Here is a 140489-nt window from a genome sequence, read left to right as displayed (position 1 = left end):
GTCCGGCCTCCAACAAGTCTCACCTTCCTGCAAAGGCTCTACCTCCTCCCCCACTTTCATCTCTATCCAATCAGCTACCAAGAAGCTTCCAGAAGCTTCTAGCCCTCAGGGAAGCCATTATATCCCAGGGAAAAGCACACACCTAGCTCAGGACAGAGGCCAAGCCCTGCTCCACCAGAGAGATATCCAGGACCAGGCTGGGATGATTATCAAGGGCTCTGAGCCCACAGGGCAGCAAAAGAACGTTCTGGAATTACAGACTGGGTCAGCTAGCTCCAAGTCCTATGGAGCCACCAGAACAGTGACTGAACAGTATGAGGAGATGGACCAGTTTGGGAATACAGTCCTCACTTCCTCCACCACCGTTACCCAGCAGGCAGAGCCGCTGACGGACCCCAGCCCACAGCTCCGACTCCACACTTCTCCCTTGCTAAGGCAGTTCCTACACAGCCCCTCCAGGTTCAACAGTGATGTGGCAGAAGCTGAGATAGCCTAGGTCTCCTGCAGCCACATCCAGCCGGCTGCCCTGTGAGCCCCTCTGTCTCCCGCCCAGCACGGTTACCTCCCCCAGAGCTCTAGGACTGAGGCGTGGGCTGGCCTCCAGCACATATGGAGCAAGGACCAAGAAGAATGGAGCTCTTCAGAGAGCTGATGAGGGCTGTTTGCCTTGTCAGGTCCAGTTCTTGAAAAAGAGACAAGAAAAGTAAAGGCGCCAGGCACAGAGTAAGGCTGGATGGGTGGGACGGACAGGACCTGCTAGCTACCTGTGGAGAATGGAGCGTGTGCACATGCAATTAGCCCAGCTTACACATGCCCTAGGGAATCTGCATCTCCTTGCCGGAGTTGGAGAGACACCCCTCCACCGGGCCCCTCCGTCACCAGCCTTTATTTCTTTTATTATGGAATCTGGTTGTCTTAATCCCCGGTGAAGACCAGGGCTGACTGGACTGGACGTGACATTGGTCTCTGTTAGAGACTGGGCAGAGGGGTGCCTGCCTCTTCACCACCAGTGGTCCAGAGCTCACACAGAAAGAGCTAGCAGTAAACAGTGTTCCTAGAAGCCAAGTACACCGCCCCTCCTGCTCCCTTCACCCCAACTCTGTACCCCAAAAGGGAAAAACTATGACCCCCAAATAAACCCAAAGGTGATTCTCTGCTGTGTGTGTAAGAGACTGTGTATGTGCCTGCCCGTCTCACACGGGAAAACAATCATGATCATCAGGTGCCTGTTCTAACATTAGCAGTACTAACACAGAAGAGCCAGTGTTCCCCACAGTGTAGGTCAGGGAACAGAAATGCCCGCCACTCCCCTGTTCTGTGATCTCTGCATGCACACACATCCACCACGCTCCATACACACACTCAGATACACACACGGTACATACACATGGAAACTACCAACATGTACCACTCTCACACATACACAGAGAGATGTATACCATAGACATGCACACAGCACAGACCCAGACCCACATGCTGCCGTCCCTTTATCCCTGCCTCCCCCCTAATGTTCTTGGGTGTCATTCTAGGAAAAATCTTAAAATCCTGGCCCAGGGCTGGAGAGATGGCTCAGTGGTTGGGAGCACTTGAATGCTCTTCCAGAGGACCTGAGTTCAAATCCCAGCAACCACATGGCAGCTCACAATTGTCTGTAACTCCAAGATCTGACACCCTCACACAAACATACATGCAGGCAAAACACTAATAATACACATAATAAAAATAAAAATAAATTTTAAAAAATCCTGGCCCAGAATGGAAAAGTAACCCCCATACAACCAGGGAAGGGAGGTAGGAACATTCCTGCTAGAATCCCTATGCTCAGAATTGCTCAGCCATTTCTCCTTCACCTGTACTCTTGGCACACAGCGGGTCCTATGTGCCAAGGACGGAGGTGTTTTTGGGAAGGGAGCAATCAGATCCTGCCTGGAAAATGCAGTGACTTGGTGAAAACCTTTTTCCCTCTCTCAAAAACCACTGAACATTCTATGCCAGGCCCACTGTGGGGCACAGGGGTGACATAAAAATCCAGTGGGAGCTGCCATCAGGAAACTGACTTTGCATGAGGAGAGGGAGAAAGGAGAAAGATGACATCAGAAAGAGGGCGATGTGCCTAACTGAGCTGTCTTTCCACTCAGGAGACATGAGTCATAAGTCATGGCAGTGTGACCATGACAAAGAACAGTCTCAGAGAGGAGGCTAGTGTGGGCCTCCATAAGGAAGAAACATCTGATATCTGAATGTCAAGAGAATAGGACTCACAGAGTGAGTGGTGTGAGCATGTAATCTCAGCATTTGGGAAGTGGAGGCAGGAGGATCAGAAGTTCAAGGTCATCTTTGGCAACTAGTAAGTTTGAGGACAGCCTGAGCTACATTAGACTGTCTCAAAACCAAGGGTGTGGGAACCAGATATGGTGGTGCATCCCTTTAATTCCAGTACTAAGGAGGCAGACACAGCAGATCTCTGTGATGGGCCAGCCTGGTCTACACAGCCAATTCTAAGTCAGCCAGGGCTACACAGTGAGACCCGAGCTAAAATACCGGGGGTAGGGGTGGGGGATGTGTGAGGATATAGCTCAGCAGTGCCTTGGGCAGCTAACATGTACAAGGTCCCAGTAAATCAATCCTCAATACCACAAAAAATAAAACACCTATGCAGGAATTCCCATGTTTCTGGGCCCCCCACTTTGTCTCTCCCCTCTACCTTTCACAGGCTCTCACTTGGCCCCTGGCCCAGCAGCTTAACACATGAGTGTCTTCAATGTCCTCATTTGTAAAATGGGCATGGTTGTGGTATCAACCGTGTGAAGACTGTGAATTAATAGGTGTTGAGCACTTGAAGCTAAGCCTCTGCCTGGCATCATTCATAAAATAAAGCATTAGACATTCTTTTAGTGCTAAAATTTAGGGAAGGCTTTGTTTTGATTTTTAAAATGTAAGATGAGGTCTCTCTCCATAGCCCTGGCTGGCTTGAGACAGGATGCAGATCAGGCTAGACTTGAATTTGCAGTAATTCTCCTGCCTCCCCCTCAGTGCTGAGGATGGCAAGTGTGTACCACCTGGCCCAACAGCCTTGTTTCGTTTGTTTGTTTGTTTGTTTTATTTGGTTTTGTTTAAGTATTGTGCGCGTTTTGACACAGGCCCGATCTCTGTGAGAGCCAGCTGCCCAAGTGGTTCGAAAGCCATACAGAACTGTTCGAAAACAAAAAAAAAAGTGAATGGCCTCAAGTTTGCCCTGTGGCTGAAGATGACCTTGAGCCCCTGATCTTGCTCATACCTCTCAAGTCTTGCAATTGTAGACATGTGTCGTCAAGGCAACCTTCCGTAATATTTTTTTTCAGCATCTCCTTTCTCACCTGCAGGGGGCGTGTGCCCAGTGTTGTTCATCTTGGTTACAATTCAAAAGAGCACACCGATGAACGAAACGATTGAGTCAATCTGTGGATTCACGCTACTGGCATTCCATTGCGCTTCGTGCCAGGATCTGTTCAGGGTGCTAAAAATAGCGATGAACGAGGCAGAATTTACCCTTGACCTCACAGGGCTGAGAGAGAAGACAAATATATAAGCAGATTAGGTCATTTTACACGAGAGAAAAACTGTGTGAAAAACAAGGTCGATCGGCAAGGGCAGGCTGAGTCTGGGTGGTCGCGGAGGCATCTCGGCAGAGCATCCGGAACAGCGGCGGCCGCTGAGCGCAGCGGCGGAGCGGCGGGTGCAGGAGGCCCCGCCCCGGCTCGCTCACACCTGCAGCCGCACCTGCCTCCGCACCTGCCCAGGCTCCGCCCCTCTCCACACGCGCCGAGCCCAGACCCCGCCCCCGGAGCCGACGGGGCGTGCTCCTGCGGCCGTCGCCAAGGTGACGGTGACGTCGCGGGCTGCTGGGTTCGGAACGTTCAGGCAGTGGCTGGTTGCCAGGAAACGCCCGGCAGGCGTGCTGCCAGGGCTGGCTCCGCGAGCAGACGCCGGGCGCCAGGACGCGCCGTCCCGGCCAGCTCTTGCGCGGAGCCTCCCTCCCGAATTCCAAACGGATGCGGGTTCCGGGGCTCACCCGGGAGGGCGCCTGGTCCCTCCTTGATGCTCTGCCCTTGTCTGTGTCTGGAATTCGTCCTCTGCCTCCGGCTACCATCCGTCTCTGCCTCCCCAGTTTGATACTCTATCAAAGTAAAATGCCAAGAGCCTGGGCAGGCAAGGTAGCTCTGTGATAAAGGTGCCTATGGTGCAAGCTTGGCAGCCTGAGTCCCATCCCCGAATCCAGGTGAAGGTGGAAAGCAGAGAATCTACAGTTATCCTTGGACCTCCACACACAGAAGTGGCATCCTCACCCATCCACACACATCATGCACACACAACAGTAAAAGATTTGTGTTTTGTTGTTGTTTTGAGTTTGTTGTTGTTGTTGTTTTTTGTTTTGTTTTGTTTGGGGGGATTGTTTGTTTGGTTTTTGTTTTGTTCTTGGTTTTTGTTTGTTTGTTTGTTTGTTTTGTTTGTTTGTTTCTTTTTGAGACAGGGTTTCTCTGTGTAGCTTTGGATCCTGTCCTGGAACTGGTTCTGTATAGACCAGGCTGGCCTCAAACTCACAGAGATCCACCTGCCTCTGCCTCTCGAGTGCTGGGATTACAGGCATGCGCCACCACCGCCTGGCTAAGATTTGTTATTTTTAAGTGTGCGCGCGCTTGACTGAATTTTTACCAATGCCCCAGAGCTGGAGTTTGCCTGATATCTGTGCTAAGAATTGAACTCCAGTCCTCTGGAAAAGCAATACATGCTCTCAACCCCTGAGTCATCTCTCCAGCCCCAATAACATACATTTTTTTAAAAATTGGTTTTAAGTGTTAGAGGCAAGAGTGAAGCTCACACCTATAATCCCAGCACCTTGGAGGCTGAGACAGGAAAGGAAAATAAGTTAAAAGTCTGACTGTGTGCTATAGCGTTCAAAGCCAGCCTGGGCAATTTAATGAGACCCACCTCACATAAGCAGTTAGAGCTAGGTTTGGTGGCTCACACCAGTAATCACAGCCGTGGGTAAGCTAAGATGAAAGATTCTGTCAGCTTGAGACCAGCCTGGGCTCATAGTGGGACCTTGAGTCAAAAAGCCCGACCTAGGTGGCACATGCCTTTAATCTCAGTTCTTGGGAGGCAGAGGCAGACAGATCTCTGTGAGTTCAAGGCCAGCCTGGTCTACAGAGTGAGTTCCAGGACAGTCAGAGCTACACAGAGAAACCCTGTCTTGAAAAACCAAAATAAATAAATAAGTAAAAAGTTTAAAAAGGAGAGTGTGTGGTGGCTCACTCCTTTAATCCTAGCACTCGGGAGGCAGAGACAGGAAGATCTCTGTGAGTTGAAAACCAGCCTGGTCTATAGAGTGAGTTCCAGGCCAGCCAAGATAACGTGGGATCTTGTCTCAAAAAAAAAAAAAAAAAAAGCCAAATCTAGACTTAACGGCTTGGTGGTGAAGTATTTGCTTAGCATGTGCAAGGCTCTGGGTTCAAAACACACCCATAAACACACACACACACACACACACACACACCAAAGCCACTCCTCCCAAAATTCTGCCCTGGCTTCCCAGGTTACTAGGTCTGGAATCTAAGCTCTCAGTAGCCTGTAAGACCAGAATGGCTTGCCTGTCCACATTCCTCTCCCTTGCGCCCACTGCTCCGTATGCTCCTCCCCTAGTCACACTAGTTTTCGTCATAAAACACCAAGTTGATTCCTGCCCCAGGACCTCTGTACTTTCCATCTATCCTGGAAGTCTCCTCTCCCAGATCTTCAGTGGCTAAAATCCTTCTCACTTTGGTCTCAACCCAGCTTCTCTCTGAAGGGCCTTCCACATCACTGATGTTGTGGTACGGTCTTTTCCTCAGGGCATAACACAGTCTTCCATCACCACCTTGGAGAACAGATTACCTTGGGCTGGTAGCCACGGCAACTGGATGAGCAAAACAATCCAATGATAGGGAGATGTAACCTTAATGGAGCAGTTGACTTTCCCTAGTAGGAGGGTGGTGAGGTCACAGGGACCTCGACTGGGATTCTGGCCATTACCCCTTCCTGTTCCCTATGCCAGGCTGCAAGTCTTGGAATATGACAGAGAATATACTGAGAGGGGGACCCCAGGGTGATGCTTCCATGAGCTCATGACCCATGACAAGGGGGGACTTTTCGGTGACGCAGCTGTTTGGGGTCACCCACGTTCCTGTGAGTGTCTCCTCATCTGTGATCTGGAAGTAAATCCAATAAATTCCTTTGTCTTCCAAGTCAGACTTGGGTGGGACTGTTACTCTGTGCGGTCTCTGCCGCCTGATCTGCAGCTGCTTTGTCCATGTCTTCCTAGGAAAGTTATCCACACATGCCCTTCCCTCCGGTCTAAACGGTTCCCTCCGTGTTTCAATGTCTTTTCAAGTTTTCCCTAAGCTCTATCTCCAAGGCTGCAGAGCCACATGTAACTTTTCTTTCTCTCTTCTTCTTCTTCTCCTCCTCCTTTTTTCTTCTTCTCTGCCTCTTCCCCTCTTCTGCCTCCCCACCTCCTCCTCTTCTACTTCTCCTCTTCCTCCTTCTCCTTCTTTTTGGTTTTTCTATGTATTCTTGACTATTCTGAAACTCACTATGTAGACCAGGCTGGCCTCAAAACCACAGAAATTTACAGCTGGCCTGCTTTAGGGTTTTTCTTTAAATTCTAATAAAAATTGCCCTTGACTATCCTGACGGTGGTGGCACCCGCCTTCAATCCCAGCACTCGGAGGGCAGAGGCAGATGGGTCTCAAGGCCAGCCTGGGCTACAGAGTGAGTTCCAGCAGCCTGGTCTAGCAGCAGCCTGGCTACACAGTGAGTTCCAGGACAGCCAGCCTGCACAGTAAACAGAGCTACAGAAGCACAGCCTGGCTACAGAGTGAGTTCCAGGACAGCCAGCCTGAGCTACAGAGTGAGTTCCAGGACAGCCAGCCTGAGCTACAGAGTGAGTTCCAGGACAGCCAGAGCTACACAGTGAGACCCTGGAAACAACAAAAACAAAAGTACTTGTTGCTTTTGCAGAGGACTGAATTGGTTCCAGCACCTGCACTGAGCCGCTCACAACTGCTCATAACTCCAGCTTCAGGGGATCCAATATTATGCCCTCTTCTGGCCTCCATGAGTACTGCACACATGTGCATGCACATATACATACACATAAACTTAAAATGAATAAATAAATCTTTAAAAATATTAACTGATCTTGCCCTTTGTGTTTGCTGGTGCATGTTAGTGTCACGACTGTTGCACCAGAAACCTCCTAAACTCTAGCTTAAACAGCCCTGGGTTATGTTAACTAATGGTTTAGGAGTTGGGACAGAAGCCAGGAAGGATGATTTTTCCCTGTCCTATAATATGGAGAACCTCAGCTCTCTATATGACCTTCCTCACAGCATGGCTGTCTCGTGGACATCATGCATTGTAGCAGGGTTCTAGGCATGTGGCCCACCTTTCCTCACAGAGTAAAAGCTCCACATTTAAAACCAACACTGAGGCCTGGCGGTAGTGGTACACGCCTTTAATCCCAGCACTCAGGAGGCAGAGGCAGGCGGATCTTTGTGAGTTCGAGGCCAGCCTGGTCTACAGAACAAGACCCAGGAAAGGCGCAAAGCTACACAGAGAAACCCTGTCTTGAAAAACCAAAACAACAACAACAACACTGAGGAGTAAGAAATGCATTACCATATAACGCGCTGACAATTTTCTACTATTAGGGGCCTTGAAAATCCAATCTGCCTTTTCTCACTCTAAACTCTGGAAATGTCCCGCTGAGGTGGTTTGGACAGGCAGGCCTCAGAAACAGGAAAGTGGATGCTTGGGAATGGAGCCTTAGGGAGGGGCAACAGGTAACCAGGGAAAAGTGAGGATCCATAAAGACAAAGGGACCCAGGTTACATATGGCCCTGTAACTTATTGGCAAGAATGAAAATATTATTATTATTAATGATCTTAAGATATTCTAAAGTGAATTGTGCACCCTTTCCATTTGGTGGCCAGACTGTTGAAATAATGAATCCTAACAGGATTGCTAGCTGGGTGAAGCATTACCATTCGCATTAGCGGAGGCAGAGGCAGGTGGATGGATCTCTTGAGTTCAAAGCCAGCCTGGTCTACAAAATGAGTTCCAAGACAGTCAGGACTATACAGAGAAAACCTGTCCCAAACAACAACAACAACAAAGACAAGAAATTGAAAATGTCCCAGAAATCTCATGAAGCCTGATGCCCACCAGAGAGGGAAACCTATCTTCTAAGAACAGATTTCTCACACCTCTAACAATCAGTCAAACCATCCTTGCAGGAAGACCTGGAGCAGAGGTAATGATGGGTGGGAGGACACCTGGACACGACTGCTTGCTTATGCATATTTCTCGTCCTCTTATTTTAATTAAAAATGAGGACCCTGGAAGATGGAATTAGTGGGCTCAATGGACTTCTTTGTTCTTAGGCTCATGTGGCTACACTGAATAATTCTTTTTTTTTTTTTTTTTTTTTTTTTGCTTTTCAATGTTGCTTTGTCTATTTAATTGGAATATTGAGGATGGCAGAGTCAAACTTGTCCGGGTTGCCAGGACCCAGGATGACTCAGGCTCCCTTAACAGCCCTGAAGCTGAACACAAACCTGTTAAGTTTCTCTCCCTCTGCCTGCCTGTTTGTTCATGAAGGGCATCCACTTGATCCTTCTCAAGCCCTCGGAGCCCCTACACTATTTCTCTGCTCTCCCCGTTTCCTGTGAGGGTAGCGGCGAGGACCATCCACCCAAGCCCAGGCTCTCAGCTGCCCTGCCCCCAGGTCCCAGGGCAGCCCCAGATCTTTCTTCCTCACACTCTCCTCATCTCTGCTGGTCCAGGGGCTTGTGTTTCAGTGACAGCCTCCCTCCCTCCTCAGAAGACGTCCCCAAGCATCACTCCTCCTCCCGAGCCCTGGGGCGCCTCTCTCCACCTTCAAATTCCCCGTCTGTGGGCGTTCAGACTCTTCCGGGCAGCTGCTGTTTATCACCCAAGTCACCATCCTTCAGGGCCTTTGTTATTCTGGCCAGGCTGTGTCACACTCTTCTGGTTTGGGCCAGGGCCAACTTACCCTTTCAACCTCATCCTGTTTAAGGCCTGAAAGACTTTTAGAGATCTTTGAAAATATAGATTCTTTAAAAATCTGAAGGAGATCAAGGTGTGCATGTGAACTTTTAGACAAAAGAAAAATTTTCTTATTTTTGTCCTTTATTTTGTTTTGTTTGGACGTGGGACAAGGTCTTGCTATGTAGGTCTGGCCAAAATAAGACTCATTTTATAGACCAAACTGGCTTTGAACTTGCAGTGGTCCTCCTGCCTCAGCCTCCCGAGGGCCGGGATTTAAGGCGCGAGCCACCGTGCCGCGTAGAGAAAATGTTCATTTTTGAGACAGTCTCGTGTAACCCAGCAGGCCTCAAACTTTCTATGTTGCTGAGGATGACCTTGGTCTTCTGACCCTCCAGCCTCCAGATCCTGAGCACTGGGATTACAGGCGTGTGCCACCACACTGGTTTACAAGGTGCTGGAATCAAACCCAGGGCTTTATGGACGCTAGGCAAAGCAGGCTACCAACAGAGCACCGTCCCTAATCGCTAAAGAAAATGTTTTAATCTGTAGCACTAACATATTCATCTTTAATTTCCCAGTCATAAAGTACACAGAGAAAAAGAGACCCCCGTGAAGACAGGAGTGCCTGGGGTCCTGGTTTTCCTTGGGTCGGACCCCACATCCCCTGTTTTCTATCCACCTTTTTTGGAAAGCTTACTCTGAGGACTCAGGTCTGAGGTCCCCTCTGAAGACTTCAAAGCCATCAGCAACGTCCATCTTTGGCTCCCAACCCCAGTCCCCTGAAGTCCTGCCCACTGTGCTGTGGATCCTTTCAGATCCACCTTACTCTTTTTTTCCCTCTCAGTACCCTCTCCCACCGACGACCAAAGAGCAGGATTAGACACCTAGTTAAATTCAAAAGGTTCAGGCTTAGCCTGGGCTCGCAGGCAGCTAGGATCCGCTGCAAGGGCGGGCGCTCAGGCACGCGCGGCGGGAGGGGCGGGTCCAGGGGCGGGCGGGCTGTCCCCAAAGCTCCGCCTGGCCCAACCTCCTCCCCTGCGAGGTTTCTTACGAAAAAGCGCGGCTGAGAATTCCCAGAAGGTTCCGGATGTGAAGTCACGGGCGTGAGGTCACCGAGAGCGGTTCCAGGAATCTGAAACTTGTGGGCGAGAAAGGAAAACTCAGAAGGAAAGAGGGAGTATTGGAGGGTGAGGGGGCGGTAGCCAGCTGTCTGAGCCCAGGCTTGTCCCCTGCCGGGTCTCGGCTCTTCTGACCCCAGAAAAGATGACTCCTCACTTTGCCATAATTTGGGAAAGGCGAACTGAACGAAACAAAGTGATACTCATCCCTTTGAGCCAAGAACCAAAAACCTGAGATGACTCATGTTGGGGCAGATGAGGCGAAAGGAGAGGTCTGCCCGCGGGTTTGAAGAACAAATTGAGAATATGACCAGATTTTAAATGAACGTGTCCGTTGACCTAACAACTGCACATGCAAGGGTTTGTCCTAAGGACAGGACAGAAGGATAAATGCTAAGGTGGTTTGGGAGCAGCGATTATTTAAAATATCCAAGACCAATATCCAAGATTATTTAAAATATCCAAGATATTTTATGCTCATCTACAATGAGCATGGTAAATTGGCACTCCACATGCTGTATTAGGAAGACAACTGGCTGGCTGACTTGTTTGTTTTTAAGACAGGGTCTCCTCACCATGCCGACCTGGAACACTATATATATATCCCAGGCTGGCTTTGAACTCTCCATCCTCCTGCGACTGCTTCCTGAGTGGATTACAGGCCAAATATCCAAGATGCCTTATAATAAAGCCCAAGAATGCCTGCCAACATGTTTGCCTACGTTCTGGTCTAGTTTTTTCCTTCAGTGTAAAGGATTGAGCCCAGGACCTTGTGCATGTAGAGAACCGCTGATCTTCCAGGTTACATCTCCACCGTGGGTTTTTTGGAGATAGGGTTTCCATGTGTAGCTCTGACTATGAGCTCAATCTTCCTGCTTCTGCCTTTAATTCTGGCATCCAGATGACAGAGGCAATTGGTAGCCTGATCTGCATATCAAGCTTCAGGCCAGCCAAGACTATATAGTGAGACCCTGTCTCAAACAAGACAAAACAGACGTACTGAGTACTTACAAGATTCAGGGCAGGACACACTGGTAGAACTGTGATCAGAGCAAAGGTCTGAGTCCCAAAGCCTGTGGAGAAGGGTAATCCCAATGCATTAGTGGTAACAAGGTGTAGAAAGAAGGGAACAGCCTTGTGCACGAATTGACATTTGTGTGGAGACCAGAATGAAGTGTGAGCATCTTGTGTCTGTCAAGATTGAAGAGGTGTGAAGAGTGCTGGGTAGGACCCAGTGGGTTGGCTTTTATGTCAGAAGAGAAGCTCTTAGTAGGCATTTGTTTTGTTTTCTGAATCAGGGTCTTATGCAGTGTAGCCCAGGCTGGCCTTGAACTCTCTATGTAGCCAGGAGTGACCTTGCATTTATAATCCTCCTGCCTCTACCTCTTGAATCTGGGATTACATATTTGCACTACCACACATAGCTTTATTCTGAACTGAAGGGGCATGCCAGGCAAGCATGTTACAAACTGAACTTCATGCCTAGCCCCTTGGTGGGTCTTGAGCAATGAAATGACAGGATCTGACAGGTTGTGAAAGATCCCTCTGGCTGCTGAGTGGAGATCTACCCCAGAGGAGATCCAGCCATCAGCTCAGTGAGAGACAGCAGAGATCGAGGAGAGAGGCATCCAAGGTAGGTCTCTGGTGTGTATTAGCAACAGGGTTGATAGAGTTTGCTGACCAGTAGCCCAGATGTAGGTGTGAGGGGAAGAGGCCCCAGGCCACTGCAACCAGAAGCACGAGCCTGTCCTTTATAGGATAGAGGTAGAGTGAAGAATAGGGAGTGAGAGCTGCTTCCGAGGGCCGGGGTTTCAGGACTGGTAGAGACAGGAGTGTTTGGAATTTGAACAGGAGCAAGCCCCAGAGAGAAACAGCTAGCATGCTTGAATGAGAAATTTGAGGAGGGCTTCATTTAAAAAAGTCAGCTTTTGCAAGGAAAGAGAGTATACAAGGGCAGTGTTGGACCAGGCTCCTGAGAGGGATTTAAGCATCCACAGATCCGAGGGAGAAGGACAGGAGACGGAGCTGGGCACGGTGGTGCAGAGCTCTAATCTGAGCATTGGGAAGGGGGTGCAACTGAGGTGGGAAAAGTGTAAGTTGGAGGCTAGCGACACAGCAAGACCTTGTCTCAAAAGAGGAGAGGGAGAGGAAGCTCAGTGGAGGGAATAGAAGAGAGACATCCAACTTGTGTAACTTCATCCAAGAAAGGGGATTAACTTTTTGCTATAGAAGTGTGGATTCAGCCAACTGGCAGAAGCTGAGTTTTGTTGGAGCCTGTCCATAGCAACCCTACAAGGGGAACACACCTCTGACCTCACTCCAGCCTCTTCTGCAAAGCCCCTGGGAAGCCTGACTCCAAGGAGACTCAGGGACAGCCTGCAGAGGCAGTCCCCAGTGCAGAGCAAAGACAGAGGTGATGGACGGTGCTGCAGGGGAGAGGCCGAGCACAAAGCCGGGATCTCAGAGACTGAACTCAGGTAGAAAAGGAGAGGAGGTCACCGCCCTCCAGCAGCTAGAGATTAGAGAAATCAGAACTGGGATAGGGTCCTCCAGCGAGAATGCAGAACGGAGCCTGAGCTGCGTCTGTTGCCAAGGGAAGCAAGAGTATTGTCTGCACAGTGTTGCCAGAGTAGGAGGGAAGGAGGAATGGGAAGAGGGAGAGCAGGCTGGGGTAAACACTCCAAACAGGCCAAGGAGGGAGGGAGAGAAAGGGAGGGAGGGACGGAGAGAGAGAGGAAAGCAGACAGACGGACAGACGAGACACACACACACACACAGATGGATGGAAACACACACACACACACACACAGATGGACGGGGACACACACACACACACACACACACACACACACACACACAGTAATGTCCACGTAGAAGTCAGCCCTTGGCAGCCTGCGTGTGTAACCCCAGTGCTGGGGAAGGACAAGGAAGGCAGCAAGTCTAGCAGAGAGAAAGCTCCAGGTTCAGTGGGATACTCCGTTTCAAAAACTGAGATGGAGGGGCTGGACACAGGCACGGGAGAGTGCACCCTTAATACATGCACACACCACACCCACCCACCCACCCACAAATAATAAATAAAGTAAATAAACTTCTCAGTTAAAGAAGAGGAAGAAGGCCGGGCAGTAGTGGCACATGCCTTTAATCCCAGCACTTGGGAGGCAGAGGCAGGCAGATCTCTGTGAGTTCGAGGCCAGCCTGGTCTACAAAGCAGTTCCAGGAAAGGCACAAAGCTACACAGAGAAAGCCCATCTCGAAAAAACAAAAAAAAAAAAAAAAAAAAAAAAAAAAAAAAAAAAAAAAAAAAGAAAGAAAGAAAGAAAGAAAAAAGAAAAACCAAAATAAATAAATAAATTAAATAAAATAAAAATAATAATGAAGAAAGAAAAGAAAAGCTATCTTCATACTTTAGTAACTTGTTTTTTACACGTATCTATTTGTTCTGTGTGCACGTGTGTGAATGTGGAAGTCAAAAGACAGTTCTGAGAGCTGGTTCTGTCCCTTACCCTGTGGATTGCAGGGCTGGAACTCAGGTCTTCAGGCTGGACTCCAAGGCCCTTTTCCTATTTGTCCATCTCACTGGCCTGATTATCTCATTATCTCCTAAGTATTTTATATGTCAGACTTTTAGTTATTTATATTTTTGTTTTAATGAGATCTCATATATATCAGGCTAGTCTTTAACTCACTATATAGCCTGTATAGCAGAGGCTAGCCTTAGACTTCTGAACCAGTTATTTCTGTCGCCAAGTGCCAGGGTTACAGGTTTCTGGCTCCATGCTTAGTGGGCTTTTAGTATTTTTTAGTAACTGAATATTTTAAAGGATTTGTTTTATATATATGAGTATTTTTCCTGCATGTATGTATGTGTGTGCACTGTGTGTGTGGTGCCTGAGGAAGCCGGAAGAGGGTGTTGGACTACTTGGAACTAGAGTTATAGTTACTTGTGAGCTATCACGTGGGTGCTGGGAACTGAACTCAGGTCCTCTGCAAGAATAACAAGTGCACTTAACTGCTGAGCCATCTCTCCATCCCTGCCTTTAGTATTTTTAATATTCCATACCAAAAATATATCTCAAAGGCAGGATGGGTGGCATGCACCTGCAGTCCGAGCATTTGAAGATGGAAGCGGAGTGAAAAGAGTGTGAGGTCATCCTCAGCTGCACAGTGAGTTTGAGGCTGGTCTAGGGTACCTGAGGTGCTGTCAAACGTAAATATCTTACTTCGTAGCTGAGGCTGCCCTGGAAATCCTGATCCTCCTGCCTCCACCACCAATGCAGAGATTACATGAACTGGCTCCGTCACCTTTGTGTTGAAGGTATACCGGGACAGGCACTTCCTCCTGAAGTGCACAAAAGTCTTTATTGTTTTTCATTTACCTATCAGTCTGTAATCCCAGTATTCAGGAGGATGAAGCAAGAAGGTGATCAGTTCAAGGCAAGCCTGAGCAACTTAGTGAGATCCTGTCTCAAAATGGGTAGGGCTGGAGGGATGGTTCAGTGGTCTGGGGCACCATGTGCTGCTCTTGCAGAGGACTGGAGCTTGCTACTTCTCAGCATCACATTGGGTGACTCATAACCACCTGCTTCAACCCCAGCTCCAGGTGGAGTCAACTCCCCAACCTGCTTGGACACCCTTGTGGTAGAGTACTTGCCTAGCACACACAGGCCCTAAGATCAATCTCAGCATTGGAGAATGTACCCTAATTTTTGTTTCTGTTGTGGGTCCTGAGGATGAATACTCCAGTGAGTTCCCCACTGCAACCAGCCTGTCAGGAGCCACAGGCAGATGGGGAGTGGAGAGAGGGGGGATGGGGAGGCGAGGGGAAAGTAGCCCTCTCTCTAGGCTACCTTCTTGGGTTGGGAAGGGGATTTCCAGTCTAACAGACTCTATGCTTTCCCTACAAAGGGGTTTCCCAAGAGAGAAGGGTCAGAAGAGGAAAGGGAGCCATTGGCCCACCTCCTTCTTGGACTTGACATGCTAAGGTCAGTGTGGGCCCGACTTCCCTCTCCCTCAATCACCCTGAGAATTCAAATGTCTCCATATGCCCTGTACCCAGAGTCTTCCTACTAAAGGCAATGGTGCACACCTTTAATCACAGCACTGCACTTGGGAGGCAGAGTCAGGCAGATCTCTGTGAGTTCAAGCCAGCCTGGTCTATAGAGTGAGTTCCAGGATAGCCAGGGCTACACAGAGAAACCCTGTCTTGAAGAAACAACAACAACAAAGAATACTTCAGGCAGGCAGCCTGGTAGTTAGGGACCACTGATGTATCAAATGAGTGTCAGCCTGGCCTAGTTCAGTAACAAGGATGGATGGATGATGTCCTGTGTAGGGAAGCATGTGTGCCTGGCAGGCTCTCCGCCTTTGAGCTACACCCTCATCCCTCTCTTTTTTTAATTAATTAATCAATTTATTACTAAATTTTATTGAGTCAGGCAGGGTCTCATATACCCTAGGATGTCCTTAAACTCACTAGTTAGTGACCATGACCTTGAACTCCTTATCTCCATCTCCCAAGAGCTAGGATTACAGGTGTCTGCCACCACACATCAAACTTACTGGGTTTTTTTGTTTGTTTTGTTTTGTTTTGTTTTTCAAAACAGGGTTTCTCTGTGTAGTTTTGCGCCTTTCCTGGATCTCACTCTGTAGACCAGGCTGGCCTCAAACTCACAGAGATCCGCCTGCCTCTGCCTCCCGAGTGCTGGGATTAAAGGTGTGCGCCGCCACCGCCCAGCTCAAACTTACTGTTTATTTTGAGCCAAGGTCTCACTGAATTAACCAGGCAAGCCTTGAACTTTAATCCTCCAGTCTCAGCCTCTGGCGTAGCTAGGATTACAGTCCTGTGCAACAGTTTCCAACCATATTTCTTTTCTTTTTCAAGGATGTATTTTAAGCATCTGTGTGCTGTGAGTCTGCGTGCGTGTGTGCGTGTGTGTGTGCTGTGTGTGTGTGTGTGTGTTCAGGTGTATAAGAAGAGGGAGGGCGGAACAAAACCAACGAAGATGGTGGGTGCATACCACCCGAGAGGGGAACTGCAGCTCTTTTCACTGAGATAGTATCTGGAACATTCCTCAGAGGGTTCCACCCTAGCCCACTGCAGGTTAAGGGCTACTACATTCAAGGCCACTTCCATCCTGCCCTCTGGGTAAATTGAACTGGGTTTGGACGCACAGAAAGCTTGGCCCAGGCCACGAGTTGTTCGCAATGATAAGCAAGTCACGCGTGAGGCCCGGGATTGCAGTAGGGCTGGGACGAGGGGGGCTCTGTAGGCGGGTGTTTCGTTCAGTGCGTCTCAGGAGTGTGAGATCAATGCTAATGTCCTCAGAAATCACCGTTTCTGTAGTAACTGTCCTGTTCTGCTGAGCCATCAGACTGGAGTTGGCCAGTTCAATCTAGCTCACACTCAGTAAAAGCAAGGCCATGGACTGCAGCCCAGCTGGTTAAAATATGCCCAGGCCATTTGCACATTCATGGTTAGTACCGTTATGTTGATTTTCTTCTAATTGTTGTTGTAATGTGGCAGCCAGGCTTCAAACCTTAAAGATGTATCAAGGAAAAAAGATAATCCTTGCCCGGAATACTGGTGCGCGTCTTCAATATCAGCACTCAGGAGACAGAGGCGGGCAGACCTCTGCGAGGCTGAAGTCATCCTGATCTACATTGTGAGACCCTGTGTCAGGAAGAGGAGGAGGAAGGAAATGGCACAGAGTCGAGTATGTGAAAATGGTGTGTGTGTTGTTGAGACAGGGTCTCATGTAGCCCGGTTGATCTTGAACTCACTTTATAGCTAAGGATGACCTTGAATTCCTGATCCTCCTGCCTTTACCTCCCAAGTGATGGAATTATAGGTATGCATCCCCAAGCATAGTTTTATGTGGTGCTTGAGGGTGAGACACAGGGATCTGTACAAGTTGAGCAAGCACTGTATCAACTGAACTATATCCCCACCCCAGTATTATGAAATCTTGTGAAATGGTGGTATGAATCCCACAGGGGCCCTATTAGCAAGCAGTTAGACAACCAAGTTTGTTTCCAGAATATGGGTAAAATTAAGTCTAGTGTGATGTTCACGAGTTTTCCTCAAAGGGAGAAAAATACAAAATGAAAATCCTTGAAGCATCATTGAAATTGTCCAACCTGTACTGAAAACTGACATAATTTATTCTGCGGCTTATCAACTGAGCCACAGGCTACTGAGAGATACTATGATCAGAGAGAAGGCAGAGCGAGCTCTTGGTAAAATGAGTTGATCAAGCAACCCACTTGGATGACACACAAAATCAATGTCACACACTGTGAAGGAGTGCCGCACCCCCAGCCAGTACCAGCAGACAAGAGCCCCATTGTCCAATGAAAGCCCTGGAAGCCAGCCTCACACATATCAATGGTGAATTCAGCCCTTCCCCTCTTCCTTGATAACAGAACCTTCGTTTTGATCCATGGACACATTCTCCAGGCTCAGGCAAGCACAGTAGTCTCGGTCAGTCATGACCATCCCACTGCCCACTCTGCTCATCTCCCTTGCTATAGGAGGGGATTCCTGGCCAATGAAATAGAATGAAATGTCTCCTGGGGGCCCGCCTGCAACAATTTTTATAATTTTTTTTCAACAGTGTCTCATGTAACCCAGCCTGGTCTTGAACTAACTGTGTAGGTAAGGGTGACCTTGAACTCCTTACCCTTTTCCTCTGAAGGGGCATGCTGGGATGACAGGCTTGTGCTAAGGATAAAACCTAGGCAAGCACTCTACCATATAGGTATGTAACCTCGACCTGAACTTTCATTTCTTCATAAGTCAGGTGTATAGATTCCTGCAAGTTGTCCTCCAACCTACACACACAAAACAAACAGGGGGAAATGTACTTTATGACATTTTGTTCTGTTTATTGCCGGATTCCCTTGCAGGGTTAGAGATGGGGAGATGGTGCAGTGGTTAGTGCTTGCCACTCCAGCAATGAGGATCAGATCTCAACATCAAGGAAAACTGGACTTGGAGCGGTGTATCTGTAATTTCAGTCCTAGGTCGGTGTGGGGGTGGAGAAGGATCTCCAGCCAGCAAGTCCAGCCAAAACTTTGAACTCCAGGTTCAGAGATCCCGTCTCAAAAAATATGCTGACTAGCAATAGAGGAAGGTACCTGATGTGGGTCTGACACGCTCTGTGTACACAAGAGTGAGTGCACTTATACACACCCACACACAGAGATTAGAGAGTCAAGCTGGGAATCTTGGCACCTAGGAGGCAGAGTCAGGCTGACCACTGAGTTCAAGGCTAGCCTGGTCGACATAGTGAGTTCCAGGGCTGCCAGGGCTACGTTATGAAATCTTATCTAAACAGAACAAAACAAACAGAAAAGTATTAGAGTCACACTCTGTTTTCCAGGGGGCTCCACCATGAGTACCCCAGCAGGGATAGGGACGGGGGCAGGGGAGAGATTGGGGAACCCCTTCTTGTGAGTCACTACAGATCATGCAGCAACTCCTGCTATGGATTCTCTCCTTTCTGTAGATGGCCCCTGGTTCCCTCCTCTGCTTTCTCCCTGACCTATCGGTGACAGCAGCTCTATGGGGACTTGTCTTCTGGGGGTCACCCAAACCCACTTTTGTAAACAAGCTTTCTTTCTTTTTTTTTCTTTTTTTTTTTTTTTTTTTTGGTTTTTCGAGACAGGGTTTCTCTGTGTAGCTTTGCGCCTTTCCTGGGACTCACTTTGTAGCCCAGGCTGGCCTCGAACTCACAGAGATCCACCTGGCTCTGCCTCTCGAGTGCTGGGATTAAAGGCATGCGCCACCACCGCCCGGCCGTAAACAAGATTTCTTTATAACCATCCTATTTGAAGTGTTTCCTTATTTTTTGATATGCTAACTGTTCCAACATTGATTCACATATTTGGAGCAAAACAAATCCTGCACCTGAATGTCAAGGCACATTACTCTCCTCACAAAGACCACAGTCAGTGACAATCTGGCTCCTCATCTCACAATGCAGAGCCAAAAGCCAATGGTCTCCATTCATGGCCTCTGGGTGTTTTCAGAGCTCTGTGTGTGAAGTGGCTGAGACTCATATGGGGGTATTGTCACCTGCTTTGGGTCATCCTGAGATCCTTATAGAACACAGGCAAGTGTTCTATTCTTTTTGTTTGTTTTGTTTTGTTTTTTTCAAGACAGGGTTTCTCTGTGTAGTTTTGGAACCTGTCCTGGCTCTCGCTCTGTAGACCAGGCTGGCCTCGAACTCACAGAGATTCGCCTGGCTCTGCCTCTCAAGTGCTGGAATTAAAGGCGTGCACCACCACCACTCAGCCAAGTGTTCTATTCTTGTGTTACACACCCCATCTTTTTTGTACTTTCTAAAAATTTTTCACAGTATCCTGGTAGAAGCTCTATGTAGCCCTGACTAGCCTGGAAGGCAGAGTGCAGCTGCTTCTGCCTCCCCAGTGCTGGGATTAAAGGTGTGCACCATCATGCCCAGCCTAGACTTTTGCGCCTTTTCTCTCTTTAAGACAGGATTTCTCTGTGTAGCCCTGGCTGCCCTGGAACTCACTCTGTAGACCAGGTTGGCCTCAAACTCACAGAGATCCTCCTGCCTCTGCCTTCTGAGTGCTGGGATTAAAGGCGTGCGCCACCATACCCAGCTCAGTTTGCTTTCTTTAACCTGAGTTAGTTTGGTAATGATGCAACCCTAGAGTGCAGTATGGAGTAGGGCGTTGCTTTTTTTCTCATCCAGTGTAAGAATCTTTTTGGTGGTGTTGTGAGGGTGAGTTTAATCTATATTTACACTTGCTGGTGTAACTGACGTATTAACCTTAATTGTTAATATTATCTTCTGTTCCGATTTTTATCTCAATGCTTCCATTTTTCTGTTTTTCCGTGTCCAGTTTTTGTTTACTGTGATAGGCATGTATGTGCACATTTGTATTTTATTTTTTTATTTTTTTTTTCCGGAGCTGAGAGCTGAGGACCGAACCCAGAGCCTTGTGCTTGCTAGGTAAGCGCTCTATCACTGAGCTAAATCCCCAACCCACATTTGTATTTTTGTTCAATGATTTGGAGGCTTAGATTCTGCCCTACCCCAAACCAGTGGTTGCTTCTATGTAGATATCTCTGCCAAGAGAAGTAAAACGAAAGACAGACCTCTCACTCTCCAAGGCTAAAGTTTGGCATCTTAGTTCTGTCTTCAAAAGCTCGCTGTCTTTTCCTCAACAGAAAAATGGTAATAATCTCTCTCTGAGGCCAGAGATCCAGAGTGACCCAGATACTGAATCTGAGGGCTGAAAAGAGGCTCAGCAGTTACCAGCACTTGCTGCTCAACCATGAGTTTGGATCTCAGCACCCATGGAACAAGCCAGGCATCTCACATACCCCAGGAACTCGCCCCAAGGCGGGCAGTGGTGCCTACTGGCTTCCAGCCCAGCCTAGAAAGGGTAAATTCTAGGAGAGACCCTGCCTCAGAGAACCAGATGGAGACCTGACAGAGGAGGCACCCGACACCTTATCTTGGTGTGAACGGGTACATTCCTTCACATACATGTTTGCATGTACTCATGTAGACACATACATGCATATCAATAACAGATGAACACAGAAACAGACTCCAATACACGTAGGAATTCAGTTTGTTTAAAGTGTATCACTAAGAAACAAATACCCTAAGTGGACCCTCTATATCAATTCTCCTCCCCGCTTGCCCCCGATCTCAGGGAACATTGCAGAAGCGGGGTGGAAAGGACAGAGAAGCAGGGGATGCAGAGGACAGTTGTTAAATGCTTTCTTTTGGACATGACAGAGCAGCTGAATTCATGAACTCAAGTAGCTGTGCTTACTCACACAAGATCAAGCCAGTTAAAAGCCCAGCATGGGTGTGGGAGGGGCTTACTTAGCAAGCTCCACCCCTATCTGAGGAGCCATTGGCTGCTCAGAGAGGAAGAATCATTTTTCTTAGAGGTGTGGCCACTGGTAGATTGCTAGTGCTCCAGGTGAGGTCTCATACTTATTTGCATACTGACAATACTAATTGGACTCAGTGGTCAGTGGGTTATTTGTTTATTTTCATTTATTTAAATTTTATTTATCTATTTTTATTTATTTATTTATATTTGTTTATTATTTTTTGGTTTTTCAAGGCAGGGTTTCTCTGTGTAGTTTTGCGCCTTTCCTGGATCTCGCTCTGTAGACCAGGCTGGCCTCGAACTCACAAAGATCTGCCTGCCTCTGCCTCCAGAGTGCGTGTGCCACCCCCCCACCCCGGCTTATTTATTTTTTAAGAACGGACATCCTGAAGTTGGGAGGGGGAATTTGGGTGTTCAGGAGTGGGACTAGGAGGGATCGGAGGGAGTAGTGGATGGGCATAGTAGAAATGAATTGAATACATGTATGAAATCTTCAAATAATAAATAAGAACTTATATAACACATAAAAACAAAGGATGGTGACTATGTACTAAGAGATAGGGGAGAACCAACTCCCAAAAGTTGTTCTCTGACCTCCATGGTGTCCCGTGGCATATACATATCTCCCACATCACACAGATAATGAAAATAAATGAAAACAAAAAATAAAGCTGGAGGGTGGTTGGTGCACGCCTTTAGTCCCAGCACCTGGGCAGCAGAGGCAGGCAGATCTCTGAATTCCAGGCCAGCCACCAACTCTGAGGAGACGCCCTGCTGGACCAGAGATGACACCAGCCGCCAGAAATACAGACCACAAAGACCAGAAGACCAAAGAGGAAACAGAAAACAAGGAACAAAACACCCATCAAACAAAAACAAATTCAGAAAAAAAAAAAATTAACAGTCAGGCGGTGGTGGGGTGGTGGCGTATGCCTTTAATTAATCCCAGCACTTGGGAGGCAGAGGCAGGCGGATCGAGGCCAGCCTGGTCTACAGAGCGAGTTCCAGGACAACTAGGACTTTGCCTGCCCTGCCTCCCCCAAAAAAATTACAAATAGGGAGAAAGAAAATAACATGGAAATTCTATTCCATTTCCCTCCCTAAATCACTAAATCCAAGATGGCTAAAGGGGTCAGGTGTGGTGGCTCCTGCCTTTAATCTCACAATAATGGAGAACGGAGCCCTCACAACCCACGATCTCTTAGGTAAATACAGCAGGTGAATATGGTATTATGCCCCTGTAATCCTAGCACTTGGGAAGTAGAGGCAGGAGGATCAGAAATTCGTGGTCATCCCCAGGTGTGTATTTCTAGTTTGATGTCAGTTTAAACTACAAGAGTTAAACAAGCCGGGTGGTGGTGGCACACGTCTTTAATCCCAGCACTCTGGAGGCAGAGGCAGGCAGATCTCTGTGAGTTCGAGGCCAGCCTGGTCTACAGAGTGAGTTCCAGGACAGGCTCCAAAGCTACACAGAGAAAAAAGAAGAAGAAGAAGGAGGAGGAGGAGGAGGAGGAGGAGGAGGAGGAGGAGGAGGAGAAGAAGAAGAAGAAGAAAGAAGAAGAAGAAGAAGAAGAAGAAGAAGAAGAAGAAGAAGAAGAAGAAAATTGACAAAGTTGTTTTTCCAACCAGATTAGCAGGAATCAGGAAATATGATGACACCCAGATCTAGGGAGGATGTTGGGAAATTACCACCCCAAAGACATTTGCTTGTGAGTGAAACTGGTGAAATTTTGGGGAAGGCAACTAGTAGTATCTGTCAAAACTCTTTGACCCAGAAACCATCAGGCAGGGTTGTTGTTTTGTTTTTTAATTTTTCAAGACAGGGTTTCTCTGTAGCTCTGGCTGTCCTGGAACTCACTCTGTAGACCAGGCTGGCCTCGAACTCACAGAGTTCTATTTGCCTCTGCCTCCCAAGTGTTGGGATTAGAGGCGTGCACCACCATGCCCAGCAAGTTGTTTTTTTTTTTTTTTTTTTAAACATAAAAACAGGTTATAATTCAAAAGTCCAGGGTTATTTTAAACAGTAAAAGATTTTCTCTGTAGAAAATAGTAAAAATGGCTGGGCGGTGGTGGCACATGCCTTTAATCCCAGCACTCGGGAGGCAGAGCCAGGCGGATCTCTGTGAGTTCGAGGCCAGCCTGGTCTCCAAAGTGAGATTCATGAAAGGCGCAAAGCTACACAGAGAAACCCTGTCTCGAAAAATAAAAAAAAAAAGTAAAAATGATAACATTTCCCAGTATGCCCTTTTAAGCCAAATGATAGCTGAATTATACATATAAATATTGATTAGATTCTGGGTTACAGAAGAAACCTGTCTTCATCTGTTCAGAGAGCTATGTTTTACTTAAGTTGTATGAGATTCCTATTCATCTTCCCCTTCAACTGTTTGATTTACAGCAGACATTTTTCTATAGGCTAATCCATAATCTAAACAGATGTTAGCCTCCCCTCCTGAAAGTAAGGCCAGCATTTTCTTTCATCAGCTTGATACAATACAAATTCTTATACTAATAGTGAAATGTAAATAGTATAAGCTTGCCCAGTGATTGGGCAAAACAAAACTTATTATAAGCCACAGTCATCCTAGGGTCCTCTCTGCTAGGTAGCCTCCCTGGAGCTGTGGGTTGCAGTCTGATTATCCTTTGCTTTATATCTAGATTCCACTTATGAGCGAGCACATACCATGTTTGTCCTTCTGAGTGCCCAACAAGTTTTTAATTCATAAGATCTGCACACAAAGTCTTCCCATTTAAAGCTGGGCTATAGCCAGGAAGGTGAGGCATGAGTAGGCAGCATGGTGAGACCCTATCTTAAAATAAAAACCTTTTCTTTCTTTTTATGACCTCAAACTTGCTATGTAGCCGAGGATGGCCCTAAACTCCTGACCCTCCTGATTCCACTTTCTGAGTGTGGGATCCCGGCCTGTGGTTGTGATAAGCCTTCTGCTTACACGGAAAGACTCTCTCCGTAATCATTCTCTTCCTCTGCCTTAGCTCAGGGGTCTTGAGTCACTGGAACAGGGTCTCTGGTGTACTTGCTGTCACAGGCCGCTGGGGCCTGCCCAGGATCACTGACTCAGACCTCCTAGGAGAGCCTAGGAGTGAGCATTAACCAAGTTTGTAGACAATGTTTTGAAGCTGATTGTTCAGGCCCTGAATCTCGGCTGCTCTGCCTTAGGCTCCTGAGTCTCCTAGGACGGATTGGGTGGGGTGGGTCTAGCGGGTTCCTTTAAGGAAAAGGAGACCCAGAGCCCTATCGAGAGGGTCAGAACTTGCTCCAGGGATTATGTCGTCGCTGGCTTGAAGATCTCCAGAAGAGAATGTTTGAGGATCCTAAGGAGGTAGGACCGTGATCTGTGTTCCTAAGGCTAATTAAGAATCCCAGCTGGGCGTTGGTGGCGCACGCCTTTAATCCCAGCACTCGGGAGGCAGAGCCAGGCGGATCTCTGTGAGTTCGAGGCCAGCCTGGGCTACCAAGTGAGCTCCAGGAAAGGCGCAAAGCTACACAGAGAAACCCTGTCTTCCAAAAAAAAAAAAAAAAAAAAAAAAAAAAAAAAAAAAAAGAATCCCAGCCGGGCTGTGGTGGCCCATGCTTTTAATCCCAGCACTTGGGAGGCAGAGGCAGGCGGATCTCTGTGAGTTCGAGGCCAGCCTGGGCTACAGAGTGAGTTCTAGGAAAGGTGCAAAGCTACAGGGAGAAACTCTGTCTCGAAAAACCAAAAACAACAAACAAAAAACAAAAACAAACAAACAAAAAAGTTCAGCCTCTAAAATATCTAGTCTCTTTGGGGTTGGGGATTTAGCTCAGTGGTAGAGTGCTTGCCTAGCAAGTGCAAGGCCCTGGGTTCAGTCCTCACTTCTGGGAAAAAAAAAAATCCCCCAAGTTCCTTCTCCAACCAACTATGGCTCAGAGGCATGAGGGTCCCCAGACTTACAAGAGAGCATCTTTGCCATGAAGAGAGCTTGGCAGTGACAGATCACAGATCCTGCCCCTGCAGAGACCATCAGCCATGTCCTACATCTTAGATTCTCACTCACCCCTTAAACTCAGGGACCCCTTCCGTTTAACTCAGATTTCTCACTTGTAAAGTTATGATAGTAATGATTGCGGTTGGATCTCCTGTCGCAGCTTCCAGTGGCTGCTGTTCCTAAGGGCTAGTTTACCTTAAATCCTTCTTGGTGCAATCAAGAGAATAAAGTCAGGCAGTGGTGGCAGATATCTTTAAATCCAGCACTCAGAGGTAGAAGCAGGCAGAAGTTTGAGTTTGAGGCCAGCCTGGTCTACAGAGCAAGATCCAGGACAGGCACCAAAACTACACAGAGAAACCCTGTCTCAAAAAACTAAAAAACAAAAAACAAAAACAAAAACAAACAAACAAAAAAAAACTAAACCGAAAAAAATTGCAATAATTTTAATTTACCTAAATGAGTGGATGGGTGGGTGGTCCTTAGATGCTGAAGACATAGTATTCGCAGGTCTCTTCCAAGTATTCAGAAACTCCCTGAGGACGTGTGGGTGTTTTTGCACACACACACACACACACACACACACACACACTATACAGTGTGTGTGTGTATGCCATAGTTACAGAAGAGTGCTCCACACCCCACTCTGCCTGCCTTGGAACAGACCCTTCATTCCCCACGAACAGGAAGAGTTCAGATGAGATCCCTGAGGGAGATGCTTCCCATCACCAGCAACATCTGGGCAACATCTGGTGAGCTATCCCAGGACAGGGAGATGCTTTTCTACAGAAAATACATCACTTATTTGATTATATTTTTCCCTTTAATCTCTCTCTCCTCCTGCTCGCCAGACTCCCTCACCCACCAGGTTCCCTGCTCTAAGCCCCCGCTGCCGCAGCCCTTGCCAACTCCCTGCCCTGCTTTCAGCCTTGTCTGGTTTCCTGGATACAGAGCCCAGCAGGATGCAAACCTGGGTAGCTCCAGAGAACCTCATTAACTCTAGAGTCCAGCCTTGCCCAGCTCCCTCATCAGCATCTTGCAGCATCTTAGGCAAGGAATGTGCAGCTGGCTGGGCTCTCTGGTCCAATGCTCTCATTTTCTGCATTGGAAACAGGAGCTGGCAATGTAGAACAGCACTTCTAGGCACCATCAAAGCCCTCTTTCTGGGCTGGGGAGGTAGCTCAGTTGGTAGAGTGCTTGTCTGGCATGGACAGAGCCCTGGGTTCTATCCCCAGCACTACATAAAATCTCGAATGGTAGTACCTGACTGTCATTCCAGCACTCAGGAGGTGGGCAACGAATCAGAAAATTCAAGTCGTCCTCAACGGCACATCAAGCTTGGGCCAGCCTCGGGTACATGAGATGGGTCTCCAAGACTAAAAACCCGTCTGCTGGTGACAGAGAAGGTTTTTGTTTTGTTGGTTTTTCAAGACAGGGTTTCTCTGTGTAGCTTTGGAGCCTGTCCTGGAACTCACTCTGTAGCCCAGGCTGGCCTCGAACTCACAGAGATCCGCCTGGCTCTGCCTCCCGAGTGCTGGGATTAAAGGTGTGAGCCAGCACCGCCCGGCCAAGGAAGGGTTTTTAGTGAAGGCTGGTGGTGCAAAGGATGGCTTGGGCCATCAAGGGCTACAAAGGTGCAGGACAGGGAGAGGCCAGCTGACATCTGAGGGTGGGGATTTATGTGGCCTGGAGGGACAGCTCTGCGACCTCTGTCACCTCTAGAGACTGGCATGCAGTTCTGTAGTGTTTTCTGTTTGTTTTTGTTTTGAGACAGGGTTTCCGCTGTGTATGCAGCTCTGGCTGTCTCAGAACTCACTCTGTAGCCCAGGCTGGTCTCCAGCTCACAGTGATCCGCCTGCCTCTGCCTCTCAGGTGCTGGGATTAAAGGTGTGCGCCACCACACCAGGCCACGTTTTGTTTTGTTTTTCCCTGGAACTCGCTCTGTAGACCAGGCTGGCCTCTAATTCAAGAGATTCACCTGCCTCTGCCTCCTGAGTGCGGGGATTACAGACAGAAAGTACCACACCCCGGTTTATGTGTTTGCTTTTGAAGCAAGGTTTCATATACCCTGGCTGGTCGCAAACTGGCTTTCAACATGGCCGGCAAGTGCCCTCCATCTTCAGCTAGCCCCGTAGCCTACCTACTTCCGGAGCAGCCTCAGCCAGCACAGCTTCACTGTACCAAAGCTGTGTGTCAGAGACCTCATCTGCCCCCCAGACCCCAGATTACCCCAGATGAGGGGCGGGCGCCACCCTCCCCCAAGCCCGCCGGCTGTCTGTCCATGTACACCCAGGACTGGAGAAGGGACCCTGCCATGACCTCCACCCTAGATGCCATTTAGGCAGGACACAAGGTCACCTCCCTGCTGCATCCGGGGGAGGGGAGAATGGAATCCTGAGGGTTGGACTAGCCACTGACAACATTCATCTCGGACAGACAGAGGAACCCAGAATGCAGTGGGCGCCGGGCTGAGGGGGAGGGTCCAGAGCTTCCAGAGAAGGCTTCCCGGAGGAGGCGGTCCACGCTGAGCCCTCCTAGGCGTAGTCGGATTCCCTCAGGTGAGAGCAGAGCAAGGGTGGAACATTCCAGGCGGTGCAGCCAGATGGAAGAACGCACACGCTCTAGGTACCGGGGCGAGCTGGACGTGCGGTGGGCCGGAGGCCTGGGGTGGGCTCCCGAGGCAGAAGTTGACGGCTAGGACAGACTTTCTTCTGCCCGGTAGGACAGGCAGTTGGCTGCGAGCCTGGGGACGGTCTTGGCGGGAGCAGGGGAGGCCGCAGGCCGCTCTGAGTGGCTAGGGTCCGGCCCAGGAGGAACCAGATTCTTTTTTTTTGTTTGTTTTAAAGGAGGGATGGGGGGTGGGGAAGCTGTTTCCAGCAATCTCTGCTTTAGGTATTGTTCAGGGGTGGGGGCTCTGGCCCGAGGGCAGAGGTGAAGGCCAGGCCCCGGGATGACCTTTTCCGCCTTCTCTCCCCATCCCTGGCCGGTCTCCAGTCTCGGTTAACTTTCTGCGGAATCTGGGGATGAGGAGCAGGTAGGGGCCCGAGAAGGGTCGTCGGGTTGGATTGATAATACGCTGCCTAGGGCGGGCAGAGGCGGGAGGGTGGGGGGAGCTCCCAGCGCTCGCAGCCTCAGTCTACCCAGTCTGCAGCTCGGGACTGCTCGGCGTAGGAAGGCGGGCATCTCTAGGACCCGGCTCTGCCGGGAGCTCGGCGATCGCTGGAGCCGAGCGCGGAGCAGCGGCGCCGGGGCCGGCGGGGTCAGAGTCCGCGGGGAGGCTCGAGGCGGGGGAGGGGGCGGCGCCTCCGGGGCGGGGCCGCGGGCTGCGGGCTGCGGGGCGGCCTGGCGGGAGGCCCGGCGTGCGTCAGCGCCGTGAGTCCCGGAGTTTTCCACTGACGAGGAGGGCGGAGCTGCGGGCGGGGCCGGGGCTCAGCCAGTCTCTCCCGCCGCCGCCGCCGCCGGACGCGCAGACCTGGGTCGGCTGCACCGACGGCCGCCCGGCCGAGCGCACTGCGGGTCGCTGCGCGCGCCGCGACCCTGGGGCCGGGACAAGGGTAGCCGCGGCGTCCTCGGCGGGCGAGCGTTGCCAGCGCAGGTGAGTGCCGGGGACCCCGAGCGCGGCCGGAAGGGAATCGGGGCAGGGGGCGTCCCGCCTGCGCCGCGCTGTCACTCCAGTCCCTTGGCTTATCTCTCTTGGGTCCTCCCGCGGGGCCGCCGCGATCCGGCCGCCTAGCCTGCCTGGAGATCGCGCACCCCGGGTGGGAGCCCACGGCTGCTAGGTGGGGGAGACCAGGCTTCCCTTCCCCTCCCCCCCCGCAGCTGTTACCCCGAGATGCCCAGGCGCCCCAAAGCCGGGTGCAGGTGGCAGAGTGGCGGGGTGCGCGTGCCCGCGGGTGAGTTTCCTTTTGACCTAGTTGCCTGAGAACTTTTCAGAAGTTACTCGCGTGGCCGGGGCAGGTGACATTGGTCGCCTTCCTCCTCCGGCTCCCTAGGGGAGAGTGCCGGAGCTGCGGCGTGTGCCGGGCGCCCCCGGCAGGCGCGGGTCAGGGAGGGTGTGGAGGGATGAGTGAGGCTTGGTGAGTCACGGACCCCGGGAGGGAGGAAGGGAGGGAGGGGGGCGGAGGATTGTGTCGTATGTTCACCTGTCACCGTCACACGCAGAGGCCACTGCCGTGAGTCACGGGGCGCAGCTCCACCGGCCACCCGCGGGCACACGTAGTCTCTCTCCCACGCACTTGTACTCCCTCTTCTGCAAGCATTTCATCTCCTTCCTCAGTTTCCCCTCCCCGGGGCCCTTTCGCCCTCACGCACTGTAGAAATGCCCACACCACAGCAACAGCCACACACTTAGTCACTCGGTTGCCGGTACAGTAGCTCCCAGACGTAGCCCACATTCCTGACACCAGAGGATCCATCCCTGCGCTCTGGCTGCCCACCCAACACCTCCGGCCCGGAGTCTCAGCCCCTTTGCGGAGCGTAAGTCCACACTCCCCCCCAGATCTTTGACAGCCCCGCCCCCATCTCTCCGGCTGTCACTGAGTCCGCCCCCTTTCTCCTCTGCCCTCTCCTGTCAGTTCACCTGGCCCTGCCCCGTGTGTCCTGCGGGTCACACCCTCTCCCGCCGAGGTGCTGAGACATCTTTTAACCATGCAAATCTAGAATCGTCAGTCCCTGCTTACACCCTTGGGTGGCTTCCTGTGCCCTCGGGCTAACTAACGCAGGCCCTCTGAACTGCACCTCCACCAGAAGGCGCGCTTGCTGCCCTTGCTGCAGCCCCGGGACCATGCTGAGTCTGTCCCCTGTCCGGAACTCTGCCAACGTCCCTTCTTCTTGGGGACCTGCCTTGCCCAGCTACCCTTCCTGCCCACCTCCTCTAACTCCAACTTGAGAGATGTTGGATGTAGGTCTTTTCCCTTGTGCCGGAAGTGTCCGCCCATAGTGCTTGGCATTTTTCGGAAGCTTAGCAAGAATTTGGTTGAGAATGAATGAATGAATGAATGAATGAATGAATGAATGAATGTGAAGAGCTGGCTTCGGGCAGAGGAAACAGTAACTGTCAGGTGCGGTATTCCTGAGGGGAACCAAGTATTTCATATAGCTAGCAAACATTTGGCACTTACCCAGTGCAGGGCCCTGGAGGCTGAATCGAAAGAACTGTCCCCTCCCCCCTGATCACTTTCTGAGGCACCGGTGGGGGAGGGGCATGTCAGTGCTTCCTGTCTGCTGTGTCTTGAGCTGCCCTGCACTGTTTCCGTGAGGTCCAGAACGGCTTGGAGGTGATTTTCCCATATCCCAGGAAGTCCTTCAGGAGGGTCTGGAGTCCTGTGACCCAAGGTGTGGGGGGTGGGGCATGACTGATGAAGACCTGGGGTTCTGAGGTCAAAGGACACATTCTTCAGATTCCTGGAAGGGGGATCGAGGCAGCTGGAGGTGCCCGTCCTAGTACCAGCCCTGGCTGTGGGCTGAGACGTCCCACAGCTGCCCCTCAGTTGCCCGGGTGGAATAGCCTTCCCCGGAGTCAGTACTCGATAGCTGTGGTCACCAGACGGGAGTGACATTCCGTTCTCCGGCCTGTCAGTGCCTGTGTGTGGTGGCAGGAAGGGGGAGGCCCCAGATTCTTAGGCTGCTGCCGTCCCGGAAGGAGTCTGGTTCTCTTTGATTCCGGAGCCTGTCGGTGGTGCTTCCAGGGAGTGTGGTGTCTCTGTCCAGCCAGCTCCTGGGAGTGGACCCTAGGGCAGGACTCTGCCCCCCTGGGAACAGGATCTGGATTCCCGAGGCTCTGCTGCAGCCCCTCCCCCACCCTGACTCACTGTCTGGCCCTTTTCTTGGACTCTTTATAGCTATCTTTCATTCCCTTTTCTGACTTGGTCTCTTCTGTCTGCAGGGCAGTCTTCCTGTCCCTGACTTCTCTCAGCCTCTGGGTCCCAGGTGGCACCCTTCCCTCCTTCTCCTCGGACCCAGCCAGAGGTCCACACTCTGGAGCACAGCCTAGCCTTTCCGGGATCTTAACAGCTTTGGATGTGGACACTCCTCCGCCGCCTTGGTTCTTATCTGGATATACTTGACTGTGGATCCCTGGCGTCTGTTTACTCTTGGGGAACGGGAGCCTCTGAGATACTCTCTCACACTTGCCTGTAGCCTGAGTGAAATTCTCTCCCCAGTCTTTAAAGCCACCTTTGGACACTGAGCTCTGACCCTGGCTGGGGGATGGGCATGTATCCCCTCCTTGAATTAGCTGTCAGGAGCAGGAGAAAGCCACACTGAGACCCCTGGGCCAAGGACTGCCTCTCTGTGGGGCTATCCTGAGCGCTTGTTTGGGCCAGGCTTACTATGACTAGGCAGAGGCAGCCTAGCCTGGCATGAGAGGTCGTTATCCTGTGGTTAGATAAGGGGTGCTGTGGGAAATCCAGGGTCTCCGAGAGCCATTTCAGCCAGTCTGGGCCGCTTAAACTAAATACATTTTTCTGTTTCTGGAGGTTGGTGCAACCAAAATCAAGGCCCCAACCTGGTGAAGGCTCTTTCCGGGTTTGTAGTGGACACTGTCCTGCTGTTTCCTTATGATAGAGGGACAGGTCTGTCTATCAGAAGCGATTTATTTTTAATTTATGTGTATGAATGTTTTGCCTGCATGTAGGTCTGTGTGTCATGTGTATGCCTAGTGCCTTTGAAAGCCAGAAGGGGTGTCGGATCCCCTGAAACTGGAGTTACAGATGGGTGTGAGCCACCATGTGGGTCCTCGGAATTGAATTCAGGACCTCTGGAAGAGCAGCCAGTGCTCTTAACTGCTCTCTAGCTACACATACCTCTCTAAGGACTTGAACCCAGGGTTTTGTGCATGCCAGACAACTGAACTATGTCCCTGGCCCTCAGAGGCACAGATATATGGCAGCATGTGTTTGTCATCCCAGCACTTGGGAGGTAGACATAGGAGGGTCAGGAATTGAGGCCATCTTGGGCTACAGGAGACCTTCTCTCATTCCAGCTGCCGTTATTTCCTGAAGCTCCCGCTTCCAGGGTCAGCACACCATAGATTAATCTTCAGTTTTGGAGTATTTTTGTTGGAAAGTGTTCTATCCATAGCAGTACCTCAAAAAGGCAGAAGTGGGGAGCTTTTGGGATCTGTTTGGAGATGGCTTTTTGGGGGGGAGGGGGGTCTTACTTTTAAATCAGTTTGGCCTGAAACTCCAGGCAATTCTCCTGCCTCAAACGGGACTTTATAGATTCTAGCTATGACTTCTGGAAGGATGTAAGGCTGGGCTGTTCCCAATTTGTGCAGAAGCCAGGGAGGGTGGCAGGGACATGACTCTGTGGGGAACTACAAAGAGTGTTGCTCAGCATGGGGTCTGCAAGGTGGTATTTCTGTTCTGTCATTCTGCCTGTGGTGTAGGGCTGCTCAGGAGAGAAATGGGTGGTAGCGGGTGGGGGCAGAGACGTGGAACAGGTGATAAACTCCGCGTGTGTGCCGAGAAGCCAGCTCAGGACGTTTCACACTCCACCACGGAGCTATCCCATCAGCCCAAATTTTGATTGATAGTGACCTACATAGAGTCTATATATACAGTATAGGAATGTCACAAATACAGTAGAGGAATTTTTAAACAATGCCCATGCAAACTACCCAAGCTAACCTGGAACCGTCATCCTGTACACCCCCAGGACTGCTCACAATTGTCCCCGGCACACACATCTTCCCATTGGCTGCTCTAGCCTGACTGTGGAGAGGGCAGAGACAGTTGGTGTCCCCACCGATTGGTCCTGCCTTCTGTTAATCTTCGTCTGTATTTCCTGATGCGCTCACTCCTCTGCGTCTAGTCTCGTGAGTCCTAGAGCTTGTTATTTTTTGCACAGTCAGTGCGCATGAATCACTGACAGAGAACTTGACATGCATTGATTCCTGTCAACCTCCTAGCCCTAGAGGTTCTCATTTCTCCCATAGCTGAGGCTGATCTTGAACTCTCGATTCTCCTGCCTCCACCACCCAAGTGCTAGGATATCAGGTGTGCACCACCCTGCCTGGCCTCTGGGGGCTTAAGGCAATTGGAGATAGTGATGTTAAGGAATTTTACCAGGGTCACCCAGCCAGTATCCAAGCCAGGGTCCAAATGCAGTCAGTGAATTCAGGCCCTGGTTAGCCACTAGGATACCTCCAGAATCTGTGCCTAGCCTATCCACGAGCTTCCAGGACTGATGCTGTCTGGATGTGGGTGCGAGAAGAGGAGGGAAGGGAGGAGATGGGGGTGACTGCAGGTTTCTGGCTTGAGCAACTGGGTGGGTGGCAGTGCTGTTACTAAGACAGGGAACACAGGAAGAGGAACAGATGGCATGGGTTGGGGGTGGGGACAGAGACAGGGTTCCATTTGGGGCCTGTGGAATTAGGTGTTTCCCGGGACAGTGGGCCCTTGGTCTTGGGGTCTCAGAGATGTGCCTTTTGTCTTATAGGCAGAACTGGAATTAGGGAAAAGGATAGTGAGCCCCCCCCCCCAGGCTGGTGGTGGTGGCCGTGACAGGATGTTTAGAGGCTGCCTGTCAACTCGTGTGTATGAGTGCGTCTGTGGTCAGGGTGCCTGGCTCATGACCAAACATCTCCTGGGAGAACCCACAGGTCAACTGGGCTGTTTGTGTTTGTGGTTTGACTCTGGGAAAGGGGGGTATCCAAGCCTGAGAAACTGCCCCGGAAACACCTGTCATCCTCTTTCCCCCAGGCCCAGGGTGGGCGCTTGGCCTGGTTCTCCCATGTCTGCCTGGAGGAGAAGGAAGGCTTCCATGAGTACTTTTATCCAGTGAGTGAGTGGGCTGACAGCTGGTGCCTTCAGAGTCAGGGACTTGCCGGAAGGCTTGGGATAGGAGAAGGACACCTCAGTGGAGAAGACCCAGAGAGCTTTCCTGCCCCTCTCACTTCCTGTGATGGGTGCTGGGGGAGGGGTCCCCAGCTGTGGGCATTCAGCCCTGAAGGAGTGAGTTCCACAAGACTCAAACCAGTCAGCCACACAGCAGGTTAGCTGCACTCAGTTAACATCCTGAGTCCTCTGGTCCCCAAGTCCTGGAGGGACTGTTCCTGGGCCATGCACTGGGGGTCAGGGAAGGAGTCTCACCCCTCCGGTCTGACTGGTGAGTGATTGTACCCTACCAGGGATCCAGAGAAGCCACAAGCAAGGGAGGCTTAGACTGCAGCTCTCCAGGTCAGCTTCACTCACTATTAGAGGTTTGGTTTTAAGGAGAATTAACCATATTGGAGTAGAAGGCAAAACACAGGTGAATTTTAATTAAGATCAGAGTCAAGTGTCCTGCCTGCAGTCCAGCCTAGAGCAGGGGACTTTTCTCCTGTGGCATGGGGGTTTCTGAGGGAAACTCTGAGAAGCTCCATCCCAGGGAGGGGAAGGGCATGGGGAAGTCCTGTCCGGAGTGGAGCCAATGTCAAAACCAGTGCCTGCTCCCAGAGCACCCAGTCAGCCTGGCCCAGGCGTAGGACCCACGGCTGTCAGTGGGCAAGGTGGCGGACCTGTGTGTGTGCAGGGGTGCGGCCCTTAGAGGCAGGCTCTGCAAACTGCAGCTGCAGGAGATCCTGCACGTGCAAGCACACAAAGCTCACAGACTCAAGTGTCTGTGAGTCAGCCACCAGGATTCCTGAAGGATGAGCCAGGACAGGCTGGGTTCTGTCGGTCCATCTGTTGGTCTGTCTGCCTTCTGGCGCTGCTGGTGTGTGTGTGTGTGTGTGTGTGTGTGTGTGTGTGTGTGTGTGAGAGAGAGAGAGAGAGAGAGAGAGAGAGAGAGAGAGAGAGAGAGAGAGAGAGAGAGAGAGAGATATCAGGGGCCAGGTCTTGGGAGGTTGGGAGGTCAAAGGCCCTGGGATTTGGATATTAAGAGTCATTTGATGGAGGGGTACTGTTCTGTCTGGTTCTGAGGACTCTCGTGGGGATCCTACCATGAACGTGCAGCTTCTGGCAGGGCTGGAGGGCCCAGATGGAGTTTGGGGGATACCATGGAAGGTGAGCCAGGGATGGGGAAAACATGGTTAGGCTGGGAGCTTGCCACTTAGAGTTCTCTTATTCTAATTCCAGGCCATCTGTCCTCAGCTCCTAGAGTCCCTTGCAGACCACTATGGCTGGGCTACTGAAGAGGAAGTTTGACCAGCTGGAAGAGGACTTCTTCAGCTCCTCCTCCTCCTCCCCCTCCTCCTCCTCAGGCAGTCTCTCTCTCTCCTCCTCCCCCGGTTCTTCTGTCTTCCCTGCCTGGAACTCAGATGAGGAGGGACCATGTGGTCAGGCACCTCAGCCTGATCAGGACTCCTGTGGCCTCCAAAGTTTCAAGCGTAAGTCTTCTGTCCTGGTGACAACCCCCCTCCCCAACACCCCTTCATTCCCTAAAGGTGAAATTAGCCTTTTCAGCCTTGGGCGTGGCCTTGGGGGTGTGGCTTTCTGTGAAGCCTTACACTGCCCACTGTCTGGAGACACCTGGGCCTGCCTTGACTTCCTTTGACCTTGGGAGTCAGGAATGTTGCTCTCCTAGGGCTCTGAGGCCTTTCTGAGGGGCTGCTCTTGCGTTTTTATTTCCACAGTACACCCTGTGCTCCCAGCGGGAGTTGGCCCCACACTACTCCCCATGCACATGGCCTGCCCAGCCGCTTTCGCTCCTGTTTCACAGCTTTTTAGCTTTTTTCTGAATGTTCCCAAAAGGGTTTTTCCTGATTGTTTTTCTTCCTTTTTTTTAACCTTGAGGACAGAATCTCATAACCCAGGTTGTCCTCCAACTCTGTGGCATCTATCCCTAGTACAGGGATTGTGGATGTGCTCCACCATGGCTGAGTTCTTGGTTATCTTTCAAACTTGAATAATTTTGATTCCGAACCGAAAAGATGGTCCTTTTTATTTATTTATTTTTTATTTTATATATTATATGTGTTTATATTTTGTTTTTCGAGACAAGGGTTTCTCTGTAGCTTTGGATTCTGTCCTGGAACTCACTCTGTAGACCTTTGATACTCCAAGAACCTTTTTAGACATTTTTCCCTACAAAGAGATTGGTTGTTTTTTTGTTTGTTTTTCACAACAGGGTTTCTCTGTGTAGCCCTGGCTGTCCTGGATCTCACTCTGTAGACCAGGCTGGCCTCGAACTCACAGAGATCTGCCTGCCTCTGTCTCCCGTGTGCTGGGATTAAAGGTGTGCGCCGCCGCCGCCCGGCCTGTTTTGTTTTTAAGTCAGACATGATGGTGTATTCCAGTACTCAGAGGCAAAGCCTCGTGGATCTCTGTGAGTCTAAGGCCACCCTGGTCGACAGATCAGGTACTAGGCCAATCAGTGCTACATAGTGAAACCTTGTCTCAAGAAAATGTAAACAAGGGCTGGAAAGAGGGCATACTAGTTAAGAGCTTTGGTTGCTCATCCAGAGGACCCACATCAGATGGCTCACAGCCACCTGTAACTTGCACTGGGAATCTGACACCTTCTGAACTTCAAGGGCACATGCTAGGCAGGCCTATACTCACACACGCACTTGTTAAAAGTAAGTTAGTTGAAAAAACATCACCAGTGAGGTGGCTCAGCAGGTAAAGGGCTTGAGTTCAATCCCTGGACCACACATGGTGAGAAAACCACCTCCTACAGCTTGTTCCCAATATGTAATCAATACCTTATAAAGACTTTTTAGCTGGGCGGTGGTGGCACACGCCTTTAATTCCAGCACTCGGGAGGCAGAGGCAGGCAAATCTTTGTGAGTTTGAGGCCAGCCTGGTCTCCAAAGTGAGTTCCAGGAAAGGCGCAAAGCTACACAGAGAAACCCTGTCTCGGAAAAAAAAAAAAAAAAAAAAAAAAAAAGACTTTCTAAGTCTGTTGCAGAACACTTACACTACAAAGGAGAGCATTAATAAGTCGTTTTTAGAATGTATGTGTGTATTTTGCCTGTGTGTACCATGTGCATGCTATGCCTGAGGAAGCCAGAAGAGGGCGTGGATCCCTGGAACTAGTTATGTGGGTTGTGAGCTGCCACGTGGTGCCAGTGCTCTTAACTGTCAGCCATTTTCTCCAGTTGCTTGATAAGTTTAAACACAATTATTGTCTCCATTACATGTAAAGAATGCTTAGCAAAAGAGCAAAAATTACAGACAACTGTTACTCCTTGGCAATAATGGCAAGGTGCTTCATCTACAAGTGCAGTCCTTTGGACTGATAAATGACAGTCAGCCAATGTTGAATCGGGTGTGGCGTTCAGTTTCACCAGATCCAGATCCAGCCAGGCTGGTGGGTGGATAGAATGGATGCGTAGGCGTCTTCCTAGAAATCGCACCGCACTTCAGAGAACTCATTCTCTGCCCCTTTCTTGTCCCTTTCAGCCCCGTCCATCCTGAAGCGGGCTCCGAGGGAACGTCCAGGTCGTGTAACCTTTGATGGCATCACTGTCTACTATTTCCCACGGTGCCAGGGATTCACCAGTGTGCCCAGCCGAGGTGGCTGCAGCTTGGGAATGGCTTCACGCCACAGCACCTGCCGCCTTTTCTCCTTAGCTGAGTTTACAGAGGAGCGGGTCAAGGCTCGGCGTGAGAAGCTCCGTCAGCGCTTGAAGGAGGAGAAACTGGAGCTGCTGAGGTGGAAGGTACGGAGACCCACGCAGCTCCTGGAGTCAGCTTGCACATTCCTTGTGCAGAGAAACAGGCCTGTGGTTGGTGTTGGGGGGGAGGGTCGCATACAGAGAGGATGCAAGGGCTGGGGCTGTAGCCCAGGCAGATAGAATGCTTGCCTAGTGTATAGAAGGTTCTGGCGTCCATTACAGCACCGCATACAGGCGTCTTGGTGCATACCTGTCAGCCCAGAACTTGGGAGGTGAGAGCAGAGGAATCAGAAGCTCGAGGTCATCCTCGGCTACACAGGCCAAGGCCCTGTCTCAAGAGAACAGTAGGCAGTTTCAGACAAGGGTCATGCCTGGGGCATAAAGCTTGACTCTTTCCAGACTTAGGAGGGTTGGAGACTGATCTGACTTTGCCAGTATATGTATCTAGTTAGAGAAGGTTTTGTGTCTGATGTAGGGTGACATGTATGAGATCTGTTCAATATCTCACTCTCATCCCCTGCCTGTACATGTAGCTTTCAGTGGCTGGAGTTCCAGAGACAGGGGCAGGCCTGCCCCTTACAGTAGACGCCATCGATGACGCCTCTGTAGAGAATGACCTGGCAGTGGCTGTCGCTAGTGGCCGCTTGGAGGAGGTGAATTTCCTGCAGCCCCATCCACCTCGGCAGCGACGGGCCCTGCTCCGTGCTTCGGGTGTGCGAAGGATCGACCGGGAGGAGAAGCGCGAGCTGCAGGCGCTGCGCCGGTCGCGGGAGGACTGTGGCTGTCGCTGTGACGGCGTCTGTGACCCTGAGACCTGCAGTTGCAGCCTGGCTGGCATCAAGTGCCAGGTGTGTGGCTGGAGCGGGTGGGGTAAGAGGGTGTGGCTGTTAGGTTCAGGGTCTCTGTGTTAAATCCCTAGCCCACCACCAGAGGGAAACCATCACACACCAAAAAAAAAATCCTCCAGATGTGGTGGCACCCATGCCTTTAGTCCCAGCACTCTGGGAGACAGAGGCAGGCGAGTATCTATAAAGTCAAGGCCAGTCAGGGAAAGCAAACCAAGCCGGGCATTGATGGCACATGGGGAGGTAGAGGCAGGCGGATCTCTGTGAGTTCAAGGCCAGCCTGGTCTACAGAGTGAGTTCCAGGACAGGCACCAAAACTACACAGAGAAACCCTGTCTTGAAAACAAACAAAAAAAGCAAAACCTACCGGATTTGGGGTACGGAGCCGGGCCTGCCGGCTACTTGCACCCACAGAGTCCTCACTTGCTGCATTGTCTTTCTCTGCAGATGGATCACACATCATTCCCCTGTGGCTGCTGCAGTGAGGGCTGTGAGAACCCCAATGGCCGTGTGGAATTCAATCAGGCAAGAGTTCAGACACATTTCATCCATACGCTCACTCGCCTGCAGATGGAGCAGGGTGCTGAGAGCCTGGGGGATCTGGAGTCTCCCGTCCAGGACAGTCCCAGTGAACAAACCCTGGTTTCCCCTTTTCCGCTGGCCACGCCCCCTATGAGCCATGAGCTGGGAGACAACAGCTGCAGCAGCGACATGACCGATTCTTCCACATCCTCATCCTCCGGCAATAGCGAGGCTCCGGACCACCTTGCCCAACCCAGCCTGCCAGGTCCTAGCTTCCAGTCTGGTGTGGATGAAGATAGCCTGGTGCAGATTCTGAATTTCAGTGACTCTGACCTTGGTGTGGAGGAGGAAGAGGAGGAGGAGGAAAGAGGTGTGGGCGACTTGGATAACCTCAGCTGCTTCCATCTGGCTGACATCTTTGGTACTGGTGACCCCAGCAGCCCAGCCAGCTGGACTCACAGCCAGTCTGGCTCTAGCCTTGCATCAGGCATCCTAGATGAGAATGCCAACCTGGATGCCAGCTGCTTCCTAAACGGCGGACTTGAAGGACTGAGAGAAGGCAGTCTCCCTGGCAGTTCCGGATCCCCTGGGGTGGAGGCCATGCAGAGTGGCTCTGTGGACCTCAGCTTATCGTCCTGCGACTCCTTTGAGCTGCTCCAGGCTCTGCCAGATTACAGTCTGGGTCCTCACTACACTTCCCGCAGGGTGTCTGGCAGCCTGGACAGCCTCGAGGCCCTCCACCCTTTGCCCGGCTTCTCTCCACCAAGGGATGCCAGCGCTTGCTTCCTGGAGTCCCTCCTGGGCCTGTCAGAGCCGGGCACCGATGTCCTGGCGCCTCTTCTGGAGAGCCAGTTTGAGGACACGGCCTTGGTGCCTCTGCTGGAGCCCCTGCCCGTGTGAGGACCGGGGTGCCGTCCCTGCCCCAGCCCCGGTGCTGCTTTGTGTGACTGTTGGGGTTCCCCAAGGTCTGTGTATGTAACGGTCTCCCGTGGGCTGGTCCTGGCCACGGGTGCTGAGTGCACCCTCTTATTTTTACATTAACACTCTGAATTTATTTATTTTTTTATTTTTTTATTCTGTGCTAAGGAGGAGGTGGGCGGGGGACCCCTCTCCCAGTGCCCGGTCTCTTTATATCCAAGCAGAGGTCTTCCCTCTCCCAGTGTGTGCCAGGAGGAGGAGGAGGAGGAGCAGCGGGCTCCCCTGCTGCCTCACAGACGCTCTTTCTGCACTGGCATGAGTACGCTCCTTGGTCCAGAGACAGTGTCGGGGCTGAAGGCAGGGCTCATGGCTTCCTGTGAACCATGGGAGCTGGGTCTTCGGGACTGTGAAGATGTAATTTATTTCTGTAATTTATTGGGGAGCTGCGGCATCCGTGGTTGAGCCTCTCTGGCAGGTGGGCAGTGTTGGGGCAGACTGGCTTCAGTGTGCCCTGCCTGTCTGGGCTTTGGTGTGGACTGTTGCGTTTGCGCCTGTCACCTACGTCAGCTGCCTGGCTCCTGAGCTGAGGCTGAGCTTCACCAGCCTTGACCAAAACCCCCTTTGCCCCTGCCCGGCCACTCTGCCTGCCCTGTGCCCGGTTCCCTTGTCCCCGAGGCCACGGGTCATAACACCCCTCCTGTAGGGTGGGAAGCCAGAGGCCCCGAGAGGGGCAACGGGCAGGCCGGCCTCAGGACATGATGCGCACCCCATGGTGTACCCCAGATCACTGTCTCAGGGCTTTCTGGGCACTGAACTCCGTCCTGGCCCACCATATGCCCCTAGGCCAGTTGGCAAGGGGTGGCTCTTGAGGGCTTTTATGCCCTTCATTAGCTGATGTTGGATTTTGTATGCATTTTTATATTGTCTGTAAGTGTCAGAACTATAATTTATTCATTTCTTTGTGTGTGTGTGCCAAGAAACACAGGCTCTGGGCTTGCCTCCTTGCCCAGGAGGCCTTGCCAGCCTGTGTGCTTGTGGGAACACATTGTACCTGAGCTGTCAGGTACCAATAAAGACGCTCTATTTTTAAGTGTGGTCTCCTTGGTGGGGTGGGGAGCATGGTGCACCCCCAGGAAGCAGTGGGGTGGGGCCCTGCAGGGTAGCGTGGACAGCCAGTGCCTGTGCTGAGAGGCCGGAGGGACAGCAAGGTGGCCTTCCTTCCAGGCAGGCAGACAGGCAGCCTGCAGGCAGCCAGCCAGCTGAGAGGTTGACTGGGAAATGGAACAGTTCTTCCTCTGGATTAACCCATTCCTCCACAATGCCATCTGGATGCAGGGGAGTTACAAGGAGGCTGGGCTGTCAGCTAGGTCTGGGCGAGGGCACCCTCCTTTGCATACATACACACTGGTCTGGGCCTTGGCCCGGAAGCTATAGTCACTTCTGGGTCCAGAAAGAGCAGGGCAATAAGATGTGGCTAGTGGAGGCCTGGCCTGGTGACAGGCTCCCACAGCTGTAGTCCCTGGGGACCTGAGCTCCGGAAGTGTCTACTAGCCAGACCTGTCAGACCTGTCCCAAGGCAGCCAGAATAGGCCTTAGGCCAGCAGTGCAGACCAGGTGACAGCCTGCTGTGGGGACCCCCAGCCTGAAGGATAGGGAATGACCACAGGCACCTCTACCCAGAAGGATGAATTCAATCTGAGCGCTCACTTCCTAGTGAGGGGACTGCAGATTACTGGCCTAGAGCCAAGGGTTTCTCCAACGACCTGCCTGATTCATACGTGTGCAGCACCTTGAATGCCTGGGTCATGTGTGTATAAGCCTGTGAACACACTTGGATACCCATTCTGTTTCCATGTTTGTCTCTGACCTTTGCCTTTTAACAGCCATGCCCCTGTTGAGGTAGCTTTCTTTTATTCATGGACATGACCTCATGGCAACATCAGTGACCACCAGAGGACTGAGGGCTTGGATCACTGCCTGTGGGGGCCACATGTCCCCGTGACTGGCTTAGCTTACTTGACTTCTCAGAGTAGAATGCCCCGGCACATCTATTGTCCGCTCTCCTCGCCCCTTTCACCAGGGCCTGGAGACCCTTGTGCAGGGATCACTCCAGCATGCAACTTCTGTGTCTCTTCAAGGGTTCTGACAGCCTTCTCTGACAATCCAGGGTGCCTGGGGACAGCCCAGTGCCCCAACAGGCTCCTCCAAAGACTCAGTCCTTGGTCAGACTGAGGCCTTTCTAACTCCTATCTAGGACCACAGGGTCAGTTCTGCGGAGTTTTGTTGAGATAAATGGAGACAGATAAAACATGATTACATCTATCTCTTTACAGCACCACTTCCAAAACACAGGCCTATTTCCTAATAAACCTGTCCCAACAAAACTGTTGTAAAACATCATAGAAAAGGGAACTTAAGCGTCCCTGTAGGAGGGGGGGGGGGCATTCTAGATCCATGCATGTGATCAGCAGTGTGTTATGGAAAGGACAAGGCTGGGGTTGGATTATTTGCCCAGCATCCTCAAGGCCCTGGGTTCTAGCCCCAGCACCAGAAGAAAGATGGAAAACAAGACTTAGCAGTCATCCAGGCAACTAAAGTTCTTTCTAAAACTCGCTTGAGTAGCTGAGGGTGACCTTGAACTCCTGATCCTCCTTCCTCTACCTCCTAAATGCTGGGATTATAGAAGTCCCAACACACACACATGCGCACACACACGCACACACACACACACACACACACACACACACACACACACCTCCTGCTTTGGACAAGGTGCCATGTAGCCCAAGCTGTACCTCTTTGTTAAGCCCCACTTCCCAAGTGCTGGGATGGTAAGCCATCCATCGCCACCACACAGCTACATTCTTCCCACACTAAGGCCTTTATTTTGAGACTACTTTATTCATTATATTTTTATTATTAGTCATATTTTTATTTTGTGTATAAACATGAGTTTACACACACCACAATTCCTGTGTGGAGGTCAGAGGACAACTTCTGGGAGTTGATTCTCTCCTTCCACAGGGTGGGACCCAGGGATTCAACTCGGATCATCAGAGGTGGGGACCTTTACCTGCTGAGCTATCTTAGCAGCCCCAGACTTTTGTCTTGAGACTGCAACTGGCTGTGTAGCCCTGGCTGCCCTAGAACTCACTCTGTCCACCAGGCTGGCCTGGAATTCAGAGCTCCACCTGCCTCTGCCTCCCAAGTGCTGGGATTAAAGGCGTGGGCCACCAGCTGAGATCTATCCTTTTCAACAGCTCCCAAGAATTCCTAAATTAGTTGTGCTAGCTATTACATAAACATGGATAAGCACATCGTCATTCAGTTTAAGGTAAAAGGTGTAGTTCAGGAGTACTGTGTGCCTAGGAAACACAAGACCCTCACTTCCATCCCATTACCATAAATATTTTCTAGCTATTACTGCAAAGCATGACTCAAGATTTGGGAAACAGAATCTTTTTCTCTTTTGAGACAGGGGTCTTACATAGTTCAAGATAACCTTAGATGATGTTCAGATGACCTTGACCTTCTGATTTTCCTGCCAACACCTCCAAAGTGCTGGGGTTCCAGGTGTGAACACCATGCTGGTTTATGTGGTGCTGGGGAGTCAAACTCAGGACTTCATGAAGGCTGGGCAAGTGCTCCACCTACACCCCTACCCAGATCTAAGAGTGGAGCGCTGACGGCCAGAGAGAGCGAGCACTTGGGAGGGGCAACACGGTGTGACCTTAGGCCTCCAGGTACCCAGTTCAGAGTTCCTTCCCCTGAGGCTGGACTGACCCTTAATTCCATCCTGAGAAACAGGGAGAGCTGTACTGGAAACGCAGCAATGGTGAGTTCTCTCACCAGGTACAATGACCATTAGCTACCTGAACAGGGGTCACTGCACTGCACCTGCCCCTTTAGGCATTAAATGGGATCCTGGAAGGTGAGCCGGCGGCCAATATCTTTTATAAAATCCAAAGTGTGGTGATTGTAGGGACAGGATGGGGCTCAGTGGTACTGTGCTGGTCTCACCGGGGTGAGGTCCAGCTTGGGGGGAGGACAACGGGCCTTGGAAACCTGTTGACCCTCTTGCACGGGGTCTTTCACTTGGGGTCCTTCTGCAGGTGATTCCCCTGGTCTGAGCCTGCTGCCGGGGCAGACTCATGGACATCATGGGGTGTGGGGAGGGGCAGTTGCCTCTCTAGTTCCGAGATACTGGGGACAAGACTGGGGCAGGGGACACTCGAAATGGCTCTAGGGTGCTTTTTCCTAGCCATCATTCTACTGGGAGATCTCATGTTCTGTTTCTTCGAGAGTCTGGAACAAAAGTGGGGTCCGTGAGGAAGGTCCCAGCAAGCCCTGGCATAAGCTAAACTGCTGTCTTCCTTCCCCGGAAAAACTGCTTCTTAGGCCTTAAAAACATAACGCTTCCAGACACCCCAGGTCGGATGAAGCCTGAATCCAAATAAGCCACAGACAATACAGAAATGGCGAGAATATGTCATTTTCCCATTCTTTCTCCACCGATCCACTTCCTACTCTGCCCGTGAAGCGTCTGTAGATGGACGGCTTCTACCGGCTCAAGCCCTTTCCAGCCACGGCTAGAGCTCAGGGACCCTTGGGCTTTCTCCAGAATTTCTCTCTGATCTTGGGGTAGTTGGGGTGCTCCGTCAGGACCTGGTACAGAGACAGATGAGATGTGCAGAACCAGGCAGGGGCCTGCACCACCCCACTCCTGCCGGTGTGCCGGTGACTTACACTGTGACAGACTTCGATGGCGTCTACAAATTTCTTGTCTTTCAGGTAGTTGAAAGCCAGTTTGAAGCCTGTCCAGAGGTAGGGGGACACCCTGGTAACTGGGGAGCCCACTGGCCCCTCAGCTGCCGGGACACAGGATCGGGCGCTGGCCTCTGGGTACCCTGGCCGGCTGCTTACCGATGGCAGGGCTGGCCTGATGACTGTACTTCCAGGCCAGCTCGTAGTTGGTGGCCGCATCCTTGTAGGACTGCTCCTTCTCCATGATGAAACCCATGTATTCATAGGCCTTGCAGCAAGACTGCGGGGGAAGCCGGTCAGCACGTCTGCCCCGAAGCAGCCACCGTGGTCCTCAGGGTGGGGCCAGGAGGGGCAACTGGATGGCAGTATTAACCCCAAAGAACACAGGGACCCCCCAAGAGCACCCTCAACACTTTGAGGGGTTATCTGTGTACCCACTCCTTACTCAAAAACTGGCACAAACCCCTCTACCAGCATCCCATCTGTCGGAAGCTAATCCTTGTACGTCCCTCAAGCCCACCGGCCTCTCTCGTGCCTCTCAGGCTTTCTGTTCCCTTCTCTTCCTGGCTTGCCTTCTGCCTTGGCCTGTGGCTCCTGGTCTGACTCCGCCCCCTCCCGCCGGCTTACACCTCCTTTCTTTCTTCCTCCTTTCCCAAATCCTTGCCTTGTTGTACTGGAGGCAGCGGCGGAGCAGCTCCAAGGCCAGGTCAAACTTGCCGCCTTGGCAGTAGATGTCTGCTAGCAGAAGCCAACTCTTCTCCAGGTCTTCGGCCTCATCCAGCGTCCACGGGACCTTGGCCAGTCGCTTCAGCTGTGTACGGGCCTTGGGGACTTGCTTCAGCAGCATGTAGGCCTGTGCCATGGCCAGCAACGCAGGGATACTGTCCTTCTGCATGCCCATGGAAGCAGACATTGGGGCACTCTGGCTGTCACCCCCGTCTTGACCCCTGCCCGCCAAAACCCATCCCTAGCGCTCGCACCTCAGCCTGGGCCATCTCGATAAAGGCACCCAGAGCCACCTCTACATTCGCCTTCTCCCTGGTGGCCAGCAGGCAGAGGCTCTGCAGCAGCCGCAGCTGGCTCTGCCCGGAGTCGGAGTGTGGGTAAAATTCCCGCAGGAGCTTCTCTGCAGTGCGCACCCCATGCTGCTGGGACTCTTTCCGGCCGGCAGAGCTGTGGGCGTGGGACTTACGCTGACAGCCTGCCTGTGTGGCCCTCACCTGGCCGCCACCGGAAGCCGAAGCCTCTTCCCACCCCCAGCCCTCTTACTTGCTGTCAGTCACCAGGCTCTCAAAGACCTCTCCACCGACAACCTCGTTATCGGGGTTCAGACAGATCTGTACCATGTAGCAGGTGGCAATCTGGCCCCACGTGCTGTCCTTTCGGGCTTTGTTCAGAAACCTCAGAGCTTCATTGGGCTGTCCAATGTGCCTTCAAAGAATGAAGGAAATGCCAGGAGCTGGTAAGAGGAACTGTATAAGGCCAGGGCACGTGGACACCAGGGCGCATGGATACCAGGGCACATGGACACCAGGGCGCATGGACACCAGGGCACGTGGACACCAGGGCACATGGACACCAAGGTATGTGGACACCAGGGCACGTAGACACCAGAATGCATTGACACCAGGCCACATAAACACCAGGGCGCATGGATACCAGGCCACATGGACACTAGGGCACATGGACACCAGGGCACATGGATACCAGGGCACATGGACACCAGGGCACATGGACACCAGGGCACGTGGACACCAGGGCACATGGACACCAGGCCACATGGACACCAAGGTATGTGGACACCAGGGCACATGGATACCAGGCCACGTGGACACCAGGGTACATGGACACCAGGGCACGTGGACACCAGGGCACATGGACACCAGGCCACATGGACACCAGGGCACGTGGACACCAGGCACATGGACACCAGGCACGTGGACACCAGGGCACGTGGACACCAGGCACGTGGACACCAGGCACGTGGACACCAGGCACGTGGACACCAGGGCACGTGGACACCCACCACCGTGGACACCAGGCACGTGGACACCAGGCACGTGGACACCAGGGCACGTAGGGAGCACTTGCTCAAAGCTGCTCTGCTGAATATCTGGTCTGAAGGTTTCCTGGACGCTGCTCTCTGCTTCCCCTCCACGGAGCAAGACCCTAGCTATCTGCTAGGAAGGCCTCGTATCCCACCACTGACCCTTAGTATACACAAGCCTAACTCACCAGTAGTAAATGCCTTGGCAGTAGTTAAACCCTGGCTCCAAAGGCACCCGACTAGACACCTTCTTGGCCAGTTCTAAGAAAGCAGGAGCCTCTTCAAGCTTGCCGCTCCGTCGTAGCAGATCGATCAATTTATTCAATACCAAGAAATTGTCTAAAAAAAGAGAGCAGAAGTCTGCAGCGTGCGGTGGACAGTAACTGCACCAGGCTAGTGTTCTAAGGTCTGATGGGGGAGGAGGGAGTGCTGGACCTTGAAGAGGTCCCAGAAGATGCTGCTTGTTTAGGCTGAGCAGAGACATTCTATACTCAAGAGTGAGTAAATTATACAGTGGTGAAAATACCAACAGCAGGAGGACTTGGGTTCAAATCCCCAGCACCCATCGAAAGGCAAGGTGTGGCCACACATCTCTGTAATCCCAGACTTTGGGGGACTTCTGGGGTTTGCTGTTTATCAGACAAGTTCAAGATCAGTGAGAGATCTTGTCTCCAGGGAACAAGACGAAGGTGACAGAGCAGAGCAGGGCTCTGCCCCCTGACTGCTAGGCACCCTCCCCCAGCCCCCCCACAGTGACAGCAGCGGTTAACTATCTAGTGCTCACCCTGTACCCGGCTCTGTGTGGTCCACCTGTGATCTAACTACAGGACTGAGTACTCTTTCTGTCCCCATTTGACAGATGAGGACGCTGACCATGGAGGAGTGATGGACGGCTACTGAGTGACAGATACCAGGACTCCTACCCAGGCAGCCTGGCTCTGAGACGGCTCCTATCCACAGCTGCCGGGCCTCTGGCTCGAGCTCCAGGTCTGACCCTTGACGCAGCTGTTTCAGTCAGTAGCTAGGGGTGTGGTTACCAATCTAGAGAGAACACCTAGCGACTTCCAAGTGGGCGTGGCCATAGAGGGGACTGTGTTGAGTCCCAGTAGCTACAATATGGGGACAGACAGGCTGTCCTGGTCCCAGTGCCAAGCGACCGGGTCCAGGAACTGGCCCCTTGGACTCAGGAAGGGCTGCCACGTTCTGGGTCTTTATCAGTTTCCTGCCTCTCTGGGAACAATTGGGAAGGAAGGGGCTTCCTCTGCCCAGTCAGGAAGGAGGGGAGAAGGCCCACCCTCCTCTGGGATAGCCGCCCTGGCTGGGTGGGGAAGCAGCCTTCTGGTCCCAGTTACCTGGAGCTTTCTCCAGCACTTGGCGGTAGAGATTGATGGCCGTTTCGTAGTTTTGTTTTCTGAACATCAGGTCAGCCAGCATCTATCAGAAGACACAAGAGCTGAGTACTCCTGATAGCGGCTTCATGGGGTCTGGCATGGAAAGAAAGCACAAGACTCCCCAGGTAGCCTCCCAGGTAGCCTCCCTGGTCCGGAGAGCCTGTGAGCTCCGGAGACCCTACCAGAAGGTGAAGACTGCGGGTAGGTAACTCTCCGACCCTGCAAGGTGTGGGTCTGGGGTGACCCTGGAGAACGTGTGGGTGACAGACAAGCTTGAAGGCTGACCAGGGAGGGTTATTTCACAGGCCTCCAGTCACCTGACCTTCACCTTCACCTAACAGTGGGTGTGTTTTCCCCTGAAGTTGGTCCAACCATACCCCGCCCCCAGCCTGGCCTAGAGGTTGCTGCTGCCCCCTGCTGGTCTTCCCATCCATCTCCCAAGAAGGGCAGAGCAAGTGGCTGGGACAGGGCCCCAAAGCTCTTAGGGTGGGCCGGTGAGGCGTGGCATCTGAGGTTAAATAATTAGGAAGCAGCCCAAATCTGTCACAGGACCCCGGGGTGGGTGGGTGGGGGCACATGGCATCTCCTACCACCGCAGCTCTCTCGTGGGTCTGCTCTATCTGTAAGAGGGGGCCACAGCGCTGTTCACATAAGTCCAGCTGCCCCTGAAGTAGGTGGAGTTGCGCCAGCTCCAGCGCCACCTGTGACAGACAGACAGACAGACAGATGGACAGACAGAGGAAACAAGCCAGCGCTGCCCGTCCCAGGAAAACCTGGCAGTCACCTTTGACTCCCTCCGGGCGGCATCTATCAGCTCGCTTTATTTATTTATTTATTTATTTATTTATTTATTTATTTATTTATTTATTTATTTATTTTCAGCTCGCTTTTAAAACAGCCTCTGTGCCTCAGATGACAGCTCCCGCCCGCTCTCACCCAGATCCCCTGCCACTCCGCTGGTTTCGCCCACTGGCTGACCCACTAATCTCATCCTTTGGCCTCTGCTCATTCCTCTGGGGACTTCTCTGCATCCTGGATTTCGGGACAGATGGCAACATGGCTACTCTTTTCCTCTTGCCTGAGGGCAATCTTAAGCAAGGGTCATGCCCTGACCCACTGTCTCCAAGGCCTGTCACTGGGTGGACAGTTACCAAGCTAATTTTTGTATTACTTTTTTCATACAACATATTTAACTATATTTTTGAGACATGGCTCATGCATCGTAGACTAGCCTCCAACTCATTACATGTAGTCAAGGGTGACCTCCTGCCTCCACCCCTAAGTGCTGAGATGACAGATTTTATGTGGTGCGGGGACTGAGCAATCGCTCCTCCAACCGCTGGACTCTACTGAGTGTGAATTTAGTGTGAACTGTTTCCTCATCGGGCACCACACCCCTCCCACAGCTCTCAGCTGGTTTGGAACAGCCTGGGCCCCACCCCCAACCCCACCCCCACCCCCACCAGCGGGAACCTGCAAAGGCCAGGCCAGCATGACTTTCAGAGCTATCTTTTCCATTCCAACCTTCGTAAATGGTCCAAAGCTGGCCGTCCCAGCCTTGCTTTAAGAAAGGGAGCAGGTGAGGGCCCAGGGTCAGCCAGAGCCGCTTGTCGCCCCAGAGGCCTCAGCAAACTAGCCTTTTTGCCTTTCCTCCTGCTCCACACCTGCAGCTTCTCAGAAAAGAAAGGCCTCTGGCAGCAGCAAGGACACCCCCAAACTCCTGATCCTCCCAAGGGCTGAGATTACAGTTGTGTACAACCTTACTTGGTTTGCAGCTACTTGTGAATGCTAGGCAAGTACTGTACCCCTGAGCCACTACTACCCCAGCCCCAGGGTGCTATTTCGAGGGCCACACACCTTATTGTCCGTGGGTGAGTAGGAGAGGGCGTCCTTATAGGACTTCACAGCGCTGTCCAAGTCCCTCTCTGCCAGGTAGTGTTCCCCAATCTGGATGCAGATGGAGGCCGCCAGCTGCTTCTGGAAGGGGATCAGTTCTGGCTGTTCCAGAGGGGCTCTCTTCAGTATCCTGGACTGGACGTCCAAGGCCTTGGGGGAACCAGCGGGGCCAGGGTCACGCGCCAGGCCACAGGACTTCCCAGTGTGTGCCATAGCTGGTACTGTCAGCAAGGGTGCCTGGAGGAAGTCCGGGCCGCTCCCTCAGCACACAGAGGTCAGCCTGCACGCCCCAGGGGGAGCAGAAGGAAGGATTGCAAACGCTTGTGTTCACTTGCTGCCTCCATCACACCGCGAGGTTGTGTGTCTGGTGTGCTTTGGCTGTCTAGCAGGCTACAGCAACACACAGTGTTTGCCCAGAGCAGGCTGGGAGTTGTTGCTAGCCGTGTTTTATGGTCATGGTTTTGAGACAGGGCCTCACTATGTAGCCCTGGCTGATATATGGAACTTGCTGTGTAGACCTGGCCTGCTTCTGCCTCCAGGGAGCTGGGATTAAAGTCGTGTGCCACCAAACCTGGCTCAGGCTGGGATTTTGCTGTTGCTGTTTGAGACAGGGTCTTACATACTCCGGGCTGGCCTGGAACTCATTATATAGCCAGGGATGACTTTGAACCTCTGATCCTGTGCTACCATGCCTGTTTGTGTAGTACTGAAGATAGAACCAAGACCTCTGTGTGTGTTAGCAACCAAACTGCGTCCCAGGACTGTGCTTGGATGGGTACATTTGCTTTGCATCTACCTCCCTTCTGGAATTTGAGGGAGTTCTCACATATCCAATATGTGAACAGATGAGGTGTGGAACAGGAAAGACAGCCAAGTTGCTGGAAGTGGGTACAAACTAGTGCTGGGCTCCTCAAGAACAAGAGATGAGTGCGGATTAGGTGGTAATTAAGAGAAGTCACCTTAGCTGGGCATGGTGGCACAGGCCTTTAATCCCAGCACTTGGGAGGCAGAGGCAGGCGGGTCTCTGTGAGTTCAACACCAGTCTGGTCTACAGAGCGAGATCCAGGATAGCCAGGGCTGTTATGCAGAGAAACACTGTCTCTAAAAACAACAACAACAACAGTAACAACAAAAAGGAGAAGGCACTGCAATACCAGGTCGATGCGTGGAGTGGACGGAGCAAGAACAATCAGACCACAACCCATAGAACCATGGAGGCTATATATATAGCATGGAGGTCCCTAGGACAACTGTGGCTTAGAATAAATTTCGGTCTTACTCAATTATTGAAAAAAAAAATAGCCAAATGAATGGAAACACATGAACTATGAACCAAAGTCTGAGGGGCCCCCAACTGGATCAGGCCCTCTGAATAGGTGAGACAGTTGATTGGCTTGATCAGGTTGGGAGGCAACTAGGCAGTGGGACCAAGTCCTGTGCTCATTGCATGAATTGGCTGTTTGAAACCTGGAGCTTATGCAGGGACACTTGGTTCAGTCTGGGAGGAAGGGACTGGACCTGCCTGGACTGAGTCTACCAGGTTGATCGCAGTCCTTGGGGAGGATTTGCCCTGGAGGAGGTGAGAATGGGGGGTGGGCTGGAGGTAAGGGGAGGGGGTGGGAGGGGGGAGAACAGGGGAACCTGTGGCTGATATGTAGAACTGAATGGTATTGTAAAATAAAATAAATAAATAAATAAATAAATAAATAAGAAGGCGCCTCAGTGGTCAGTGGTGAGGGGGCTCTCCCTCTAGAACTACACAGCTGTCCTGGGAGCAAGTGGGAGGCTGCACTTGTGGGTGGAGAGTGAGGAAGGCAGGACAGGAATGGCCAGGGCACTTGGACGGGACAGCCCGGTATGGAAAGGTGTGCTGGTACAGGCCAGACTCAATCTTAACTCCTTCTCCTTTACTTATGATAAACCCATTAGAAGGTGAACACATTGCAAGTAAAAGATGCACTCCTTTAATCCTAGGACTTGGGAGGCCGAGACGGGGATCTTTGAGCTCAAGGCTGGCTTATTCTACATCAGCAGTTCTCAGCCTTCCTAATGCTGCAACCCTTTAATTCAGTTCCTCATGTTGTGGTGACCTCCAACCATAAAATTATTTTCATTGCTACTTCATAACTGTAATTCGGCTACTGTTATGAATTGCAATGTAAATACCTGTGTTTTCTGATAGGCAGCATCTGTGAAAGTAGCTTGTCTCCCCCCACCTCCCCAGGGGTTGCTACCCACAGCTTGAGAACATTGGTCTACATAGAAGTACTAGGTCATCTAGGGCTATAGAGTGAGATACCGTTTCAAATAATAATAATAATAATAATAATAATAATAGTAATAATAAAATAAAAATTCAAACTCAGTAGTTTAGAGCAGACACTGCTCTCGTACAGGATCCGAGTTTAGTTCTCAACATCCACATCAGACAGCTCACAACCACCTAGAACTCCAGTTCTAAGGAATCTAATGCCCTGTTCTGGTGTCCACCGGCACAAGGCACGCATGTGGTACACATGCATATGTAGGTAAACACTCACATGGATAAAATAAAAATACATCTTTTAAAAATTGTGTTGACTAGAGCTGGGCGGTGGTGGCACACTCCTTTAACTCCAGCACTTGGGAAGCAGGCAGGGGAATCTCTGAGTTTGAGGACAGCCTGGTCTATAAAGAGAGTTCCAGGACAGCCAGGACTACACTGAGAAACCCTGTCTTGAAAAAAAAAAAAAAATTGCATTGACTGTACCTAGCCTACTGAGCATCAAAACTTAGCAACAAGAACATTGTGGAGTGCTGGGTGAGCCTGAGAGAGAGTGGCCCACTGGAGGTTGTCACTCATAGCCACTGCATCTCCAAGGCGGAACAGCGCCACATATCTCCAGCCCAGAAAAAGTAAAAATCCAGGACTTGAAGTTCAGTTCCTAGTGAATGCATACCGCTTTCACACTACGGAAAAAAGTTCTAGAACTCTAGAACAAATCACCTGAAGTTGTAAACATCTCTACTTAGCTTTGGGTTTACGTCTTCATGTCTTTGGGCTTTATCTATTGGATAGAAATGTCACAATGTTTAGCTCAAAGCACCACCGTGAAAACTTAAAAAGAGCAGAGAAGCCAGACATACCTGGATACCAGCACTCAGCAGGCTGAGGCAGGAGGACTACCATAAGGCCAGCCTGGGCTACATAGTGAGTTCTAGGCTAGCCTGGTAAACATGGTAAGACCCTGTCTCAAAAGGAAGGGAGGGAGGGCAGGAGGAAGGAACAGACTGGTGGGGGTGGGGGGAAGGAGAGGGGACACGCAAGGCTAGCCCAGAGCTCTCAGTGCAGGGAACTGCTGCCCTTGTCAGCTGCTACCACCCCGTCCCTAAGGACAAGGTCACTATCTCCTGGCCCTTCCCAGCAGCCCAGCCTTCTCAGGTGTGCCATCACTGAGGAGCAGAGACGTAGAGTGAGTGAGCAGGGCAGACCCACGGGCCGAGCCTTCCTCCCTCCCGACAACAGGAGCTACAGACAAAGAGCTTGGGCCAATTACCTGGTTCAGCGTTTCAACCACATCCTCTTTTTTATGGCTCTTGTAAACCTTTGCCAGCAAAAGCAAGCACTTCACCTCATTCATCATGGATGGAATATCCTTGACCCCTAGAGAGAAATGCCAGTCAGAGTAGTCTGGCCCTTGGGTGGCTGGGGAGGGCTGGGTTCACGTCCCCAGCTAATGTGGGAAGGCCAAGGAGGACAGAGGCAGGAGTGAGTTCACACAACACCTCACCCGAATCTCGTTCCAAGGCCTGCTTCAGCACCTTCTCTGCCTTGTGGTATTTCTTCAGCTTCAGGAGCAGTTCGGCCAGTTCGCAGCACAGGAAGTCCTGCCCGCTGATCTTCTGGGCAGCCTCATAGTAATTAATGGCCTTAGTGCAAACAGGAAATATTGGCTTCAGTTTGGCTCTGCATGGGAGTGGCTGACACCATGTCCCTTCAGCAGCCACTCCATCAGATTGCCCCTCAGCACACAGATGGCCAAGATGAACGTCCCACCCCCACCTCCCAGCAGGGTTCAGGCCTCAGGCGAAGCAGGCAGGGCCACAGTGCAGACTGCAGAGCTCATCACTGGTCACACTCTTAGCGGGAAGCCGTAGTGAAATACTGGGTCCCTTCCCATCTAAACCCCCAGCTCCTGGGCTTCCTCCTCCTGTCCCTGCATGGCTGGCCCCAGGACAGCCTCACCTTGGTGTACTGGTGGGTCTTCATGTAGGCTTGTCCAATCCTGCTGACCAAGGAGGCATCATGAGGGTTCTTTCTATAGGCTTCATCATACACCTCCAGGGCCTTCTCAGGCTGGTGGGGGAAAGTATGGAAGGAGGTGTCTTTCTCTTCTCTCACTGGAGAAGTGATCCGGGGAGCTAGTTAGCAAGGCCCAGAAGCTCCCTCACTTACCTCCTGAATGTTCATGAAAGCATCACCCAGGAGCAGGCTGCTGTGGGGACCGGGCAGATGTTCACAGAGCTCCCTACAGGAGAAATCAACTGCCTCTCTCAGGCCCGGGCCTGGCTAGTGTCCATTCATTTATCCTTCTTTTGAGTCCTGAGATCCTGGGGGGCACTGATAGCCATCCAGGCCACCCCCATCCTCCGATCTTCCCCATGGGCAGTCATATACTATTGTGCATGTTTCTTTGTTTGGGTTTGGTTGTTTTTGAGCCAGGGTCCATGTCCTCAGGCTGACTATCAACCCTGATCCTCGAGTTTCCACCTCCCAAGTACTGGGATTACAGTTGTGGCGACCCACATGGTTTATGTTACACTGGAGCAAGCGGTCCATAGCCGGGCTACATCTCCAGCTACACCTCCTTTTCCTGAGATGCTGGGTTGACACATGGCCATTGAGCCCCACCCCAGCCCTACACTGCCCCCCGAAACTCCAATCTGGACATGCTACCCTGTTGATCAGTTTCCACCCTGCCAGCTCCCCAGCCCCCAAACTGCCTGGTTTTTCGCAGAGAAAGGGGCTGGGAAGGGCCCCTTGAGGTTCCAGCACCAAATCCTAGGAGACAGAGGGATGGGGCTCCGACTTCCACTCTCTTTCCTCGCCCACCCCACACGGATCAACCCTGAGGCCCTGCACCATGGTTGTTCTTCAAGGAAAGGGAAAAAGGAGGGCCAGGGTGTGAATGTGTCCTCGTGATTCCTTTGACATCAGTGCTGGGATCCAGGCCTGTGTGCTCCCACCATAATGGAAAGCACGCAGGGCAGAGGTCAGGGGAAAGGCAGGCAGCAGGGCTGAGGGTCCTCAGAACCCACCCACGGGCAGGGAGACCTACGAGGTCTTCATACCTTGGTCTAACACACCCTGGGCACACGCTCTGGAGATCAAATTGAAGACACACAACACAAGGAAACCCTCCCTGCAGTCAGTGGCAAAGGCATCTGCTGCAGCCCTGGGGCCCTTACATGTAGCATCCGATGTAGAGGCGCACGTCCTTGCGAGTGTTCAGGTAGATGCTGGCCATCTTCTCCTTGGCTTCTGTGTAGCAGGGCTGCTTGGGTTGGATGCCTCTCAGCATGCTCAGTGCCAAGTCCACGTTGCCTTTGCTCAGAGCCAAGTCCACATTGGCAACGGTGATCCGCATCTCCTCCGGCGTGCCGCTGAACTCGTTGATGGCATCCTGCATGATCTTGGTGGCCTCATGCTATAACGTGGAGACGAAACAGACCCTCTCTTTGGAATTATCTACTACAGGTGACCCAAGAACATTTACCCCACCTTTTCCACCCCAGCCCAGGGGTGCTCCTGTGCCTGTAGAGCAGCTGTGGAGGCCAGGGCCAGCCATTAGAACACGCAGATGCTGCTGTCACCATTGTGGTTCTCCCAATGCGGACAGCTCATCCAGCCGCACCCTTCCCACTGGGAGAGCTGCAAGGGCAGTTGTGATGACGGGCGCCTGCAGTCCTATCACTCGGGGGCGGGGGTAGGAGGACCACGAGTCTCATGCCAATCTGGACTCCATAGACAGTTAAAAAAAACAACCCAATGAAGGGGTGATGAGACGGCCCAGCAGGTAAAGGTGTTTGCTGCCAAGTTCACTCCCCAGGTAAAGGTGTTTGCTGCTAAGTTCACTCCCCAGGATGCCTAGGGTGGAAGGAGGGAGCCAGCTCCCATCATCCGTCCTCTGACCTCCAGCATGCAGTGCCCACACACCTACATGGTCATGTACACATACACACAAAAATAAGTAAGTACCATTTTAAAAGTTAAAAAAGCAAAAGCAAAAGCAAACACACAAATCAACCAAATACCCGAGATCCCCAAACCCAAACCCTCAAGTGCTAGGCTGGAGTGAGCACACTCTCCAGAGTGTAACCTGTCCCGGGCTGCCAGCAGCTCCTGGTCTGGAAGTTGGCTGGAGCCCTGACTCACAGTGCTCGGCCCCCATCTTTGTCTGGCTGTAGAAACGACTTTCAATTTATCCCCTGCTGATTCTCCTGAGCCCGGGATGGGCAGAAGCAGAGAGGCGCTGCATTGAGAACCTCCATCAGCAGTCCTGGCCTTCTGTGGGTTGGAGCTGGCCACCCTAGGGATGTCCCTGTGCTCCTGGGGGTGGGGGGCTGTCTCACTCCATTCACAGCCCCATCCTCCTCTATCCTCTGTCCCCAGTGGGAACATCTGGGCTTGTCCTTTACCCAGTTCCCTTCCTGACACACCAACCCTTAGCTTTGGCAATGACTGCGCGATCAGCTGACTTTGGATGGGGCGGTTCCTGGTTCTGCACAGATAGACGGAGCATCCATCTCTACCTGTTGCTTCCACATTCACATATTTACCCAGAGAGGCCCCGTTTCTCTCCCCTGTCTCTCTCTCCCTTGTGTGTGTGTGTGTGTGTGTGTGTGTGTGTGTGTGTGTGTGTGTGTGTGTGTGCTGCAGGTGCGTGCTAGAGCATGAGCAGGTATCCCAGCACATGTGTGCACATGCCAGAGGTCAGTCTCAGGTGTCACTCCCTAGGAGCCATTCATCATCTTACCTTTTGAAATGGAGTCTCTCAGTGCCCTGGAACTTGTTCATTTGAGTGGGCTGACTGGCTATCGAGCCCCAGAGAGCCTCCTGGCTCCACCTCCCCTGCTCTGGAATTACAGTCATGTGTCCCCAAGAATGGCTTTTTTTTTGTTTTTGCTTTTGAACACAAAGTTTCTCTGTGTAACAGCGCTGGCTGTCCCGGAACTTGCTTTGTAACGAGTCTGGCCTTGAACTCAGAGAGATGTGCCTGCCTCAGCCTCTCCAGAACTGGTGTCTTAGGGTTTCTGTTGCTGTGAAGAGACCCCATGACCACAGCAGACTCTTATCAAGAAAAACATTTAATTTTGATGACTTGCTTACAGTTAGTCCATTATCATCATGGAGGGAAGCAAGGCATCCTGCGGGCAGACATGGTGCTAGAGAGGTAGCTGAGAGTTCTATATCTTGATTCAAAGGCCACAGGAAGTGAACTGTCTCACTGGATGTGGCTTGAGCATATATGAGACCTCAAAGCCCGCCCCCACAGTGACACACTTCCTCCAACAAGACCACGCCCACTCCAGCAAGGCCACACCTCCCATTTTTGCCGCTGTCTCTGGGGTCCATTTTCTTTAGCTGGGATTAAAGGCATATGCCACCATGCTGCCTCCCCTTTCCTCAGGGGCTGAACTCAGGTCCTCACACTTGCATGGCAAGCACTTTACCAACTGAGCCATCTCCATGATCCCTGTATCTTGAAAGAGAAAAACCTTTCAGGCTAGTTTCCTGTCTCCATCAGGTTCATCACGGGGAGGGCTATGGACCTTGCTCACAGAGACGGTCCAGGACAGACTGCATCCTGCAAGCTGGCAAGACTAGTGAGACCAGGGTGTCATACAGATGTCAGCTCCTCCAGGTCTTGCTCTTGTCTCTTGAAGAGGCAGGGGGATCTCTGTGAGTTCGAGGCTAGCCTGGTCTATATAGTGAGTTCTAGGACAGCCAGAGCTACATAAGAGACCCTGTCTCAACCAAGCCAAACTAACAAACAAAAAGCGCTCGAATCATAGCCCAAGTGAACATCAGGCAAAATCAGAGCTTGGCTCCCAGGCTGATCTCCTGGGGCCTCCAAATGTGCCCCAGCCTAGGGGATGGGAGCAAAGCATTTCTTTCTGTGTTGTCTGTCTGTCTGTTCGATGTGCATGCATGTGTGTATGCAGGTTCCCATTGTGGGGTGGAGGCATGTGTGTGCAGGTGCACACATGTGTGTTTGCACGAGGGAAGAGGCTGACATCAGGTGTCCTCCTCAGTTGCTCTCCACTTTGGGCAGGTCTCTCTCATAGAACCTGAAACTCTCAGACGTACTGTGGGTCCTGGCAATTGGAACTCTGGTCCTAACGCTTTCGACACAAGCTCTTTGGTCACTGAGCCTAATCCCCAGCCCCGAGCAAGGCATTCCTCACCAGCTCCCCGTTCAGTCGGAGGGCCTCTACCAGCTCCAGCAGGATGGAGGCCCGCTCGCTGGGCTGAACGGAGGGGCCTCGGAGCTTCTTGTTCTCCTCCGCCTTTGTGGTGGGCAACTTGATGATCATTTTCAAGGTCTTTATGGCCTCAGCATAGTCACCAGTCTTGTTGAGGGCCCTGGCTTTGATGAAGTGGTAGAGGGGGTGGTCTCGGACCTAGGAGAGGAAGAGCAGAGCTGAGTCTGGCTCACGTCTGCTCTCACATGGCAGCCTGAGGAACTCCTCCAGGGAGACAATGAGCCCGCCGTGCCTGTGGGTGAGCAGAGGGTCTGGGGTTTTTTTATGTTTTCACACGCTCCCCCTGCCCCAGCAATGGGCCACAGAGTGTAGAGAGCTCCCACCTGGAAGTTGTGGCTGACGCCCAGCTCTAAACAATGGGAACACATGGCAAAGTTGCCCTGAGCCAGGTAGATCTGGGACATGAGGAGGTGGGCATCCACTAAGGTGGGATCCAGCTCCAGGCATCGCTGCAGGGTGCTCTGGGCATTCTCCAGCTCTCCTAGGAACACAAAACCAAAGTCTGCATCCAGGGATCTTCAGGAGCCCCTGAGACCAACAAGCAGAGGGAGAATGGATTTCACACATGCAATCATTCAGAAATCTGGCATTCAGCTGGGCAGTGGTGGTGCACACTTTTAATCCCAGCACTCAGGAGGCAGAGGCAGGTGGATTTCTGTGAGTTCAAGGCCAGCCTGGTCTACAGAAATCTGGCATTTACAGAAATTTCTATAAATGCTGGTATTTGCCGGGCAGTGGTGGTTCACGCCTTTAATCCCAGCACTCGGGAGGCAGAGGCAGGCGGATCTTTGTGAGTTCGAGGCCAGCCTGGGCTACAGAGTGAGTTCCAGGAAAGGCGCAAAGCTACACAGAGAAACCCTGTCCTGAAAAAAAAAAAAAAAAAAAAAAAGTTGGTAGTTTTAAAGTGTGTGTGTGTGTGTGTGTGTGTGTGTGTGTGTGTGTGTGTGTGTGTGTGTGTGTGTGTGTGTGTGTGTGTGTGTGTGTGTATGTGCACTACAAAGGACAACCTCCAGTGTCATTCCTTAGGAGCCATTCACCTCATGTTGAGATAGGGTCAGTCTCTGGCCTGAAGCTCACCACGTAGGCTAGGCTGGCCAGCCAGCCAGCCCTGGGGTAGCCAGCCAGCCCTGGGGTAGCCAGCCAGCCCTGGGGTAGCCAGCCAGCCCTGGGGTAGCCAGCCAGCCCTGGGGTAGCCAGCCAGCCCTGGGGTTCCACCTGCCCATCTCTGCCTCTCTGCACTAGTATTCCAAGCATGGGGTCAAACTCAGGTCCTTGTGCTTGCAAGGAAGTCGCTTTAATGACTGAGCTCTTTGCTCTGACCTGAAAGGCCTGTTGGAAAGTCTCAGTAAACTTAATATCTGCATGACTCTGTAAGGCTGCTTTCTAATCCTTGTATTTTCTCGTTATTTTTGGTGCTGCTGGGAATTGAACCATGGACCTCAGGCATGCTAAGCAGGCACTATATCTGCTTGGGCCTTGACATACTGTCTTTTGGACGTGGGACTCAGGATGCAGTCCTGTAAGCCATTCAGCCCAAGGGACGAAGTCTTCATTAAAACTCAAGCCCCTGATACCCTGAACTCCTGGCACCAGGAGACTCAGGGGCCTCTCTGAAGCCAGGCAGGCAGTCTTGGTTTGATAGTGGCATCTTAGTGCTAGGGTGCAGAGGGCCAAGAGGGCACTTCCTCCTTCTGTAGCCAGGCCTCTCCACAGCTGCCGCCTTAGTCCATCACCTGAAGGGGTGGGGGAAATACCTCTTTTGGGTCCCAAACTCCCTCATCTTTCCCTGTGTGCTGTGGAAAGGAAGAAGTCACCATGGCAACCTAATCACTTGGAGACCTAGCTTTGGTCCCAAACCTCCTGATAGCTGCCAACACCTCTGGGACAGTCCTTCTTCCCTGGCCTTGAGCCCAAGAGACCTTAAAGCTATGAGTGAACCTGGCACAGAGCCTTGGGGATGCAGACTTAGGAGCCCTCAGGTGAGGGTGAAACCCTCAGTGTAGAGCCAACTGGAGGTAGGAAGACGGGTGCAGGCCATGCGTGAAGTGCTTCAGGGGAGGACTGTGTGTCAGAGAGAACACCTGGGCATCCATGAGATGTTCTTCCTTTCCTCTCTCTGGTGCCTCGACTCCCGCGACCCGGGAGAAGCTGGCAGACCTGGCTGTGGCCTCAGGGAAAGCCTTACGATCCAGGGCCTCGTGGGAATACTCTTCCAATCCCACACGTCCTCCCTAGTTCCTCCACAGCAGCATTCTGTGTGTGCATGTATGTACATATGTATGCGGGTGTGTACACACACACACACAGACAGGAAAAGAATCCCAGGCAAGGAGCCTGTGGATACACCTAGGGCAGAAGCTCCACCAGGTTCTGCTAGGACTCGCTGCTCACCTGAGAGAAACTTGACCTGAGCCATCACATACAATGGCTCCATCATGGCCGGAGCTACCTTCACCACAGGATTCAAGATCATAGCGACTTGCTTAAGAAGTGGAGACACGAGCTGGCCAGGTGACCGAGGCTGTGGGAACATCAGGGGCTAAATATGTGGTTTGTCTTATTTCGTCTCCTACCACCTTCTCTTTCCAAACCCCCTGCCCCCCAGGGTCTCATGTAGCCCGTGACGGCCTTGAATCCCCTATGTGCCAAGGATGACCTTGAACTTCTAACTCTCCTTCCTCTACCTCCTGAGTGCTGGGATCATAGCTCACGTCAGGATATGGACAGGTGCATGGCCAGTGTGCTGCCCCACCCAAACACAGTGCCTGTACCACGGCTTCAGAAAGGCCTGGGAGCTTGTGAGAGATGTGACGCTTTGTGCCTCACCTGGGACATCCAATTCTGTACCAGAACAGCCTCTGAGGTGATCTGGCTTCAGCGTGTTCCAGTTTGACAAGACCTGGGGCTGGGGTTGTCACTCAGGGGATAGAGCACACGCTCTGCTGAGGTACCGAGTGCCATCTGCAGCACCCCATAAACTGGGTGTGCTGCAGCACCCCATAAACTGGGTGTGGCGGCACACACCTGCAACCCCAGCTCTCAGGTTGTGAAGGCCGGAGGATCAGGAGTTCAAAGGTCATCCTTGGCTACATAGCAAGTTAGAGACTAACCTGGGCTACAGGAGACCCTGTCTCAAAAACAAGTCAAGACAACAAACAAAAACACTAGATCCCTGATGCTTGCTCACAGCTCCGTCTGGCTTCTGTCCTTTGCGTGGCCACCAACCACACCTGTACTTTGGGCCCCTGCCATGAAGATGGGTCTTCCCCTAACCTGCTTGGGGCAGAAATGCAGATACTCCTTGGCAATGCAGACCAGAAAGAGGGGGTCCAGCTTTTCAAAGTACTCGGGGCTCAGGGCCAGGCCCTGCATGCTGGAGAAATGCAGCTCCACTGCCTCCTTCAGCATCGCTGTGGCCTCTTGCTCCTGCTTTTGCTTCTTCGACGCCACAAGGGCTTGCAGGAAAACCAGCACCTGTGCAAGAGAGGCGTGGGGCTCAGAGCCGAGGCTGGCTGGGGGACCGGCCCAAGTGAGCAAGCGCGAGAGCCGAGCCGTAAGGTGGGACTCCACCCAGGAGCCATCTTGCTCATTAGCTCTGACCTCAGACTTCCCAAGGGACTGCTGCACCTCCTTGAGGAACTCCAGCTGGTTCGCAGCCTCCTCCAGCTGGCCCTGTAAGATCTGGCACCAGATGCTCCCTGTGGATGGGACGAGAACGAAGCTGAGCAGGCAGCAGAGCCAGCAGCCTGGCAGCTCCAGGGGTGACTGAGACAGGGAGAGGAGAGGCACGGGTGGGCCGTCTGCTCACGTCTGCACAAACTGAAGGAGTGAGGCAGGCCTGTGTGGCAGAGAACTGAAGCGGAGAGGCAACAAAGACCGTTATCCCTATGTGCTGACTTTAACAATGGCTCCATTACCGTTAACAACTTGGGGTTTAACCATTTAAACATTTTTTAAGTATTTGTTATTAATGTACACACAGCAATACGCAACTCAAAGATCTACATTTAGGGGTTCAGGGTAATAGCATGCATGAAGCCCTGGGTTCAACTCCTAGCATGGTGACAAATAAAATTGTGTATATTTGTGCACATGCATGAACATGTGTGCCATGCTGCACACGTGGAGGACAGAAGACAGTGTGGGAGTCGGCGCTCTCCTGTGTGGGTCCTGGAGACTGAACTCAGGCCTTCAGGCTTGCAGGAGGCCACTTTACATACTCAGCCACCCGTTTCAGTCTTTACCAATCTGAAATGTAAGGAGGGCTGGGGAGAGGCTGAGCTGGTGGGGCACTGCTCCTCAGAGGACCCAGGTAGGTGCCCAGCCCTCACAACGGAGGCTCACAACAGAGGCTCACAACAGAGACTCACAACAGAGACTCACAACAGAGGCTCACAACAGAGACTCACAACAGAGACTCACAACAGAGGCTCACAACAGACTCACAACAGAGGCTCACAACAGAGGCTCACAACAGAGCTCACAACAGAGGCTCACAACAGAGCAAAAACTCACAACAGAGGCTCACAACAGAGGCTCACAACAGAGGCTCACAACAGAGACTCACAACAGAGGCTCACAACAGAGGCTCACAACAGAGACTCACAACAGAGGCTCACAACGAGCTCACAACAGAGACTCACAACAGAGGCTCACAACAGAGCCCTCACAACAGAGGCTCACAACGAGAAGAGCTCACAACAGAGGCTCACAACAGAGACTCACAACAGAGGCTCACAACAGAGACTCACAACAGAGACTCACAACAGAGCTCACAACAGAGACTCACAACAGAGACTCACAACAGAGACTCACAACAGAGGCTCACAACGGAGGGCTCACAACTGCCTGCAACTCCAGCTCCAGGGCACCCAACACCCTCTTCTGACCTCTGTGGACACACACACACACACGCACACGCACACGCACACACGCACATGCACGCACCCCACACTTGTACACACACAATGTCAAAGGAACAAAGGAATGAGTTCTAATCCATATGCTCTTGATTATTAGGGGGAAATACACACACACACACACATCTATATATATATATACACACATACGCATACACACACAAATATATATATTGGTTTTTCGAGACAGGGTTTCTCTGTGTAGTTTTGGTGCCTGTCCTGGATCTCATTCCGTAGACCAGGCTGGCCTGAACTCACAGAGATCCACCTGGCTCTGCCTCCCGAGTGCTGGGATTAAAGGCGTGCGCCACCGCCAGCGGTTTTTTTCTTTTATGGTGGTAGCAGTACTAGGGATTGAGAGCCTTAAACATGCCAGGCAAACACTAAGCTATGTCTGCCTATTTCTTTTTATATACTAGGGTTATTAACTTGTTTTTAATCATTAGTATTTTTGAGACAGTGTCTCATGTAGCCTAGGCTGGCCTTCAATATCTATGTAGCTGGAGATGACCTTGAACCCTTGCTCCTCCGGCTTCTGCCTCCCACTGCTGGGATGACAGGTGCACACCTACATCCCAGCTGATGGTGCCCTTTATTCACGGGACATAGCAGAGTGTTCAAACACAGAAGTCCCAGGCTCTCTGGGACCTTACGTTTGCTCCCCAGAGGTCCGCTGACTTGCATGACCCACTGGACGCCCTCCCCACACACGCTGCCTGCAGACCTAGGAGCGCAGACTCAGCCTGTAAGAGTGGCAGGTCTTCTGAGCCGAGGCCAGCATGTCCCCCGCCTCCCGCGTCAGGTCAGCTGAGATGGGGACTCCAGCTGGAGTGAAGGGCTGTGTGAGACAGACTTGTGACTAGTTCGCATCCCTCTGGCTGCCCGCTGGGGCTTTCCCTGAATGAGGAAGTTAGGAGGGAACGGTTCAACATGGTGTGTGTGTGTGGGTCTTCTTTCTGTATTTACAGCCCTGGTGGTGGTGCTGGGTCCTCAGGGCAACACTCTCCTCTCTCCAGTTCTCCCCTCCATTTTGGCTTCCGGACAAGGAATGTTCTAGCATTCCACTTCCTGGATGACTGCCACACTGCGAGCTTTTGCTCTCTCCTTCTCGACCTTGGGCTTGTGTTTCTAGGGTCCCTGGAGCTCTTTGGAGAAAGCTGGTCTACTCATTTCGTCTCTGAGACAGGGTCTCTGTGTGGGGAGGATAGCCATGGACTTGGAGTCCTTCTGCCTCCGTCTTCTGAGTGCTAGGATAATGGGCATGGGCTACCATGTCCAGCTTTGGTCTTTAGTTGGCTCCTTTCTGCCTATGTTGGCTCACAGGTTTCTAGACACGCTTGGAATTACCACGCATTTGTAGCGTTCACCTCTGAGGTTCTTGACACTTCTGGTCTGCTAAAGGCACCTTTCTGAACTTTTCCCACAGTTGCAGTGGAGACATCTCTTCTTCCTATCTATCGTAGCCTTGGCTGTTCCGGAGCTCTCCATGTAGCCCAGGATGGCCTTAAACTCACAGAGATCCACCTGTCTCTGCCTCCTGAGTGCTGGGATTAAAGTCATGGGCCACCACTGCCCGGCTGGACTCATCTTTTAAGAATGTCTTCAGGGCTGGCAAGATTGCTCAGCAGGTAAAAGTGCTTGCTGCGTAAGCTTGGTGATCTGAGTTTGACTCCCTGGGACTCACATAAAGGTGGAAGAAGAGAACCCAAGCTGTCCTCTGGTCTCCACAAGTGTGCCGTGATTTGCACACAGGCACACAGGCAAACCACACCCTAATAAATAAAATAAAAGCCTTCATGGTATATGCCTATAATCCCAACACTGGGAGGCAGGAGAGTCAGTTCAAAGCCATTTTTGGATATATCAAGTTCGAGGCCAGCCTGTACTACATAAGATCTCTCTTAAAAAAACATTAATTTTCATGGGATTTGAGCTGGATGAGAGGTAGCTGGTGTGAGGGCCAGCCGAATGTGATGAACAGGAAGTTACAATTACTCTGATAATTACACTGTCTCGGAGAGGCCAGAGTTTAGAACAAGGGACCACAAACACTCATTCCCCCAGAGCTAGCCCAAAACAGTTGTCCTGAGCACTGCGCCAGCTTCCTCAACCCCAAACAGACTCCGTACTTCAGACCGCACAGCAGATTACAGTGTTGGGGTTGTTTAAAAAGTGTATGAAAAAGGCAGGGATGCCCGTTGAGAATAAAGGGAAAGGGGTGCTGGGGTGCTGCTTAGTCTACAGAGTGCTTGTTTACTATGTACAAAGCCCTGGGTTCAAATTCTAGCACTGGTCAGCCATGTGGCACACCCCTTTAATCCCAGCATTGGAGAGGCAGAGGCAGGCAGATCACTGGGTTCTGAGCTAGTCTGGTCTACAGAGTGAGTTCCAGGACAGTCAGGGCTACACAGAGAGACCCTGTCTCAAAAACTAAACCAAACCAACCAAACAACCAAACAAAAAACATAACACCACAGCACCATGTAAACAGGGCATGGTGGCCACATCTGTAACGCCAGCATTTGGGAGGCCGAGGCGGGAGGGTCAGAGGCTCAGGCATCCTTGACTGCACAGTGAACTCGAGAACAGCCTGGGCTACAGGAGACCCTGTCTTAAAAACCAAAATAAACAATTAAATGCAAGAACCTGGGGCACATTGGTACATGCCTGTAACCCCAGCAATTAGAAGGCTGAAGGACTGCAAGTTCAAAACTAGCCTGGGTAACAGAGTGAGACCTTGTCTCAAAAACAAACAAACAAATGAAAGAAGAAACAAAAACCATCAACTAAAAAAATGAGGCCTCTGCTGTGAAAGGGTCGTAGCCAGACTCCCTGTTAGGAATGGTTAATGTGTGCTAAGGCAGAAAGAAAAAGCAGGGCTTCTGGAAAGGTCATCTGACACTTACACATAGGAAGATATCAGGATGGACAGGAAAGTAACACCTCAGAGAGCCCTGCCTGGCGGCTTTTCAGCTCCAGATCTGCACAGGGAGTCAGGATGTGTGCAGTCGGGATGTGCATCCAGAGTCTCTCTCTCTCTCTCTCTCTCTCTCTCTCTCTCTCTCTCTCTCTCTCTCTCTCTCTCTCTCTCGTGTGTGTGTGTGTGTGTGTGTGTGTGTGTGTGTGTGTGTGTGTCTCGGAGTGGTGGTGGTAAGGACATCTCTACTTCTGGCCTGTGGGGACTGAGAAGGGGCGGGGCCACCAGAAGATGCACTGACCTACTCGTTTTCGTTGATGTAGGGCATGGGTGCTGCAGCCATGACATGGATCAGTCCTGGGCCTTCCATCTAAATTGGTGACTTCACTGGAAGACCCCAATAGTACAGTACCCCCTAAACTCACACAAGTCTGCAGAGAATGTTCCCAGGCCCGGGGAGGATATACCACCCTGCCCTGCCCAGCCTGCAGAGACCTGCCAAGGCATCCAGCCTGTTCTCCTCCAGCTTCATGGCCTCCTTGTACCACAGACATGCTTCCTTCACTTGCTGCTGTAGGATGAAGAGGTAGCCCAGCTCTGTGGCCACAAGGGCACAGGAGGGTGTGGCCATGAAGATTCGCTCCAGGAAGCCGCTCACAAGCCGCTGGACCTCCTGGTGCTTCCCACACTGCCAAGAGTGGACATATGGAAACAGAGTCTAGTCAGCCCAAGCCGGCTGGGTGCAGATACGTAAGAAGTGGGGCATTTCAGCAGAGCTGGGGAGGCCCCAAGAGCCCAAGAGGTACCTGGGAGCTCCATTTAGGAAGAAGCTGGGTGTATGTATATAGCTAGCTAGCTATCCATCTCCTGAGGAACCTGCCTCCAGCCACAGGGTCCTCCAGACACATCCTTGGCTGGCCACAGTAACTGATTTCTTTCTTTTCTTTTCCTTTTTTTTTTTTTTTTTGTTCTTCAAGACAGGGTTCCTCTGTATCCTGGCTGTTCTAGAACTCTCTCTGTTGACAAGACTGGCCTTGAACTCACAAAGACCAGCTTGCCTCTGCTTCCTGAGTGCCAGGATTAAAGGTGTGCGCCACCACTGCTCAGCAGTAACTGATCTTCGTAGTTACCAACAGGTTGTTGTTTTTGTGACAAAGTCTCATGTAGCCTAGGTGGCCTTGAACTTGTTACGTAGCCGAGGCTGGGCTTGAACTCCTGATCCTCTTGCCTCTACCCTGAGTGCTGGGATCACAGGTGTGCATTACCACTCCCACTTCTTACCAGAAGGTGGGATTTGGTTCTGTGTTTGTTTGTTTGTTTGCTTGTTTTTTTTTATCTAAAGCTTGTTGAAAAGCTATTTGAGTTTGGTGACGGGAAGTGGCTGAGATGAGTCATGTCCCATGCCATATGAGGACAAAGCTGAGAAATGCAGACATACACATGAAGGGGGACGGTTATCCAGCAGCAGCACTTAGCAACCCCTTCTGGTTTCTGCAGCCCTGGGTTGGTCTCATTCTTAGTTTTTCCTGTAGACTTTTCTTGGAGTGAAAAATTATTTGGCAACTTGGTCTGTTTGGACATTCTGGAATGTCCTATTGGTACTGTACTAGTGGGGTCTTCCAGTCTGTGAGGACCAGCTGGACTGTCTGTCGGTCTCTACCACGAGGAGAATATGGGTGCTGGATCAGGGCTGGTGTGGCTCTGCAGGGCTGGGGTAGTTCTGCAGGGCGGGGCAGTGGTACCTCCTCTCCCTGATAGGGCCACCACTCGAAAAGCCCTTCAGACCCCATCTCCCTGGTCACTGTAGCACCTCCATGGGGCACCTTGGGGGAGGACATGTGGCCACATCATGTCACTGTTATCAGCCAGACAAGGGCAGAGGCCACAGGGATGGGCTACCCAGGCAGAAGGTCCAGGTCTGAACTGGAGGGGGAAGGAGAGGGGTTAGGTGCTCAGAGCATGGAGAGAAGCCAAGGTGTTCTCATGGGGGGTGTAGTCAGAAACTGGGTACCACTACTTACCAGTCTACTGACCACAAGAATCTTCTTAAGGTGGAGGCTGGGATTCTGGGGTTCTCGAGTCTCTAGCGCCTTGATTAGACTTCTAACACGATCTGTAGCCTGCAGGGACAAAAGAGACAATGTGGGACTTTAGGGACATAGCTTGCCTAGCATGCATGAAGCCCTGAGGTCCACAGCAGAAAGCCAAGCACGGTGGTGCATGCCTGTAACCCCAGCACTCAGGAGGTAGAGGCAGGGATCAAGGACATCCCTACCACACAGGAAGTTCCAGACCCTGTCTATAAATGGAACAAAACAAAACCGAACCCCAAAACACAAAACCAGAGTTGGTGGGACTTTTCAGTCCCGCTGCACTCTAGTTGGGAGATTTTGGGCACTCTGTGCCCAGCTTTGATACCACCCTCTGAGATTCAGCTTTGCTTGTCCCAGATGACCTAGCCATCAAAACTGTTTCAAAATCCCACAAATGGAGCCTGAAGGAACATTATTCCCTCAGGGATGATCCTGGCCCCTGCCCTGAGTGTGTGAGGAAGCTGCCCTGCTGGGCTCACCAAGGCAGAGGCCATTGCTGTAAGTAGCCTCATGTGACCACACCATTATCCTAAGTCCCTGCCTGTGGCTTGCAGCAGCCAAGTCCTCAGCTCTATTCTGACATGTGTCACATGGCACCTCTGTCCTCAGTGGACCTCCTATAGTGCTGTAAGTGAAAGTTGCTGTCCAGACTCCCCAGCACAGCAGAGGGGGGGTTACAAGGTCTGGGGTCACCTAGCCACCCAGGCAACTGATTCCCTTATGTGCTTGATTCTCCTGCCCACACCCCAGCAGGGAAGCTGGGGTTCTCGGCTGCAAAGCTTTGTCAGAAGAGAAGCCCAGGACCCAGAGAGAAGGCTCAGCAGGGAAGCCTGACACCCTGAGTTCTATCCCTGGGACCCGCGCAGTGGAGGAGAAGGTTGAACATCCTGCAGGCTGTCCTCTGACCTCTATACATTTGATCTGCCATCCCCACCATGGATCCAGAGAGGGAGGAAATGGAGTGGGAGAAGCCCGGCTGGGTCTGCTCGCCTCAGTACGACAGGATTAGAAGTAGGTAGCCAGGGCACACATCTGGAGGCCCCAGAGCTTGAGGTGGGGGTGAAGACAGGGTACAAGATGCTGACCCTGCCTGTATGGTGGCCCTGCTGATGTCAGGCCTGTCCTGGAGTAGGAACAGATCTGTGTTCCTTCCCCCAGAGACACTGCCAGAGCCCTTTTCAAGGGTTTCCCCCTGGTACGGACTGTTCCTCTATGTTACCCCAACCCAGAAACCCACCATCTCAGGAGCTCTGCTGATGGGAGGAGCCAGAACGTCCTTCCTCCTGCTCTGACCTCCTTAGACTCTGCTTTGCTGGGCTCAGGCAAAGCCAGGGCTGCGGCTGGGGCGTGGGCCACAGTGGGTCCCTCTTTGTCCCTATCTGTTCAGTGCCCAACTTCTAAGTCAGTGCCCCCCCCCCCGGCTCTGGCCCTCTTCCCCCCACTCTCTGTCTTTTGTGGGGACGGGGTCTTGGCCTGAACTCATATCTGATCATCCTGCCTCTGCCTCCCAGTATTGAGATGTGTCCCTGGCTCAGCTTCCGAGTCTTGAGATGACTTACCGTGGCTGTGCTTCCTTCCCTCACAAGCTCATGCACAGTTAGAATCTGCCAGGCATCAATATTGCTTTCATCTTTTTCAAGGATTCTGGAATAGGAAGAGAAGTGACGTGAACCGACAGTGTTCACAGCTCAGCTCGGACGGGCTATTAGAAACATCTGATTTCCTTCTAACAGCCATTCCTCCTTATTTTTAATTGTTTTGTAATTTTATGTATTTGTGCGTGCCTGTTTGGTCCTCTGGAGCTGGCCTTGCAGTTATGAACCACCAGGTGTAGGTGCTGGGAACTGAACTTGGGTCCTCTGGGAGAGCAGCAAGAGTTTTTAACTGCTGAGCCATCTCTCCAGGTTCTCTGTCGCATGAGTTCTTGCTGCTGCCTCTTCCTCCCCCTCCTCCTCCACCTCTTCCTCCCTCCCTCCCCTCCCTCTCCTTCCCCTTCTTTTTTTGAGACCAGGTTTCATGGTCTCCAGGCTGGCCTTGAACTTGTTATGTAACTCAGGCTGGCTTCAAAATCCTTCTGCTTCCACCCTCAGAGAGCTGGGATTACAGGTATGTGCCACCACACTTAGTTCAGGGCTACTCAAATTAACAGACAGGATTGCAGTGTGAGTGGGGGCAGCCAACATTGAAAGAGGTCTAGCCAGGGCTAATGATTCGGAAAGCACTGGGGACCCCAAGGCAGGAGCTCTTGCTGTTTTTCTATTTGGAAGCCGAAACCACAAAGCAAAACAAAACAACTTTTAGATGGCTCAGGGGGTAAAGGCAGTTGCCACGCAAGAGGGGTTTATCCTTTGTTCCCAGGACCCACGTAGAGGGTGGGAGGAGAGAACCAACTCCAGATTACTGTCCTCTGACCTCCACACCTACCATGGAGCATGTGAGTACACACACACACACACACACACACACACACACACACACACACACGAGAGAGAGAGAGAGAGAGAGAGAGAGAGAGAGAGAGAGAGAGAGATAACTTCAAGAGCAACAGTGTTCTTAAACTCCAAGTCATTTCTCCAGCCCCACATCTCATAGTTTTTAAAAAATGAAACTGAAGGGCTGGAGAGATGGCTCAGTGGTCTGGGGCACTGACTGCTCTTGCAGAGGACTTAAATTTGATTCCCAGCACCCACATAGTGGCTCACAACCATTGACTTTGAGTTCAAGTACAGTCTGAGCTTCATTGTGATACTTGTCTCAAAAAACAGAAAACCTGAATTTAGAGAGAAGGCTCAGCAGGTAACGGCCGAGAGCGAGCCTGAGGACTTGAGTTCAATCCCGGGACCCATATGGTGGGAGGGAGAACCAGCTCCTGGAAGTTCTCCTCTGACCTCTACACACACATTTGTGATGATGATGATAATAAATAAGCAAATAAAAATTAAAAGAAAAACCAAGCCAAGTGTGAAGGCTCACCAGTGTAATTCCAGCACTTGGGAGGCTGAGGCAGGAGGATTGCCATAGGTTTGAGGCCAGCCTGTGCTACATGGTGAGTTTCAGAACAACCTAGACTACAGAGTGAGATTCTTTCTCAGACCCAAACCAAACCAAACCTCCCTGAAAAACAGGTCAGTCATGGTGTTTTAAGCCTATAATCATAGCTACTCGGGGAGGCTGAGGCAGGAGGAACACAGATCACAGGAGAATCTGCCTAGGCTTCAGAATGAGATCAAATAAGATTTTGGGAGAGCTGAGGCTGTAGTTCTGCGGTGGAGTGTTTCTGTAGCTTCAGCGAGGCCCTGGTTCCATCCCCAGCACCCCAGAAAACCGGAAAGGGAGGCAGCCTGGCAGGCGGCACTTCCCTCACCTGAGTGCGGTCTCTATGGTCTGGTCCCAATCTTGCCGGGCCAGGAACAGTCTCATCTTCAGGACTAAGGCGGGCAGGAAGTTCCCTGAGGCCGTAGTGACCTGGTTCACCACCTCCAGCGCCCTGGAGAAGTTCTGCTGGGTCATGAAGTATGTTGCCTGTGGGGAGCCAGAGAGAAGAGCCCCCACCAGTGACGAAGAGGCAGGTTCAACATCAGGGACTGGGAGTCGGGATGGGCAGCCCAGATCCTTCTGGCCGGGCCTGTAGGCCAAAGGCCCAGAGTGTACCTGTGGGGTCTGCCTGCCAGGGAGCCAGCTGGGTCTACTCTATGTGACTGGGGATCATGGTCTCTGCAGCCCTGTGCTGGTCACTGTTCCCCTGGGGTGTCCCGCTAGCAGCTTTGAGGGCCAGAGCAGGACTTCCAAAAAGGCTTGAGGGCTGGGGTGTAGCTCAATTGGTAGAACGCTTGCTTAGCATGCATGAGCCCCTGGGTTCTATCCAGGCATGGTGGTGTGTCCCATCATGTCCCCCTTTTCCTTCTGTGATTTAAGGATTATGTAGTCATTTTGTAAGGACAGACAGACACACAGAAAGATAGTAAGAAAGCAGTTTTCTTCTCTCAAAGATGGAATCAGCCGGGCGGTGGTGGCGCACGCCTTTAATCCCAGCACTCGGGAGGCAGAGCCAGGCAGATCTTTGTGAGTTTGAGGCCAGCCTGGGCTACCAAGTGAGTCCCAGGAAAGGCGCAAAGCTACACAGAGAGACCCTGTCTCGAAAAACCAAAAAAAAAAAAAAAAAAAAAAGATGGAATCAATGAGGATCACACACACACAAAAAAAGAATTTCATTCAAATTAAGATCAGGAAATGCAAAACATGCAAAGTGTATGCCTCCCTTTTCCTGTGGCCCGTAAGTAACTTTAACAAGTGGGAGGAGATTTGGGGAATGGGAGGAGTAAAAGTCAGAGGTGGAAGAGGCAGAGAGGGAGGTGACCCAACCCAGCCCCAGCAGGGCGAGGAAGTGCTGCCCGGCCACTCCCCCGGCTCCTCAGACCGGGAACTCAGGGCCAGCTCAGTGGCACAGTGCTTGCCTAGCGCACAAAGCCCTGGGTCCAGTTCCCTAGCATTCAAAACAATACAAGACAGAGTGAGAAGGGTGTTCACACAAAGCAGGCAGGGGTGGGCTCTGGCCTGGTGGACCTGAGCTCCCCGGCAGATCCCTGGCTCCAGGGAAGCAGCCAAACTCCCCCACTTCCCCTGCCCACCTTGCCCATCAGCCCCAGCACATCTTTGGTGTCCTGAGTTCCTTGTTCCAGGTACTTGATGGATTTCTTCACAACATGGGGCTTATTGGAAGTGAGGTCCACCCAGCCTCTGAGCACGTAGCCCTGGAACGAGAGCAAGGAAAAAGGTAAAAGTCCTGGGTCAGGCTCAGCCCAAGCTAGCTCATGTCCTGCCCTCTGCCATCTCCACCTCGCCGGTGGGGATCACCTCGTGCAGATCCCAACGGCCTATCTCCTCTACCAGGTGGTCTCTCCTGCCTTCATTGCCTGTGACACCCTGCCACCCCTCACCTTCCAAATCAGGCCTCATACATCTCACAAGGACTTGGTTACAGCTTAGCCTGGCAGCTCCCCCATAGGGGCCTCCCTTTCATGCTCCCCACACCCCCATAGCTCTCCATCTCTCCTCTCAGGCCTCTTCCCTGTATCACCGGGGACTAGTCATTGCAGTCAGGTTAACAGTCCTGGGGCTCGGGCAGGGCTGCTCTCGGCCTATTCCAGCTAGAGTGAGGACCAGGCCTGGGAAGCATCTCTGGAGGAGAGGGATGCTGCCTTGAGCACCCCTTCATAGTCCAGCCCAGTGTTTCTCTTTTCTTCCCTGACCGCTCCCGCAAGGAGACAATGCCTCCCTCTAAGTAGGTGTACAGTACACATCTGTTTTAGACACATCAATTTTCACCCCTTCCCGTGGACAAATGTTTACACACATTGCCATGAGGCTTTCCGAGAATGCACAGCCCAAATGGGCTTCCAATCGCAGCATCAGCACCGACATGAGGTACTGACCACTCAGATCCATCAGGACGCTGCAGGGAGAGCAGGGCTCAGTGTGACTGACAGCTCACTTGGATTTTCCAAAGAACCAGGGAACCCGAACTTTCAGGTAGACCCTTCTGATTTCTTTCCTTTTGAGACAGTCTTGCCCTATAGCCCAGACTGGCCTCTTGCTCCTGATCCTCCTGCCTCAGCCTCCCAGGCGCTAGAATGACAGGCACATGCTACCATCACACCCTGCTGGCTTGCCTAGTTAAAACTTATGATTTCTTTAAAATGTTCTATTACATTTATGTATGTATATCTGGATGTATATAGTGTGTGCATGTGTGCACACATGTGCCACCATATGGGTTCCAGAGGTCATCAGGCTTGATGGTAAATGCCTTTACCTACTGAGCCATCTTGCCTGCCAAATCATCTGATTTTTACATGTCAGCAACAAATGCAAGATGTTTAGAGAATACCATGGCAGAAGATGCTCGAGAGATGGCTTGGTGGTTAAGAGCATTGCCTGCTCTTCTAGAGGACCCTGGTTTGAGTCCCAGCACCCACATGGCAGCTCACAGCCTTCTGTAATTCTAGTCCCAGGCATCTAGCATGCATGTGATACACAGACATAAATGTGGGCAAAACATCCATACATACACACACACAAAAAAAAATAAGTTCAGCACAAAATCTAAAAACTGTTATATTGGGATGGGTATGTATGGTAGAGTGCCTGGCCTGGGTTCCACCTCCAGCATTGAGTAAGTGCACGCCTGTGATTTCAGCACTCTGGAGGCGGAGGCAGGAGGAACAGAAGAAGTTCAAGGCCATCCTTGGCTACAGGGTGAACTACATGCAACCTTGTCGAGCTGCAGAACCCAGGCTTTGAGTACAACAGCTGTTATCACCATCATCAGAAGCAGCTGTGGGCACCCACAAGCCCTCTCAAGAGCAGGCAGGATCATGTAGCCCAGCCTGCACCTCACTGCTAGGTAACTGTAATTTTGCCCTGATGGCAGGTTGCCTCTGGGGTGCTAAGGTACACGTGGGGGAGGGGTGGTCCTTTCTGGAGAGACTCTGTCTGTGCAGCTGTGGGGAAGTGGTCATTCAGGCTGAAGTGAGGTTGTTTTGGTTTGTGTGGCTGCCTTGGGGTCAAGCCCAGTAGACTCATTGTTCTACAAAGTTGGGCTTTAGAGGAATTGTACTTTGGTCTGTCCTTGATGCCCTCTTTGGGGGTAAGCATGTGCTTGTTTGTGTCTCTCAGGAAAAGTTTATGCAGTAGACCCTGTCCAAAAAAACAAAAAGAGGTAGGCCAAACAAAAGCAGTCTAGCGACTGTGGACACTGTGCACAAATGCACTGTGGTAGAAGTGTGAGACCCGGTGCCTGGATGTGGCCCTAGCCCCAGGGCTCTCTGGGAGTGACCCCACTATGATGCATTTGGTGGCCGCTTTGCTGGGCTGTGATCCTGAGATGCTCCTGTACCTCTTTGGAGCCACTGCAGACCTTCAGCATGTGGTCAACGTATTCTCTGGCCTTGTCGTGGCGGTCTACGAGCCAGAGGAAGAGGCCGGCATAGTACAGGGCAGTGTCACTGGCCGTCTTGCGGATCTCCTTCATGCTACACTCCAACTCTTGGACTGCTTCTCCATCTAAATCCGCAAGAGGAAGAGGCTGGGTGAGGGCCAGGTGGTTCTTGTCTGATGCAGCGCATCATTCTTTGCACCAGCAATGCCTGCCCCACGGGAGCTGTGTACACACGGGCTCAGTTTACTGTCTGGGAGGCACATCCCCATCCCATGTTCATCAGTGTGCTGAGCAGATGGACTGAACCTGAATCCCTAGCTGAGGCCCACGCCCATCCTGAGTGAGAGATGGGAGTCTACATTGGCCCCTCTCTCTGACTCCCTAGAGACTGAGATTAGGAGCACGATTATTTAGAATGGTTGAGTTTATGCTTTCAACGCTTGGTCTAATGGGTGACCCCTTCGGTCATGCTTTCTGCCTGCTTCCTTTCAGGTGGTTGCAGGCATCGGGTCTTCTCTGAAGCCTGTGCGGTGAGGATGAGGTATAGCCTGTCTTGGCTGGCTAACAGCAGATTCAAGTCGCCTGTGCACGCCCCTTCTTCAATAGCTCTCGGGGGGCTGTGTCTCTGCAGTGGCCTTTTCTCCCCTAGGGGCCCAGTCCACCAAGCACAGCTGCATACTCACCGATGATGTCACAGCATTTGTGAGCATAAAGCAGAGCAATGACAGAGCACAGGGCCATATCTGGGTGGCTTTGGATGCCCTCCAGCTCACTGATGGCATCATGGATATGGTCTGTAGAAAGAATGTACACAGTTCTGCTCTGGGGTCCCAGACAGACAACATGGGACCCCTGTTAGGCATCACCAGCTTTCACACACAGAATCTAGGGACAAACTGACTTGAAAGGTTCCCCAAAGCCTGTACTTCCTGGAGGGCGAAGTTCTCTGAAGGCTGTTGGCTCTGTGTCTAGGCTGGGGTGTGTGTGTGTGTCTGTGTGTGTGTGTGTGTGTGTGTGTGTGTGTGTGCGCCTGTGTATGGAGGTCAGAGGACGGCCCTAGGTGGTTTTCTGCTGTTTATTTGCTTGCTTTGTTTTTTGAGACAAGGTTTCTCTGTGTAGCCCTGGCTGTCCCAGAACTCTCTCTGTAGACCAGGCTGGCCTCCAACTCACAGAGATCCGCCTGCCTCTGCCTCCGAGTGCTGGGATCAAAGGCGTGCTCCACCATCGCCCGGCCTCGCCAGTGCTCTTAACCGGTGAGCCGTTTCTTCAGCCCCTATGTTTGTCAGGTGGCTTGGGACTTGATATGTGGTGTAGTTTAAAATAACAGACGGTGAACTTCTGGACCCTCCGGCTTCCACCTCAGAAGGGCTAGGACAACAAAGGTGTACCACTGCACGCAGCCCACGGGCTAAGAATCTTAGAGCTGTGCCCCAGAGCGGGCCTGGGAACTCTGGAGGGGCTGGAGTCAGTTCTGAGGAGGACAGGGCATTCTGTTGCTCAAGACCCACCGATGACATTTATCCTGAATGTCCCCAACATTGGCCACAGGCTGCTCAGACAGTTCTCAGCACCTGGCTCTCTAAGTCCCACCCTCTTACATCTACGCCCCACTTTCCTGTGCTCATACTTCTCATTTCTCCTTTCCCAAAGATCCAGCTCTCCGCTTCCAAGCCTGAGGAGAGTTCAACAGTCATGTAGCCCTCTCTCTCACAACTCATTTTGCAGATAGGGAAACTGAGGCTCCTGGCTGGTATAGTGAGCCAAGATCTCAAAATTCAACCTGATTATAGACTTCACAGGTTTCTGTTTATCAACAGGACTCCGCAGTCAGTATGAGGCCATTTCCGTAGGAACGTAGCTAGACGTAGGCATCCGGATGCTGCCAGAGGATAAAGACTGGTACCTGGCATCAGAACAACGCCTTACCTTCCCCGAGGGCTCCATAAGCTTTGAAGAACTGTAGCACAGGGTCATTGCTGTACCTCTCTAAGCCCACACTGGCAGCCTGCTGCACGTGGTGGAAGTACTTTTCCTGGCTGTAGTAAATGATCGAAGCCTGTGTGAGTGAGGAAGACATGGCTGTAATGCCCCCGTCCCTCCGTCTCTGTTCTGACCCAGACAGAGTGAGACGTGCTCCCTGTGGAGGTGCCATGTCCCTTCTCACTTCTACACTCAGGAAGGGAAAGGCAGCATTCAGACCTTGCCTTCTTCAGCAGCCCGGGAGTAGCTCCAGGCAGTTTTCCTGGGACAGAGTTTTTAGGTGATTGGGGGATGGCAATAGATTCTGGTAAAGATGCGATGTAAACTTCAGCTCAGGCTTGTCATGGGAGGAGAAGGAAGAGGAGTATGGAGCAATGTTTGGAACAATTAGAGCAACAGCTATATGACAAGCTAGGGACCGTTATCATGGGCTCCATGTCCATCATCAGACACATGTTCCTCTTTGTGTCTTTCACAGTCAAAGAGGTTGAAGCCCAGAGAGATATAGCTCCAGAGAGATCACACAGTAATTGGGGCTAAGATTTCAAAGCCAAGTCTCACTTCCTCTAAGGTTTGTGGGTGTTGAATTGGGGATAGATGTGGTTGGGTCGTAAAAGCCTCATGGGCCATTTGAAAAAGCCTAGACATCATCTCAGGGTAACAAACAGGAAGCAGTTGGGATGGTTTTTAAAACTATTCTGACAGAGTCTCATTTTGACAGACTGGCGTCAGACTCAACTACATAGCTGTGGATGATCTTGAACTCCTGATTCCCCTTCCTTCCCTCTCAGGTGCTGGGTTTACAAGCAAGTACCATCAGATCTGCTTTATATGGCACTAGGGATCAAATCCAGGCTTGGTGCATACTCTAGGAACTGGACTACATCCCCAGTTGCCTCAAATGTATGTATTCTAAAGAAAGGACTCTGGCCGCCATGTGCGGTTGCAGGCGGTGTGTGGTGGTGGCCGTGCTGGCGAAAAGAGCCAATGTAGGGAAACCGTGGGAGACATGTGGCTCTGGTTAGGAAATAATCCAAGTAGGTGAACCGTGGAGACATTTGGAAGCTTGTTGGGTTAGGGCTAGGGTTGGGAGGTGGGCATAGGAGAGAGTTACAGCTCATAGCGTCTACTGAGATGGGGACGCAGAAGAGGCTTGCGCGGGAGGCTGAGAGGAAGATAAGACACAATGATGGATATGGGTTTAGTCTGAGGGAGCACAGGGGGATAGGGTCAGCTCAGGGAGCTAATTTGAGGTTGGGGTGCAGAGGACACAGGAAGCGGTGCATTGGCTAAGGAGTTGGGGAGATGGAAGGACTTCTTGATGCTGCCGGAGTAGTGGACAGAGGGGTAGAGGTGGTTAGGGGTGAAACTGTCCCAAGAGTAGAGATGCCTGAAGGTAGCAGGGTGGGTAGTCAGGCAGAGGTGGCCCGAGAGCAGAAATGGCCAGGGGGTACAGAGGGGCCCCAGAGCAGAAATGGCCAGGGGGTACAGACAGAGGTGGCCCCAGAGCAGAAATGGCCAGGGGTTACAGAGGTGGCCCCAGAGCAGAAATGGCCAGAGGGTACAGAAGTGGCCCCAGAGCAGAAGTGGCCAGGGGGTACAGAGGTGGCCCCAGAGCAGAAATGGCCAGGGGGTACAGAGGAGGCCCCAGAGCAGAAATGGCCAGGGGGTACAGAGGTGGCCCAGAGCAGAAGGGCAGGGGGGGGGGGGGGGGGGGGGGGGGGGGGGGGGGGGGTCAGAGGGGCCCCAGAGCAGAAATGGCCAGGGGGTACAGAGGTGGCCCCAGAGCAGAAATGACCAGGGCGTACAGAGGTGGCCCCAGAGCAGAAATGGCCAGGGGGTACAGAGGTGGCCCCAGAGCAGAAATGGCCAGAGAGCAGAGAGCCCAGGGCAGAGCTGTCCTGGCAACAGAAGTAGCCCGGGCACAGGCGGCCCAGCGCTCACGCACCATGAGGGAGGAGTCATCGCTGCTCATCGCTGCAGCCCGGCCTAGGTGATGCCCTGCTGGCTCTGGCTGCCCAACTCGCCGCCCGACTCACTGCCGGAAGTCCGAGGCGCTCGCGTCCTTGGCAACCTGGCAGCCGGCCTGTTGCTAAGAGCTGTGACATCCGGGAGGGCGTGGCCTGGCCCCACGTGACCAAGCCACGCAGCGGAGGGAGAGGGCGGCCATGGGGCTGGGGGCGAGCACCCAGCAGCCGGCGGGCGGCGAGGGCTTCCACCTGCACGGGGTGAGCCGCTGAACCGGGGCGACGGGCGGGCATCGGGGAGGGTTTCACGGCTCTGGGGGCCCGCGGTGACCTCCTTGCCAGCTTGAGTAGGCTCAGCGCGCTCGAGACCCGAAGTCCCTTCTGTGAGGGGCAGTGCAAGGGACTGGAGGAGCTCCAGGGCTTTGGGAAAGCTGCAGCGGGGGGAGGTGGCCATAAGGAGTGGAGCCAGGGTGGGCACTGGGACCCCAGAGTGAAACACCCCGAGACTTGGGTGAGGCCTTACGTGTCACTTGCAGGGAGGTATGAGCGAGCGAACAGGCTTCTGGGAAGTAGAGACGAAGTCGTTTATAGCCTGGTTGATAAAGAGGTGGGGGAGTATGGGATTGGGGATAGGAAGGGCTTTGACCACAGCGCCCTGACTATTCCTCCTTGAAAAGTGGGTAGATGCAGAGCTGTGTGGAGGCAGGCAGGTTTATCAGGTTGGTGCCTGGCTGTTTACAGGTCAGCCTGCCTGCCTTCCTGCCGTCAGACAGGATCTTAGCATGTAGCTCAAGCTGGTCTCAAACTCCAGTTGCCCTCCTTTCTCAGCCTCTTTTAAATTTTGTTTTTTTTTTGAGATGGTCTCACTGTGTAGCCCTGACTGGCCTGGAACTTGCTCCATAGACCGTGCTTCTCTGGTGTATGTCCAAGGAAGGCTGGCATCGGGGCCAAGAAGTGGTTCCTAGCAGGAGAGCCGCGTTGGCTTTGCAGACCAGAGGTGACGAGATTTGAGCCTGGGGGCTGGCAGACATTGGAATGCATCCACCCCAGAGCGTTTTAAAGCATATTTAAAGCACAAGCTGTGGGAGGTGAGGTCGTGGTACAAGTGAAGGCAAGAAGGGCTGTTGTAGGGGGACAGGTCAGAGGATGGGAGTCCTTCAGAGATGGATTTTTACTGTTTGTGTGTGTGTGTGCGTGTGCACACGTGAGTGAGGGTGCCTGCAGAAGTCAAAGGCTTCAGGTCCCTTCAAGTTGGAGTTACAGGCATTTAGGAGCTGCCCCATATGCATGCTGGGAACTGAACCCAGGTCCTCTGAAAGAGCAGTATGCTCTTTTAACTCCTGACCTGTCTCTCTAGTCCCTTGGTTTTGTTTTTGATGTAGGATCTCTTGTAGCCAAGGATGGCCTTACTCCGCATCCTCCTGCCTCTAGCTCCTGAGCACTAGTGTACCTAGCTATAGACATGTTTTTGAACATATGCTCTGTGGCGGGCAGAGCTTCAGGCACTAGAGAACACATGGGAAACATGAACACAGTACAGTATTGGAGAGAAGGAAGGCCGTAAAGAGCTGTGTGTAAGGGGTGTGATGGCTCACATCTGCTGGTGTGCAGAGGTAAAGGCAGGAAGACTCCAAGTTCGAGGACAGTCTGTGTTATACATCAAGACTCTTAGCTCAGAAACAGACACGGTGGGCTGAAGAGATGACTCAGCAGCTAAGAACACTTGCCTTCTGGACAGCCCAGGTTCAGTTCCTGGCGTTGTGTGTGTGGTGTGTGTGTGTGTGTGTGTGTGTGTGTGTGTGTATGCACAAGCAAAAGTAACTACACTGAGTTGTTCACATCTGCCTGTAACTCCATCTCTAGGGTACCCAAAGTCTTCTGGCTTCCACAAGCATACACACACACCTGGCATCTGCATACACTGGTGTACAGGCATGTGCTTGTGCACGTGCACACACACACACACACACACACACACACACACAAATCTTAAACATACAAATAAATATGTGCTACATGGTAATTGCTAGCAAGAAAAGTAACATAGGTTAAGGGGATGAAGAGTGATACCTGGATGGGTCTGGTCAAAAAAGATGTCTGCTCAGTGTTTGAGCAGATTCCTGGAAGCAAAGAGTGGAGGGAAGAGCAGCAGGAGGTGGGTGGTGGGTTCTACAAGCCTGTCGGAGAGAAATCGCGACGAAGCCAGGCTGTTGTGCAGGGTGGTGTGGCCGCTGTCAGGAGAGTGTGGAGGATGAGGCTCTGGGCCATGCACGGACTCTCTCCATGCTGATTCCTGTCCTGGAAGCACTCTGGAGAGCTACTATTTGGTATTTGCCATGTGCTGGCTGGATGCCAACCTGGGCCTCCTGGATGCTGGGGATCTAAACTCCTGGAGCTGCCTCCCTGGATGCATTGGGTTGATCACAACCTCCTGGATGCCTCCTGGATGCTGGGGATCTAACCTGGGCCTCCTGGATGCTGGGGATCTAACCTGGGCCTCCTGGATGCTGGGATCTAACTGGGGTGCCAATTCCTGGATGCTGGATCTCCTCCTCCTTGCCCCAGGCTCCTGGATCTACTTGGTATTTTATTTGGAGATACTGTCTGTAGCATTGTTGTTGTTGTTGTTTTGTTTTGATTTTTGTTTTTCAAGACAGGGTTTCTCTGTGTAGCTTTGGATCCTGTCCTAGATCTTGCTCTGTAGACCAGGCTGGCCTCGAACTCACAGAGATCCGCCTGCCTCTGCCTCCTAAGTGCTGGGATTAAAGGCGTGCGCCACCACCGCCGCCTGGCCTGTCTGTAGCATTTTTGTTGTTGTTTTAGTTTTATTTATTTATAGATTTATTTATGTGTAAGAATGTTTTTTTGTACAGGTATGTTTGTACCTGGTACCCACAGAGGCCCTGGAATTGGGGTCATGGATGGTTGAGAACCACCCTGTGGGTGCTGGGAACTGAACCCAGGTCCTCTGCAAGAGCAACAAGTGCTCTTGACCACTGAGCCATCTCTCCAGCTCCTATCAGAAGATTTTAAGTGGAAGGATAACATTATCTACACACACACACACACACACACACACACACACACAACACAATTTTAAAGGGCTTTTTACACTTACATTTGAGTGTGTACATATGCATGTATGAAATGGCATGTGTATGTGGAGGTCAGTGGAATTGGTTCTCTCTGTCCACCATTTGGGTTCCAGGCTTGGCATCACCGGTCCCCTATTGCCATGTGTGTGTGTACATATATATTTGTTTGTTTGTGTGTTTTGTTTTTTTGAGACAAAGTTTTTCTGTGTATCCCTGACTGTCCTGAAACTCACTCTGTAGACCAGGCTGGCCTTGAACTCACAGAGATCCGCCTGCCTCTGCCTCATGAGTGCTGGGATTAAGGACGTGTGCCACCGCTGCTTGGCTGCCATTTACTTATATTTTTAAGAGCCAAAGAACAAGGGAGCTAAATTGTCCGAATTTTGTCATTCCCAATCTTCCCAGGCACATTGGTGATGCCCTTGCCCTTGGCACTCGGAATGCGCAGTAGTGGAGGAGTTGGTTACACACAGAAAATGCTGTTGTAACCAGGTTGCATTTTCTCGGATCAGATGGCTAAGTTACGGAGCTGCTTTTCTCATGTAGAAGTTGGAACAGTGAAACGGCCTACAGATTGCTTAAAGCATAGGAGGCGTCAGCATCTGGGTGCTTGGCACCCAGCCCCTGTCTAGAGTCTGCCCCAGTTCATTCCAGAGGGTCCTTGGCTGGAGGGAAGGTGGGGGTTAGGAAAAGCTGAGCGTGCTCTAGGCTTCCGGGGTGGGGTGCATTGGGAGGTGTTGGGGAGAGCAGAGTGGAAGGGCACTGGGTTTTGCAGGAACAAGGTACATTGGGCAACAGCCTAGATCATTTCAGCTGTTGGAGCTCTAATGGGCTGTGTAGACAGTGTAGAGGACAGATCCACAGGCCTGAGTGGGTGGAGGTCGTAGATGGCCCGGGGGACCAGGGCTTCCAGACCTCATTAACGGTGGTGGGTTGCTGACACCAGGCGAAGGAGGTGACACTTGCCTCTGAGGAGCAAAGTGGCCTTGGGTAACAAGGGAGTTGGGGTGGTTGGAAGAGGCCCTGCTTTGGAGGACCCCCACCCCACCCTCTAACATCCTAGTCCTGTGGTCTTCAAAAGCCTCTAGAGAAGGGCTCACAACCCGTGGGTTGCGTCCCCTCCAGGGGTGGAACGACCCTTTCACAGGGGTCGCTAAGGCCATCAGAAAACAGGTATTTACATTATGATTCATAATAGTAACAAGATTACAGTTACGAAATAGCAATGAAATAATTTTATGGTTGGGGGTCACCACAGCATGAGGAACTGTATTGAAGGGTCCCAGCGTTAGGAAAGTTGAGAGCCATGGTCTAATGGGGCAGAGGGAAGGTCTCAGAGTCCCTGAAGTAGGGCCCCCAGAGGAATGGAACAGGACTTGAAGTCCCCAGACAGGCCAGGAACAGCTTGCCCTTGGGGATGGGCCAGCAACCAACATGGGCCTACTCCCATTGGTGACTGTGGCAGCTCCAGGAGGTGGCACTCAGGGACTCGGTTGGTGCTACTGTTAGGAGGCAGTTGTCCTATCAGGGCCAGACTGGCCTTGAACTAGAGACACCTCAGCGCTTTGTTCTCATCAGGCTCCTGAAAAGTTCTCCTTCATCTTGGGGAGTCCAATGGAGGCACCGAGGATCTGAAGTCACATGAGTCCTGTGCTCTGTAACCTGGATTGTTACCTTGGGGCCTGGCTGATGCCTGGCCAAGAAGTAGTCAAATGTTCCTAGTAAAAGGCTTGAGCCAAAGGCCTAGGTCAGGACTTGGGGACAAAGGCTGCATTGTTTGAACAAGTGGGGCTTGCGATGTGTCCCAGATGTGGGGAGCTTGTGATGGGGAGCTTGCGATGTGTCCCGGGTACAGCTTGAGATGTGTCCTGGGAACAGCTTGAGATGTGTCCCGGGTACAGCTTGTGATGGGGAGCTTGAGATGTGTCCCGGGAACAGCTTGAGATGTGTCCCGGGAACAGCTTGTGATGTGTCCCGGGTACAGGTTGTGATGTGTCCCGGGAACAGCTTGTGATGGGGAGCTTGAGATGTGTCCCGGGTACAGGTTGAGATGTGTCCCGGGAACAGCTTGAGATGTGTCCCGGGAACAGCTTGAGATGTGTCCCGGGTACAGCTTGAGATGTGTCCCCGGTACAGCTTGTGATGTGTCCCGGGTACAGGTTGAGATGGGGAGCTGGCTGTTCTTCGGAGACAGCAGTGAGCTGGTAGTTGAGAGGGCAGGGAGCACCCAAAGGGGTGGGGAGCAGTGGGAGCAGAGCTGTGTGGCTGGGTGTAGCTGAACTCATGCAGAGGTCAGTCCCGAGCCTGGGATCTGCTTTCCTTTGCCATCCGGCTATTGTTGCCCGCTCCAGTGGGGCTAGGCCAGCTTCTCAGGCTCTAGGCTCTTTAGAATCTGGCCACTCCGCAAGGCCTGGCTGCACTTCTCCTGTATGTCTGGCTTTCCTGGCCAATCCCTCTGGCCTCCCGGCCAGCTGCAGCCCAGTTTTGGGGTTGGAGACAGTATTGCCTGGTGTCTCTTACTCCCAGGACCGTGTGCGTCCTTTCTGGAAGCATCTGTGTGTCAGGGAAAGTCATTTTCCCCAGAGGAGACTTGCGTCTGAGAAGGTGGTGAGTGGGACCTGGGACGACCCTTGGCAGTGGCCAGAGCAGTCGTGCAGGTGGGCGTCCTCCCCGGTGCTGCAGGGCTTCTCGGGTCCGTGTGAGTCAGGTCTGGGCCGTGACCTGCCTCTGCCCTGTGACAGGTGCAGGAGAACTCGCCAGCCCAGCAGGCAGGCCTGGAACCCTACTTCGACTTCATCATCACCATCGGGCACTCGAGGCTGGTGAGGTTCCCCACTCCCCCCCGCCCAGGATGCCCAGCCTGCTTCTGCCCCCTTTTCTCCCTGGGTGGACCAGGGCTCGAGGGCCTCTTGGAGGTGGCCACCAGGCCTAAGACGGCTGCCTTTCAAGGCATGTGAGGCCTTTGGACATGGGCCTAAGAGGCCTCTTCCTGGCTTCGTTGTGTTTTCTGGCAGGCTTAGGGACCAAGGCTTGGTAGGACTTGGGGTGCCTGGAGCTGGGAAGTGGCAGTCGGGCTATAGAGGCTGCAGGCCCAAACCTAGCCCATGAGGCTGGGCCCAGTTACTGCCCCAGCTTGTCCTCATACCAGGCCCTGACCGGTCCGAGGTTCTGACCCAGGGATGGGAGGCCTCAGACTGAGCCGGCCCCTCCTGGCCCGTGCAGAACAAGGAGAATGACACACTGAAGGCCCTGCTGAAGGCCAACGTGGAGAAGCCGGTGAAGCTGGAAGTGTTCAACATGAAGACCATGAAGGTGCGAGAGGTGGAGGTGGTGCCCAGCAACATGTGGGGTGGCCAGGGACTGCTGGGAGCCAGCGTGCGCTTCTGCAGCTTCCGTAGGGCCAGTGAGCACGTGTGGCATGTACTGGTGAGTACCTGAGTACCGGCAGGGCGTGTGGACCAGGCAGGTGGGTGGGGCCGGGAGCAGAGGGCAGCGCTGTGGGATCTGGCTTTGTCCCAGTGTCTTCAGAGGACAGCCGATGATTGCTTTTGCTGGCTCTGTGACCTTGGGCATTCTTGTTCCATTTTGTTGTTTTAGGACAGGGTCTCACTATGTAGCCCTCGCTGGCCTAGGATGTGTAGACCAGGCTGGCCACAAACCTGCAGAGATCCACCAGCCTCTATCTCCCGAGTGCTGGGATTAAGTGTACACCACCACATCTGGCCACTCTAGGCATTTTTAACTACACACCTTAGTTTCTTTTAAATTTTGTTTTATTGTGGCCGGATGGTGGTAGTACACACCTTTAATCCCAGCACTCGGGAGGCAGAGGCAGGTGGATCTCTGTGAGTTCAAGGCCAGCCTGGTCTGCAGGAGTTCCAGGACAACCAGGGCTACACAGAGAAACCCTGTCTTGAAAAACCAAAAAGAAAAAAAAAAATTTATTATTTTGTGTATATGGGCGATTTGTCTGCATATATTGTATGTGCACCATGTGTGCGCCCCTAGAGGTCAGAAGAGGACCTTGGGGCCCCTGGGACTGGAATTACAGAGGGTTGTGAGCTGCCATGTGGGTGTGGAGAATCAAACTTGGGTCCCGTGCCAGAGCAGCCGGTGCTCTTTCCTACTCTCCGGGCTGTCTGTGCGGCTCCATGTCTTGGTCCCTTTTGAAGGGTGGGCCAGCATGAACCGCCAGCGGCCCACTTCAGTGTTAGTGTTGCTCCAGGTGGGTAGTTTCTGTGACCTGTCACTGTGCAGCAGCTGCGTGAGCGAATTTCCTAACAACTGCCCCAGATGTTAGCATTAGGTGACAGACACACATGCACATGCACACCTGGCACCCGTGAGCATCGGTGGTACCCGAGTGCTCAGATGCTCCTGGTCTGGCGGAGGGAGAGCGCCCCTGCTGGAAGGTTTGCTGGTTGGGGTTCTCTGGGGAATCTTTGCAGTGTGTCTCTGCATGAAATGGGCAGATGAGGCAGACTCCTCAGGAGCACTCCTCAGGAGCACTCCCCAGGAGCAGTGGGGCTGCCCCAGGGCTGTCCAGCCTCTGGCTAGCTGGCTACTGTTTTGGGTCACATGTCCCAGGGGCGCCCAGCTCTAGACCCGTGGGTTTTGAGAGCATGTCTCTTGATTTGGTGTGGTGTTATCGTGAGCATGCTGTTGTCATCTATGAAGCTCACACTACAGAACCACACAGCTCATAATTAAATAATCAATGCTTTGTTTTTATTTCAAATGATTACATTTATTTTGTGTGGGTGCATGTGTGCCCTGGCACACGTGGAGGTCAGAGGGTCAGAGTACAACATTCTTTCCACTATGTGGGCTCCTGGGGGCTGAACTCAGGTCCAGCCTGACATTCTTTGCACTAAAGTGGCTCAATCCTTTAAAAAAAAAAAAAAGGATGTATGTGTGTGTGTATACATGCTCATTTGTGTGTGCATGTGGAGGCAAAAAGACAGTCTTGGTGTCATCAAGATTTCCTTGGAAATCTTGTTCATCTACACTCTGGCCAGTGAGTCTCGGGGATGTGCCCGTCTCCACCTCCCTAGCCAGTTAGAGGTGCACACCCCCTGGACGGTGGGGCTTGAACTCAGGTAAAGGCGAGCGCTTCACTGACTGAGCCAACCCCAGCCCCTCCCCTATAATGGTTCCCTGGTTTCCGATTTGGGGTGGACTGTACTAATAGCTGTCCGGGCTGCATGTCCCATAGGCCGTGGCTGGCCGTAGGCCGTGGCTGGACATCGTACTTCCGTAAAACTCTCCCAGGGAAGAAGGAAGGAGGGGTCTTCTTAGTTTTCCTCCTCCTGTTTCCAGCCTGTGTCTGTGACCCAGGCAGCCGGCTCAGGGCAAATACCCTTCCCTGCTGTGTGTGTGTGTGTGTGTGTGTGTGTGTGTGTGTGTGTGTGTGTATGTGTGTGTATGTGTGTGTGTGTGTGTGTGTGTGTGTGTGTGTGTGTGTGTGTGTGTGTGTGCAAGCGTGGCAGCATGTGTTAGCATGTTAGCATAACCAGGTGTTAACACCGCATCCCGTCTCCCTCTACACCTTGGAGACAGGCTCCCTACCCAGCCTCCTGCTGACGGCTGGGGATCCAAACCCCGGATCTCATGCTTACACCCCACCCACAAACCATCTTTCCCGACCCTGGTTTTCTTTAAGTTTTTTGAAACGGGGCCTCACTATGAGCTGTGGCTGGCCTGGAACTTGTCATGTGGGTCACGCTAGCCTTGAACTCAGGAGTGCTGAGAGTGTGGAGCCTAGAGGTTCAGTAAAGGAGTTTCACCAGGCACACTGTCCAGGGTCCGATGCTGGACTGAGTGCAGGTGCTGCCCTCTGCTGGTTAGGCTGTAAACCCTGGGGAGGAGAAAATTGGGCCCTGTGAAGAAGGAACTCTGGCTTGAAGCCTTGCTTGGCAACAGAGGACAAGTGTCCTCCCTGGAGAGACAACACTGTGCCTCTTGTCTCGGCTCCGCAGCGAGTCTTAGTCTATCATTCTTACCTCAGGACGTGGAGCCCTCTTCGCCCGCTGCCTTGGCTGGCCTGTGTCCCTACACAGACTATGTAGTTGGCTCTGACCAGATTCTCCAGGAGGTAAGGAACCCATGGTGTCTGTTTCCAGGCCTCCTGAAGGGGTGTGGACAGATGTGTTGTGCATAGGTGTCTCTCTCACTGAGGCTTCCAGGCTGACGCTGGGAGCAGCCCTCAGACACTGTGTTTCTCCTAGTCCGAAGACTTCTTTACACTCATTGAGTCCCATGAGGGGAAGCCCCTGAAGCTGATGGTGTATAATTCTGAGTCCGACTCCTGCCGGGAGGTGACTGTGACTCCCAATGCAGCCTGGGGTGGAGAGGGCAGGTACTTCCTGGGGTCAGAGGGCTACAGGGTTAGATGGGTGGGCTGGCCCAGTGGGCGTGGGCTTCTGGCACCTTGGAGGAGACAGAGCTGGCCCCCAGCGTCCTGAGGTTCATCCCTGCTCAGTCTGGTTGTGGGTGGGGGTGGTAGAGGTAGGGAGGCTGTGTCGTGGACAGCCCTGATTGAACGTTTCTGGCCTTCCAGTCTGGGGTGTGGTATTGGTTATGGGTATCTACATCGGATCCCAACGCAGCCTGCCAGCCACTACAAGAAGCCAGTTGGGGCCTCACCAGCTGGCACTCCTCCAGCTAATACTCCACAACTTAATGCCTTGCCTCTGGGGGCCCCGCCACCTTGGCCCATCCTTCAGGACTCTTCTGGCCCAGAGTTGGGTGACAGGCGCAGTGTCATGGAGGTATGTGGGGAGTAGCTGTCAGGCCAGGGAGGAGAGGAGTGTCTGGGGCAGCGGGTCCGCCAGCTGGAGGCCGGGCCCGAGGTTTTTGTGTCTGTAGAAGGCCCGTCTGCTTCTGGTAGTCAGCAGCAGCAGAGCCCTGCTTGGCTACAGTAAAGCACACTTTTGGCTCTGTTGCCCTTGGGAGTGGAGGCGAGGTGCTGGTAGTCATTTGGTGAGTGGAAAACTGAGACCCAGAAATGGGCAGAACATTGAGCTACAGTGAGGTAGGGGACAGCTGGCCAGTGTTGGACATGTTAGGATGCATGGTCCCCATACGCACCTGAGTTCAAGGAGGCTCAAGGACTAGGGTAGTATTTGTGGATACCTGGAAATCCCTTGCAGTGTCAGAAAGCACCCCCCCACCCCCCCGCCAGTGTGTCTGTTGCGGGGAGGATCTGGCCTGACCCCATCACTCAGGGAAAGGAAGGGTGATGTTTACAGTGCCAGGGTGGGCTGCAGTTAGGTTGGACTGAACACGTTTCTGTACTGGATCTTTACGGGCACTGTCCTGACCCCCAGTTTCTTCTTTCCTGGCATCTCTAGGCCCTGCCACAGGTCTCTGGTGGCTTCATGGAAGGACAGCTCCTTGGGCCTGGGTATCCTAGCCATGGAGCTGCCGACTGTGAGGGATGCCCACGTTCCATGGAGATCCCTCTTCAGCCTCCACCTCCAGTGCAGCGGGTCATGGATCCAGGTATGGGTCAGGCTCCGGGGGAGACAGAGGCACCCAAAGCCCTGGAGCTGAAGTGGGCTGCGGGCTCAGGGCGAGACTTGCAGAGTTGTGCCCCAGCGTCCCTCCTGCTAATCCGTCAGTCAAGAGTGGACAGGGGTGGCCTGTTTCAGGTCACTGGACAGATAGAGGCAGAGAGGGTCAGGGCCCACTGCCGTGGTCTACCCCATGGTGCTCAACTCCAGGACAGGCAGTGGCAGCCTCCATGGGGTTAGGTGGAGGGCATTTGTGGGGCCAAGGGCAAGTTAGGTGTTCCAGGAACATGGCCGGGGAGCCAGGCTCCCAGATTTCCAGTAGTTGTTTTCTGTGAGCATAGAACTGGGCTCCTCCTCTCCTCCTCAGGCTTCCTGGATGTGTCAGGCATCTCTCTCCTGGACAGCAGCAACACCAGTGTGTGCCCTAGCCTGCCACCTTCCACAGTGCTTACCTCCACAGCAGCCTCCGCCTCAGGACCAGAGGACATGGGTTCCAGCAGCAGTTCTCATGAGCGAGGTGGGGAGTGACGCCCCCCCAAGAACCCTGGGTTTAGGGAGGGCTGCCCCGAGATGCTAAGGTGGGTTAGGGTTGGTTGTAGCCAGGGATTCACGTTTGACCTCTAAGCCTCCACCAGAGCCTGGCTGCAGGGGGGTAATCGCTGAGGTTGGGCCTCCTCAGCCTCCCTTTGTTTCAGGTGAAGCCACGTGGTCAGGGTCCGAGTTTGAGGTCTCCTTCCCGGACAGTCCGGGTGCCCAGGCGGACCAGCTGCCCCAGCTGACTCTCCCCGATGGCCTCACCTCTGCATCCTCCCCAGAAGACGGGCTGTCTGCAGAGCTGCTGGAGGCACAGGCTGAGGAGACAGCAGACACAGAGACTGAGGGGCCAGGCAGCCAGACTCAGGTCACCCCGGAGCCACAGCCCGGGCTGTGAGGAGGCTCCTGGTGACCTTTGGTGTCGCTTACCTTATGTCTGTGTAGCTCTTTAGGCTGCGGCTCCTAGTGAGGGTTAGGGTCATGGGCTTTGCTAGTCTCCTCCTAGGGGCCAGCCTTCACCCCAGTTCTGGACTGGGGCAGGGAAGCTGGGGGCAACAGCCCAGCTTCTGAGTTGAGGCAGAGGATGGACTCTAGGCTGCCTCACTGAGGCACTGAAGCCTCCTGGGTAGGGAGAGGCAGCAGGGCCTGATCACCCTGATCATGATGGAGTGTGAAGATCAGGTGAGGGATAAGAGAGGCTGTCTCTGTCTGCCAGCAGCCCCACCTGTACTGAGGAGGACCCCAAGTCCCAATGCCTCCCCCATTCTAATCCTTATGCTGGAGGAGAGGGGTAGTGTACTTGGTCACTTTGTTCTCAAGTTGGAAAATTCTAGGCCCTTCACAGGGATTCACCTGTGCTAGTCACACACACACACCCCCGCCCCGGGTGTGGAGGGGGCACACACTCCAGTTGTAGTGCCCGTGACCCCTTCTCCCAGGCCCCACAGACAGACAACAGGCTCTGAGTACACAAGGTATTCAGCCAGGTCTGATGGTGAACAGGCGCAGACTGACTTATGCTCACCATCAGAATCCCTCTATCTAGACCTCTTCGCTCTAGCTCCACCCTAGGAGAGACTGGATGGCAGTGGCCTATCTGTCCTCAGCGTGAGGGAAACTGTACCTACAACTCCAGGTGCCTGTAGAGGCCAAGGCTAGGAGAGGCCGTCTGCTCTGCTGTCTTTCTGCAGACGGCACCAGGCATGTCCGCTGCAGCTCCAGTCCCCTGTGTCCTCGCCAATCACTCTAAGTTGCCTCTGGTCTTGTGCTCCAGTCTCGTATGTCCGCAGGCCGCATGTAACTGTATGTACAGGGCACTCAGGCTGTTAAGCCAAGGACTCTGTTCTAGGAAGCACAGGCCATACAACACAGTGGGCCAGGTCCCAGCTTCAAGCACCAGGAATACATTTCTACCCAGGCCCATGAGGCATCACCCCAGGGCCTCTGGTGCGTGCCAGGAACGTGCGCACAGTGTCACCCCCACAGGGCCGCTCTGGAGCCAGCTCCCCTTAGCTCTGTAGCTAGGCACTCTGACCCCTGGTTGCCCTAATTGGAAGGTTCTGCTCCCTGAGACCTCGTAAGTGGGGTAAGATGGATGTTGATGACGTTTCGAATATGAAGCCCAGACATTTCTTTCCCTGTAATCTGCTGTGAAGGCAAATGACAAGTGAAAAAATAAATGTGTAAGACACACTGAAATAGTTTAACTAAAGCTTTATTCTATACAACTTGAAATACAGACTCTGACCCTTTTGGCATTGCAGACTGTCCAATTTTCTGGAAACTTAGTACTGACTTTGTCTAGAGGGGGAAAGTACAACCATGCTGGGGTGAAATCCACCACAGGGGCACAGTGGGCACACAGGGCCTGAGGCTCAGCACCGGCCGTGACCGTGAAGCCTGTGCGTGCAGAGCCCGTCTGCAAACACTGCCGAGGGCTGGGCACCCCCACCCTTGCCTTTAGCTCACACATCACTAAAAATACGCACCAAAAGTGCGCTGTTGTGGCCAACAGATAAAAAGGACCTGTGTAAAAAAGCCGCCAGTTGCTCTGAGGAAGGGAGAGCATCTTAGCGCCTGGGAAATGTCTTTGCTCACTTGAGGGTGTGGACGCCATGGCATGTCTGTGCGCCACAGTCGGCTGTGAGGGGCCCTGTTCTGCAGCTGTGCGGATCAGTGCCTCCATTTGTGAGGGACGGACCTGGACCCACCAGCAGCCCCCAGCAGAACCTGTGAAGATGTAGAAAAGAAAAAGCCCTCCGCAGCTCCTGCTCCTGGGGGCAGGCCACACTCGGCAGGGAGGCGACTGGACTGGAACAAACTGCCCCTGAAGGCACTTGTGCTTCTGGCTTTGTTCAAGGCTCCTCTTCTGGAGTGTCGGGGGACCACTCATCTATCTGATTGAGAATGACCTTAGGAAGAGTCCAAAGTGTTTTCTGCCAAAGTTGAAGTTTTTATCCCCAATAAGTTAATATTCTGTACAAGATCCAAGTGAGTCTATGAAAGCTTTTGATTGTTAGAAAGACAAGGAAAGATCTGGACGCAGGTACAACAAAAGCCTGCGTATAAAACTGGAAAAACAAACATGGACCACGATATAAATATCAAATCAACTCACCGAGATCTTTTTACTCTAAATAACATAAACTTTAGGTAGCATTTGAATGAAATGGAACTTCAGCATGGTCTTACGTCTTGACAGTATCATGCTGCTCGCCCAGGGCAAGAGTTGTGGTTCCCGCGGGCTCTGCCTGTGAGGAAGACGGCGGGCACGCGAGGAAGGACCGTGCACAGCGGCTCGGGCTCTTGTGCAGCCAGGTTACTGAGGGGCAGTACTTGGCACCGCGCCCCGGCCCTGGAGTTGTAGAAGGTCTTCCTACAGAGCATAGCTGAGATTCGGTATTTCAAAAGTAGCCCAAGATAATCATTTCTTATGAAACGGGCTGGCTCTTGAATTGTGCAACAGTGATGATTCCCATTAAAAAGAACTTTACATGATGAAGACAACTTTTTTTTTTGTAATTTGGAAAAAGCCTTCACAGGTGCTGCATGAGTGGAATGCACCTAGAAAAGCTGCAGAACTCGTGGGTTTGAAACTCAAACACGGTGACAGATGTGGCCCCACTGATGTTCCCTACCAAGTGCTAAGAGACAGAGGTGGGCGGGCCCTTCAAAAGGAGTCAGCGAAGTCTGCACTGGCCTGCTGAGGTTCTCTGTACATCTCCAAGGACAGTGCCTGGGGCTCTTCTGTCCCTGCACTGAATCCCTGGGGACAACTTAATCTATGCATGGAACCTGGTTCTATATTACAACTCCATTAGTCACTTCACCAGATCGGCCGGTGGAGGTCCTGCTCCCGGTAGGGCTTGGTGGGCTTCCTAGGACTACTCGGGGTCGCAGCGGAAGGTTGATGAAGAACCCAGGAGCATGGGCCCACCCTTCACGTGGACTTCTGACGGTAATGGAGTGTCAGGTCTCCACCACTCTTCCATATGAAGTGCTTTACTGTTCGAAGGTCCATATTTGGGTCCAAAACCTGAATAGTCCAAGTGCATTGAAAACATCAAGGTCACTAACAGCTAAAGGCACCCTAACCAGGCTCCTCCAGGCGGCCCGGCTTGCTCTCCCGTGCCGTGCCGAGCAGCCTGGTGAGCTTCCACATGGAATCTGAAATGTGTGCCTCTGCCACTCCACCAGCAGTGACGGCTCGGCCCTGCCTGAGGACGCGCTGTGACCTCAGTCGCAATTCCATCTCTTCTCCACCCACCCGCACTCTAAATTCTTTAACATGAAGGAGAACATCCTGCAAATCAAGATGGCCTTGCCCCTGTTAAGCAGGCACAGCCCTACTGTGGGCATCTGTAAATCTGTGTCCTCTTCCTGAGCCTCTCCCTCAGGTGGAGAGTAGCTTTGGGTGTGCTGAAGAACCTTTCCAAAAGACACTGGGCTCTTGAGAGCCTCTGAAAGCCGATGGCCCTGGAGGCCAACAGCTTGAGAATCTGAGCACACGTTACGTGACTTTCTGAGTACCTCTGCAGGGAGACAAAGCTATGCTCTTCAGGCCCACTCACCTGGTCCTGGCACAGAAGTTCAATTTTCTCCTCTGCCAACACGGCAATATCCTCCTCCTTCTCCTGCTCTGGCTTTTCGTTATTAGAAGAACTAGTGGTTTGAGACTCATTATCCAGGTTGATGATCTTCTCATAGACATGTTCCATTACCTTCCGGACCTGCAGCATGTCACTGGCAGAGAGTCTGTCTCTAGAAAAGACAATGACATGTTTTGACGTCACGAAAAGTTTCTTACTATTTTTCACCGTGTCAACATCTAAAGATAAATGTCACAGAGACATTGAAAATCAATACTGACAATCAATACATGTTTTTAGTCACTGCGTTGACCCAGTTGACCAGTTCTGACAGTTGAGAGCTGTCAGAAGAGTTCCTAGGGTGCCCTTCCAGCGCTCATGTACACGCAATGGCTACCTGCATTTTATTCCTTCAAGTACTCGCCTGAAGGGAGGGCAGACCCGGGCAGACCCACCAATTAACTCCCCAGGGCTCAGGGTTACTTCCCACTGCTGTGCCTTCAACCAGATGCAGACAACGGACACCCCAGGCTAGACATTAATCCACAGCCCGCTCCAGACCACAGACCCAGCGGCTGGTTTGTCCTAAATTATACAACTCAAGTCCCTTTCTTCTAAGTCCTCATCTCTGCTACCAGTCAACCATCATCAAACCTCACAGCTAAGGTTTAAACTCTTCATGGACCCTGAGGTTGTCACTGAATCTACTTGAAGTGATGTCTACAGCTTGCTATAAAGTGACCCAGTGTGTGCATGTGGAGGGGAGTGTTGGAGCAGGCGGAGGCACAGACGGAACAGAACACTTAGCCTCATGGTGGTCACTCCTCAAGTGTCTGGCTGGCCACCGGTCCTTCTGTGTGAGCTTGGGAATGCCCTGACAGTTTAACCGCCCCGCCTCACTTGCTAGCATATACGTACCAATAACAGTTCAGACTTCCTTGCTAGACCTCAACTTCTCTGCCGTAAGCCTCTCTCGGAGCCACGTCTACCTATCAGGAATTTCTGGTGCTATGGCATGGCTCTACGCCCTGGCATTCAAATTCAGGTCCTGACGCTTCAACCCTGTCTTCCTACTCCACCCTGTGTGTGGGAACATGCACCCCATGCCCATCTCTGGTCTCTTGAGCCTACTGCTTGGGAACTGTGTCTCTGGGCAGTCCACCCGTCCGTCCGTGTTCAGGTGATTCCTTCTAGAAACCTCCTGGAAAGCTCTCCTCAGAAGCGGGTTATTTCCCCACTCTCACTGTCCCTAAGTGTAAGCATAAAAAGCAGCTACTGTACACAGGTGTTGTCCTGAATGGAACTGTGCTTTAGAGACAGGGTCTCTCTCACATGGCCTTGAACTGATCCTCCTCTGTCCACCTCCTAAGAACTGGGATTACAGGTGTGTGCCACCACACACAGCTTACTAGGTCTTGCTATGGAGTCTCGGCTAGCCTGGAACTCGACTAGGCACTACCTGGAACTACCAAGGCACGAGTAGGCAATTATGGGCTAGGCTAGACTGTGATAGGAGACAAGCCCCACAATAAGCGCCTCTCTGACTTAGCACCCGTCCCCTTATTACAGAGGGGCCAGAAGGACAGAGGCAGCTGCAGTGACTGGAATGAGGAAGCGCAACAGTTACTTACTTTTTTAAAGTTTTTGCTCCTGAAGATGCATGAGGTTGGAGGTAGAAAGGAATTTTGTTGAATTTGGGCATATTTTTCTGAAATATTAAAAGTTTAAGAGGTATAATAGTTTCTATTAGCTGATAAAACTAAAATGCTGTCAACAGGAAAACATGATTTGCAAATAACTATTTTTACAATCAAGTGACTTTTAATGTAATTTATAGTAAGTTATCAACTGAAGTGTGCCTTAAGAGAAAATTTATCAGCAAGTATGATGTTTAGTTTATAATAAGAATAGATGAAGACAAATTATATGTAATATCAGTGCCAAAAATAGTCTTTGTGGCATGGCTTTTCTGAAATTGTTGTACAAGGCATTACAAGAGAACAAACCTAGCATCTGAAAGCTGTATAAACCAGAACACTGGTGCTGATGACTGAGGGCCTAACCAGAAGCCTGGGTGTCGAGAGCCCTGGAGCCTTCACCTGCTGCACGGGTGGACCATCACCCAGGAGAGGCATTGGGCTCTCCTCCTGCCTCCCTCTGACAGAGGGAGGTCTACCATGAAGAAAATCCCCATTCTCAAAGACGACTGAAATCACCTGGTCAGCTTTCTCAGGGCATAAGCCATGCCATCAGTTCGGTAATGCATTTGGGAGAGTCCTACACTCAAAAGGAAGCAGTGGTTTATGGGAAGCTTGGACAAGGAAGGCCACAGAATACCCACCAGGTGTCACATTGGCTCTAAGTTCTTGGGGTGGTGTATCTGGGGTAGGAAATAAATTTTCTAAAGCTTTAAGAGATTAAATCCCTTTTCACATGGCTTTAGGAATACACAAACTAGTCAAGAGGACATAAGAAAGTGTCTACAGGAATTTAGTGCACAGTAAAGACAGCGTTTCAGATTAGTAGACAGGTCAGACTCCAGAGGCTGCACTGGCACACTGCTTAGTTCTCTGGAGAAAGTTAGAGTCTCACCTCACACCAAACACAAGAACAAGTAAGAGATTAAAGGGGCAGGCAAGAAAATGACAAAGTGGGACAAGCTCAGCCAAGGAGGCTTGCGCCACCCCCATTCTGGGTTAGGAGACCTAACCAAACACAGAACTCAGACCATGAGAGAGCAATTGATTATACCTGGGAAGGAACCTTGAACAAAGTAGACGTTTAATGAGGGCACAGAGGAGGAGTCAGGTTAATAGGAACGGAAGGCCACCTACAGTCAGTGAGACAGACTAGAGGAGTGGCAAGCACACCAGCAGGCAGGCGACAGAGACAAAGGCCAGTATGAAAAGACTCTTAACCTCACCACGAGTAAAGGAAATTCCACATCAAAGTCATCAGACAGTATCTGCCTATCATGCAGCAAAGGTGAAGTGTCCAGTTGGGTGTAGCTGTGGGAACTGGGCATTCATTCATACACTGTTGGTTCAGAAGTAAATTGCCTTTGTGAAGGGCAATTTGGCATTATCAAAATTTAAAATGTGCATACCCTTTGATCCAGCAATTCCACTTCTAGGAATTTATCCTAAAAAGTACACAAAGATACATGTACAAGGACGTTCACTGCAGCACTGTTTGCAATAGAAAACATTGGAAACAACCCGAGCCCATTACTAAGGGGCTGATCAAATAAAGAACGCTACACAAACACAGCAGAATAGGGTGCGGTCATTTAAGGGAATAGTCCATAAGCACAGGCACGAGCACATGTCCGAGACATATCTAAATAAAAAAGTTGCAGAACACTGTAGAGATCTTGTGCAGAATAAGACGAGCTACACACTTACACATGCACACAGGTAATATACGCTCCTCGTGTAGTGACAAGAGTAGCAAGGGCCGCGTCAACCGGGAGAAGGGCGGGGTGGAGGGTGGGGAGGGAGGATGGTAAGAGGTGGGCACTCCACTCCAAACACCAATTATCTTATAGAACAGCATATATTATCGTTACAACTGAAACCCGACAAATACTGATATGTAAACAATTATCAAGTGCATCTGCAACTTGGGAACTTCAGGAAAGCAGAGGGGCTTCTACCTGGCAGGCGACTTTTGTTACAGTTTAAGACTGTGCTGTCTAAGGCAGTCCTTAATGTCACGATCTGGGAAAAGTGAAAGGGCAAAGTGGGAGTGGAGGACACTTACATCCACAGTGATGTCAATTACCCATTGTGGTACCGTCTCATTGAGAAGCATCGCCTCCGTCTCCCCCCCGGAATCCCGGCAGAGCAGCCTAGACACAAGGTACCATCAGGCAGTCAGTGTCACGACAAGCAAGGGACACCAGAGGAGGAGCCCTCACAGCGCTCACTGAGGACCACGGCAGAGGTGACAGCAGGGCAGGGAGACTTGGGCCCTGATGAAGTTGCTTCTGAGCCCTGGGTCACCAGAGGGAGCACTCGGCAGAGGGCCTAGCCAGTGCCATGGCTCACGGCAGGACTTGGCCTGCAGTGAGGGTCTAGTTGGGCTCCTACACTCAGGGCCCATCACACAGGCACAGTCTGCACTCAGGGGTGGGGCAAACGTCCCCCTCACTGCTGACAGCTATGTGATACTGCTAACACCTGCCCAGCTCCACTACAGCGGGGCTGGAAGCGGGGGTGAGCTACAGCAGCTTGCCTTTCTTGGAGGGTCCAGAGAGGTTTTCCCGGCAGCCCAGGTGGAGCCAACAGGTCCCAGGAACAGCCCAGCCTACCTGGCCTGGTCTGGTCCCCTGTGGGTGAGGACTGCTGTAATGCTATCTGACCTCTGCCCCTGGCAGTACCAGCAGAGATCCTGCCTGGAGGCAGGCATCTGAGGGAAAGGGAGGGACCGTGAATCTTGCCTGGGCCCTTCTGGAGCTGAGCTCACTGCACCAGGCATTGAACTATATCAAGGACATTTTTAGAAGTTAGTGACACACTGTTCGTGTCTGGGCCAGCACTTCCTAGCAAGAGGGTTGGTCTGTTAGGCAAGGCCTTTCTCAGGCAGGGCCTCTGGTCCTTCTCATTCATACCTGAACAGTGTGCGACCTCCAGCTTCGCCAAAGATCACAGGGGTGTGGGGGGGCACTTGGAAATACCCATTTCCCTTCTGGACTCTGCTCTCCTGCTCCCCACTCACTAGGAAAGACAGGCAGGCCATTAGTGCTGAGATCACAGCTGTAAACACCGATCACAACAGGCTGTAAACATTCCAACCTTCTAAAAATAAAACATCCTGGGGCTGGAGAGATGGCTCAGTGGTCAGGAACACTGACTACTCTTCCAGAGGACCTGGGTTTAGTCACCAGCAACCACACAGTGGCTCACAACCATCTGTAACTCCAGTTCCAGGGGACCCAGCACTCCTTCTGGTCTCCATGGGCACTGGGTATACAAGTGTTGCACATACATACAAGCTGGAAAACACTGATACACATCAAATTAAAAATAAATCTAAGAGCCAGGCAGATCTCTGTGAGTTCAAGGCCAGCCTGGTCTACAGAGCGAGATCTAGGACAGGCACCAAACTACAGAGAAACCCTGTCTCGAAGAAAAAAAAAAAAAAAAAAAAATCTAAAAAAAATTTAAAGTAAAAATGCTGTTACTCAGCCTGAGTTAGAAAAACAGGTGAAAGACGCTCACAGATAAGAGCGGGCGGCTCTTCCAGAGGACCTGAGTTCAGTCCCCAGTACACATGCTGCCTGTACAGCCCCAGGGGATCTGATGCCCTTGTCTGGCTTTCACATGCATGCCCGCAGGTGGCACACACATATAAATATTTTTTAAATATTAAAAAAAGTAGTAAAAGGTAAAAAACAAACATTAAATTCCTAAAAATAAGAATTCTTACTTTATACTGGCTGTATTTCAGAGGTTTTTACCACAAGTCCAGCATGCTACCCACTGTGAAATAGAGCCCCTCTGGAGGGTTTTAATACAAGGTAAATGTGGCTGACCCAGTGCCTGCCTGCCCTGCATGCACGTGCCCTGCCGTCTCCAGCGCCCTGTAAACTGGAGCGCAGTGGCACCCCCTGTCATCCCAGCACTTGGGACAGAGGTGGGAGGAGCTATAGCAACTGTGGCTATGGCAACTGTGGGCCAGCCTGGACTACAAGACACCTGTCTCAAAAAAGACAAAGGGAGAGGAACAGGATTTATAAACAGGTGTCTTGCCAGGCAGCGGTGGTGACGTACACATTTAATCCCAGGATTTGGGAGGCAGAGGCAGGTGGATCTCTGTGAGTTCGAGCCTGGTCTACAGAGTGAGTTCCAGATAGCCAGAGCTACACAGAGACACCCTGTCTTGAGAAACCAAACAACAAAAAACTCCCCAAACAACAGGTATCTTAACCACCCCTGTACAGAGGTAGCTGGTTATGTTTCTGTTTTGTCTTTTCTGGGGGGGTGGGTGGGTTTTGGTTCTTTTGCAGGGATTAAAGGTGTGCACCACCACCACACGGCAAGTTTCTGTTTTGACTATCAAACACGGGGTGTCTTTCACCTGTGAAGGCCACACCCCACAGTGGTCTCATCTGCAGCTGTCTCAATTCACTGGACATTCTCACTTAGGTGCAGAAAAGAGACAATTAACTGGGCATACCACAGATACGCGTCACACTTCAGCACACTGTGTCAACGCTTGCTTTTCTGAACACACATACACTAACCATGGTTCACGTCATTCTCTTCTTCATCCATGGGAGTCACATGTGTTCTCGGCCAGTACTCCAGAAGTGCCTGCAGTAGAAGGCCTCCTAAGTTCACTGCAAGTCAACAGGAGAAACAGGGAGAGTTTGCGATCTAAGACGAGGAAGATCAATGTTCGGATGTCACAGCTGATGCTGGAGGAGCACAACCATAGGGCAGGGGCAGGCTATGAAGATGGCAGCTAGACACGCAAAGGCAGAGGCAGACTCTTAGGGGAGGGACCTGCATGTGAGTGCCTAGGGCTATATGCACAAGCCTGGTGGCTTTGAAGTGGCACTGTCTGAGGTGACATTAAATTCTCTTTTCTTTTCTTTGTTGATTTCAGCCTGGCTTTTGACTCCTCATCTTTCTTCCTACTCCCAAGTACAGGGATGACAGGGCATGTGCCATCATGCTGGGGTGCACATGCTTAGGCTCCTAACCCAGGACCAGAGACAGGCAAGTCTCAGCACCTGACCTCAAATCCGAAATGATGATGCAGAAGAAACTCTACATTGCTCTTCAGCAGTCACTTTTTTCTTTCCTTTTTGTAAAGACAGGGTTTACACTGTAGCTAAACTAAGGCTGCCCTGGAACCCATGCGATTCTCCTGCCTCAGCATCCCAAGTGCTGGGATTACAAGCATGAGCCATTATGCCTAGCTTACTATTCTTCAGAAACAAATAACATGACGCTATCTGCAGGGGGCTCTCCTGAGGTCAGCAACACGTCACGTATACACATGGTGACTTCCACACCAGATTCTTACAAGAACACCGAGTGAAGATACCCTAAGTGTCATCATGAGCCAGGCGGTGGAGGCACACACTTTCAATCCCAGCAATCGGGAGGCAGAGGCAGGCTAATCTCTGTGAGTTCAAGGCCAGCCTGGTCTACAGAGTGAGTTCTAGGACAGCCAGGGCTACACAGAGAAACCCTGTCTCAAAAAAAAAACAAAACAAAAAACAAAAAACCAAATCAAACCACAACCAAAAAGGGGGACACTTACAAAGATGACTAGCCAGCAATCCCTGCCCAGATCCACCTTCTTCAACGGAAGACACTTAACTCACATTTTGGGTCTGACCCGTCGGGACTGCTGAAGCCAGCATCTTTCGCAGAAACCCAGGCAGCAAAGCAGTCACTTTCATCCAGAGTAATCGTCAGCATCTGTCAGAGGCAACAACGTCAGTGGTCCTCACTCCTTTCTACAGCAGCTGAACTTGCATGCATCCGCACACTAGACTAAGGCATTAAGCCATGCTTCCTGGGAATCAATGCAACTATGGCTTACTTTACCCAAGTGCCAAAGGCTTAAGTGATAGTTTACTAATGTGAGGGAAAAAAGCAATTGCACATACTTAAAAACATCAACCTCTGTAAGAACAGTTAGGGCATGCTAGGGATTTTCAATTATCCAAAATCACACAATATTGATTTATAACTCACCCCTGTTTTTAGATCTACTGAGAACCAATTTGGAACATACACCATTTTAAATCTTTTCTTAATTTCGTCTTCAAAGTCCACTTTGCCCAAATCCTCCACTTTGCACGCCTGCACAGGGAAGCACAAGAGTCAGCATGCAGTAACAGACTCACCGACTGACACTTCACTCCTCCACATTCCACACTGGCTTAAGTAATTCTCAAGTTTTACCCTAAGGCCTTTAAATAGCTACTGCTAGTACATTTTAAATTAATGAGCTGGAGAGATGGCTCAGTGAAGAGCACTTGTTGCTCTTCACGAGAACCTGGGTTCAGTTGCCAGCACCCATATGGCTCACAACCATTCATGACTCTACGTCCAGGGATCTAGTGCCTTCTTCTGATCTCCCTGGGCACCAGGCACACACGTGGTACACAGACATACATGCAAGCAAATGCTCACACACACAAAAAAATTCTTAATTTTTTTTGAAATTGAAAATAATCTTTTCCAGGGGGTGGGGCTGTAATTTAATTCTGCTAATACTAAACTGCCTTCACATTCACCTAGAAGCACTATCAGGTAAAATTCAAAGCAAAGGGAAGAAAAGTCACCGAACAACATGTCAGGAATGCTTGCTTAAAGAGTGTGAAGTTTCTTTCAGACAACAGCTGACCCATAAGGAACTGAGAGCTTTGCTTCCCTGACCATCTTAAGACTTCTAGGGCTGGAGACATGGCTCAGTGGTTAAGAGCACTTGTTCTTGCGGAAGATCCAAGTTCAATTCCCAGCACACACATGGATGCTCAGAAAGATCCATAACTCCAGTTCCAGGATATCTGATTACCTCTTCTGACCTCTGTGGGCACCAGGCACACACGGTACATTCACGAAAGCAAAACACTCATATATAAAATTTAAAAAACCTTTAAAAAAAAAAAAGAATTCTGAACACTTCTCATTCTAAAAATGTATGTACTTCCTCAAACTATGCCTTGAACATCCTCTGGTGCTAGAGTGGCTTCCAGCTGTCCCACTCTTCAGTGCTGAACCCCAATACCAAGTGTCTCTCCTGAATGCTCAGCTCAACATCAACGTGGCCATCTCCTCACAGGCAGGCAAGCATAGACTCTCCACATCCCACTGCTCCCAGTGTCCCAAGGAGAGCTTACACTACCATAACATACTCAAGCCACAGGGAACTCCTATTTCCCAGGAGCCCATGCCATTCACGACACTGCACACACATTTCTTGATGCTGGCCAGCACCCTGCCCCCAGACCATTCTCTTTTGCTCTCTGGAAACCCAAGCCCTGGCTCCATTCCAATACAGTTATCTCAAGTTCTTACCCTCATCTGAGCTACATCAATATCCACATAAATGACCTGCTGCCCCTCAGACCTGCACTGTATCTGTCACCATAAAGTCTCCAGCCACAACTAGACTGTTCATGCTATTTGGAAGTGCATGTGAATGCATAAGCAAGCCTGGACAGAAACCCCTTGTCTTTCTTCCAGTGCAAGAAAAAGGTGCCTTTTGCTCGTGTTCTGATCCTCCCTTCCTGGAAACGTGTGTAGCTTATCTGTTGTGTCGTGTCGTGTCGTCGTCGTCGTCGTCGTCGTCGTGGTGTCCTGTCCTCCGCCTCCCCCAACACGCACAAGGTTTCTTTGTGTAGTCTTGGCTGTGCTGGAACTCACTCTGTAGATCAAGCTGGCCTCAAAAACAGAGATCTGCCTGCCTCTGCCTCCCAAGTGCTGAGATTAAAGGTGTGTGCCACCACTGCCTGGCTGGAAACTTGTGTATCTTTGACCATTTCCTTACCTCCATTGGATTCTCTTCAGGAGTAGTTAAAACAGGCTAAAATTCTCCCACCCTAAACACACCCGAACACAAAAAACAGCCAAAGTAAAACTAGCCTTTCCTAGGCTGTCTTGCTCCTACACTTTCCCACTACCCCTTCTCTCCTTGCTCCACTCCTGCAGTCCAGGACTTGAAGAAGATGGTCCTTTCTTCACTGCAGGTACAATGAACCCACTGGCTGCTGCCTAGAGGGCTGGCCCCAGAGACCACCCTCATGACTCAAGCATCTTATATGAACTCAGTTCCTTTCTGAAGCCCCCACCTGTCATTGGCTCCTGGTTTTCTTACTCATCTCTGTCATACACTGGTGACTTTCTTCTAAGGTCCCTGATAAGAATGATGGCCCAGTTTATTTTTTTCTTGGTCATATTTCTTAGAAATCTTGACATATTCCATGACATCACCTATAATCCCCATGCTGAGGGCTGTTGTGGTTTTTTTGTTGTTGTTTATTTTTTCTTGGTTTTGAGACAGGGTTTCTCTGTGTGACACAGGCTGTCCTGGATCTCACTATGTAGCCCAGGCTGGCCTCGAACTCAGAGATCCACCTGCCCCTGCCTCCCGAGTGCTGGGATTAAAGGCATGTGCCACCACCGCCTGGCTTGCTGTGTTGTTTTATCTAGCCTGGTGCTTCAGCCTACCCAGTGGACTGCACAGCTATCTGCCCACCAAGACAAACTCACATCCACCAATTGATCCCCATGGCTGGGCTGCTATCTTCTACCTCTACCACTTCCATCCACAACAGAAACCCAGGACTCATCTTTCTATTTTCCTTCCCTTCATATTCTCCACTTTCTTTCTTTTCATCCTGCTTCCCACCCATTTTGCTATAGCAGATCCCTATGCTGCATGGCTCTGGAATATGCCCTTGTCATCACCAGGAAATGGATGAAAGCCATTTCAGGGATGAAGGCACAGGTTCGGATAAGTCTAGCAGATCACTGGCTACAAACTAGAACACAGGTCTGCCGATTCCTCCATGTCCCCAGGCTTCCTTGACTTCTTACCCTCTTAGGTTTAATATACCAGATCACGTGACTTCAAAACTCTCAAGGTTCACTATCTGGATATGGGAAGCTGTTTACAGAGATACCAATTGTGCATACTAGCTCAGAGCTCCACCCAAGCAGAACTATGTCCCATTCAGACAGTAGGGTTCCGAGAGCAGCTAGCCAGACCAAGAGTGCATGACAGAACCACACGCAGAAGACTACCAGCTCTGCCTTAGAGATGCTAGTTTGACAGGACTCCTGGGACCGTGGAGAGTCACGCAGGGCAGCACGACCTACGGCCACACTAGGGTGAGGACAGGGCAGCCAGGGAAGAACCGAGCAGTGTTGCTGGTGAGCAACTGAGGCTTCTCTGGACCCACCCAGTTACCATGGGCCCTTTTGTAAGGAAAGGACAGGACAGAAAGCTCTCTCTGCACTCAATGAATTATCTAGCCCAAAATGCCAGTGTCATAAGGGGTGAGAACTCCGATGGATCCTTTTCAAGAAAGGAAGCCTTTGATATAACTTAACATAGTAACCAGGGAAATGGTTTAGGTGCTTAAAAAGGTAAACTACCACATCATCCTCCCCCAAATAAAGTATTACTGCAAATAAATAAATCTTGATTATCATGTACAAAGAAGGAAAAGTAGGGGAATTCATGATCCCACAACCTTTAATCCCAGACACTTACCTTCAACACGTCCCAATACGCCACATTGTTATTTGTATCTTTGGTTAATATATGTCTCTTATCATTAAGGATGTGGCATTGAATGATACTAGCGCCGCCTGAAGGAGGAAAAAAGAAAAAAATTGGCAAGAGACAAACAGCGCCTTTCTACTCATCATCTGAAGTGGCGCGCGCGCATAAGCCTTTCCAAGGGCGCTGAGGCTAGAACCCGCGCTGTGCCGAGTCAGCCTGCCAGCCCGGCATTCACGCTTGCTTCCCACCTCCTGACGAGCACTCCACTCTGAGGAAGAGCTACAGGAGGCTGACTCCAAGTGCTAACATGAAATACACATTTTTTTTTTCCCTCAGCCAGCCAAAGCATAGAATTTGAGGCTCACATCTGACCATCCGTGGTTTGTGCCAAAAGACGAGATTAAAGGTCTTTTCCACTGGCTATTGTGTTGTGGGGTAAAAAATGAACTTCAGAATAATGTCAAAATACACATGGTACGAAGGCAGCAGTCTTTGGTATACTGAAAGCAAAGCCTGTCAGGCCCTGTGCGCAGCCGACGGAGTGGAAGAGGCCGCGGCAAACACAAGGCAGACAGAGAGAAAACAGTTCTCACTCACACAGATCCAAACACACAGAGCCACCATGAAGTCTGGGAAAGGTAGGAGAGGGAGGCTGGACCTCCTCGGTGCATATGCATGTACTGAAGCACCATACAAACCCATAAGCTGTAATCATAACAGACATTACATTAAAAAAAAAAAATCAAACCCACATCCCTGTGCATATGGGCAGCACTGACAGGATCACGCATGAAGGTGTGTGTGTGTGTGGGGGGGGGGGTTGAGGCGGTATCCAGGGAGCAGGAGAGACGACTGAGAGTGGACAGAATGAAGATGCATGGTACACATGTACGAAACTGTCAAAGAATAAATAAAAAATACAGCTAGGCAGCGGTGGCGCGCAGAGGCAGGCGGATCTCTGTGGGTTCGAGGCCAGCCTGGTCTACAGAGTGAGATCCAGGACAGGCTCCAAAGCTACACAGAGGAGGAGGAAGAAGGAGGAGGAAGAAGGAGGAGGAGGAAGAAGGAGAGAAGGAGAAGGAGGAGGAGGAGGAGGAGGAGGAGGAGGAGGAGGAAGAAGAAGAAGAAGAAGAAGAAGAAGAAGAAGAAGAAGAAGAAGAAGAAGAAGAAGAAGAAGAAGAAGAAAACAAAACAAAAAACCAAACCTATCCTTAATTGCCCCCAGTTCTTACCCTGGCTTTCTTGTGTTAAAACAAGCCCGTGCCCGTGACTGGCCTTCGGTCTGCAGCACACTGCATTTCAGGACAGGCCGTCACTTTCACCTTCATCCCTCTCCTGACTATAACCTCGTTAGAAGTGTGTGCTTACCTGTGCACAGCCTTCTTACCTTTAATAACCTGGTCGGGCTGTGTGCAGAGGGGTGTTATGGGATTCGTACAGTCATTGTCATAATCACCAGAGGCTCGGAAATTATGAATTCCTTTCAGTGTCTAAAGAAACAAAATTATCATTTATCATTTTATGCTCTCCAGGCCTGCCAATCTGGATCAAGTGGTGAGAACGATAGTTCCAGAACAAGCAAATGCTCAGGTGTCACAGCTATATCAAAATACACCCAGTCACAGCAGGGAATCACAGGGTCAAACAGCAAGAAATCCCAACAAATACTAACGAGTAATGTTTTTTTAATGAAGAAAAAACAAGAAACCAAGGCCCCTGTGGTGGGTTGAATGAGAATGGCCCCCATAGGCTCATACATTTGAATGTTTGGTCCCCAGTTAGTGGACCTGTTTAAGAAGGATTAGAAGTGCAGGCCGGGCAGTGGTGGCGCACGCCTTTAATCCCAGCACTCGGGAGGCAGAGCCAGGTGGATCTCTGTGAGTTCGAGGCCAGCCTGGGCTACCAAGTGAGTCCGGGAAAAGGCACAAAGCTACACAGAGAAACCCTGTCTCGAAAAAAACAAAAAACAAACAAACAAACAAAAAAGTGTGGCCTTGTTGGAGTGTCACTCTAGGTGGGCCTGAAGTCTCCAAAGTTCATGTAGGCCCACTCTCTCTGCCTGCAACTTTTAGACCAGATGTGAGCTCTCAGCTACACGTGCCATACCTGCCTGCCACTACGTTCCCCACCATAATGGGTGTGGTGGTCTGAATGTAACTGGCCCCCAAAAACTCATAGGGAGTGGCACTATTAGGAGGTACGGCCTTGTTGGATGAAGTGTGCCACTGTGGAGGCGGGTCTTGAGGGTTCATATATGTTCAAGCCACATCCAGTGAAACAGTCCATGTCCTGTTGACTTCTGATCAAGATGTAGCCAGCACCATGTCTGCCTGCACACCACCACAATCCCCTCCATATGATAATGGACTGAACCTCTGAAACTGTTAAGTGAGCCACCCCAATTAATTATTTTCCTTCTAAGAGTTGCCGGTGGTCATGGTGCCTCTTCACAGCAACAGAAACCCTAACTAAGACAGAAGTTGGTACCAGGGACTGGGCTATTACTGTGATAGGTCAGACCATTTTTTTGATTGAAGGAATTTGGACTTTGGTACTTTGGACTGAGAAATCAGTGGGATGTTTTAAGTACTGCTTAATGGGCTATACTAGTAGGAGCATGGAAGACAGTGGTGTTAAGTTATTTGAACTCTTAGGGGCTGGCTCAAGAGGTTTCAGTTTCAGAGAAGAATTTTAGTATGTTGCCTAGAAATTGTTCTTGTGATATTTTGGTGAAGAATGTGGCTGTTTTTTGTCCTTGTCTAAAGAGTCTGCCTGAGGCTAACTTTTGGATTAATTCTGTTGGCCGAAGAAATCTCAAAACAGCCCAGTATAGACTCCGCTATGTGGTAATTAGTGGCAACTCTAATGAAGATTTATACTGAAAAGGAACAAGATAAACAAAAATACAAAATGTAAGCTTGAGAAAAAGAGCACCAGGAAGTGGAATGGAGCTAACTTCTGTGTTCAAGGAGAGAATTGGATTAAGAAACAGAACAAAGGGCTGGTGACATCAGGGCAAGTCCCACCCAGCTAAGTTTCCAACTTGTGAAAAGGAATTAAAGAAAAGCTTAGAGCCAGGTGTGGTGGGGCATACCTTTAATTCCACCATTCCAGAAACAGAGGCTGGTGGGTCTCTGAGTTTAAGGCCAGCCTGGTCTAGAGATCCAGTTTTAGGACAGCCAAGCTTAGGCAGTGAAAGACAGAAAGCTGGTGAACATATAATTGAACAAGGGGATCACATTTTAACCCTAGCAAGCAGCAGAACTCGGTAGCTCTGGCCATATGGTTCTGGAGTTAAGGATAGAAGAAAGGGGCTATGGAATTTGTCCCTGAGACTAAGGAAAGCCACTAAGGGCAGGCATGTGTCAGGTGTGTCCCTGAATGGAGGCCTAGGGAGGCCATTGTGTGAAGTTGTGAAGTCGGATGCCTGGATTGCCTTGAAGACCCAAGACGTCAGAGATACCACAGTCGTAGGACACCTGCCGAGTAAAGGTGCTAACAGGAAGTGGAACCAGTCGAAGAGAGAGAAGTGTGTTGCAGTCAACAAGGCTGAAAGGAGCTGGAGATCTGAAGAACATTTTGACATCAGACATGGAGATGCAGCGTTTGGAGTTTGCCCAGCTGGGTTTTTGGTCTTGCTTTAGTTCAGTATTTCCTCACTATGCTCCTTTCCCTACATTTTGGAACAGTAATGTATACTCTGTGCCATTATATGTTGGAAGTATGTGATCTGTTTTTTGATTTTATAGGGGATTACAATTAAGAGATTGCATGAATCTCAGAAGAGACTTTGAATTTTGGACTTTAAACATTGTTGAGACTGTGATACTTTAGAAGTTGGACTAAATGCATTTTCCATTATGATATTGTTAAAGCTTATGGGGACCAGGGAGTAGAATGTGGCAGTTTCAATGTAACTGGCCCCCAAAAGCTCATAGGGAGTGGTACTCTAGGAGGTGTGACTTTGTTATGGCCTGGTTGAACGAAGTGTGTGGCTTTGAAGGTTCATATATGCTCAAGTCACTCCCCGTGAGACAGTCCACTTCCTACTGCCTTCTGATCAAGATGTAGCCAGCACCATGTCTGCCTGCATGCCACCATGCTCCTCGTCATGATGATAATGGACTGAACCTCTGAAACTATAAGTGAGCCACCCCAATTAAATATTTCCCTTAGAAGAGTTGTCGTGGTCATGGTGTCTCTTCACAGCAACAGAAACCCTAACTAAGACAACGGTCATGGACTAACCTCTTGAAACCAAGTGAGCCCCAATTCAATGCTTTCTGTTGTAAGTTGCCCTGGTGTTCATCACAGCAATAGTACAATAACTAAGCCCCAAAGCAGGGCACTATTCCAGCGAAGATTTCACTGCTGGGCATGAGAGCAGGCATACAAGCTCTGTAGTTGACCTGCACACAAACCCTTTCCCCTAGCTCCCAGAGTCAGTTAAACAAGAAAGCTCAACTCCTTAAGGAGCTGGTGCTATGGAGGACCTGGCTGCACGATCTACTTCTACCCTTGCTCTCCATGCCAGAGAGAGTCAACTTCCTGCTCGATTACCTTTAGAAAAACAGGTATATGTATAGTTACTCTACGTCATTCCTTTTGTGTGTTTAACTGCAACATTGTCTTGCTATGTAGCCCAGGCTGACCTTAAATATGCATCTATTAGTCTCCCAAGTGCTGGGTTAGAGCTGTGTACACCACACATGCCAATTCTCAGGTGCAGCTTTACAAGGCTAGATGCTAACACTGACAGCTTTAACCAGGCAACAGTGTGTTCTAAGTACATCAAACACATATTTTAGCTGCTAAGAGAAGCAGCAGCAGCTTCATTTCACCCATGAATTTCAGAGTTTCTTTCACTCTCAGGGATCACATCTGGTTTCACAGGGGCATGTGGACAAGGCCACACTGAGTCTCTGCTGCTGGTAACTGGCCTATCAGGGATAGCAAACCAACCACATGTCTACAGACTTGCCATGAGCGGTCACATACTTACCCACTTATTTACTGTGGACTTTGTTGTTGCAATCCAGATTGCAGGAGGGGGATCTGCTGATCTGTCAAGCTCCATCTGAAAACCAAACACAAAGTCATCTTTGCCAAGGGCTGATGCCTCTGAGCTGTTAGCGCAGAGACGAGTTATCAGCCTGGTGATACACCAGGGAGTACCACCTCCTCTGTCAACAACCACACACTGCTTGCAAGTTTTGTAGTGGTGAGCTCCAGAGGCACAGGGAGAGTCTTATAACAGGGTAGGCAAGTGTCCCTCACACCAGTGAGCTACTTTACAGCTGCTCACTTGTGCATTTGTACATGTATGCAGTTATATTTTTAGAATCTCACTAAGTCAGCCAGGCTGGCTTTGAACTCATGATTCTCCTGCAACAGCTGGATTACAGATAGGCACCACTGTAGAAAGGCTCAAGATTTTAATTTAGGTTAACTGTTGGGACTTATATGGACACAGTCAAAAGGATGAGGACTTTCTGGATCAAAAGCAACACTGTTTCTTCTATTCCAGTTTTTATATCCTCTGTGTGTGTGTGCGCGCGCGCGCGCGCGCTTTTCTGAGATAGGTTCTTGCTCTCAAAGCTAGCCTTTGATGGCTACCATGCTTAGCTTACATTCTTCCTTAAAGGGCAAATAACTTCCTACTTCCTTTTTTTTTTTTGAGAACATTTATAGGAAAAAAAAACCTAACATTATAACAAATGGAAGATTAGCCCTCACCCAGGGACAGGCTCACCAGGATCCCATCACCACATGCCCTCTGGTCCTTTCGAGAGGTGGAACATGTAAGATGTGTATTTAACCTCAAGTGGAGCCACTTTTCGCCCTCTACCAGGAGACTGCAGCTGCAGTGGCAGGAGACACTTCTTGACTCTTAGCTACCAGGAGTCCCAGTGAGCCCCTCACTGTGTGGGCGGGCACCCTGTGCCACTTTCTCCAGCTGCTGTCCACACAAGAGCTCCTAGCTAGCACTGTAGTGCTCACAGGGCAGTCTTCCATGCTTGCCACCCCCACAGCCTTAACGCTTTGCTTCCCTAGAAGATGGTTTGCTGGTCCATCAAGGTGCCATCTACGTCGTGTCTCCTGCTCACACTGTGGAGCTTCGTCAGCAAGGCTGCTTGGAGGCAGTGTGTGCAGTCTGAAGCAGGGGGCTTTCCTCCCGTGGCGTGCTCTTCCACTCCTCACTGCAGAGGCTGGGGCCTTATCACCCAGACCTCTTTTCTGTCTGCTCACACCCCTAACTGCTCATGTTCTTCCTCTTAAGGACAGGCAGGAGAGCCAGGCAAGCTCAGCAGCATGCCTGACTCAGTCTCACTAGGATTTACCAGAAGGAAAGCTATCTAGGCTGATGGTCCCCAGAAGTCACATTTTGCCTTCTCCCTTTCCCAAGGGTCTATAATGAGACTCTTTCCTACCCTAATAAGGATGGAGGGTCTTCCCAAGACATCTGGTTAATGTTTAGTGTAGATTCTGTGGCACATGCCAAACCAAGCTCATAACCTCAGTTGGAAAACTCAAAAACTCAACACACCTTGAGAACTGGTGCTTTTTCTTCACAAATCAGCACCCGAATGTCAGGGTTTCTTAGGTCTGTGCAGTAAATCTTCCTGTCCCTTCCTCCAGAATATACATGCGTGAAGGCATCGTTGACTTGTAGGGCCCAAACGCCTTCATCGTGGACTCGGTATGTTGCTATACATCTCTGCTGGCCAAGGGACCACAGGCGAATCGTCCCATCTGAACTCCCAGAGAGGCACTGTGAACAGAGGAAATAAGGAGAGAGCGTTCCCAGGAGCATGCCAGTCTGAAATGACCACAGACAGCGTGCATGCTCCAGCAGGGACGCCTGCTCCAGCAGGGACACCCAAGCAAAACTGCCCTGGTCCTCTCTACCCAGCCTCCTGCTGGTTCTATAAACCCTAGCGGTGAGTTGTGTCTGGATGCTCAATTAGTGAGGTAGATGGAGTCTGAAAGCAGCTGAAGATGAGGTGGTAGTGATCTCAGTACAACCACCATCCCTGGGAACTTATTAAAAATGTCAATTCTTGGGTCCCATCCAGACCAAGGAGGCAGGACCACAGCAGGATCACCAACAAATTCAGCAGGTTTCCAACCCAGGTGTGGAGAACTCAGACATTCGTTGGAACAGGGCCAAGGAGGGGCTCCCTATGCCAGAAGATGCTACTCTGAGGTGGCCATTCTCTCAGGAAAGCTCCAATGCCTCAGATCCTAGCACATATGCCCACAGACAGCAAGGTCTGGCAAGGACAGTGCTCTGGAAGTCCACACAGCTGAAGATGTACAACAGTTAAGGGACCAGATACAGATGCACAGGTGGAGCCGTATCCAGTGAACACGGAACAGAACAGTCTCAACAGCAGTCAGCATTCTCCAGCTGCAAGGAGAGCAAGCCCCAGAAAGAAGCACTGTCACCCAGCCTGAGGCAGTGCTCATGCACGCCCTGTACTGTTTGCACCTTCCCTACTCAAGGTCCCAGGTCCCACTGCTGTCCTATAGAGTTAGGAGGACTAACAGGACAGCTCCCAACCTCCAGCTTCACCTCTCTCCATTGGCCAGAAATGAGATGTCCAACAGTTATTTCAGACAAATGCAATGCTAAAGCAGACTTACTCAGACAGACCCTGAACCCCAAGCAGACATTCCTGGTCTCCCAATGACAGCAGTAGGAGGTGCCTGTGTGTAGGGACCTGGTTACCACTGGAAAAGTTGCCTGATGCTGTGATCCCAGACTCCTGAGTTAGGTCTGAACTTGAGTTACCAGAAAAACCCTGTGGGTGACACAACTACACATCCTAAGATCCAACAGGTCGCTCTTAGAACTGCGCCGCACTGATGTTACTGCTTATAGCAAACAGAGCTGACTTTCAGGGAACTATCTCCATCCGACAGTTAAATCACCTCATACAGAAGCACATTACAAATTACAAAGAGGAAACAGGACCCAGACTGCAGTGGCTAGGAAGAGCTTTAGGCCCTGCTAGAGACTTAAACCTATAGACAACACAGCCAACAACACAACTGCCCAAGCCAGACAGCTGTGAGAATCTCCACCCCACAGGCAGGCAAGGGTGTGACAGCAAAGCTTCCTCCTGCTCCCCAGTCAGCTCTTCAGCTGTGTGGGCCTCTGCAGGGAACTGCATACACCTGCATCAGGACCACACTAGGCAGCCTTCTTGTTCTGCCTTCAGTTAAAACAACACAGTCCTTTATGTGGAGTGCTATAAGTGCAATTAGTGTTTTTATTTTGGGTTTTTGTTTGTTTGTTTGTTTTGAGATAGAGTCTGTCTTCCCTTAGACCGTTATAGTCACTATCTAACACAGGCTGGTCTTAGACTCATTGGAATTTTCCTGCCTTAGTCTCCCGAGTAACTGGATTATAGGTGTTAAGATACCACACCCAGCTGGCAATTTAGTTCTTTATTATCTATCTATCTATCTATCTATCTATCTATCTATCTATCTATCTATCTATCTATCTATTTCTGGTTTTTCGAGACAGGGTTTCTCTGTGTAGCTTTATCTATCTATCTATTTATTTATTTCTGGTTTTTCGAGACAGGGTTTCTCTGTGTAGCTTTATCTATCTATCTATTTATTTCTGGTTTTTCGAGACAGGGTTTCTCTGTGTAGCTTTGCGCCTTTCCTGGGACTCACTTGGTAGCCCAGGCTGGCCTCGAACTCACAGAGATCTGCCTGGCTCTGCTGGGATTAAAAGTGTGTACCATCACCGCCCGGCTGGTTTTTTATTTTTTAAAGATTACTTTATTTTCAGATGTATGTATATCTGTGTGTTTGTCAACTGTATGTAGTACCCACAGAGGCCAGGAGAGGGAACCAGATCCCCTTGGAGCTGGAATTACAGAAGGCTGTGACCAGACAGACCTGTGTGTTGGAAATGGAACTTCAGTTCTCTGCAAGAACAACTAGTACTCTAACCACTGAGCTACAACTGAGTAGTCTACAGACTGAAAATTAGGATAGAAATTACACATGGAGCTTATGGTCCAGACCAACCTCTCCAGTCATGCATAAAGCAGGGAAACTTTTGCTAGGGCCATCAGCCGGGGCTGCACACAGCTCCTACCTGCGTGCCGTCCCTGTTCAGCAGCAGAGCCTTCACGTTGTCCGTGTGCCCTTTCAGCTTCATGAGTTTTGCACAGGTTCTTGGATCCCACACTCTTAGAACCTGCCGATTTTTACAGAGTATTATACAAACCAAGTACAGACACAAACAGCTTTGAAAGCACCTGACTTTCCTATCAAATGCCAGCTATTAATTCTGAGGAGGAAATGCTTCTACAGCCAACACATGCTGTCCCTGGCTGCCAAGCTTAAGAACGCCTCTTAAACACACAAAGCACGCAGCCCCCCCTCACTACCTGCACAGTAGCTGTATAGTCACACCTTTATGTGTAGCAGGAATCCTAACAGTTCTTATTAATAAGATCAAACCTGGGGCCAGGTATTGGGGTGAACACTGGAAGATCAGAGAGCCAGGACAAGTCACAGCTACCTCACCTCGCCGGATCCTCAGCTGGTCTTGTTTCCTCAGACTGGAGCCTCTGAGTCCTCATCCAGAATGGGTCTCAGCTGAACTGTGCTGCTCAAAAGCCTGAATGCTTAACCAGGCCAAATGTTTAACCAGCCAAATGTTTCTAGTTCCTGGTCCTCACGCCTTATATATCTTTCTGCTTTCTACCAACACTCCCTGGGATTAAAGGCTCACTTTCTGGGATTAAAGTCGTGAGTCACCATGCTTGGCTGTATCCTTGAACACATGGACTTCTGCCTCTGGAATGCTAGGATTAAAGGCGTGTGCTACCACTGCCTATCCTCTATGTTTAATATTGTGGCTTTTCTGTTCTCTGACCCCAGATAAGTTTATTAGGATACACAATACTTTGGGGAACAATACCACCACATTTATGTATACAAATAACACTTTTATCATCCACTAGACAAAATTACTGGTCTTTATTATTTTTATTTAGCTTCTTTTGAGGCAGGAATTTGGCTGTGTTGTCTAGGCTGGTCAAGAACCTCTGGACTCAAGCAATCCTCCTGCCTCAGCCTCCCAAGTGCTGGGAATACAGCATGCTACCTCACCAAGTTCTGTGCATGTATTTAAGGACTAGACAGATGCAATGATCCCAATCTCTTAGGTTCAGAGATACCAGCCAGGTTACCCTTACCTTCTCAGTGGACCCTGATACAATGATTGTTCCCAGTTGGTTCATGGCCAGGCTATAAATAGAATCTTTGTTCCCACTTAAAGAAGAAGCTATTGAGGATAAAGGGAGTTCAATGTTAAAAAAAAAATCACAAGCTTACACATTTAACTTAAAAAACCTTATCTTTACAAATATTTTAAGGATATGAATCTATCTACAAGAGAAATAATTCCAAATAACAGTACCATCATCAAAATGTATATTATTTCTGGATTTGAGTATATACAAGTGCTCAATAAGTATCTGTTAAGTTGAACTGTATTGCCATTTTAAACTGACCCACATATGTAAGCAGTGTATTTCCAAAGACAGGCTTCAACAGTTCCAAAGTCACTATTATTCAAAGAAACACAAAATGAAAATACCATTTCATACACAAATCAGATTAAAAAAACAAAACAAACAAAAAACCAACCCATACCCCCAAAATCCAAGGCAACACTTTTAGTCAGAATCATGTCCATGCCCTTTGACCTGGAAGCCAAATTGAAAGTGTTTCCATGGTGACTGGTTCACAAATACACACCCCAGTGGCCCGAAGAGTAAGCACATGTGAGGTGTTTAGAAATGCCTGTTTGTGGGGGCTGGAGAGATGGCTCAGAGGTTAAGAGCACTGACTGCTCTTCCAGAGGTCCTGAGTTCAATTCCCAGCAACCACATGGTGGCTCACAACCATCTGTAATGAGATCTGGTGCCCTCTTCTGGCCTGCAGTCATACATGCTGTATAAATAATAAATAAATAAATCTAAAAAAAAAAAAAAAAAAAAAAAAAAAAGAAATGCCTGCTTGTAAGTATTCCACAAATGGTAACTATTATTAGCATGGTTTCTACACTTATAACCCTGGGTGTCAGCCTCCCTTATAATCTAAGCAAGTCCAGCTAGGGCAGGATCTATGTTCACTAAGGCCAAGTCTCTGCTCCTGCGTATCTTAGAGGCAGGCCTTACAAAGAAAGGTCTAGGATATACCAGGCAGGGCCTACCTGCTGGATCCCTGAAAAACAAAACAAACAAAACCAACCAAACAAAAAAACCCAAGGGGAACAGGGGGAAGACCCTCTTTGAATATACACATACTTTTGGGCAAAATAACACTGAACAAGTTATAAAACCAGGCTCCACTTGCCCTTCCTGGAACAGACTAAGTCACATCACAACTGTTTTAGTCATGGCAGGGGAGTCCCTGGAGTCGCAACAAAGTGGAGACGTATACTGTAGAAATCTCGCTGTCCGAGCCTGTGTCTTCAATACCTCCTCTGGTCTAGGCTAGGCCAAACTCTGCTCCCACAGACATTCAGAAATCCTCAGACATTCAGCCTGGAGGCTCCCATAGGCTGGGCTAGTGCAGTGTTGAACTTCAAGTCTAGATCTGTACAAGTCTGACCTGGAAGTTTATCAAACAGTCACACTGAACACCTCTACATTCCCTCTAGAAGCACCCTAGACTCTTGGACTTATCCAAAACTGCTGGATTCTTTCAGGCTGCTCTGAAAAGTTCTTCTCAACTGGTCCTGGAAACATTCTTTCCCTGGGTATTTCTAATCTCGGCCATTAAGGCAACAGCTCATAAATACATTAAGACTTTGAGGTCAGAAAAGAGCCTGCATTGCCAGCTATCACCTTCTTCAAGAACACTGCTATGTGTGTCTGGGGTAGCAGTGTTGTGGGAGATACACAGTAATGTAAGATTCTTCTACCTGCAGGGACTCACACCATAGCTAGGTAGCTAAGACATGCACATGCACATGGAATAGCCAGGTTCCATCTGGAGAAGCTACTAAGTCTACAGCACAGTGATGAGTGAGCTCCTAGTTCAGTCACACTCTTGGGGGCTAGAAACTGTATGCAGAAGCACTCTCAAAATATGAGCCACTGTCTCGATGCAAATGTATCAAAGATGTTGTATAAACCATTCTTTATGTCAACTTAGATTACTTTCAAAAAATATTTTTCAAACACCTTACTTGTGACAGTGTTATTTGAGGCAGTCAATGCTGTCAGAGTATTCACATCCCAAAGGAATATTTGTCTGTCCAACCCAGCCGATGCTACCAGCTCTTTATCCTTGGCATATGCTAAGGCCTTTACATAATCCTGTAACAGAACAGACACACTATGATCTATGCTGTAAGAACATGAGTCACATAAAGAACTGAGCGCCCAACATGATAGGAAGACTGAACTGCGGACATTACCTTATGTGTCCTGAGTGTGGACATGCAGAACCCTTTGTGTGCGTTCCATACTTTGACCGTTGTGTCAGAGGAAGCAGATATTACTAGAAGAGACAGAGTCAACCAAAGCCTTACTAGAGTGACTTGCAACTGTGTTCTCTTACAGCAAAGTGATGAACTACAAACAGGTGCTCACACACGCATGCTTAAAAGCTTTTTCCAGAACTTACCGAACAATGCCTCAAAGACATGTGTAAATGTATAATACATTACTGGCTTTAATTACACAGGAACAACTAACTGTTCTATTCACCCTGGTGAAAGTCCTTATTTTAATTGAGAGTAATTACTCAGATTGCAAAACCAAGAAATGGAACTTACAAAATAAGAAAAATGTCATGCTAAGGCTAAAAACATCATCTACAGTATAGGGTTCTATTCATGTAAAGTTCAAATCTGTGTAAAGCTAACTGCAGTGGTCATGCTGAAAGAGAAAACGGAGGGTGAAATGGCACAAGGAGGCACGGGTAACCCTACTCTATTTTCCTTTGGTTTCAATGTGTGTGCACTTTTCTGCACGTCCGCTGTGCTCGGTGAAAAAGTCTCACAGGGCCTGGGACCTCGCTCACAAGTGCCTTGTGTGTAGGCAGCGTTAGGTATCTCCAGCACCCACCTAAAAAACTGGATGAGGCACACACCTGGAGCCCTGCTGTAACGTCAATGCTGGAGAGGGGTAGGAGATCCCGGGGGCTCAGGAGCTAGCCAACCTAGCAATCAGTGAACTCTAGATCAGCCGGAGACTGTCTCAAACACTATGGTGAGCATCATGGGAGAAGGGCATTCAGACCTGCACACACAGACTCACATAGAAAGAGAACATTATCAGACAGACTTGAAAACTGAAGAAGCCTAAGAAGTACTTACACGTTTTCCCATTGCAGCAGAGCACGACATCGTTCACCCAGTCTGTGTGGTGCTCCATAGATGCTATATATGGGTCTTGCTGAAGTGAAAAACCACGGAGTTTACAAGAGAGAGCAAAATCATGACAAAGGACAGTCATGCTCAGATTCTTCAGTTAATATGACACATTACCATAAATTAAACCTAGAGTGGCACTTCCCCAAACAGGCGATGCTTCCAGAGAGCTGATATAAACAAGTTTGTTTCAGGACAGTTACCATAATGAAAGCCTCGGTTTCCAAGGTTAACACCTTGTGGTGGCAAAACTGATAAGCTCTGGGCTAGGCATTGTGTGGGGCAGGCCTTGGTAGGGAGATTTGACATAGCATGCCTGTGGTTCTGGAGTCTGGCCTAAGGGCAAAGGAAGACAAACCCAGGCCGTTAGCTTCCTGTTGCTGTTTGTAATCCCATTCAGTGAGTCCCTACACTGCCTGTCCTTCAGAGAAGTAGTCAAGGGGCAGGGGCACCCCAATCCAGTTGCTAGACTCCTACCCACTGGCTCAACTAACTTCCAGAGTCTTTAACAGACAGTGTCTAGTTATGTCCCACCCAAGACAGGCAAGTTTACACACTTCATGGGCAAGAGAATAGCTCTTTGAATGTCTAAGAACTGAAGCTATGCAGTCTTGTCATAAAGACCAGGGAAAAGATGCTTGAGGGTGGGACAGACAGACTGCCAGATTCTAGGTAAGCTCTTTTACATTTCCCCTTAATTTGTTCAAAACACCGTGACTCTTCAAAAGTCAACGCTCTAATTCAGACATGAGTTCCGATGGCAGTGCGAAGGTTAACACAAGCACACTTTTTGTATTCCCCGCCTTTGACACTGTCTTCATCTGCTTAGGGACTCCAAGCCTGCTGGACTGAGCCCACTGGAAGAAACCGTATCTGGATGCTGCGCCAACTATTCTCTGTCTGTGTCAACACCAGTTTGTAGAACTGGCTAAGAAGACACAAACTTTAAAAAAACACAGGTGCTGGCACCAGGAGTCTGAGGTTAGGCTGAGCCCCAGTTTACTGTCAAACTAGTCACTGGGCATCCCGGTTCTCACATGCTAACAGCTGCCTTGACAGGGATTTGGGGGGCTAAAGATTTTGGTAAATACAATGGGCCAAGACACATAGTTAAGAGTTCAGTAAGTGCTCCTTTTCCTCCCCAGTATCACGTCCTGTATCATTCACAAAGCAACTTTCAAACAAACGCCAGAGCTCCCTCCCATTTGATTGCACATCTTCCTTATTTGGCTGGTGGGAAATGAACACTTTCCACAGGATTCTGGTTTAATTATGAGCAGTTTCTGGATAAGCATGCATTTAAGTGCTCCTCACTGCTTAAGAAAGAGGCTTTTGAAGCTGGGGTGTAGCTCAGAGGTGGTGGGGTGCTTGTCCAGCATGCACAAGGCCCACGACTTGATGCTCAACACTGCAAAAGAAACAATGAAGCCTCTGGCAGCCCTTAGGAGTGGAAGGAGGGAGCGGCCTTCACAGCTTCACACCACCATGGGAGCCAGGAAGACCCTAGCATGTTCTGGGAGCTTACTCACTTTTTTACAAAGAAATTAACTATTTGTAAAAGTACATAATTCAACGTTTCGTTGTTCTACCTTTAGCATCATTATCAAGAGACTTCTCAGGCTCACAATTAAACCAAAATTCTGGGGAAAGTGCTCTTTTCCCACCAGCCAAAATCTTTTTGCTCCTTTGTGGCAGGGGACTCTTAAGGCAAAGTAACTTATGAAGCCCCTGTATTAACAGAGGCATTTTCTCACAGGCTCACAGAACTCTGGGGATGACATCTTCACAGACTACGTTATGGAGCTCAGTGCTCAGAGATTAAAGTCAGAACTGAAGAAAGGAGCCCATCAGACAAAAAGCCACTGGTCTAAGATCTGAGCTAACCCAAACACAACGACTTCCCGCCTCACCTTGTGCTGGTTGACACTCCATATTCTTATGATGGAGTCTCGGCCCGCTGTGAAGAGTCTGTTGAGCGCTGGGTCCAGCTGCAGGGCATTGACTCCATTCCGATTGTACTTCTCCACTTCATCTCGAATCACATAGGAAACCTGGTGGACGCCAACAAAAGCCAGGCCACGGTGAGCTGGAGCCTACTGGTGGCTAATTCCAATACCAAACTAACTTCAAGCCAACAGTTGCTGTTTTCATCTTTTCCATGGAGACTAAAGGGCATCACTGACAGCCTCGCTCAGAATAAGCAGGTCTGCTGCTAACAACAACCTGGACCTCCTTGGCCTCCTATCTGCCTCTATTTGTCTAGTCCATTTTCACCAACCTTTCAACCATGTATACTGGAATAGAGCCAGTACCCGAGGCAGGACAGTCCATCAGGAAATGGAGGAAACACAGGGAGGAAGCTTCCTCCACCCCGTCTGCTTTGCCTCTTGCTGGCTGACAGACACCAGGAGAAGACCTGCAGTCCCATTCTGAGAAGACTGTGAATTGGCTGATGCAATGAATGCTCTCTCAGCAAGTCATTCTCCAACGGCGTGTGCAGTGCACATAAGTCCCAGGGGTGAGAGAACACCAGAGCAGGCTTTCCCCAAAGCCCACAGAGCAGACGGAACAGCTTCCGCCTCTGGTGCCTCCCTTTCCTGCTTTTCCGGCCCAGAGCTCTCTCTCACTGCTCGAGCCCCATGGCACCGCCCTGCCTCCCTCATTCCTTAGTCCTGCTGCAGAGTGAATACACACACCAGGTGACAAGGCCCTTGCATGACTGGAAAGATCTCTTCTCTGCCCTCACACCTGAAGTAGGTGAAGAAGTTTAGATTCGAGGGCTGGGAATCGCCTGGCATGTGCAAGGTGCTGGGTTCTGCCTCAAGCATGATAAAGATAAAGGTGGATGTCTGTGTACAAAGCCTCCAGCACCCACCATTACCACCAACTCCATGCCGTCTGTCTCTTTCAAAGATATCTCATTTGTGTTCTCTCCTGGACACCTTACCTTACCCCAGGCCATCCCCTAAGCTTTTAGGACCTTCTTGTATTGTGACATTTCTGGATTCTGTCCTTTGACCACTCACTCACTGGCTTTGCTGTATATTTAGAAAGTCCTTTCAATCTAGAAAGTGTGGTGCCCCCTGCCTGCAGACACCTGGTGTGGACACCAAGTGTGGTGCCCACTGCATGCAGACACCTGGTGTGGATACTGCTGTCTGCTTTCTCTGTTACTTCTTGACTGTCCATCGTGGACAATGGAACTTTCTAATTGGTCCCTGTCTTTTATGCAATCTGTATCATCTTTCTGTTTACTTTTGAAAGGACCTCCTTTACTACTTTATAATACTATTATTTATTTTGTTTTGTCCAGATAGAGTTTCATAGCCCAGGCTTGCCTGGAACTTTCTACATAGCTCAGGATGGCCTTGAACTCCCAACCCTCCTGCCTCAGCTTCTCAAGTGCTAGTACTGTAAGTATGTGCCACCACACCCTGCTTCTACCTTTGTATTTTTTCAATAAATTATAGTATAATGAAAAACAGAAATAGTATCTTTAATAATAAATCGTTACATTACCATACACTGGGCTGGCAAAATGGCTAATCAGGTAAAGGTGCTGGTCACAAACCTGGCAACCTGAATCTTATCCTTGAGATCTCTGTCAAGGCGGAAGGGGAGAATCGACTCCACAAAGTTGTCCTCTGACCTCTACATGTGCCAAGGCATGCCATCTCCTCCAGCACAGTATTAATAACAAGTATTTAAAATTTACTCTATAGACATTCTATGGAGTCATTAAGGGGAGAAGGAGAATTTATACAGTGACAGGTTCTTTTTTTCTTTTTGGTTTTGGTTTGTTTGAATACAGGGTTTCTTTGTGTATGCCTGGTTGTCCTGGAACTTGGACCAGGCTGGCCTCAAACTCAAGAGATTTCTGCCTGCCTCTGCCTCCCAAATGCTGGGATTAAAGGCATGCACCACCACCTGGGCCAGTTATAGGTTCTTAAGACATTTCACATTAAAATTTTGTTTAAGTCCAGCAGTGACAACCTGCCTTCAAAAATGTGCCCTCATCCCTCTGCAGAAGAGAAGAGTAAATACAAGCCTGGAGCAGAGCCCTAATTCCTACTGTGAGATGTCCTGGACAATAGAAAACCCCCATAGTCTTTAGCCATGCACAAATGCTAGTCTTCTGTGTTGGCCTCCATTACTGACTGCCAGGGAAGCAAGGCCTCAGCAGGGGCATCCTCAGGAGGAGAAGCAAGGCCTCAGGAGGAAGCAGCAACAAAAACACCCAAATCAAGACAAGTGGGAACCATCCCAATAAATTCACTGTGGTTGTAAGAAAAAGACCACACACACACACACACACACACACACACACACACACACACAAGATGCAGAAAGACAGGAAAAACTAGAACTTAATTCATGACTTTTATTTTAACTATGGGTATATGTATGCATTTGTGCCTGTGTGAGTGTACTGCCCATGGAGGTGAGAAGAGGGTGCTGGAAGCTGGAGTACCAGGTGGTTATGGACTGCCTGACATTGGTGCTCGGAACCAAAGTGGAGTCTTCTGCCAGAAGAGTAAGTGCTTAACCACTGAACCACCTCCCCAGGCCTGAGATCTAATACTCTAAGCAACTATTAAGTAATCAGCACCAGCTGCCAGTACAATTTAAGCACAGAAGATTCTGGGGAGAGCACAGAAGTCCTCTTGGTGTGGTGGTTCTAGGGGAAGAGCTTAACTGGAAGTGACAGGTGGCCAGAGAGACGGCCCTGGCAAACCTTAGCAGGCAAGAGGTTAGTGGTCGTGCTGCAGCAGAAGCCTCCCTCCCTCCGTCCCTCTCTCCGTCCCTCCGTCCCTCCCTCCCTCCCTCCGAGTGAAGAGTTCCTTCACTATAACGTCACTGTGACACTGAAGGCAGAGACGAGAAGTCACACCTGACTATTCTCATCTGTCTGAAAAATGAGGCAGGGTACAATGGGAGCTTTGTAAGGCAACAGGAAGCCAGACCTTTAGTAAGAAATATGTATTTGCAAGGGCCAATTAAAGGGACTAGGACAGGGGAGAAATAACGGGGCAGCCTCCAGCACCATGCCACACCGTGAGCACTGTCTGACTCCTCTCTCCAGCAGTTATGTGGGAGACCTTCCATCATCTGCCTCAGCACCTAAAACCTAAATATCCTTGGGGTCACTGACAGTTCCTGCAGAATCCACCAGAGAAGCCGCTTTTCTGACCACTTAAAATGACTTTTCTGGTTCCCACATGAAATAACGACTTTCCTTAGCCAGTTTCCTCTCATCATCACCATCTCTGTCTGACTTCAAGGAAACAGATAGGGTTTCTGTTACAACTCCTACAAATGACACAAATGTAATGGTTTAAAACATGCCACTCTTCCCCTCCTAAAGGTCAAAGTCCAGGCTGGGCTTAAAAGCACCCCTGAGAAGGTATCACAGGTTTGCACTCTTCTTCTTCTTTTTTTTTTTTTTAGGTTTTTCAAGACAGGGTTTCTCTGTGTAGCTTTGCACCTTTCCTGGAACTCGCTTTGTAGACCAGGCTGGCCTTGAACTCACAGAGATCCGCCTGCCTCTGCCTCCCAAGTGCTGGGATTAAAGGCATGCGCCACCACCGCCAGCTACCTTTAGTAGAGACTAGGAGAGAGCATGTTTCCAAACTCATTGATATTGCTTTCTGTTTTAGTTAGGATTTCTATTGCTGTGAAGAGACATCATGACCACGGAGAGGAAAACATTTAATTGGGGTGGCTCGCTTACAGTTTAGAGGTTCAGTCTATTATCATCACGGTGGGGAGCATGGCAGCTTGCAGACAGACATGGAGCTGGAGCTGAGAGTGCTACATCTTGCAGGCAACAGGAAGTCAAGCGGCCCACTGAGTGGTATCCTGAGCATAGGAATCCTCAAAGCCTGTCCCCACAGTGACATGCTTTCTCCAACAAAGCCACACCTCCTAATAGCATCACTCCCTATGAGATTATGGGGGCCAATTACATTCAAGCTATCACCACGGCCAATTCAGTTCCTTGTGACTGTAGCCTGTGGTCCTTGTTTCATTAGTTGCCAGTCGGTCAGGTCAGTCCCCTTGGCTGCTAACAGTTGCCTGTCCTCCTCTCATGTTTTCCCCAGGGTCTTTGCCTGCAATGGAGCCTGGAGTCAAAAATCTCACATCTCCTTCTGCCTTCTATTAATAGGTGGAGAAATCCCTCTGCTTTTGAGGGTTCGCTGGGTTATGCCCCCATTTTATTTGTTATATTTATTTGTGGATGTGATCGCATCCACAAAATCCCTTATTATATATACATCAGGACAGATGTACCGATCCCAGGGATAAGAGCACCAGTATTTCTGGGGGCAGCCCGCTCTGCCTACCACAGCAACAGAACAATTTTCATATTTAAAAGGGCTATGGGCATCTTACAGAAAACAAACAAACAAACAAACCCCAAAACCAAACCAAAACAAACCAAAAAACAAGAGAGGACCGGGCGAGGTGGCACATGTCTTTAAACCCAGCACTTGGGAGGCAGAGGCCAGAGGATCTCTGTGAGTTCTTTGCCACTCTAGGCTACAGAGTGAGTTCCAGGACAGCCAGGGTATATAGAGAGAGACCTTTTCGAAAGAGGAGGGATGGGGAGGGCCCCTGAGATGGCTAAGTGGGTGGAGGCACTCAGGCCAAACCTTATGACCCGAGGTCCATGCCCGGGACCTACATGGTGGAAGCAAAGAACCAACTCCTCCAGGCTGCCCACCCTAAAGCACACAAAGGGAACTCCCCGGGCTTCTCCCTCCAAGTCTTCCAGGCTGAGCACTACTTCATTTCTATTTGGGTATCTGAAAGACACCAGGATGACTGTGCGTCCAAAATCAACAAGCTCTCCATTTCCTGACTCCTCTCATCTGAGCTGATGGCTGCTCTACTCCTCAGGAATTTACAGTCTGTGGATCACTCATCCCTCAAACTCCTACCTACTATTCTTTTCAAACTGCGGCTGACTCAAAGCCCAGACAGTGGGACACCAATGAGGATGAGGGGCTGTGTGTGCGCGCGCGTGCGCGTGCGTCGTGCTGTTCCTGTGTTCAGAGCCCACCACTTTCTGCCCCTCACCTCACTCACGGTTACTAAAGGGCCTCTCCATCCGGATGGCCTGCAGCCACTTCTCTGGCTCCGGCTTCTACTCCTCTGTCCCTAACCCAGGCCTCTTCACTGATCCACCAACAGGCCTTCATCCTCCCTCATGACACTTCCACCGGATATTCTCCTTGGAATGTCCTTGGTCCAGACAGCTCAGTGACTGTGTCACTTCCTTTCCTGCAAAGCCTTTCAAGTCACCTTCTCAAACAGAGCTTCTCTGACCAGCACAAAAATTCCACTTCTGCTTAGCATGGCGGCACAGGCCTTAATCCCAGCACATGGAGGCTGAGGCAGGCAGGTCTCTGCAAGTCAGGCCAGCCAGGCTTACATAGGGAGATTTAAAAACGATAAGTGGTGCTGGTTACCGTGCGGAAAGGTCATGAGGCACGACACGACAAAACCCAGTATCAGAGCTTTATTGGGGTGGGGCGACAAAAGAACCAGGCCTGGGGAAAAGCACAAGCAGAGAGAGAGGGAAAGAGAGAGTGTGGGGGAAGAGACAACAGAGAAGGGACGGGGAGGAGTCTGTGTTCAGCTTTTTAAGAACTCCTGTGAACATGCATAGGCGGGCTTACAGAGCTGCACCACGCATGCGCTGACTGACCACGCTGAGCAGCTGAGCACACGTAATCACTAGCGTGCACTGATGATGTAAGACGCAAGACCCTTTGCTTAACTCCTGAACTGCGCATGTACGGTCATGCAGCTGGCGTGGGGGCAGAATCCTAACAGAGACCCCAATTCAAACCACCATCACAACTTCTGCTTCTTCTCTTGATTACCATGATCAGTTTTTTGTTTTTGTTTTTTTTTTTTTTTTTGAGTTAGGGTTTCTCCATGTAGTTTTGGTACCTGTCCTGGAACTCACAGAGATCTGCCTGCCTCTGCTCCCCCCTCCCCCCTGTTTAAAGGCGTGTACCACCACCGCCCGGCTATTCCATGATCAGTTTTTAATCTTTAGAGCCTATTTACCATTTGAAAGAACTCTACAATTAAACAGTACATACTCACTATACATACACCTCAGTTAACACTGTTTGCTTACTGAGTCCATCCATCTCTCTGATTCATCTTATCCTCTCACATCTTTCAAAACTGGCAGCACACCAACGATACTTTTCTTGAAATATTTAGGCCTGTGTGCCACTGTTTAGTTGTTTATATTTTTACTATTTATGTATAATTTATTAAGATAAAATTTACATGCCGGGCGGTGGTGGCACACGCCTTTAATCCCAGCACTCGGGAGGCAGAGCCAGGTGGATCTCTGTGAGTTTGAGGCCAGCCTGGGCTACCAAGTGAGCTCCAGGAAAGGCGCAAAGCTACACAGAGAAACCCTGTCTCGAAAAACCAAAAAAAAAAAAAAAAAAAAAAAAAAATTACAGTGAACCATGCCATAGATATTTGACAAATCAATACACCTGTGCAATACAAACCCTTACAAAGACAGAGAACATTATCACACCCTACAAAGTTCCTAATTTACATACTCCATCCTTAGACAATCCAACTCTTATTTTATCATCACAATAACCTGTTAATAGGAGCACACAGATCCTGAGTAAGGCTATTTTCAGAAAGCAGGTTACTTTAGTTCAGTCCAGGAAAAACTGGCCAAGTACAACCCAACCACTATTCCACAATTGTTCCTCTCTAGTCCCATAAATTATGACTTTCTGTTTGTAACTCTAATTCAACTGACTTTTTTTTTTTTTTTTTTTTGGTTTTCCGAGACAGAGTTTCTCTGTGTAGCTTTGCGCCTTTCCTGAACTCACTCTGTAGCCCAGGCTGGCCTGGAACTCACAGAGATCCACCTGCCTCTGCCTGCCATGCGTCACCACTGCCCGGCTTTGGATGACTTTTAAAAAGTATTTTAGGGTTGGAAAAATGGCTCAGTGAGTAAGTGGCTTTGCTTGCCATGCAAGCCTAAGAATGAGGTGGAATACCCAGAAACCATGCAACATCAGGCTGAGTAGCACACATCTAGAATTCCAGTGCTTATATAGTACCATGGAAGGTGGAGACAGGAGAGGACCAGGACGCTCATGGGCAGCTAGACAGCACATACATTGGTGAACAACTGTCTCAAACAAGGTGGAAAGTGAGTAAGGATACCAGAGGTCATTCTGATCTTACACACGTGCTATGGCACACCTGTGTCTACATTCACATACACGGAGACATTTTTATTCTCCCCTCCCACCTCAGGACACATTCTAGTCTGCCTTCTTTTATATTTTTGGTTGTGAGCCTAGCCTTTAATGGCTGAGCCATCTCTCCAGCCCTCTGCCTTCTTTTAAACCAAGGACAAATCCAGCCTAAACCTAGTTTCTGTGAACTAGGCTGGTTGGAGTACAGTCATCCCTGTTCATATACAGACTCTCCATGGCTGGCTTTGAGATGTAAGGGCAGAGCCAATGCTTATGGAGCAGAGCTAAATGGTTACAACACAGCAAAGCCCAAGATCCAAGAACATTTCCCATTTGTACTGACATGACATCTGGACTTGTTGAACACTGTATGTGGGCCCTTCTCCACTGGCTATTTAACAACATTATAATCCCAATGCCTGTCTGTAATTTGACTTTGGAATTCTAGGTTACTGTCTTCTCATCCAAGACACAGTCAAAAAGCAAAATATATTCATTTCCCCCAAAATGGAAGATTTTATTTTTTATAATTTATAAGCGTAAACATAAAAATGCATGTAAAGTGATTGAAAATAGTCAAGTGGTGATGCCTGTAATCTTAGCACTCAGGAGGCCGAGACAGGAAGATCACCAGCTGGAGGCTAGTCAGAACTACACGGTTGGGACCTTGCCTCAAAAAAAAAAAAAAACACACACACACAACTGACCAACCAAAAAAACCCCTGAAAACACAGTAGCAACAACAAAAATACCGAAGCATATAAAGGGCATATTAAAAAGAAAAAGATTTATATTACTTTATGTGTATGTGCCCGAGTGTACATAAGTGCACCATGTGTGCTGAAGAGGCCAGAACAGGGGATCAGATCCCTGGAGCTGGAGCTACAGATGGTTGTGAGCCACCATGTGGATGCTGGGAATTAAATCCAGGTCCTCTACAAGAATGCCAGTGCTCTTAACTGGGGAGCCATCTGTCCAGCCCCAGAGGTGCCTATCTTTACAGTAAATGTACCCCATGTCCTATTTTATCCAGACCACATAATACCACCCCAGGGAGCAGCATCCATACCTTCCAGGTTGTTTGTTTAAGACAGGGATTCTCTGTGTAGCCCTGGTTGTCCTGGAACTCACTCTGTAGACCAGGCTGGAGATCTGCCTGCTTCTGTCTTCTGCATGGTGGGATTCAAGGCGTGCGCCACCATGTACACACACCTTCCAGAAAAGCCACTATCTTTCTTTATGGAAACGGGAATATATTGTACTGACCTGCTGCTCTTATTTCTGGATACCTTGTTTCGATTATATGGACCTAGCATATCAAGTGTGAGTGTGCGTGTGAGTGTGTGTGTGAATGTGCATGGAGGACCGAGAGAGGTCAAGTGTTAGTGCTTTCTGTTTTGTTAACTCTCCACTTTATTTTTATCTGAGGCATGCTGTGGGATGTCTTTCCGTATGCTGTGAATATGTACAGCTCCCATTGGATAATAAATAAAGCTGTTTTGGCCTATGGCAAGAAAGCTTACAGCCAGACGGGAAATCCAAGCAGAGATACAGAGAAGGGTGGAGTCGGGAGAGATGCCAGCCTCGGCTAAAGGAATAACAAGATACCAGCAGACAAGTAATGCCACGACTACATGGCAACACACAGATGAATAGGAATAGGTTAATTTAAGATGAAAGAGCTAGCTAGCCAGAAGCTGAAGCCATATGCCATACAGTTTGAAATTAATATAAACCTCTGAGTGATTATTTTAAAAATGGCTGTGGGACCTTGGGGCCAGGCGGGACCAAGAAACATCCAGCTACAGAGGCATGGTCTCTCACAGATTCTGGAGTTTATCAATTCCTCAAGACTAGATGGCCAGCAAGCTCCAGTGTTCTTCCTGTTCCTGCCTTCTCCATACTAAGATTTTGGCACATGCCACCACACCTGGCTTTTTATGTGGGTGGGTACTGATGATCTGCACATAGATCCTCATGCGGCATGCATTTTACCAACTACACAATCTTCTCAGCCTCTGCTTTTTGATAATTGCAAAGTAACCCACTACATGAAATATATCATATTTTGTTTCACAACTACACACATTGAGATTTCCAGAGATGGATATTGTTTCCCACAATAACAATATTCCTAAAACAAATACTCAGATAAGTAGAGACAGATTACAGACATATATGTCTCACAACGTAGCCCTAGGTGACCTAGAATGAGATATGTAGATCAGGGATGCCTCTGCTTCCTTGGGGATTAAGGAAGTGTGCCACCACCAGGAAAGGGGAGAACACATTTTTTAAAGCAAGGCACTGTGGACTAAAGGAGCTGCTTTTAGGTTCTGGCAAAGCCAGACACAAAGCTGTAAATGCCATGGTGTCACATATGTCAGGCAGCAAACCGGGAAAGCACAGGCATGGCTCTCAATCAGTGTCAGTTATGCCCTTAAAGGAAACTGAAGAGTCTCCAGTTGTCATAACTGGAGATGTACAATGATATCTAGTGGGTGGAAGTCAGGGGAGCCTGAACAACTAAAGAATAGGATCCTTAACTCCTTCAGGGAAGACTGAAGAGTGAGCAGGCTGAGAAGTCCTAGTACAGGGTGACACAGGACAATTCATACAGTTGCTGTCTTGAGATAATAGAAAACCAGAAAAAAAAAATTATAGCTTTGTACTATTTGTGGGTTCTTCTTGCAACGAGCATGCATGCACCCACTTCTCGACACAATGAGGTGAAATCAGTCTGCCGCTTCTAGCACTGCTTCTGTACCTACCGGACAACACTAACTTCCTCTAGTGACGCAGGCTAGCGTCACTCTTGATAGGAAACAGTGTCTAGGTACAGTGCTTGTTGCTGAATACCAACTCTAGCTTTACTCTCTGACCTGTTAAGAGTGGAATTACCTCCTCCCTCTGTGCACCGGCCTCCATCCAGCCCATTTAAACTGTTTTTGCGCCTGCCGGGGTTCCTTCTCACACTCACTCCCCTCCATCACTATCACCTTATATCGTCTTAACTTTTTTGTTTTTTTAAGATGCTAGGGACTGAACTCAAGGGCCTTGTGCGAGGTAGGTGAGTGCTCTACACTGAGGAATATTCCCAACTTTGTCTTGTAAATGTTTTACAGCATGTATATAAGTAGGATGGTGGTGCCACAAAGCACCTTTGGAGGTCAGAGGATAATATAGAGTTAGTTCTCACAAGCTACCATGGGTCCCAGGAATCAAATTCAAGTCTTCAGGCTTGGCGCAAGCATCTTTACCCTCCAAGCCATCTCGACAGCCCTTGTCTTTTAAACCTTTGTCCCCAAACTGAAAGAACTGCTAATCCTTACTCTATTAAGAACCACCATCCTAGTGTGTAGAACATGACTAAGTTACAACTTCGTTGGAAACGGCATTCTCACCACCTGGCCTGGAAGCTGGGGTTACTTCGATCCCATCACGAATACCCTTTAAAAGAAAAACAACACCTATTCAGGGAAAGCTAAGGAACTTTAGATTCTTGTAATCTCACTTATTCTTTAAATTTTTTATTGTGTCTGTGCACCTGTGTGTTGGGTGTGTACAACACATGCAGACACATGTATGTATATGAGTGTGGAGGTTGGAGCTTGACTTGGATGCCTTCCTTGATTGCTCACTCTCCACCTCTCTCTTCACTGGACCTGGAGCTTCCTGATCAGGAAGAGTAGCTAGCCATCAAGCTTCAGGGATCCACCAGTTTCTGCTTACCTAGACTTGAGATTACAAGTGCCAACCAACACGCCAGGCTTCTTTTTAATTGAAGGAATAGAGATTTTTAAATGGGGACAGAATTTAGATCATGTTTGTGCTCCAGGCCCTTTACCAGACTGAGCCATCTCCCCAGTACAATTTTAATCATTTTAACAACTATCTAGAGAGTACACAGGAACACTGATCAGTGAGATCAGTAAATATAAAGAGGACACTTATTCAGATAATTTCACAGCTTTGTAACCTTATGCTGGGGTTACTGTCCTCTGGTCATCACTTCTGAACACAAAGGTCAATCTGTGGAGTGTTAGTGACTGCTAAACCCCTTCAATGTCTTCCCCTCTTTGGGGCCAATCTATGCACTCAGTACATGTCTAATGATTCAATGCACCTTTCCAAGCTGAATACAATATACCTGCAGGCAAACACCTGTAACAGGGTGTTAAAAGAAATCCTCCCATCCTCTAAGATAAAAAGTAGCAGATAACATTTTTTTGAGCCAGGGTCTCCTGCAGCTCAGACTGACCTTAAACTTGTTAGGTACTGGAGAATGACCTTGCATTTTAGATCCTCTTGCCTTCAACCTCCCCCGCCCTCGCCCATCCCCGTGCTAGGTACTAGGAGTACAGGCAGGTACCACCAGGCTTGGTTCTATGAGGTGCAGGGGGCGCTGACCTTGCTCAGGACAGGAAGCACTGCCAAATGAGCTCCATCCCCAACCCAAGAGGCAGCAAGCAGAACTCAAACGGACACCAAACCAAAGTGATTTGGGGCAACCCAAAGGACCCACGGTGTGGGTTAACTAACTCATCGCCCACTATTCCGACGCTACGGAGACAAGGACTAAGGAGTAAGACTGGAAGACGCACAGTGAGGATGGTGGAGGGGAAACTCATTTCCTCCAGCGCAGGGTTCCCACGTGCGGCCCGGCCCCACCACGCCCCCGCAAGGCCCCACGCTCCCAGGGCTCACCCACCCGCGGGCGCCGCGTGGCCTCCGCCGCCGGGTGGCGGCCGCTCCGGAGGAAGGCGGCCGAGAGCAGAGGCAGGTGAGCCGGCAGTAGGCCCATGGCGCCGCCGCAGGCCCGGTGCCCCGGGACGGCGGTTCCCCCGGACGGCGGTTCCCCGCGACCGCTCGAGAGGCCCGCGCGCCCCGTCCGCCTGCCGCCGCCTCAGGCCGTTGGCGCCGCGGCCCCACCCCTCGCGCCGCTGCGCCCCGCCCCGCCATCCTCCGGCCGTCGAACCCCGCCGGTCAAGGCCCGAGGCATCCGCCCGCCCGCGGGGGAACCAGACCCGACGGCAGCGCCGCCAGGGCGGCAGAGCCGGGCCGCCATACCTGCACTTTCCTCCGCCCGGCTGTGTTCTGCCGGTGATGGGCCGCCATCTTGCATGTTGACACTCCGACGTCACTTCCGGGAGAGGCTCGGCGCCGGCGGATGTCCCGCCCTGTTGCCTTGGTTGGGCAGAAGGCAGGTAGGGCGTGGGCTTTGCCTGCCGCTTGCGAGGGAAAGCGCCGAAGGAGAAAAAGCCAAGTGCGGAAGGTAACGCTGATGGAGGCGGAGCCGCCCCAGACGCCAGCATGCAGAAGAGAGGCCCACCCCAGCTTTATTATGTATAGATTTTTAAATTTGATTGTGCATCTGTGTTTGGCCTGAATGTATGTACACTATGTGTGTGCAGTACCCACGGAGGTCAGAAGAGGGCGTCGGATCCCGGGGACCCGGAGTTTCAGTGTTTGTAAGCCATCTTGTGGGGTCTGGGAGTTGAACTCAAGTCCTCTTCAAGAGCAGCCAGTGCTCCTAACCTTTGAGACATGTCTCCAACTCCATATTTGTAGCTTAAAAAAAAAATACCTCAACAACTGTTCTGTTGTTGTTGCTGTTGTTTATTTTTTGAGGCATGGTCTTGCTGTGTAATCCTGGCTGGCCTAGAATGTGCTATGTGACCAGGCTGACCTCAAACTCATTCGGAGGTCAGAAGACAATTTGGGGGAGTCAGTTCTCTCCTTACACTATGTGGATCTTGCGGGTCTAACTCAGGCTTGGTAGCAGGCACCTTTACCCAGTGAGCTATATGGTACCAGCCCCCTCAGGATTTTGCCCCAGACTCTCAAGTGCTAGAATTACAGGCTTGGGCCACTGTGGCTGGTAGGATGGATCTTAGGAAGTTAAGCAACAAAATGTTAGCATTGACCCTGGTATATTGATTGAAGACAATCATTTTAAATGATCACCTTGGCCAGAAAACATGACCAAAAATATTATAACCGTATGGAAACCCACTACCTTTGTAAGCTAATTTAAAAAATACAAAGAGTCTGGAGAGATGGCTGAGAAATTAAGAGCACCTGCTGTTCTTGCAGAAGACCTGGGTTTGATTCAAAGCATCCACATAGGAGCTCATGAATGGCTGTAACTCCAATTCCAAAGGCCCTCTTCTGGCCTTCACAGGTACTGCATCCAAATAGCATACCCACACATGCAGGCAAAAAACACTCATACACATAAAATAGAAGAAGAAATCTTAAAAAGAAAATACATATATAAAAAGAGAATTTTGAATATACATACCCTGCATGGATGGACAATTATTCTCCCAGAAGACATGGGTTATTAAATGCAAATCTCAATGCCAGGCATGGGATAGCTTCCTATGACTTATTGTTGCGGAAGCCCTAGAGACCCCCAAAACAATACAGGCTATTGCTGTTTGTGGATTCTTTTACACTGTGCGAATATATGTCGCTGTGATTGGTTTAATAAAGAAACTGTCTGGCCAATAGATGGATAGGCTAAGGTTAGGGGAGAGCTAAACAGAGAATGCTGGGAAGAAGAAGGGTGGAGTCAGGGAGATGTCAGCAGATACAGAGGAAGCAGGATGTGTAGAAAATGAGGTAACAAGCTGTGAGCTATGTGGCAAAGCATAGATAAGAAATATGGGCTAACTGGTCTATACATTGACTCCCAGACAAGCCAGGGACACCCTATCTCAAAAAGCAGAAAATCAACAACAAATATTTTACTGTTTAAAATAACCTTGGACTTTTAAATTATAACCTGTTTTTAATGTTCAGGCTATCTGTGTATTATTTCTCCTGCAGTTGTACATAAAATGTTTTTACATTAAAAAAAGGACAAATACCATAGAATTGTATTACATGAAATATATAGAATATACAAATTCATAGAGATAGAAAGATTAGATGTTATTTCAAGATAGAGAAGAAAGGAATATAGAGCAATGATTTCCTAAGTACAGAATCTCTGTTTTGTGTGATGGAAAACCCCCACAAATGGACAGTAGTATCAGGACATAATATCATGAATGTAATAAATCAATACAATTAATGTAATTAACGAATATCATAAATATAATTATTGAATGAATACTGCAAATGTAATCAATGAATACCACAAACATAATTAAAATTATGAGTATAATTAATGAATATCATGGTGTAATTAAAAAATAAATTTTTTAAAAAAGCAAAAAAAGAAATATGGGTTAATTTAAATGTAAGAGTTAGATAGTAACAAGCCTGAGCTATTGGCTGAACATTTGTAATTAGTATTAAACCTCTGTGTGGTTACTTGGGAGCGGCTTGCAGGGCAGAAACTTCTCCCTACAGCTGTTGTTCTTGGTTGCCCACCAAAAGTAAGCAGTAAGACACTATTGCTGAAGACGCTGTACACTTTGGTAGCTGGACATAGAGACATAGGGGGAACTGACCTGAAAACCTCCTCCCGATGACTACCGTTCATAGTGGCGGAAGGTGCTATGCAGACTGGTAGGGAAGAAAAAGCATCCATGATACAGATCCCTGCAGACAACCCTACCAGGCAAGATGTGTCTACTGGTGTAGTCGGGGCATGACAGGTATGAGGGCAACCAACTACTTTGGGATTCAGGCCGGGTCCTGTAAATCCCACGACTCAGGAGGTCATGGCCCTAGAGAGGAACCTGCTATTGTTGTTTTGCTAAACTACAGGTCAGACTTCTTTCTAGATGTTTATGTTTATGGCCATAAATTAGTACTGTCCTCAGCCATGGCCAGAGGCGCCTCTTTTTGTAGTGAACAAAGTGCTGAACATAAGTGATTGTTAAGTGCTCAGCCCTAAAGAGACATCTACATCACCCCTACCACCCCCACCCCACCCCCACCCTGAGGCTCAGGGAACAGCTCTGAAAAAGGGTGGAAAGAATGGAAGAGTTGGAGAACAGTGTGGAGACTTTGAAATGCTGTCTTTTGGATATGACATGGCCACTGCACCATGAACTCACTGTAGCTACAGTTATCTGCACAAGATCCATCAACATCCCAACAGGCAGCACTAAATGAACTTGGCTGGCTACTAACACACAAAAGGAGAGGACATGGAGGTGAGAAGAGGTACTAAGGGTACTTAGAGGAATTGGGGAAGGACATTGGGGACTGGGGGGAGTGGGAGGGAGGAGATGGGTTTCCTTGGGGGAATGGAAGAAGTGAGTTGGTGGTGCATATGATCAAGGTATATTGTTTACACATATGAAATTGTCTAAGGGTAAATAAAAGATACTATTAAAATGGTCATATAGTCTTTAGCATAAGCTTGACATGTAGTAAGTGTGCAATAAAAATTACCACCTTTCAAAATGAAATTGGGTTGGTGATGTAGCTCAGTGGGAAAATGGTTGAGTATGCCTGAGGCCTGGGTTCCAACCCTAGTATCATAATAAATAAACACAGAACAAGATAAAAACAAAACCATGCAGAACCTTGGTTTACAGCAACCACTTTCTATTAGTGGTTTATATATTATTTGGGTATTTAAAAATGGTGTGGTGTGGAGCTGGAGAGATGGCTCAGAGGTTAAGAGCACTGGCTGCTCTTCCAGAGGACCTGGGTTCAGTTCCTAGCACCCACATGGCAACTCACAACTGTCTATAACTTCAGTCATAGGGGATCCAACACCCTCTTCTGGTCTTCTCAGCCACAGCACATATGTGGTTCACAGACAAAGCATACAGGCAGGCAAAATACCTATACACATAAAAAAGGAAAAACAAATTAAAAAATGCTGTGGTGTTTGAATGAGAAATGTCCCCCATAGCCTCGGGTATTTGAGTTGGTAGTACTATTAGGGAGGTGATGTGGCCTTGCCGAAGGCTGTACATCCCCGGGGGTGGGCTTTCACAGTTTATAGTCTCACCCCATTTCTAGTCGCTCTCTGCTCCCTGATGTGATTGCTCTTTCCTCCAGGCCTGTCACTTGTTACCACGCCTTCCCTGCCATGATGCCATCTTATTCCTCTGGAACCACAAACCAAAGTCAATTCTTCCCTAGGTTGCTTTTGGTCATATTGTTTCATTGCAACAGAAAGTGAATAATACTGATGGATTTTTAAAAAAGAAGGACTCATTTAGTCAAATTGTTTACTAGAGGCCCAGCCTGGCTATCAGATTCATAGAGAAACCAAAAAACTGTATGAGGTTCCTTATGACATGGTCTTCCAGTAAGAAGTAAGGTACAATGATGTATGACAGGCTGTAAGATTCCCACTAAAGAGCAACATACAGGCCAAGCAAGACGGTAAAAGCAATTTCAGTAGTGTAGTATCAACCCAAACTTGAGACGTCAGAGTTTGTGAAATAAAATTCACACCCACTACAATTTTTTTTTAACTTGCATTTTTGGAAGCTTCAGCAGTTCAACTTCTGTTCAAAAACTTACACAACATAAAAGACACATTTGTGATACTGTCTTAATTTAACTTACTTAGTGAATGCACATGTGTATATGGGTGTCCAAGAATGCCAGTAGAAGACACCTGTCTTACTCATGTGTTTTATCATTGTGAAGAGACACCATGACCAAGGCAATTCTTATAAGAGGAAGTATTTTATTGGGGCTTGCTTAAAGTTTCAGAGGTTTAGTCCATGGCGGGGAACATGGAGGCACACAGGCAGACATGATGCTGGAGAAGGAGCTGAGAGTTCTATATCCAGATCTGCAGGCAGCAGGAAGAGAGAGCCACTGGACCTGGCTTGAGCATTTGAAACTCCAAAGCCCACCCTCAGTGATACACTTCCTCTGACAAGGTCACACCACTAATTCTTCCCAAATAGTGTCATTCATAACTAACTAAGTATTCAAATATATGAGTCTGTGGGGGCCATTCTTATTTAAACCACCACAGCGCCGGGTCCCCTGGAGCTGGAGTTACAGGCAGTTAGTTGTGAGCTGCCTGGCATGGGTGCTGGGAACTGAACTCGGGTTCTCTGCAAGAACAGCAAAAGCTATTAATCCCTGACCCATCTCTCCGTCCTTATGATACATCTTTTAGATTGTTTTTATTTTGCACACTTGGTAAATATAGTGCCCCATCCCCTGCAATCTCTGTGTTCTCTCACAGAAAGTCTAAGGAGATTCTGGAGATGTTTACGGTAAAAATAGTTTGATAGTTTCATCTTGTCAGAGAGACCTGCTTTAAATGCTGTCTTGAAATTTCCCTTCCAAGTGAAAAGAAGCCACAGTGCTCAGTAGCTAGCTTATTTCTGAACACACTGAGAAGAATGCAGCCTCCTCTACCTTGGGGTTGGTGTCGCTCTTTATGTGGTAGTATTAATAGAACAAACCATTTCCCAGTCTAGAACTGCTCAGTCCAGCTCTCCCACTGGAGGGCAGTAGAGAGCCGTCCATGCTGCCCCTGATTTGGAAGTCACTGGCTATGACAGACTTTGGAATGACTGATATTTATTCCCCCTAGATGAAAAGTCACAATCAAAGTACTTCTGCAAGAAATGGATTTTCTTCCATAAAAATGCCATAATTTATTATGAAGACAAGCTAAATAAAAATAAAGCACAATTTGGGTGTTTGTGAGGTCAGTGGGTCCCATATCTATGGATTTAATCCCCTCAGAGGAACAGTGTTTGAAAAAGATGACACCTTGGCCAAACTCGTGCAGCTTCCTTCCTACCGTTATTCTTTCAACCAGACAGTTGTACATAGCAGTTACATTGGACTCCTAGAGATGGTTTAGAGTGTACGGGAGCTTGTGCAGGTATTCCATGGAGATTCCACAATGAAAATTTTATATAAGAGCCTTGAGCATCCCAGAATTTTGGTACATAAGGGAGCCTTGAAACTAGTCACCATGCCTACAAGGGGTGACTTGATAATTTACCAACTGGACAAAATAAAACAATGTAATAACCGTGCCATGAACGTCTTTTTGGCATGAAGGACTTGAATGGGCTGAGGCTCTCGAGCATGTAGTGGGTGCAAATTCTACCCACAGACTAGAATGTGTCCAAGTAGATGCCATATCAGGTTAATTCTGGACGGTCAAGATGGCTTAGCAGGTAAAGGTGCTTGTCAAGGCTGATGGCCTGAGCTCAGTCTCTGGAACCCACATAATGAAGGAGAGAAGTAATTCCTACAGGTTGTCCTCTGACCTCCACACGTGTGCTGTGTCTACCCAAACATCCAGATACATTTACAAAATCAAACTAAGTATACCTTTGGGCTCCCACCTGATCAAAACGACGGGGAATTCCCCTCAGTCAATACACCTGTAGCTACGGCAATTATCATAAGGCCACATGCCAATCTCAGGATCGTACTGGGGAGGGGACACCAAAAATCCTGAAATCACAGTGTTTAGAACCCAGTGTCTCAGAAATACGGTCCCTTGGAAGTGACAGACCAGTGGCTTTTTCTTGCATCTGGAGCGGGCCATTATCGGCACTGGGAGTCTAGAGCCCCTGAGCTAGCCCTAAGAGCATCATCATCAGCCTGGATGCTTTCTGTGATGCTCATGGTTTTCATTTCCTGCAGAACCTCTCTGAGCTCACTAACTCCTCCCCTGGCCACTAAAGGGAGTTGAGCTGTTTTCTGATTCCCCACCCCAGCTAACATCCTAATGTAATGTCTTCAGTGGTCTTGGCTTTCATTAAAGTCCAGATGAGAACTGATCCTTGGGAGATCCAGCGTAAACTGTCCCTGAGACCAGCAAGCTCTGTGGATTGACAACCATCAGTGGAAGCTGAGGAAGGAAGGAAAATTACAAGCAGAGCTGAGACATTCTAATTTCTCAATAAATCATCCTTCCACTGAAGCCGGAGTCGAACACTGTTCTGTTCCCTGTAATCTCCCAGCACAAGCCACAGGCATTCTTTATGCCTCTAAGCACTTTCAAACTGCATTCAAAATCAGGCCCACAAGTCTGGAAATCTCTCTCCACTAATTTGTTGTACATGAATGCCTGGAGAAGCCTTTGAATGGTAAATG

General features: G+C 50.3%; 5 protein-coding genes across 19 annotated transcripts in view; 3 read left to right on the top strand and 2 right to left on the bottom strand.

Annotated features, from left to right (window-relative positions):
* The window catches only part of Xirp1 (xin actin binding repeat containing 1), a 9575-nt gene extending 8418 nt beyond the window's left edge, over nt 1-1157 (top strand). The window contains 1 exon segment of the mRNA XM_028854715.2: nt 1-1157. This exon segment is cut by the window's left edge and continues 658 nt beyond it. Within this exon segment, the coding sequence (XP_028710548.1) occupies nt 1-496 (496 nt within the window). The 3' untranslated portion in view covers nt 497-1157.
* Nucleotides 1158-27475: 26318 nt separating this feature from the next.
* On the top strand, nt 27476-40972 carry Csrnp1 (cysteine and serine rich nuclear protein 1). 8 transcript variants are annotated; one of them, XM_037208040.1, is made up of 5 exons: nt 27476-27614; nt 35115-35365; nt 37383-37642; nt 38131-38445; nt 38890-40972. In XM_037208040.1, the coding sequence occupies exons 2-5, from the start codon at nt 35155-35157 to the stop codon at nt 39862-39864; spliced, it is 1761 nt and encodes a 586-aa protein (XP_037063935.1). In that variant the 5' UTR covers nt 27476-27614; nt 35115-35154; the 3' UTR covers nt 39865-40972. The 8 variants fall into 8 exon arrangements, with proteins under 8 accessions (XP_037063935.1, XP_028710554.1, XP_037063936.1 ...); XM_028854721.2 differs by having other exon boundaries at nt 27602-27681; XM_037208041.1 differs by having other exon boundaries at nt 27610-27681; nt 35130-35365.
* Nucleotides 40973-44350: 3378 nt separating this feature from the next.
* Nucleotides 44351-79411, bottom strand: Ttc21a (tetratricopeptide repeat domain 21A). Its single transcript, XM_028854730.2, is given in 30 exon segments — nt 44351-44511; nt 44514-44547; nt 44629-44696; nt 44806-44926; nt 45311-45535; nt 45627-45819; nt 45916-46077; nt 46882-47032; nt 48046-48127; nt 48675-48785; nt 49942-50130; nt 53517-53623; nt 53751-53889; nt 54206-54316; nt 54416-54488; nt 55429-55667; nt 58429-58644; nt 58830-58987; nt 60898-61027; nt 61780-61980; nt 62107-62204; nt 66838-67030; nt 68364-68462; nt 69995-70079; nt 71800-71957; nt 73064-73186; nt 75331-75497; nt 76056-76166; nt 77299-77428; nt 79301-79411. Coding segments are annotated over 30 exon segments (4041 nt in total). The 5' UTR covers nt 79328-79411; the 3' UTR covers nt 44351-44371.
* A 58-nt stretch (nt 79412-79469) lies between these two features.
* Nucleotides 79470-92168, top strand: Gorasp1 (golgi reassembly stacking protein 1). 4 transcript variants are annotated; one of them, XM_028854737.2, is made up of 9 exons: nt 79470-79580; nt 85156-85236; nt 85637-85726; nt 88422-88508; nt 88642-88772; nt 88974-89184; nt 89767-89917; nt 90296-90445; nt 90624-92168. In XM_028854737.2, exons 1-9 carry the CDS (start codon nt 79521-79523, stop codon nt 90857-90859), a joined length of 1197 nt encoding a protein of 398 aa, XP_028710570.1. In that variant the 5' UTR covers nt 79470-79520; the 3' UTR covers nt 90860-92168. The 4 variants fall into 4 exon arrangements, with proteins under 4 accessions (XP_028710570.1, XP_028710569.1, XP_037063932.1 ...); XM_028854736.2 differs by having other exon boundaries at nt 79471-79580; nt 85637-85840; XM_037208037.1 differs by lacking the exon at nt 79470-79580 and adding an exon at nt 84941-85071 and having other exon boundaries at nt 85637-85840; nt 90624-92160.
* Nucleotides 92161-133633, bottom strand: Wdr48 (WD repeat domain 48). 5 transcript variants are annotated; one of them, XM_028854734.2, is made up of 20 exons: nt 133554-133633; nt 121137-121277; nt 119173-119251; nt 118270-118352; nt 118039-118168; nt 116036-116124; nt 114928-115029; nt 112354-112578; nt 110809-110883; nt 107194-107296; nt 105795-105892; nt 102266-102373; nt 101890-101986; nt 100798-100893; nt 99163-99268; nt 98313-98400; nt 97657-97692; nt 96182-96258; nt 94533-94722; nt 92161-93997 (listed from the first exon to the last, which is right to left on the bottom strand). In XM_028854734.2, the coding sequence occupies exons 1-20, from the start codon at nt 133599-133601 to the stop codon at nt 93902-93904; spliced, it is 2067 nt and encodes a 688-aa protein (XP_028710567.1). In that variant the 5' UTR covers nt 133602-133633; the 3' UTR covers nt 92161-93901. The 5 variants fall into 5 exon arrangements, with proteins under 5 accessions (XP_028710567.1, XP_028710565.1, XP_037063931.1 ...); XM_028854732.2 differs by lacking the exon at nt 133554-133633 and adding an exon at nt 133195-133302; XM_037208036.1 differs by lacking the exon at nt 133554-133633 and adding an exon at nt 131816-131881.
* Between the last annotated feature and the right edge of the window lie 6856 nt (nt 133634-140489).

This window comes from Peromyscus leucopus, chromosome 7 (assembly GCF_004664715.2).
Source record: "Peromyscus leucopus breed LL Stock chromosome 7, UCI_PerLeu_2.1, whole genome shotgun sequence".
NCBI classification, from domain to species: Eukaryota; Metazoa; Chordata; class Mammalia; order Rodentia; family Cricetidae; genus Peromyscus; species Peromyscus leucopus.
Note: the sequence above shows the minus strand (reverse complement) of the source record. Positions and strands in the feature narration are given on the sequence as shown.

Excerpts from the sequence above, each read along its gene's own strand:
- Wdr48 (XM_028854732.2), bottom strand. The coding sequence starts at position 133,287 with ATGGGCCTACTGCCGGCTCACCTGCCTCTGCTCTCGGCCGCCTTCCTC. Across the intron at positions 110,884-112,353 it reads AAAAAGCACCAGTTCTCAAG|ATGGAGCTTGACAGATCAGC; the intron begins GTGTGTTGAGTT and ends TTTGGTTTTCAG. Across the intron at positions 94,723-96,181 it reads GGAGCAAAAACTTTAAAAAA|AGACAGACTCTCTGCCAGTG; the intron begins GTAAGTAACTGT and ends TGTCTTTTCTAG.
- Gorasp1 (XM_028854736.2), top strand. The coding sequence starts at position 79,521 with ATGGGGCTGGGGGCGAGCACCCAGCAGCCGGCGGGCGGCGAGGGCTTC. Across the intron at positions 85,841-88,421 it reads AGCACGTGTGGCATGTACTG|GACGTGGAGCCCTCTTCGCC; the intron begins GTGAGTACCTGA and ends TTCTTACCTCAG. Across the intron at positions 88,773-88,973 it reads GCCTGGGGTGGAGAGGGCAG|TCTGGGGTGTGGTATTGGTT; the intron begins GTACTTCCTGGG and ends CTGGCCTTCCAG.
- Csrnp1 (XM_037208040.1), top strand. The coding sequence starts at position 35,155 with ATGGCTGGGCTACTGAAGAGGAAGTTTGACCAGCTGGAAGAGGACTTC. Across the intron at positions 35,366-37,382 it reads TGGCCTCCAAAGTTTCAAGC|CCCCGTCCATCCTGAAGCGG; the intron begins GTAAGTCTTCTG and ends TGTCCCTTTCAG. Across the intron at positions 38,446-38,889 it reads TGGCTGGCATCAAGTGCCAG|ATGGATCACACATCATTCCC; the intron begins GTGTGTGGCTGG and ends CTTTCTCTGCAG.